Genomic DNA, 144,179 nt, shown 5'->3' with positions numbered 1-144,179 from the left:
TCAATTGCACCCTGCACCTGTGGGAAGCTAGCCACAGAGTGGAATCCCACTGCCCTCTATGTCTGGCTGAGGTCGTCCATGGGGACGTTGACGTACTGCGAGGCCCTGCGAAACAAGCCGTCGGTGACCTGCCTTATGTACTTGTGTGCAGATGACTGAGAGACCCTGGTGATGAACCCGATGGCACCCTGGAATGATCCGGAGGCGAAGATGTTGAGGGCGGTGGTGGCTTTAACAGCGACGGGTAATGAAATGTCATCAGGCCCAGCGGGGAGCGGCTCAGCATGAAGGAGACTGCATCTCCGACCACCTGGCAACTCACTCTCAGACTCCGTACGCACTGCTCCTCAGTGAGGTCCAGGAAGCTGAGCCTCAGTCTGTAGGCCCTGTGGCAAGGGTAGTGCCTCCTGCGACAGCGCTCCCTCTGTTGTTGCCCTCTGTGCTCTTGTGCAGGTGCCTGTGGTGCAATACTGTGCTGTGGAGCTCCAAGTGGCAAAAATGCACGCCATGCCTGGCGAGGCCGGTGATGTTGCTCGTCTTCGGACATAGTGGTGAAAGCAGCCATGGCGCCCCCCACCCCCCCCCCCCCCCCCCCCCCATCCTGATGGTGTCAGTTTGAGGGGGTCCAAAAAGTTGGTAATTATGCGTAAGTAGAAGAATTCTGAGTGTAAACCATGAATTTTCAGTCTAAACACAAAGATCTCCCAGCCAAAAGTTTGTCTAAGAGAACTGAGTGCCCTGCTGCAATAACTCACCTTTTATTCCCATCTGTCAAACAGGGATTTAAAAGTCCAAATTGCTGCTGGGGGAAACACATCTCCTACAACATGGAGTGTTTCCCACAGCACGGGAAACACGCTGAGGCTGAATTAAAATCGCACCCCTGCCTCAATCTCCACAAAATTAACGCTTCAACAAGATTAACGATGTGAATAAGTGGTTTAAGTATCGTCCCACTGGCTTTAATTGCCAACAGGACTTCCGGATTCGTGTGCATCTGTGGCAACCCTGGAAGTCGGCGGGTTGGAGCCGGCTTCCAAACCCACTCGGGATTTTTGCCATTTTCGTAGCCCCCCGCCCCCAACCCACCGACAATTTGATTTTAAAATTGAGCCCAGTATGTGACTTTGTAAATACAGTGGTAGCTTGTCATTCATCTTTTACTGATCAAGAAATAATTGAGCACAACTGTGCTGATTTATACGTCAATTTTACTAATTTACCCAATGGTCTTGCTAATACAATAAAAATTACCCTCCACCAAATAGGAATGACGTTAGTTGGTAACATTGTATTGACTGAGCGACCTCCAATGAAGATTGCTGTTACTTGGCAGATGGATAATCTTCACCGTTTGAAGTTGATTTGTTATTGTGAATATAGCCTTTGCATAAATCTGTGCTTTGAATTATTACTTAAGTGCTCACTTGATTTTTTGCAGTCAAATCAACCCATGATTGACATTCATCTTCTGCAGGCCACAATGAATTTACCTCTGGGATATTGTATTTGTCTGCAATGATTACATTTCAACCCATCTCATTTTGTAGTATAGATGTGATAAATGAAGAAAGGCAGTTTAGATTGATTGTTGTAATGCACTTTCTATGCAGCAGCTATAGAATGCGACAGAGCTCCATGTTCTTACTGGTGACCAAGACCAATATGCTCTAACTGATTTTAATGCCTCAAGAACCAAACATGATCATTAATTGCTTCCCCTATATTTACACTGAGTCAGAAAAGATTGTAGTAACAAGCAGTAATGGCAACATTTTTACGATAGCTAGCATAGCATTTAGACGCCGATAGCTGTACATAGCATTCCCATGCCCTGTATTATAGGGTGCTGAGGCCTTCTAAGCACCCAATGTGCAGTCCATGTCATATTGCACCTAGAAGCACTTGTCCCACTCAGGACTCATGTTTCCACTGTACACTAAGCTCTTTATGAGTCAAATTTAATGGCTCCATAATACCCATATGAAATGGGCATTGCATGAGAAGGTCCTTCCCATATTTTGGTCCTTTTCTCTTAAAGGAGACTGAATTGCTGGCAGTAGCAACTTTGCTGTTTAACATTTCAGCTGATAACCTATTTAACCTCTTTGCTGTTTTGCAAGAATCAAACTTCCTGTGAACTACAAGTTGTCACTCTTGGCTCAGTGGTAGTACTTTCATCTCTGTGTCAGAAGGTCATGGGTTCAAGTCCCACTCCAGAGACTTGAGCACATAATCTAGGCTGATACTTCAGTGCAATGCTGAGGGAGCGATGTACTGTCAGAGGTGCTGTTGTCCAGATGAGATGTTAAATGGAGGCATTGACTTAGAAATTTGGGAGCACATACTTTTGGGTGTTGGGGTATTTACCCTACACCAGAATGGAGCGGTCCGAGGAGCCCTGGATATTGGGCCTCAGACCTCATTAAAATGAAGCCAGTGTGGCAGGAGGAGCCCTCCAGCGAAGACTCAAGGAAGATCGGTCCACTGTTAATGCCATAATGACCCTCAGGTAAGTGAAGGCCAAGGGATGGTGAGAAACGGAGGCCAGGGAAGGATCGGTGACCAGGGAAGGGGGGTTGTATGATCGCAGAGGGTGGCCACGGCGGGAGGTAATCGTGGGCCTCATGGGTGTGACCGTAGGCCTTGAGAGAGGTGGTCGTGGGCCTTGAGGGGGTGATCATGGGCTTGGGGGATGGGTGATCATGGGTCACAAGGGGGGCGATCGTGGGCCTCGGGGGGATGATCGTAGGCCTTGAGGGGGATGATTGTGGGCCTCGGGGGGGTGATCGTGGGCCTCTAGGGGGTGATCGGAGGCCTCAGAGAGGTGACCGTGGGCCTTGAGGGGGATGATCGTGGGCCTTGGGGGGTGATCGGTGGCCTGGGGTGAGGGGGGTTGTGTGATTACATGGAGAGGCCTTGGAAGGGACATCGCAGGCCTCGGGGGGAGGGGGAGGCGATCACGAGTCTCGGGGGACTTGGGCCTCGGGGTGACAGAGCTCGAGGGCCTTGGGAGGGACATTGCGGGCATTAGGGGGGGGGAGGTGATCGCAGTCTCGGGGGGCTACGCGGCCCAAATCTTAGACCTCTGTCTGCTGTATGATGCACTATTTGAAGAAGAGCAATACCGCGGGCCAGAGGATCTTCAGAAGGCCCAGATCTGCGAACTGCATCAGGACGCCTGATTGGCATCCGCTACTTTCCAGCAATATGGAAATGAAGCCCGAGGCCTAACTTGGGATGAGGCTTAGGCCTCCGTCTCCGGGCACACATTTTCAATGCATCGCCGATATTGCGCTGATTCCTTGCGCCCCAGTGTCTTTTCACTGCATGGTCCACCTCCTCCCTTTGCTCTATTGTTCCTTGCAATTTTGGTGTTCGGTATATGAGCAGTATAAATTAATTAGTGGGGTTGATTTGCCACCTGATATGACAATAATTGTTTTGCATGTGCAAGCGGATGATTTATTGCACAGAATTTTTTTTAAACTTCACCTGCCAACTGTGCAATCTCCACGATTTATGAATCTGCTAGCATTAGTGAAAATGAACCAGCTAATAAGGACCCATCTGTAATAATTCTTTTTTCACTCATGTTAAATATGCAATTTTTTTTATATGAAGGCAATGTGGTCCTTCATCTCCTTATTAGGTAAGAGTGATTTCTTGCCTTACCTTGGGTTGTCTTTTTCAGATTATGAAACTTTTTTCAGCTCTGCATGGTGGTAGACCCTGAGGTGAGCCTGTGAACACTTTCCCATCCGGTACCCTGGGGCCTTCCTCTCCCCACCAAAAGTGCAGCACATCTCTGAGTGCATTGTCTGTGAGTACTGGACTCAATATCCATCCCCTCCACCACCAGTGCACTGTGGCTGTTGTATGTATGATCAACAGGATGCACTGCAGCAACTCATCAAAATTGATTTGACAGCAACCCCTCCCCTGCGACCAAGAGCAGAAATATTATGGGAGCACCATGACCTCCAACTTACCCTCCAAGGTACACACCATCCTAACTTGAATATATATCATTAATCTTTTATCGTCGCTGGGTCAGTACCCTGGAAATCCCTGCTTAACACCATCACTACAAGGACCGCAGTGATTCAGGAAGGCCTACCACCTTCTGAGGGCAATATGGCTCGGCAATAAATATGGCTCGCCAGCATCGCCCACATTCCGAGAATTCTTATTTAAAAATTGCACGTTTAACAAAACTATAAAAAGAATTATTACAGGAGGGTCCTTATTAGCTGGTTCACTTTCACTAATGCTAGCAGATTCATAAATCGTGGAGACTACAAGAGCAAAATGGCACCCAACCATGATTTTAAAACTGGTTCTTTAAATTCTGCATGATGCATAATCTACTAAGAGAGGAAAATATAGGTCCATGTTTTAATTGCTTTTGACGTCCATGTTTTCCTGGTCACTTCCATAAATATCTCTCACCACAATGGTAACCACAGTAATGAGGTTTTTTACAAATGGTTCCTCTCGGAGAAACCAAGAATGCTGCAAATTTGCAAGTATTTTTAAATGTCAATCTTGCTGTGCTCCAGCTTAAGTTTTACATTTCAAAGAAAATTATCAGAAAATTATTAAGGGATTTATTTCTCTTTTTTGAGTTTTTAATAGAAATAAAAGGCCTAGGAAATAGGAATGTGGCAACTTTAATTTAAGTGAGCTTACAAAGTGAGCCAACGTTAAATTATTTATATCCAGAAATGAAATGATTCCATCATGTTCCTTAATTAGGTTTTCTCATTATGCTTTTTGCAGTCAGAAATTATCTGCTATAAAATATATTAATTTTCATATAAAAAATTAAAGTTAAATACACTATAGTGAGAACATTATCAAAATCTTTATTCTTTAAAAAGATGCAATATATTAGTCGTCAAGTTAAAAAAGCTTAAAAATACAGGAAAGTCAAGTCACACAACTACATAATGTCAAATTATTCAGATAAAGTAAAAATAACAGTAAATTCATTACCTACAACAAATCATATTGAATTTATTTGAGTAAAAAGGTTTCCATGATGGTTTCCTCAGCACATTTTTAATTTCGCAGCATTCAGAAATGCAAAAGAAATTGTATGATAGCACAATTGTAATTAATGTTGACTCGCACATAATCAGTAATCACAATACTATGAAAATACTCTCAAAGCAATTCTGTTTTCAAAGGGAAATACTAGGTCCTCCTAGCCCCACAGGCAAAGCAAAAATATCTTCTGTTTGGTCCTCTTCTGGCCCCGGTTCCTCTTTCCACTGCTTTCACCTGGCGAGAAACCCACTGCAGATGATGTTCTCGGGACTGACCTGCATATGTAAAGAAGGACCCCACATTTTTGGGTGGGTACCTTTGCTACCTTAGCAGAGAGGTTAAAATTCTGAACGGTGAGTTCCTGGGGACTTTCCGGCAGCTAAGTAACCAGGTGGATGTTAACTATCCATCCGCCTTGTTTCCACTGAGCAGCTACGATTAAAATCGCCCCCTTTTTATCAGACAAAGTCAGGTCCAACTGGAAGCCCAGATATAAACTATTAAAACTATGAAAGTAAGCAAAAAAATAAGTAAAATGAATCATAGCTCTTTTTGTGTTCTTTAAAGGGCAAAAACAGAATCCAAATACCTGATGAAAGTTGATCGAACTAGAACATTGGGGTGATTTTAAACCCCAAGAACGGGTGGGTTGGGGGCGGGTGGGAGTTGAAAATAGTTGTTTTTTTGGGTCGCAACCGCAAAATTTTTGGACTTTGCATTCCCAGTGGGAAGCCTGTACTTTTACGCGCCGATGTTAAACCCAAAAAACAACTATTTTCAACTCCCACCTTGGGGTTTAAAGTTACCCCCATTAACTCTGTTTCTCTCTCCAAAGATGCTGCCTGATCTGCTGAGTGTTTCCGGCATTTTCTGTTTTTAATCCGAATACCTCTGTTGGTTCTGGGCCTATACTTGCTGAAGTGGCATTTTTTCACCACAAACAGGCTACACAAGACAATTTACTCTATTTACTCAAGTTTTGTCAACATGTTAAGGTGATAGTATGCACACATATGAAGCTGATAAGTTTGAATTGATATATGATGATTTATGGTGGAATAAATATTCACAAGGTTGGGAGAGGAGGAGGAGGAGCAGGCCTTTGGCAGGTTGTGTTAGGAGGCCACTCATGACTTTTTTTTAAAAAACGTTTCACCGTGATCTTTGGAGATCCAGACCTGGACCTCCAGATGGGCCCCACTTCCTCCGAGGTGTACCTCTGTCAACGCTACATCAGGCCTCAACCAAGGGCTGGGCTTCATATCAGAAATTAGTTTTACTGTGCACATGTACATTTACAGTAAGTGCTTCTTTTAGCCACTATGGCTACCCTTAGTCCTCAGGTAGCTGCTTGGCACAGCACCAAGATCTGCTGAGTGTTATACTGTATGAAGTTGTTATACAGTACAGTACATGAAAATGAAACAAGTAGAAATGAGGAAAAAGTAATTGTATTATCAGGACATTAGAACATGTGGAACAGTTTTGAGTACGTGTGAAAATTTGATTGGAGTGTGAGTTGCTCAGAGAAAGCTCTGTTACTTAGTTTTCCCTGTGGATAAAAGTGAATTGGGACAGGATTTAATGAGCACCGAGATATGGGGCTATATTTTCGTCTGCCTGTCAGAAATCATACAGTCAGGAACCAACAACATTTTCCTGGGCCTCATTTCACATCCAGGGTGGGTTTCCAATAGTATTCCTATTTCTGACTGGTTTACTGCCACTCGAGGGTAGGGAAATGTGATTTAGGTGCAGCAGTAAAAAGGCTGTAATTGTTTGTAGGCCCAGAAGCACTTGAATTGGAGGAACAAAGAGGTGAGAGTGAGAGAGAAAGCACAAAACTGATTTGAAATGACAGAGAAAGGAATGGCACCAGAGCCATCTGCTGTGGTGGATGTATTGATAGAGATGGGAGCAAGAAGAGAGCAGCTGTTCCAGTACAGCTACAATACTGGCACCGACAATGTGGAAAATTGTCCAGGTATGTCCTGTCCACAAAAAGCAGGACAAATCCAATCCAGCCAATTACCGCCCCATCAGTCTACTCTCAATCATCAGCAAAGTGGTGGAAGGTGTTGTCGACAGTGCTATCAAGCAGCACTTACTCACCAATAACCTGCTCACCGATGCTCAGTTTGGGTTCCGCCAGGGCCACTCGGCTCCAGACCTCATTAAAGCCTTGGTCCAAACATGGACAAAATAACTGAATTCCAGAGATGAGGTGAGAGTAACTGCCCATGACATCAAGGCAGCATTTGACCGAGTGTGGCACCAAGGAGCCCTGGTAAAATTGAAGTCAATGGGAATCAGGGGGAAAACTCTCCACTGGCTGGAGTCATACCTAGCACAAAGGAAGATGGTAGTGGTTGTTGGAGGCCAATCATCTCAGCCCCAGGACATTGCTCAGGGCAGTGTCCTCGGCCCAACCATCTTCAGCTGCTTCATCAATGACCTTCCCTCCATCATAAGGTCAGAAATGGGGATGTTCGCTGATGATTGCACAGTGTTCAGTTCCATTCATAATCCCTCAGATAATGAATCAGTCTGTGTCCGCATGCAGCAAGACTGGACAACATCCAGGCTTGGGCTGATAAGTGGCAAGTAACATTCACAACAGACAAGTGCCAGGCAATGATTATCTCCAACAAAAGAGTGTCTAACCACCTCCCCTTGACATTCAATGGCATTACCATCACCGAATCCCCCACCATCAACATTCTGGGGGTCACCATTGACCAGAAACTTAACTGGACAAGAGCAGGTCAGAGGCTGGGTATTCTGTGGCGAGTGACTCACCTCCTGACTCCTCAAAGCCTTTCCAACATCTACAAGGCACATGTCAGGAGTGTGATGGAATACTCTCCATTTGCCTGGATGAGTGCAGCTCCAACAATATTCAAGAAGTTCGACACCATCCAGGACAAAGCAGCCCGCTTGATTGGCACCCCATCCACCACCCTAAACATTCACTCCCTTTACCACCTGCGCACAGTGGCTGCAGTGTGTACCATCCACAGGATGCACTGCAGCAACTCGCCAAGGCTTCTTCAACAGCACCTCCCAAACCCACGACCTCTACGACCTAGAAGGACAAGAGCAACAGGCACATGGGAACAACACCACCTGCACGTTCCCCTCCAAGTCACACACCATCCCAACTTGGAAATATGTCGCCGTTCCTTCATCGTTGCTGGGTCAAAATCCTGGAACTCCCTTCCTAACAGCACTGTGGGAGAACCTTCACCACACAGACTGCAGCGGTTCAAGAAGGTGGCTCACCACCACCTTCTCAAGGGCAATTAGGGGTGGGCAATAAATGCTGGCCTCGCCAGCGACGCCCACATCCCATGAACGAATAAAAAAGAAGTGGAAACATCTTCTCTACGTCTACCCTATCAAAGTATTTTTTAAAAGGTGAGAAACTAAGAAATGTTGGTAGTCAGAGGGATTTGGGTGTGCTTGTACATGAATTGCAGAAAGTTAACATGCAGGTACAGCAAGTAATTAGGAAGGCAAATGGTATGTTAGCCTTTATTGCAAGGGGGTTGGAATGTAAGAGTAAGGATGTCTTGCTGCAATTAAAAAGGGCTCTGGTGAAATCACACTTGGAGCACCATGTGCAGTTTTGGTCTCCTTACCTAAGGAAGGATACACTTGCCTTAGAGGGGGTGCAACGAACGTTCACTAGATTGAATCCTGGGATGAGAGGGTTGTCCTGTGAGGATAGATTGAGTAGAATGGGCCTATATTCTCTGGAGTTTAGAAGAATGAGAGGTGTTCTCATTGAAATGTATAAAATTCTTAGAGAGCTTGACAGGGTAGATGCTGAGAGACTGTTTCCCCTGGCTAGGGAGTCTTGAACTAAAAGTCATGGTTTCAAGATAAGGGGTCGGCCATTTAGGACCAAGATGAGGAAAAATTTCTTCACTCATAGGGCTGTGAATCTTTGGAATTCTCCACCCCAGAGGGCTGTGGATGCTTCGTAATTGAGTATATTCAAGACTGAGATCGATAGGTATTTGGGCACTAAGGGAATCAAGGGATATGGGAAAGGGCGGGAAAGTGGAGTTGAAGTAGAAGTTCAGCCATGATCTTCCTGAATGGCGGAGCGGGTTCGAGGGGCCCTATTGCCTTCTCCTGCTCCTGTTTCTTATGTTCTCATGTTGTTATGAACCACTTCATAATTTTGAAGAACCCTATCAGTTCACCTCTCAGTCTTCTCCTTTCTGGAGAAAAGAGGCCCTTTCCTGATAGTTGCAGCCTTTCAGTTCTGCAATTATCCTTGTAAATCTTTTATGCACTTTCTCCAGTGGTTCAATATCCTTTTTGTAATATCGAGACCAGCACTGTGAACGGTACTCCAAGTGTAGTCTAATCAAGGTTCTATATCAGGTTGTCAAAGACAGGTACTGATTCCAATTCTTTATATTGAATTTAGACACAATGGTCCACGCGTAATTATGATGGTGCAAGGAACCTGTGTGGACCCTGCTTCCTACCTGCAGGTGTCCCGCTCGCCTGCTCAAAAGAGCTGATTAACGGGACACGGTGGGAAGGCAGCGGGATCAGAAGGAGTAAGTAGCTCGCATTATTTTAACTGCTTCCCCGCCCGGATTCCGCCAAGTGGGGGCAATTAAAATCGGGACCTGAGGCTCGGCCAACCATCATAGCCAAACCCGCTTCTGTCCTCACCTGGATCTATACACATGCGCTTCCAACAGTGATCAATGGACAGTGAAGGTCAGTTATAGGACCACCAATACTGCCCTGGCTAAAATCAGCGAAATTAGCATAAACCAGGGACTGAAAATGGGACTTTTCTGGTCTGCATGACTCAGTACTGCACAACACAATGCTTTTACTCGTTGAACTCTGAAGGAGCCCATTACAATGATTTTGATATCAACCTGTAGGAGATTCTAATGAAATATCCTTAGATTAAAAAGGTCAGGATAGCCAGAAAAGTTACTCATAGCAATACTGAAATGATAATGACAGAAAATATGACATAAGACCTGACACCACCATAAATGTTGTATTTGAATGCACCCGTCTTTATTTTCTGCCTCACTTGGCCCATTATCAACATCCTGGGGGTCACCATTGACCAGAAACTTAACTGGACCAGCCATATAAATACTGTGGCTACAAGAGCAGGTCAGAGGCTGGGTATTCTGTGGCGAGTAACTCACCTCCTGACTCCCCGAAGCCTTGCCACCATCTACAAGGCACAAGTCAGGAGTGTGATGGAATACTTTCCACTTGCTTGGATGAGTGCAGCTCCAACAACACTCAAGAAGCTCGACACCATCCAGGACAAAGCAGCCCGCTTGATTGGCACCCCATCCACCACCCTAAACATTCACTCCCTTCACCACCGGCGCACAGTGGCTGCAGTGTGTACCATCCACAGGATGCACTGCAGTAACTCACCAAGACTTCTTCGACAAACCTGCGACCTCTACCACCTAGAAGGACAACAGCAGCAGGTACATGGGAACAACACCACCTGCACGTTCCCCTCCAAGTCACACACCATCCCGACTTGGAAATATATCGCCGTTCCTTCATCTTCGCCGGGTCAAAATCCTGGAACTGCCTTCCTAACAGCACTGTGGGAGAACCTTCATCACACGGACTGCAGCGGTTCAAGAAGGCGGCTCACCACCACCTTCTCAAGGGCAATTAGGGATGGGCAATAAATGCCGGCCTTGCCAGCAATGCCCACATCCCATGAACGAATAAAAAAAAAATTATCACACAAAATAGACAGTAAAGAGGAAAATCCCACCCATTAAATTCAAAATTGGGTTCCACCACAAATCTTGTGATCTGCAGGTACAATAAATTCCCTATATTCTGCTAATGCCCATCATTTATTTTATTACAAAATGTGACAGTTTTACAAAGTAAAGAAGTATTCTCAAGATGAAATCTATCAAACATAACAGAAAGCAACTAAGAAAGTAGATCAACATACTTTTAAAAAGTGCATTATTTTTATTTAGTGTCATCGAATACGTTGTTGTGTACTACAAATCCCTTGGTACAAACACAGATATATAAGTTAAGTCCCTTTATAGATTTTGTAAATACAATTATCCCTTCGAGTCACTATCTTGACTGCAATCCATGTCTGCAAGGTGCACTCTTTGTCATTATTATACTTGAGGTCACCTCTGGGAATTATAGCCCTGACACAATCTTGCAATAGAGGGACGCATTTAAAAGATTATTGCTTCCTAATGTTGGGTAACTGCAATTGCTGCTCTCCAGTTATAAAACATTAAATGAACTGCTTCAATTTGACATGTTTTTGAAACAGTAATGTAGGGGCAATAAACTGCAGCAAAGTACACTGGAATGTTTGACTTTGGCCAAATCTAGCTTGCAAGTTGTAGTAATCCACACATTTGTAATAAAGTAATCAATAGCATGTTTTTTTACTTTTCTCTACTTTACCAATTCTTCGAAAAGTTATTTCATATTTTCCTTTCTTCTTTTCAGGCCTTCCCATGCCATGCACCCTATTTTGAGTAGTTGAGCAACTTGGTCCCAAGCCTCTGTCCATATTGCTGTATAACTGGCTGGTAGAAGATGTACAAGAGGATCCTGGGGTGACTCATGTTTTTCTTCCCTGCCTCCCTAAAGGAAAATGATTGATATCTGCTTGGTACCTGTACATAACTGAGGTTAGGAACTGTCCTGATTGTGCAGACCCACACTGTACTGCTGAATAGCATATAGCATGTTAGTGCTCTGGTGTACTATACTACCACATTAATCTATTGTTTTAATCATTTCTAATATTGTGTATCATTTCTTTAGTTGTATTTAATGATGAAAGTGCTGCAGTTCATAAAATAAGCAAATATCTGGGAGAGTATCTTGAAGAATCCTGTATATGGCTGGTTTCATTTGTTAAACACCTGGCTACTTGTAAATGAAAATTTAGAAACTGTAAGTGGATTAAGAAAAATAAAATAATTGTCTGGAAACATAAACATTTATGATAGGTTAGAGTACAGCATCTGCCATCTAGAGACTAGAAAAGCTGGGATTGTTCTCCTTAGAGCAGAGAAGGTTATGGGGAGATTTAATAGAGGTGTTTAAAATCATGAGGGATTTTGATAGAGTAGATAGGGAGAAACTGTTTCCACTGACAGGAGGGTTGGTAACCAGAGGACACAGATTTGATAATTGGCAAAAGAATCAGGGGGGAAATGGGGAGAAATTGTTTTATGCAGCGATTTGTTATGATCTGGAATACACTGCCTGAAAGGGTGGTGGAAGCAGATTCAATAGTAACTTACTATGGGGAATTGGATATATACTTGAAAAGGAAAAATTTGCAGGGCCATGGGGAAAGAGCAGGGGCGTCCTCTGGTGTGTAATTTCTGGTCCATTAACTCTGTTCCTCTCTCCACAGATGCTGCCTCACCTGCTGAGTATTTCTAGCATTTTCTGTTTTTATTGTAAATCAAGAGGAGTTAGTCATTCCAGCACCTGATAAAGCAGCAGTAATATCTTCACTAAATGAAAATTCGTTCGGTTCTTGTGAATATTTTCACTTCCTGAGTATAATCAGATTTGTGAATTTGAGGAGTCTTCCACTATATTTGGAACTCCAGAGAAAGCATAAAGCTCCTGTTGCTTTATTGTAACTGTGCCGGGGGTCGTAGAAATTCTGATTTAATGAGCTATTCTCATGACCAATGCTTCGATTACCTGCTGGACACAGTCAGGCATTAAAGACTCACTTAATTAACTCTTCAACGACTTGCTAAAGTCACCTGTCAGCTGTTCATACGAATCATCCCTATATATCAAGTGCAGGCTATTTGGTGACTAGTGGCTCACCTCTTGACCCCTCAAAGCCTTTCCACCATCTATAAACCACAAGTCAGGAGTGTGATGGAATACTTACCACTCACCTGGATGGTGCAGGCGCAACACTCAAGAAGCATGACACCATCCAGCAGTCCATTTGATTGGCATCCCTGCCATTGAACTCTATATTCATCACTGGCATATTGTGGCCACAGTATGCAGTGATTACAGGAGGCATTGCAACAACTCACCAAGCTTACTTCAAAGCACCTCCTAGCCTTGTGACGTCCACCACTAAGAAGGACAAGAACAGCAATATCATGGGAACACCAACATATCCAAGTTGCCCTCCAAGTCACAAACCATCCTGATGTGGACATATACCGTTGTTCTATCAACATTGATCACAATTCTGGAATTCCCTATCTAACATTATTGTGGGAGAACCATCAGCACAAAGACTACAGCAGTTCAAGGAAAAGTTCCACCGCCACCTCCTGAGGTCAACTAGGGGTGGGCAATAAATCAGGCCTTTTAATGCCACCCAAATCCTGAGAACAAGTAAAAAATTGTGTTCTGAATGATTCAGAAATGTTATCCAAGGTAATATATCCTGTCTCTGGGAAAACAAACACAAGTCCCCAACATAAAATACACTTACACTGGAAAAAGGTTCTACAAAGGACAATTATGGATCCATTGGAAATGTCTTTGCTTTTGGAAAACTGGTCCGAATATTTTGGGGGGGGGGGCGGAGAATAGAATAACTTCTTGCCAAGAACTAATCAGGGTTGCAAGTAATTAATTGCTATTTCCAATTTGCATAGGCCTGTACGCAGAAAAAGTAAAGAAAAAAGGATCTTTCTTATTGTTTTTTGAACTCTCTGTTCAAAGATAAATTATTCCCAGCAGGGATAAATGCAGCTACTACAGGCCAATCAGTTTAACCTCGGTAGTGGTGAAACTTTTAGAAATGATAATTTGGGACAAAATTAACAGTCACTTGGACAAGTGTGGATTAATAAAGGAAAGCCAGCACGGATTTGTTCAAGGCAAATCGTGTTTAACTAACCTGAATGAGATTTTTGATGAGGTAACAGGGAGGGTTGATGAGGGCAATGCGATTGATGTGATGTATATGGACTTCCAAAAGTGCCACATAATAGGCTTGTCAGCAAAGTTGAAGCCCATAGAATAAAAGGGGCAGTGGCAGCATGGATAAGAAATTGGCTAAGTTGCAGGAATCAGAGAGTAGTGGTGAACAGGTTAGGGTAAGGGTTAGGGTTGTTTTTGGACTGGAGGAAGGTATACAGTGGTCTTCCCCATGGGTCCGAACTAGGACCACTGCTTATTTTGATATGTATTAATGACTTGGACTTGGGTGTACAGGGCACAATTTCAAAATTTGCAGATGGCACAAAACTTGGAAATGTAGTGAACAGTGAGGAGCATAGTCATAGACTTCAAGAGGACATAGACAGGCTGGTGGAATGGGCGGACACGTGGCAGATGAAATTTAATACAGAGAAGTGCGAAGTGACACGTTCTGGTAGGAGAACGAGGAGAGGCAATGTAAACTAGAGAGTACAATTCTAAACACTTCAGTAAAGCGAACACCCAATCTGCATTTGGTCTCCCTAATGTAGAGGAGACCGCATTGTGTGCAGCGAATACAGAATACTAAATTGAAAGAAGTTCAATTGGTGATCACTTTGCTGAACACCTCCGCTCAGTCTGCATGCGTGACCCTGAGCTTCCAGTCATTTGCCATTTTAATTCTCCACCCTACTCCCACTCTGAACTCACTGTCCTCGGCCTCTTACACTGTTCCAATGAAGTTCAATGGAAGCTCGAGGAACAGCACCTCATCTTTCCATTAGGCACTTTACAATCTTCTGGACTCAACATTGATTTCAATAACTTCAGATCGTAAATACTGCTCCCATTTTTTCGGACAGCAGCTGCTGGTAATGGTTCTGATGTTGCCATTTACAGCTCCGCTAGACCCATTTTTTGTTTCTTTACTTGTCCCATTGCTTTGCACCATCATCTCTTTTGTCATTTAATCATTCCTGCCCTCCACCCTATCACAGACCTTCCCTTTTGTTCTTTCCTCTCCTCCCCTTTCCCTGGCTCTGTACGTGCTTAAAAACTGTTAAATCTTTACTTCTTCCAGTTCTGACGAAAGGTCATCAACCCTGAAACATTAACTCTGTTTCTCTCTTCACAGGTGTTGCCTGACCTGCTGAGTATTTCCAGCATTTTCTGTTTTTATTTCAGATTTCCAGCATCCCAGTATTTTGCTTCCTCTTGATTTAAATGTAGCTTTGCCCCTGCACACTACTTGTTGTCTCGCTATTCTGGATCCGTGAAATCATGTTCTTATCGTTACTCAATGCATCCCGTGTCAATAGGCTCCACGGCCTATGTGAACATAGCAATCCTGGCCAGCATTTCCTTAGTCATACTTTTCTGATCATAATATCTATTCTTGCACTTCTATGTTCCTGTGTGCTGTGGTTACAAAATTTCTGCTAAAGCACTAACTTGTGCAATTAACATACATTTAATCCATTTCTGATTCATTTCCTGCAAAGCTGAGATTTTTACAATATGTACAAGTTCTTTGAAAGTATCATACTCTGGAAAATCACACAGGGGGGCCCCAATATTAGCAGGGAGGTGGGTCGGCAGCGGGGGGGTGATTGGGCGCGCGGGTAACTCGCCCAATAAAAAATGTCCGTTTCCCACGCGATCGTGGGTCAATTGGAGCCACTTAACGTGGCTTCCGGGTTTGCTGTCCGAAAGCTGCGCAGCGGATGGACTGCGCGACCGCATCACAGGCTGTCAGCTGGAGGAGCTCTATTTAAAGGGGCAGTCCTCCAATAGCTGCTCCTGGAGCAAACACCCACTCACCACAATGGAGCAGCGCAGGGGCAAGGCTGCTCCAAGATTTAGCGATGCCTCACTCCAGGTGCTACCGGATGGGGTGAGGAGGAGGAGGGATGTCTTCTACACGGTGGACGGGAGGAAGTGGCCTGCCTCTGCCACCAAGAAGGCCTGGCTCGAGGTGGCAGAGGAGGTCACCAGCAGCAGCAACATTTCCCGCACCTGGATCCAGTGCGGGAAGCATTTCAATGACCTAACTAGGTCAGCCAGAGTGAGTACACTTACTCATTCTCCTACATTCCGTCTACCACATCGCTGCCCCCACCCCCCAAATCATTCTGCGCTGCCAACACTACTCTATCACATCACTCCTCACACCCACTTAAGGCTCATCCTTAACTTACCTGCACTTCCTCACCTCCCCATTAGTCACCCCACCACCACCACTCAACCCAATCCTCATACAATGTCATGTCTCATACTCATCCTCTGATGCATCTCTTTCACGGTCAGTTGCACCCAAACCAATGCATTCATCGGTTGGCCACGTCACCATCACTCACTCACGCATCTGCACTTTCTCCCTTTATAGAAGAGAGCCCAGAATGCACGGGAGAGGGTGAGGATCGGAGGGGGGCCACAACAAACCGTCGTCCTCACAAACACCGAGCAGGTAGCGCTGGAGCTGAGCCACACCCTCGAGTGCCTGTCTGTCAGGGACGCCAAGACTGGCACCCAACAAACGTCTGGTGACAGAACTTTAACATTCAGCACACACAATATGAATTGATGTTAACATGCCTTGCCACCTTCTGCACCTCAGTATGCTCATCGCAACATGACACATCTGTGATGATGCTTAATGTTGCCTTCTGTTCTCTTACAGGGCCTTCAGCGACCGCTGTGATGGCAGAGGGTGATTCCTCAGAAGACCTGCCGGCCTCTGAGGGTGCCCGTCACATCTGAGCGAGCCATCCTCCAGCGCAGATACTCACACCTCGGTGAGTCCCAGACCGCAGTTAGTTGGGGTCGCACCTGGTGAGTTACCACACACATGTGAGCACGAGCAGACACTGGTGGCAGGGGCAGCTGTGGAGATTCCACATCGGTGGGCGCACTCCTCTCCAGGCTCTGCTCAGCTGGACGCAGATACTGAACCCTGGGGGCCATCCTTTAAAAGGAGAATGATTGAGGGGCTGCAGCACATTTGCGAGGTGCTGGAGCAGGTGCCACGCGCACTCTCCACAATAGCACAGAGGATGGAGGAATCCATGAGTGGAATGGTGGCACAGGCACGTGAGGGAATCTCTGAGATAGTGTCACAGGGACATGAGCAACTCTCTGAGATACTGTCATGGGTAAGTGCGGAAATGTCTGTGATGGAGAGAATGTTAGCCTCCATTGAGCTTCAAGCATGGCTCACAAATAAATCCATTCAGGCCCTGACAATGGCCGTTCAGATTCACAGTGAACAACATTCTGCCACCTTAAACAGGCAGGCAGATACACTAGCACTGGCCTTACAAGGCTTCACACGTGTCCTCCAAACTGTTGTCCAGCAGAGTGGTAAGAGTGGGCCTGGCCCAGGAGAGGGATGATGGCGAAAGGGGACATGGAAGTGGGGACGCCACTCAAAGCCACGACTCACCCATTGTCCCCCTCTCAATCAGTACCCGCAATGCTGCCTCCTCTCCAGGTGGCCGAGTCTGCCCCTGCACAGATGCAGGTGGAGCAGTCTTTAGAGGGGCCCTCATGGGCAGCAAAACCCAAAGGGCATAGGTCCATAGCATCTAATCGGTCAGGGCATGAACAAGAGCAACCTGCCACTACCTCTGCTGCAGCCACAGGGGTGCACCACGTAGAAGTAGTCAGAAGAGAAAGACAAAGGTTTTGTAAGTACGAAGGGGATGCACAAGGGTGTTTGATGGTTGGTCATGTTTTTTATTTATATTTGCTTTTTGTTAAACTCACATTAAATTATTATTGTCACCACTACTGCCATGTCTTGGCCATTCTTGATTGGCTTCTGTATTAAGGCCCTTCCATGAGGTTCACCATGAATGCCGACACTTGATGCCACCCATTGGGTCACTCTACAGTGGGTTGCAGGACTATTTTGTGCAGGGAGGGGTGGGGGGCTGCTGTGGGCGCTGCTCTATCCAGGTGGTGTGAGGACTGGACTCTTCACATTGTCCGATGTTAGGAGAACTCTTCACATATCAGTGACTCCCTGGCCTCACGAGCAGCCAGGTGAGCCGCTGTTCTGCCCATGGGTTGCTCCTGCTCCTCCTCCTCCTCTGCCTCCTCCTCCTCCTCCTCCTCCTCCGCCTCCTCTTCCTCAATGTGGGTGGCAGATGTGGATGGGGCCTCCTCAAGCAGCACCCTCTCTGTTGTGCCTTGTTGTGCAGGGCGCAACACATGACTATAATGTGTTCCACTCTGTCTGGTGCATATTGAAGCGCTCCCCCAGAACGATCAAGGCACCCGAAGCGCATCTTGAGCAGCCCTATAGCATGCTCAATTGTGGACCTGGTGGCAATGTGGCTGTCGTTATATCCCGCTGTTGCTCGGTGGTGGGGTTCCTCAGAGGTGTCATGAGCTACGTGTGCAGGGGGTATCCCTTGTCCCCGAGGAGCCAGCCCTTAAGGGCGTTCGGTGCGTGGAAGAGGGGCAGGATGTTTGATTCCCGGAGGATGAAGGAATCGTGCCAGCTGCCAGTGAATCTGGAGCACACGTGAAGGAATCTTTTGCGGTGGTCACAAATGAGCTGATTGGATTGATAGCCCTTCCTGTTGATTGCTATATGAGTGCAATCGATTACACCCTGCACCTGTGGGAAGCCAGCCACAGCATGGAATCCCACTGCCCTCTCCGTCTGGCTGAGGTTGTCCATGGGGAAGTTGACGCAGTGTGAGGCCCTGCGAAACAAGCCATCGGTGACCTGCTTTTTGCACTTGTGTGCAGACGACTGAGAGACCCCAGTGATGTCCCCGATGGCACCCTGGAATGATCCGGAGGCGAAGAGGTTGAGGGCGGTGATGACTTTGACAGCAACAGGTAAGGAAATGCTGCTCGGCCCAGCCGGGAGCAGCTCGGCATGAATGAGGCTGCAGATGTCTGCGACTACCTGGCAACTGACTCTGAGCCTCCGTATGCACTGCTCTTCAGAGAGGTCTAGGAAGCTGAGCCTTGATCTGTAGACCCCGTGGCGAGGGTAGTGCCTCCTGTGACGTCGCTCTCTCCATTGTTGCCCTTCGTGCTCTTGTGTAGGTACCTGTGGCGCAGCACTGTGTTGTGGAGCTCCACGTGGGGGAGGTGGACGCCATGCCCAGCGAGGCTGCTGATGTTGCTCGTCCTCGGATGTAGTGGTGAATGCAGCTATGGCGCCCCCATCCTGATGGTGTCAGTTTGACGGGGTCCGCAAAGTAGTTAAATATGTTTGAACAACAGAGTTTTATAAGAATTTTGAGTGAAAACACAAAGGTCTTGCAGCCAAAACTTTGTCTGAAGTAAGGAGTCTTACAACACCAGGTTATAGTCCAAAAAAAACATAAAACTATTGGACTATAACCTGGTGTTGTAAGACTCCTTACATTTGTCCACCCCAGTCCATCACTGGCATCTCCACACTTTGTCTGAAGTGACAGACTGCCCTGCTGCAATAAATGACGTTTTCTCCCCATCTGTCAAATAAGCATTTGCATCTCCCGCTGGCTGCTGGCTGAAACACGTCTGTTGCAACAGGGAGTGTTTCCCACAGCATGGGAAACACGCTGAGGATGCTTCAAAATCGCACCCCTGCCAAAATGTCGAGACAATCAAGTACTTCAACGAGCTGACAAACTATGCAAAGTATCATCTCGCCGGCTTTAATTGCCAGTGAGACTTCCGCATTCAGGAGGCGCGCGTGCACCCGGACGCTTCACTGGGGAACCCGAAAGTCGGCGGGTTGGAGCCGGGCTCCGAACCCGCTCAGGATTTCAGCGATTTTCGGAGCCCCCCGCCGCCAATGCACCCGCTCCGTCATCGGAAAATCAAGCCCTGAGTGTTGCAATAAAACTGAGGGGAAAATATGACATTCTGAAAATTAAGCCATATCCTTCATAATTAATAATCAAAACAGAAAATGCTGGAGGAGCTCAGCAAGTCAGGCAGCATCTGTGGAGAAAGAAACAGTTAATGTTTCAGGTCGAAGATCTTTCGTCAGAACTTCATAATTAACATGTTTTATAAGCAACCTTTCAGCAAACCTAAAGGTTTTACACTCACATAGGGAAGGCCCTCAGGATTTCCAGGCAGGAGTGAAACCTATAGAAAAATTTACACTTTGTGACAGTAATCAAGCATATCATCATCAATTCAAGTCTTTTCAATTGCATTTAATACAATCAAAGATCCTATACTATATAATAGTTCAGCTAATGTGATTCCAGTGAGGTTGTTGCCAACTGCCAAATGCTTTGGAAAGTTACCTTACATATTTAGGTCTAGAGACATTTAACTTCCCTTTGCAAACAGATATATAATTTTTGCTGGATTTTTTGCCTATATAATTTTTAGTCCACAACCAATTATTATTTTCCAGCAGCAAAACAGCAATATAGATAAGTAGATTTAGAGATAACGGCCCCGATTTTAATTCCCCCCACCTGGCGGAAACTGGGTGGGGGGGGTGGTTAAAATGAGGGCAGTTACTTACCCACTCTGATCCCGCTGCCTTCCCGCAATATCCCGATCTTAACCTACTCTTTTGAGCAGGCGACCAGGACATCCACAAGAAGGAAGCGGGGTCCTTCTTTAAATATGCAGTCAATGGAAATAAAAATCAGGGGAGATGTATAATATGTGGCTGATTTCAATATCGCTCGTTTTAGACCATCACCCAAAGTCAAAATTACCCCCATTGAGTTTTGAATCAGTGTTGATGGACTCCAGTTCTAGATGAATATTCTATATACTCCTTAATGAGCATATTTTACCTTGTAGGGATTATTACAGTATTGTAAACTATCCTGCAAAAATATGACAATAAAAGTGGCAAAATCCTGAGTGCTTTTTCCTCAAAAGCTAGAGTTACATTTTTAAAGCAAAAGGCTAGATTATGACCTGGTCAAATGAACTCACCGTGTTCAAGTTGGTCAGGTTTTCTGGACAAGATTTGCATTTAGTTTTAATAATATCAGTGTCACGTATGAAAATTAAAAGGTTAGTCATCCTATATCACTTTCATGCACTTCCTAAAAGTTGGTTATAAAGACAAACACCTTTCCCCAACAACAAGAGGGCAACCTACTTTCAGGCCTCTATCACTGCTGCTGCATAGCCGACAGGTTTGAGGTGCACAGAAGTGGTTGTGAGGTTACTTGCTTTCCCTTTGATAGTGCCTCTCTCTGTCTCTTTCAAGATCCTTATCAAGAGTTCTCCATGTGGGAATAATAGGTGTGACACAATGTCCTTCTACACCATTATGCAGTATGCTGATGAACAAAATCACTGATGCTATTGGGCATCTCATATTGGGCTATTTTATTCCAATTTTCTCCATCCTTCCCCTCCCCTGCTGATGGCCTGGCTGTTTCTGAGGTCTGGCTGTATGTTTACTGGCAACCCTTACCAGTGAACAGACTTTAATGCCTTTTTGATCAACAGTCAAAAAGGCATCAAAGCCATGCCCAATGTCCACACATGTTGCCCTTCCCAACAGTTGTCGCTGGATGATGAGGAAGGTGAACCATGGCTAATTTTTCCCCGCCCTAGAGAAAACTAGGCCAACTGTATCAAGCCCACAACTGCCTCTGTTGAAATCAGTTAACTCATCAGGGACAGGATCCAACGTGAGAACTACCTGACCTGTGGTTCAATACCACACCATTTCCTCATTGAGCCACTTGGGCAGCCCAAATGGACAGGGCTAAATTTGAGATTTTCCTAAATATCAGATTTTTTGTAACTATCTGTGTTTGAAACTTTAGATTCAAAGCTTATCCCTTGTGACAACAGTGGTTTCACTGTCCCACTGCACACAGATTAGTTGTGGAATAATAGCTATGGTAATCAGATAAGTTATGTATTGACAGAGGGGAATGAGTGTAATTCCTATTTTATGCCACATGGGAGGAATATGTGTTATATAAATATAAATAGAAAGATTTGATCTATAAGTCAATAGAAGGAGTAGTAAAAGATTAATCTAGCTTGATCTTTGGAGCAGAACTGCTCTTTTAATGCAGGTAGTGTTTCTTTTCAGCCATGAGTGAATTCTGAGCTTCCCTGCAGAATTATCTTTCCATTTTTGGAAGTGTGATGCTGACATCTTGTGGTCTAAAATGGCAGCTGTGTATATCACCAGCTCTCTTAGCACAGAGACATTTATGTTCGTGGGTGGTGAGCTGCTCAGGGATGAATAGCAATGTTCAAGCTGTTGAACCATGGCCACATAAAGCATAGCATATGGACTTTCCTACAGTTTCGTTTCTAAAAGGCAAGCAAATTGGAGGACTTCCATACAGATTCTGGACAATGCTTTACAACAGTTTAGTATAGCCTTGGGTTAGTTTCTTTCCCCTGTCACTACTATTTTTGATCTACAGCGACAGTAGAATATTTCTTCTTTTATTAACATATATTTTTCATGACATCCCTGTAAGTTTTATAAACTAATTAGAAAACAGGAAGTTGCAGCCTTTGCATAAAGCAGACAGGCTTCCTGAAGCACTAACTTCCATTTAATTGAATGTAGCCACTTCAGAAAATGCACAGGCTACCTATCTAACTGTAACCTGTGTTATTGGTGTAGTCTAGGATTCAAATGGTGGTGAAAATAACATTTCCCCCAGAAGATGAAGTGAGTTACTAAATTGCCAGTATGAAGATGGGTATGATGTTTTGTTTTTAGACAGAAGAGTAAGTATTTGGTATTGAAAGTATTCCCCAGTCTTTCCTTCTACTTTAACAGTCCTGTATCCTCTGAATGCTCATTGAAGATTGCCTCTGCAGGTCCTCATCAACATTAGACAACACAACTACACCAAGTTTAATTAACAGCACAATACTAAAGAAGAAATTGCATTTATATAGTGCCTTTCACACCTTCAGAACATTCCAAAGTGCAACACAGCCAATGAAGTACTTTTGAAGTGTTGTCGCTGATATAAAGTAGGAAAACGTGGCAGCCAATTTGCGCACAGCACAGTCCCACTGAGACAAATGGGCAAAAAGGTTAACGGGAAACAGTGCCCCCCCACCTCGCTATCCCACACTGCTACCAAAGTCCAGAGCCCCTAACCTAGGTCTACCAAACCCCAGGTTTGTCAAACCCTAGGACCACCACCAGTGCAGCTAAACTTCTCTCCACTTCTTTTTTATTCGTTCATGGGATGTGGGCATTGCTGGCGAGGCCAGCATTTATTGCCCATCCCTAATTGCCCTTGAGAAGGTGGTGTTGAGCCGCCGCCTTCATGAACCGCTGCAGTCCGTGTGGTGAAGGTTCTCCCACAGTGCTGTTAGGAAGGGAGTTCCAGGATTTTGACCCAGCGACAATGAAGGAACGGCGATATATTTCCAAGTCGGGATGGTGTGTGACTTGGAGGGGAACGTGCAGGTGGTGTTGTTCCCATGCGCCTGCTGCCCTTGTCCTTCTAGGTGGTAGAGGTCGCGGGTTTGGGAGGTGCTGTCGAAGAAGCCTTGGCGAGTTGCTGCAGTGCATCCTGTGGATGGTACACACTGCAGCCACAGTGCGCCGGTGGTGAAGGGAGTGAATGTTTAGGGTGGTGGATGGGGTGCCAATCACACGGGCTGCTTTGTCCTGGATGGTGTCGTGCTTCTTGAGTGTTGTTGGAGCTGCACTCATCCAGGCAAGTGGAGAGATTCCATCACACTCCTGACTTGTGCCTTGTAGATGGTGGAAAGGCTTTGGGGATGACTTCCCCAGCAATGCTAAATAACAGGGCCCTCAAAGTTCCTGGCAGGCTATAGTGACTAAAGTCAGAACTGTAAAACCAAAACTTGTTTTGCAAAGAGTCCCACATGGCAGTTTCTAGCATTTCCTCTCAACTTTGCTTTCGAAAAAAGCACTGAAATCCTACTGATACTGGAGAAACAGCCATTGTGGGCCACCCATCGGTCAAGATCATATCTTAGTAATGCAAGTAAGCCTGCATCACGCAAGCATACTTTGTGTTGGGGGCAAAGGAGGTAGAAGGGGTGGGATTTCTGGCGGGTGATGGCATAACCCACCAGGCCCATCTTCTCTTCTAAAGTCAGCTTGGTCAGAATTTTCGGTGGTTGCAAATAGGGTGCTGATTGGTGGGTCCAAGTCCTGTCCCACATCTCTCAATACTCCATGCCCAGATTGTGCAATCTTTATGCAGGAAATCAGTGGAATTTCATGCCTCTGAAATCTAAATGGAATTTCTTGCATGCATTCTTGCAATATATTCTCATCTTTAAAAAGGATAAAGGATAACAATTAATTACCTAGATAATGGAATATACATTATAAAATAAAGGCTATTCATTTACAATTTTCACAGAATAATGGACAGTTATGGAATTTAAATCCCAAATCACCAATAAAAAAATCCCAGAATACCATTTAATAAAAATGGAGTTTGACTTACTCAGTCAATGTAATTCAATGCCCCCAAAGTTATTCCCTACATGGCAAAAGCACCTCTATTGTTATAAAGGAGCATAGCCTCCAACTCACTATGAACAACATGACAGAGATTTGCTCTTGTATGAAAAATGAAAGGCGATATATGTCAAAGAAAAGTGACAGTAAAAGAGAGGACAATAAACAATCCTTCACATGGTCTCAATATGTGAACCTAATTTATAGAGACTAGAGAATCTAGGGTTGTTCTTCTTAGAGCAGAGAAGGTTAAGGAGACAGAGTGTAATGTATCCAAGTTTGCTGATGATACAAAGCTAGGTGGGAAACTAAGCTGTGAGGAGGACACAAAGAGGCTTCAAAGGAATATGGACATGTTAACTGAGTGGGCAAGCAGGCGTCAGATGGAGTATAATGTGGGGAAATGTGAAATTATGCACTTTGGAAGGAAGAATTGAAAAGCAGAATATTTTTAAAAGGTGAGAGACTAAGAAATATTGGCGTTCAAAGAGATTTGGGTGTCCTTGTACACGAATCACAGAAAGTTAACATACAGGTACAGCAGGCAATTAGGAAGGCAAATAGTATGTTAGCCTTTATTATAAGGGGGTTAGAGTATAAGAGTAAGGAAGTCTTACTGCAATTATATAGGGCTCTGGTGACACCACACCTGGAAGACTGTGTACAGTTTTGGCCGCCTTACCTAAGGAACGATATACTTGCCTTAGAGGGGGTGCAACGAAGGTTCACTAGATTGATTCCTGGGATGAGAGGGTTGTCCTGTGAGGAGACATTGAATAGAATGGGACTATACTCTCTGGAGTTTAGAAGAATGAGAGGTGTAAGAAAAGGCGAATAAGCTAAGAAATGATAAAATATGAAATTAACTGTTGACGGGTTAAAAAAAACTAAGATTAAGCAGCCAAACCAGGAGTGTGCAAAAAAACCATGAACCAGTAGCTTCATTAACCCTGGTAAAAGGAGGGAGTGTGTAAAGCACTATGAATCAACAAATTAACCCTGCTGAAAAGAAAGGGTGTGAAGGCACCAGAAATTAGCAGGCTATCAACTCACTGGAAGAAAGAATGCAGACACACAATGGGTCAGCCACCTGGGGAAATATTAGAACATTAAGAGAGGAATGTGGTTGTGTATCAAAAACCTGCAATGGAGACAGCCAAGATCAGCTTATCGCAGGTTTAGAGGGAACACCCCCTACCTGGCCAAATCATCTGTGAGAGAGTACATGCAGGACTGGGCATGCCCCAGGCAGGAAACAGAGTATAAAGATTGACTCCAGAAGCACAGTCGGACTATCGAAGAAACTGATACTTCCAGGGAACGTGAATGCTGGCAAAATGGCCTAACCCTGTGTGGTCCTAAAAGGTGAAATGTAATGGAAGCAGACATAGGGAGGAATATGGAAGTACCACCCATGCCGGCTGTCCAGTCCTAGACGGGTAATATACTTCCAGTCTGGGGTTGTTAGTTATTGCTCGATGATGTGTGTATCATTTGCAGTCTGTGAACAATAATGCCTCAATTCTTTACCAATACGGTGTCGGGTCGAATTGATTAAAAGGAATCATAACTCGTTATGGGATTCCAACAAATTGGCGACTGGCAGCAGGACCCTGACAAAGAAATTGAGTGCTTTGTCCTTCACAGATAGACTCAGACCAACCTAACTGATCCTTACGTTGGAAATCCTAAAGGGAGTGTAGACTTAAATACCTACCAATAACAAAGACGGGTAATACGGCAAGTGTGTGAGCTGGATATGGCAAAGGTTTTAAGTCCAAAAGAGGTGACAAGGCTCATAACCTGTATGACACAGGGTGATGGCTTGACGTACAGTGGTATAAGGTAATGTATTCAAAAGGAAATAAAGCAGAAAAGAGAAAACTGATGCTTATATATGCGACGCATTTTTGTGCAGGGAGAAGTGAAGAAAAAGAGAAAAAATGGGAGGTAGAGAAACTGAAAAAGGAGTTAGGATGAACAAGAGAGGGGAAAAGAGGAGCAGAGGATCGAAATAAGGATCTCACCGTTATGCTCCAACAACAGCATAACAGTTGTACCGTGACTGCTCTGGCCATCGGCGCACAGCAAACAAAAACAAAACTAGTAAATCTGCAGGAAGGAAATAAGAAGTTAAAATGGTAGCTGAAGGATGCCTGAGGCGCCTGAGGGAAATGGCCAGCCAGAGGGATAAGGAGGAGGCTCAGTGGGAAATTAAGAAAAAAGAACAGGAGGGAGCCAGAGATAAGGAGGCTCAACGTAAGATAACGTGCCTGTCCTATTTCATTACCCAGTTACAGGACAAGTTTAAGGAAGGGTCTTTCCTACACAAGAGTTTAAATTGGGACAAATTTGGCCTGAGTAGCAAACTTCTGAAATTTAAAATTGGCCTGAGAGAAAATCGATAAGTTAGTTTGATGGAATACAGGAGAGGGAAATATTTTGTTCCTTTTCTACTGTTAAATGTGTCTCTGTTTGCTTAAGTTTGCTTACACAGAGCTAAAGTAGTTTAACTCTCTGTATGTCTTTGGTACTAGATGTAAAAAAACATGTGCTGTGTTACGTTTGTTTTCTCTGTGCATGTGTGTAAGCATGTTATTTTTGATATCGAGTCCTCGTGTTTTTGGTTTTGAACTGATTTGGAGGCATTGATATATTGAATGTTTGATTAAATTATCAAATGATGAAACCAGATTTCTTTGGCTGGCCAGTACAGACAGCTAGTTACTTAAACTTTTGTGACTATTCCTGGGGCTCGAGATCTAGGATTATCACATAAAATTTGGCACTCTCTCGAGTTTCATAACCCATTACAGGAATCAATATTTTAAGGTGTATGAGTGTGTGAATAAAGGTGTGAGTATGTTCATTGTGACTTGATTTAGTGCCTTCAAAATCTTTCAGGTGTTTCTGTCTGTTTAAAAATTATCAAAATGCAGTAGCGATTGAGAGACTGCCTACACTCTTGGATTTTGTGATTGACTGTGGTGGAAAACAAAAACCACCAGAGTCCAAAATAAAAATGATTTAATAAAATTTGGGTTTTTAATCTAAATTACATAAGTCCAGGAGAAAACCACTCTTGAATTAAAATGGACAAGCTTAAATTCTAAAGATTGAGTTTAAAGTTAATCACTCCCTTATCTTCCTCAAAATCTTTCAGAGTCTGAGAGGCCAAGAGGTGATTAGCTTTTCAATGCTGCACTATTGCAGTATTGTTTCTTTATAATGTCAGGTTTAATTTGAGAGGACATTTACAAATGCATTTCTTTAACCCATCCAAGGCTCTTAAGGTGGATCTTTCTTTGTTTTTTTTAAACGGATGACCATAGATTTCGGGACCACTTCAGTGGTCATAATAATTCTTTTAAATGAAAGTAGCTCCAGAGTTACGGGGCAGCCTTCACTAGAAAGGTGTTGGTACAAGAAGGAGATCAACTGGTGTTAATTTAAATTCAGGTCTGCAGGAAATATTAAAAGGTCACATCATAGTGACAAGATGGACTAAGAACTTTGCCTCTCAAGGTTCGCCTTTAATTCTTTGTTATCTTCAGAGACAAAGTGCTTGCGGGGGGAGACATGGGGCGCTACCTATGTCCAAAAACGGCCCCTATTGAATTTATCCCCCGTGGGATTTACTTACCTGAAATTTAAATTGATAAGATACAGTGATGTGAGTTGCTGTTCAAGTACTCAAAGGGTAACCTGTAGGATTTAATTGACACTAATCAAATCGTATTTTTTAAAAAAAGAGTTCAGAGGTGGTTTTTTTCCCTGGGAATGAAATTTAACATTGACAAGTCCTGGACTTATCGGAGCTGCGCTCAATGCTTCAAGGGGAGAAGGTGCCTGGCAAGCAGGTGCCTTCTGGTTTAAAGACCAATGGGTCATGCTCAAGTCCTCACATGTCCGGCGGACACTAAAAGGCAGGCAGTCTAACAGTTTCAGCCCACTATTATTTGGCCCACGTGGTTAAAGCATTTTTAGAAAGGAACAACTGCTCAAAGGCAATTATGTGTGAAGGTTTTTTTTTGCTAACCTAAATCAGATCCAAAAATGGTAATGGTAAACAATTGGATCCCAAATTTCATTTAAGAAATAAATAAATCTGGAAATCACATGGGAATATGGTTTGGTATAAGGTGCGAAGATTCCAATAGGTGTGTTATGCCAGGAAGGTGGAAGAAAATGGCATCATTTCAAGGTGGATTCCTGCAACATTGGCAATGCCATCGCTATCTATTGATAAAAGACTGATCGAAATATTTAAATTGGACTTGATACACTTTTGAAGGAAGATATACGTGAGGAGTTTGTGAACTATCTAAGGACATCGGTTAGTGGGAATGAGGGAGTCTGGAAAGCCCCAGGTACCTTTTGGCGGTTCCAGGAGTGCAATTTGGCTGTGATGTGCTGCAGAGCTCATCGCTAGCAGGTGGCTTCACCCTGGATGAAGAATTACCTAACTGCGCTCTACAGGTCAATCGTTGGAACTCGGAGACCTACTATGGCATATTCCAAGAGAGGAGGACGATATGGCATTACACCACATATCCAGCTTGTCAATCAACACTTTGCCTCACACCAACCAAAAATGACTAAATTTGAGATAAAATATTGGTGCTTGTTAGGCCCCACAATGTTACAAAAAACATTGCCCTTCAGACAGAGGTCTTATAAGCAGTTGTAATTTTCGCCCAGTCAATTCCGCATGCCTTCTTGAGCCTTAAATAGTTGTATCAATTGTTTTATTTATTGTGGTGTGTTGGCTCGAGTGTAGCAGACGACTTTAACATCCTGTGAGATAAGTTGCATGAGATCATGCAAAAGGAAGGGGGTGTGCGGTCCGGCACCCTCGCAGAAGGGGTGAATACCCAAATTACTATACTATGTCTAGTTGAGCATTCGAGACAGGCCGCCCACACAATCAATGCCCTCATTGACGAAACAAAAAGCGCCACAAAAGAAGCCTCACCAGCAGACACCAGCACAGCCTACGGCGCTTGGATGATTGAACAAGTGAGGGACAGTCTCTTTCTGATCGAGCAGGGTAAATTACCCCATTGGATCGCAAATAAAGACCTCGCCAGGTGGAATTTAAGGCACAACTCACCAACACCACAAATGTGCCAGGTACGGTGGCTGATGAGATCCTGCTGGTACTCCACGCTTCTGATGTGCAATCCACACATGCCCGCAATGACCGATCCTAATTGGCACCATCCGTTAAGCCACAGCTATCGAAGTAAGGGATCTATTGTGTCACCACCGCCGTGACAGCCATGTTGTATGGTGATGGACAAGTCTGTCCCGTTGATCAATCAAGTTTTTGTGTCTACACACACCTACCCCTGAACATCAATGGGCAGGTCCTGTTAAACATCAAAACCCACTCCCAGATAAATATGACCATCAACGATATCCTTAAGGTGGCCTTGCACCAGTACGAAGCCTGATTCGGTTACGACATTCCCCTATTCTCAGAGGAGTTTGACCAAATAATCTCGCACCTGAACAAGTCCCTTAAACACTTATACCAGCTCCAGCAGGACAACGCAGCATTGTACAAAGACTGAAGAATTATATGTTGAAGCAAAATGGTGGGAGATAGCGACCAGCATATCGACACACCCGCAGGCACGTATTGCCTCACATGTTCTGGTGGTACAGGTCTTTATTGTGATAATTTTAGTATGTATGTTTCGCGTGCCTAAGGGAATGTTAGATAAACTTAGGCATCGCACAGACCGCTTAGAAATGGCAAAACTTATTAATGATCAAATAAATAATGTATGAGAACTTGAGACTATCGTCACTCGGCCTCAAGGTGGGGAGCTGTAAGAAAAGGCAAATAAGCTAAGAAACGATGAAATATGAAATTTAGCAGTAGACGGGTTAAAAAAAATAAGATTAAGCAGCCAAACCAGGAGTGTGCAAAAAAACCATGAACCAGCAGCTTCATTAACCCTGCTGAAAAGAAAGGGTGTAAAGGCACCAGAAATTGCAGGCCATCAACTCACTGGAAGAAAGAATGCAGACACACAATGGGTCAGCCACCTGGGGAAATATTAGAACATTAAGAGAGGAATGTGGTTGTGTATCAAAAACCTGCAATGGAGACAGCCAAGATCAGCTTATCGCAGGTTTAGAGGGAACACCCCCTACCTGGCCAAATCATCTGTGAGACAGTACATGCAGGACTGGGCATGCCCCAGGCAGGAAACAGAGTATAACTGCATACAGTTTTGGTCTCCATACTTAAGAAAAGACATACTTGCTCTCGAGGCAGTACAAAGAAGGTTCACTCGGTTAATCCCGGGGATGAGGGGGCGGACATATGAGGAGAGGTTGAGTAGATTGGGACTCTACTCATTGGAGTTCAGAAGAATGAGAGGCAATCTTATTGAAACATATAAGATTGTGAAGGGGCTTGATCGGGTGGATGCGGTAAGGATGTTCCCAAGGATGGGTGAAACTAGAACTAGGGGGCATAATCTTAGAATAAGGGGCTGCTCTTTCAAAACTGAGATGAGGAGAAACTTCTTCACTCAGAGGGTAGTAGGTCTGTGGAATTTGCTGCCCCAGGAAGCTGTGGAAGCTACATCATTAAATAACTTTAAAACAGAAATAGACAGTTTCCTAGAAGGGAATTAGGGGTTACGGGGAGCGGGCAGGAAATTGGACATGAATTTAGATTTGAGATTAGGATCAGATCAGCCATGATCTTATTGAATGGCGGAGCAGGCTCGAGGGGCCGATTGGCCTACTCCTGCTCTCATTTCTTATGTTCTTATAAAGATTGACTCCAGAAGCACAGTCAGAATATCGAAGGAACTGATACTTCCAGGGGACGTGAATGCTGGCAAAATGGCCTAACCCTGTGTGGTCCTAAAAGGTGAAACGTAACGGAAGCAGACATAGGGAGGAATATGGAAGTACCACCCGTGCCGGCTGTCCAGTCCTAAACGGGTAATATACTTCCAGTCTGGGGTTGTTAGTTGTCACTCGATGCTGTGTGTCTCATTTGCAGTCTGTGAACAATAAAGCCTCAATTCTTTACCAATACGGTGTCGGGTCAAATTGATTAAAAGGAATTGTAACTCATTATGGGATTCCAACAAAGGGTAGATGCAGAGAGGCTGTTTCCTCTGGCTAGAGAATCTAGAACTAGGGGTCATAATCTTAAGATAAGAAGTTGGCCATTTAGGACTGAGATGAGGAAAAATTTCTTCACTCGAGAGTTGTGAATCTTTTAAATTCTCTACCCCAGAGGGCTGTGAATGCTCAGTCGTTGAGTATGTTCAAAACTGAGATCGATAGATTTTTGAATACTAAGGGATATGGGGATAGGGCGGGAAAGTGGAGTTGAGGTCGAAGATCAGCCATGATCTAATTGAATGGCAAAACAGGCTGGAAGGGCTGTATGGCCTAGTCTTGCTCCTATTTCTTATGTTCTTAAGGGGAGATTTAATAAAAGGGTTCAAAATCATGAAGGGTTTTGATAGAAAACATAAGGAGAAACTGTTTCCACTGGCACAAGGGTCGGTAACCAAAGGACACAGATTTAAGATAATTGACAAAAGAATCAGAGGTGAGATGAGGAGAATTTTTTTTACGCAGTGAATTGTTATGACCTGGAATGCATTTCCTGAAAGGGTGGTGGAAGCAGATTCAATAATAACTTTCAAAAGGCAATTGGATAAATATTTGAAGAGGAAAGGTTTGCAGGGCTATGGGGAAAGAGCAGGAGAGTGGGACCAATTGGATAGCTCTTTCAAAGAACTGGCACAGGCATGATGGGCCGAATGGCCTCCTTCTGTGCTGCATCATTCTCTGATTCTATAATAACTTTACTTTAAAATAGTTTTTACTTAATGAATTGAAAGAATACACTTTTTTGTACAACACAATTACATTTCTGAAATACACAACTCAAAAATCTTTCCCAATTTTTACATACTGCTGAGATTTACATGTAAAGCTGTTTTGCCTGCAACAACATTCTGTAAATAAGAAAAGTCTATTAATGTTTTTCCTTCATTATTTCATAAAACAAGTATTCATACCAGGAGCAATGGTATGAATTACAGAATGTAGTCCAATATCAAAAATGGCTATCTTTCCGTTATCTGGAAGAATACAGCTATTCTGCTGTATATTATGTACAGCTCCATACATAAACACACTGCTAACCACAAGATAGGCCTTGAGTGGTTACTCTCTTTCATTTCTTCTTTTCCCGTTGCTCAGGACAGTCTGATGCCTGCAGAAGTGAACCCTTTTTTGCTTTCGCTTTCTTCTCTTTTCGCTTTCTCTCTTGGGAATACTGCTGCACAGCCTGAAGAACAGCCTTTTCCACAATCTGCTTACTGACAACCCACAGCTCTTCTTCCTGTGGTTCATTCTCAGGCTTGTCACCTGCCAGGAAATTGCAGCCATAAGTGAATCAATCAGCCATCTACATATATCCATATCTATCAATAACATATTGAAAGTTTTCCATGTGGTATGCACTTCCTATCCACATTAGTTCTTTCTTCCTGTTGTCACAATTTTTGGTTCAAGGTTTTATGTCAACATTTGTAATGGAAAAACCTTACTTTAATACTCACCTGACGAAGGAGAAAGCCTCCAAAAGCTTGTGATTTTCAAATAAAACTGTTGGACTAGAACCTGGTGTTGTAAGATTCCTTACATTTGTCCACCCCAGTCCATCACCGGCATCTCCACATCATTTATAATAGAAAACAGATATGTCAACATCTTATGGAAAAACCCAATTTGCCAGACAAGCTACAGGTGTAGGCCTCCTGCCACCAGGTGGAACTGTGGAGTTTCCTGTTCCCATCTCCCACCGATTCTACCTTTGCTTCACCACAAATCTTTCCCTTCTTATTTGTTAATTATTATAATTTTTAAAATTTTTCTGGTCATTTTTGCTTGTCCCCTGCCTGCTCGCTAAGATTCCTTTCTCCTGTCCAAAATTGCTCTGTTGATGCTTTTGCTCCCTTCAAAATTAATTTTACTTTTTCCTGACCCTACTGGAACCTAGAAAATTTTCCCATCCAGCCCTGGTCCTCAGACACTGCTCTCTGCCCAGCCCTGCTTCTGACTACAGTAAAAAAAATCTCACACCTATCTGCCCCCTCCTGCAACAATTAACACCACACTATTAAATATTATTGTGTCATTTTCCATCCCAGCCAGTCACGTGCTCAATTTGTAACCGTTGCCTCCTCAGGGAACAACCGTGACATCACCTAGCTATTTGGTTATAATTTGCTACTGTTTCACTTTTTACGTGGGTTCGGCTGCCAATTCCTTTTATGAAATTCTGTGACTTACCATGAGCAATTCCATGGAAGACCTACTAGTAATATATTAAACATTTTTTGACTGCACATACTTCCGTGTTGTTGTTTCTTCAAGGTTGGTGTTTCGGCTCCATTTTTGTAGGTTGTAGGTAAGTTTTTCTATTTTGAAACAAGTTTTATTATTATGCAAATTTTAAAGCTAGCTTTTATTTGAAAGTTTATTTTAATTTTACTTATTGTGCTTTCGTTCAGATACCTCTACATGTCTTGGGCTATTCGCCCATCAGATGTCAGACTTTCCTATCCCGTTCCTATTGCAGAGCCCTGTGGTTCCCCGAAAGCATCCGTCTTGGGCTCATCTAGCCGGAGGTCTTGCACCCGCTCTCCTGCCCCAACTGCCTGATCCTGGTCCTTTTTGCAGCCCACAGGGGCCCCCAACAACATCCTTCTATCTGGCTGGCTCTGGGCTTACGTCTTCCCACCCAACCTATCCAATTCCAGTCACTGCTGCAGTCCCACCACATCATCCTTCTTAGAGCTGTCCTGACTCAAGCCTTGCATCCTCCCTCCATCTCATCCCAAGTACCCACTCTCGCTCCCCATTGCACTCTTGTGGTCCTCAAAGGACAATTCTGCTTTTTGGAAGATTTCCAGAAGGCTGTGGGATCAAGTCCCACTCCAGAAACTTCAGCATATAATCTAAGCTGAGGTCTCAGTACTGAGGGAGTGCTGCACTGTCAGAGGTGCCGTCTTTCAGATGAGACATTAAACCAAGGTCCCGTCTACCCTCTCAGGTGAACATAACAGACCTCATGGCATTATTTGAAGAAGAGCAGGGGAGTTCTCCCTGCCCTGGCCAATATTTATCCCTCAACCAATATCACTGAAACAGATCATCTGGTCATTTCTCATTACTGTGTGTGGAATGTTGTTGTGCACAAATTGGTTGCTGTGTTTCTCTACATTACAACAGTGACTACACTTCAAAAGTACTTAAATGGCTGTAAAGCACTTTGGGATGTTTGTCGATGCTATTTAAAGGGCTCATCCACTACATTCAGGTTCGTTGCTGGCTTGTCCTTTTAGGCGCTGGTTAACTTCTGGGTGTTTTTATGACCTATTTTCTGACTTCTACAACTAATTTATGACTTCTGAGAAGAATTTTTTTCTGGTACTGGACTGCTTTTGGTTCTGTTGGACAGAATGGTCTCCATGCTTTTCCCAAAGCAATGGCATAAGTTGGCAGCCTTTTTTGGTAACTTGGATCCTTGAAACCAACATCTGAGTCCACTGCAATAGAGCTCGTACGCCCCCCGGCGAGCTGGCACCTGTGACATTGTATCTTCCTGCTCTAGCTTCTGCACACTTGTGACCGGTGATTCACCACATGAAGGTCCCTCCTCTAGCCTACCCTCTAAAGTATACATGGTGCTTTCTAGAGTCAGATTGAGTGATGCTGCATCTTCAGGGAGGCTGACCTCCTCTTCCTGAAGTGGCAGAGGAGCGTCCACATTTTCAGCAGCTGAATTAAAAGAGAGTGTCAAGAGTTAGCTTTTAGTGTGATGGGAGAGCAGAGAGAGAAGTGGCAGGTGAAAGCAGCTACAGTTTGTCTTGCAGAGTGTGTAGGGAGAGATAGAAGAAGGGGAAAAGAGGATAAGGTTGTGAAGAAACTCTGCACAATGTCTCCTCCAGCGTTGCCACTCACCACGGCCATGACTCTTCCCCCTGCCCGTGATGGCCAGCACTTTTTCTTCCACAGGGGAGAGGGCGTGCTGGCGGACTCAGCCTCCTCCGATCACGGCCTCCTGTCGCAAGTTGTACGCGATCTAGTCCTGCAAGAAGAAGGGAGTGTGTTAGTGACAGCTTTGTTACTAACAAGCTGTTTAGAGAATGTGCCTATCATTTCATGATTTGTAGAAGATGTGAGGTGTAGGGAAGTGAAGGTTGCTATAGTGGTGAGATTAGGAGGTGCAGAGTGTATGAGAAGGAGGCAAAGTGAAGTGTGGTGCAGTGATTGTAGGAGAGTGAAGGGATGCAGGGACGGGAGTATTGTGAGTAGTGATGGTGCAGGTGTGAGGAGTAGTTGAGGTGAGAGGTAAGATTCTTACCTTAACAACTCTGGTGAGGTCATTGAACTATTTATGGTATTGTAGCCATGTCCGGAGAGCTAAGCTCCCGGCAAAACTTCCTCAGTGATCTCTTCCCACTGGCGTCGGAGGCGTTGCCCGGAAGGCTTTCTGCCTCCTGGGACAAACAGGGTCTCCCTCCTCATAAGAACATAAGAAATAGGAGCAGGAGTAGGCAATACGACCCCTTGAGCCTGCTCTGCTGTTCATTAAGATCATGGCTGATCTTCAATCTCAACTCTACTTTCCCGCTCGATCCCCATATCCCATATGCTACTGCACGTCGCCTGGATCAAGGCATCCAACGCTGCATCACAGAACCTGAGTGCCTTCTCTGGGCCTTTTGCAGCTATTTATCCTTTTACCTGCTGTCTGCAACTAGAGTGCACCTCCCCTTTAAGAGGTGCTGGCTGCCTTTAAGTGGCATCAATGAAGCCCGATTTTCTGGCCCCCCAAACAGATGCGCACACAATGAATAATGTGGGTAGCACTGGCTGCATGCCTGGATCATGATAATGAACTGCCAGCACCAATTTAATGTGGTCCATGCAACTGCGTGAACATGCGTCCGTTATAGGTGTGATCGAATTTCTAGACCAATATCTCATTTAAAAGACAGCACCTCTAATAGTGCAGCACTCCCTCACCGCTGCACTGATGTAACAGCCTCGATTACGTGTCCAAGCCTCTGGAATAGAGCTTGAAGCCACGACCTTCTGACTCAGAGGTGAGACAGCAACCAATGAGCCAAGGCTGACACCGTGAAATATAAATTTTATTCTGCTACGGTGCTACCTTATATTTGCACTTGATAGTTTTCATCGATTTCAGATCTAAGCACAGGTTCTTACTGTACAATCAATGCAGTATCACTACTTAGGTCGCTGGGTCAAAATCCTGGAACTCCCTACCTAGCAGCACTATGGGAGTCCCTTCACCACACGGACTGCAGTGGTTCAAGAAGAAGGCTCACCACCAGCTTCTTAAGGGCAACAAGGGATGGGCAATGAATGCCGGCCCTGCCAGCGATGCCCACATCCTGAGAATGAATTAAAAAAATAATTGTTTTTTTGCTTTTGATAGACATAAGGGCCCCAATATTTACGGGGAGGCAGGTACGGTGCGGGGGAAGCCGAAAACGGACGAAGAACCCGGCAGAACGTGGAGGTCCTGCCGAACTTAAGGGCAGGACCTCATTATCATTTTTTTCTTCTGTTTCCAGCCTGGCAGCTGGCCAAATGGACAGCCTGGCCGGCTGCCAGGCAGGAAAGCCAGCGGCAGGAGGCCACAGCCGGGGACCCTTGGGGATGGTCCCCGGCAATTGGGAGGGGGCAGGTCGTTGTTCGGAGCTTGGGGTGGGAGAGTTCGGCAATTGGGGCTTGGGGGGGGGGGGGGGTGGGGGTGGTGAGATCAACTGCGATCAGCAGAGGGTGAGGAGCCTGGGGGGAGCACTCCTGCTCCTCCTGGCCCACAAGAATTGCTGGAAAAGACACTTACCTTGTGGAGCCGGCAGCTCCCGCCTCCCTTTCACTACCGGGTTTCCCGATCATTGGGAAACCTGCGCAACAATTGTAAAATTTAAATCAGGCTCCCAATTGCACTGTTAATATGTTAATGAAGTGACCCACATCTCCATGGTGGGACACTTGGACACCACGAAACCCGACTGCGTAAACATGTATGTGGCAGTTTGGAGTGGCGTTCCCAGTTCTTTCATTTTTACCCCCCCACCCCGACCCTCTCCCATCCGTCATGGTGGGGGGGGGGGGGTAATATCAAGGCCAAGAGCATTATTGCTTCATTACAGTAGCAGCTTCCTCTTGCCAACATGCTGCTGAAACAGCTGCAGAAACCTTTAGATCCAGGCTCAGCTTTAATAGCTCTAACTTCTGCATTGTCTTAATTATTATAATAGCAGCATCTTTTCAGCTGTACTAAAGAAATCTTGTCACTTGGTTATTGAGTGACATTTAAAAGCACCCTGCCAATTAGCAATGAAGTGTAAACGTCCACACCCGTTAGAAGTCCAATTACTCGCACAGCAGGGAGCGTGGGAAGGACAGGAGTGAGCCACAGCAAATGTCAGGTTTAGCATTTACCTGTTTACTTACCATCACCAACATTAAATGTACAAGATGAGTGAGATGAGTGAAAGAATGATTTGTGCTTTCTGGTGCTCATTCCACCTATTTTCTCCACTTTTTTCCTGAAAGCACCGACTCCTGTTGGAGTACAGTTACGTGGGCACTAGCCATAGTTCACTACTTTAATCAAATGGTCTCTCTTGGGGAATGTTGATTTTGTGCGATAGTGTAAAACGAGCGATAGTGAATCAGCAGCCCGTTTTACATCTCTCCCAATTTTTATTTCCATTGACCTCAATGAAGAGATGTTAAATGGGCTGACAATTCACTATATGAGCATAAGAATAGGAGCAGGAGTAGGCCATACGGCCCCTCAAGCCTGCCCCGCCATTCAATAAGATCATGGCTGATCTTCAACCTCAACTCCACTTTCCTGCTCTGTCCCCATATCATAAGAAATATCATCCGTTTTACACCATCGCACAAAATCAAAATGAACCCCTCACTGAACCTAGACAGTGAGTCTTGGCAGGTTATTTAATGATTGGGTATATGTTATTTTCAACCACCATCCACAAATGTGCAGCCAGGTTACATGTTACTTATCAGGAGCAGGAACCTGGGCTAATTTTTCCCCAAATTAGCTTAGGAGCACTGAGACCCATTATAGCACTCCAACCACTGTTCCAGCCATGATCTGCTAATTTAGCACAGATCAGAGGTGAACTTGGACCTTCCTAGTCAAATCCACACTATCAATTGAACCACTGGAAGAGTTCTTTACAATGTGAATTGTATTATTGCATTGTATTTTTACATAAAAGACTTTGCCAGCTGAGCTTTTAAAGGCAGTAACACTCCTTTAAATAATTATTTGAATGATTTCATTCTGGAGATAATTGTAACTAACGATGACATTAATTGAGGTGATCTTATTTGTCCATACCATATTAACTAAATTAAATATTTTACTGTATTTTTTAATGTCGGAAAATGAACAAATGTAACAATCTGCACAGGTAAACAATCCCCATCTCATTGGTCTCATGCACACACAGAAAGATGGACTGGTGCAGTCAACAATTCACACACATCGTCTGGCACAATATAAGTTAGTACTGAACGCACTGCTGCCAAGCCATTGGCCTATAACATGTTTTGAGTAGTACTTTCAGATCTGAACCCATTTCCACCCACCTGAAACAAACCTATCGGCATAAGGGGCCAGGACGGGAACTCCCTACATCAGGATTTTGCATTTTTCCGGACTCAGAGGGACCTAGTGTACATCAACTGAGATATGTCTGGTAAGACCAGACTGATCTGCCTGACAAATGATGCATATGAGGATCACCTGGGAATCCAGGCAGGGATCATGGCCTAAACTTCTGAGGAAAGGGTTCAAGAATTTTTTTAAAATGTTTTTCAATGTGGCCCTCTAACAAAGGGTACATCATAAAATTGTTTTGGAGGGGGTCCCAGAACACCCCCTTCTCCCCATCAAGGCATTCTTCAGCCAAACTTTCTGACCTATTCAACAGGCAGGTGCCCTAGATGAGACCCTAGTGGCAGAGACACCCACTATCGTCAGGGTGCCCGTGACCCAGGCAAGTCTATAGAGGTCAGCGGCAGAGATTCCAAGTGATACACTTACACCCAAATGCGCTCCTATGTGGATTACTGGGGTAGCTGGGCATAACATTTAGCTACATTACTGCATAACTGCTTTTAGGTTGCAAGCATTTCTTGAGATTTACTATGGGCGCTAAATTGGGCCTTCTAGCTTGACATGCGCTGGACGTTATCTTGGTAAAAGGTTTAGCACATACGCAAATAATGAACACTGGCAGTGTGCAAAGTAAGGAGAAAATGCATACAGTGTGCAATGCTGATTTAAAGTGATAGACACCATTTTGGACAAAGCAGCCCGCTTGATTGGCACCCCATCCACCACCCTAAACATTCACTCCCTTCACCGCCGGCGCACAGTGGCTGCAGTGTGTACCATCCACAGGATGCACTGCAGCAACTTGCCAAGGCTTCTTCGACAGCACCTCCCAAACCCACAACCTCTACCACTTAGAAGGACAAGAGCAGCAGGTACACGGGAACAACACCACCTGCATGTTCCCCTCCAAGTTACACACCATCCCGACTTGGAAATATATCGCCGTTCCTTCATCGTCGCTGGGTCAAAATCCTGGAACTCCCTTCCTAACAGCACTGTGGGAGAACCTTCACCACACGGACTGCAGCAGTTCAAGAAGGCGGCTCACCACCACCTTCTCAAGGGCAATTAGGGATGGGCAATAAATGCCGGCCTTGCCAGCGACGCCCACATCCCATGAACGAATAAAAAAAACACCATTTTGGGACTTAACGCTCCACTCAAGGCACTGTCTTAACCATGACCATCTGAACATATCTTACGGTGTCTGGAGGACCTCCCACCAGTGCTATTTAAAGGGACCATGCAGGATTTACAGGTTAGTTGCTTGATTATTGCTTCCGGCTGCTGATGCACTGTATTTGGAGGTCTCCTGTACTTGAATACTAGGACGAGGGCACATAGCCTAACATTTAGAGCCAGGACGTGCAGGAGTGAAGTTAAGAAACGCTTCCACACACAAAGGGTGGAAGAAGTTTGGAACACTCTACTGCAAACGGCAGTTGATGCTAGCTCACTTGTGAATGTTAAATCTGAGATTGATAGATTTCTGTGAACCAAGGGTATTAAGGGATATGGGCTAAGGCTGGTATATGGAGTTAGGTCACAGGTCCACCATGATCTCACTGAATGGCAGAATAGGCTCAAGGGGCTAAATGCCACTGCCACTTGTTGCCTCCTGTTATGCGCCACCTTCTCCTGCAAGAAAACGGGACGTGCGTTTCTTCCTGCAGTTATACAGGGCCTTGGTGAGACCATATCTGGAGTATTGCGTGCAGTTTTGGTCTCCTTATCTGAGGTTGTCCTTGCCATGGAGGGAGTGCAACAAAGGTTTACCAGACTGATTCCTGGGATGGCAGGACTGACGTGTGAGGAGAGATTGGGTCGACTAGGCCTATATTCACTAGAGTTTAGAAGAATGAGAGGTGATCGCATCGAAACATATAAAATTCTAACAGGACTAGACAGACTAGATGCAGGGAGGATGTTTCCGATGGCTGGGGAGTCCAGAACCAGGGGTCACAGTCTCAGAATACGGGGTATGCCATTTAGAACCGAGATGAGGAGAAATTTCTTCACTCAGAGGGTGGTGAACCTGTGGAATTCTCTACCACAGAAGGCAGTGGAGGCCAAGTCATTAGATGTATTCAAGAAGGCGATAGATATATATCTTAATGCTAAAGGGATCAAGGGATATGGGGAAAAAGTGGGAACAGGGTACTGAGTTAGATGATCAGCCATGATCATTTTGAATGGCGGAGCAGGCCCGAAGGGCCGAATGGCCTACTCTTGCTCCTATTTTCTATGTTTCTATGTCTGGCCTATCATGGTTGAATAGCTGCCATTGTGTGTGGCCTGTGAGTTGTGGATGGGCATCTTGAAACAGTGGCAATGTGTAAGGGTGAGAGGGAGCATCTGATTGGAAGAGTTGCGTACTGATGGAAAGAATTTGTTGGTAGGTGGGTGATGAGGGTGTAGTGCGTGCAGCAGTGGATGCAGCTAATGGTGCAGCTGGTAGGAGATGCCACTTGACAGTCGACCTCACTCACCATGACCATTAAAGTCAAAGCATTGAACTTCTTCCTACACTTTATCCATGTATGTGGTGCTATATGCCTGGCATTGACTGCATCCCCTGCTGCCTCCCACTGCCTTTTGGGCATATGTCTGGAGGACCTCTTGTCTCCCCACCCGCCCCCCACCACTGCAGATATAGGATGTCCCTCCTTCTGTCCACCTCTTGCACCAAGGCCTCTAGAGTATCAGCAGAGAACCTTGGTGCACGCTCTCCTGCAGGCATGGTACCAACTCAGATCAGCAGATTGGTGAGGTGTGGCATGCAGATTGGAGGATGTGAGATTTAGTAGTGCGTAACCTTTATTCAATGTTTTAACATAACTCATCAGTTTGTAAGCACAGGGACAGGACCTACCATTTGTATTTTACATGTGCGATGTCTGATCTCCCTTCAGACTCCGTGCAGACAGCAGACTGTTATTTTTAGCAAATAACAGGTACCGGCTACCTTTAAGAGATCTTGGCAGGCTGTCAGAGAGACAGCCTGCCTTTAAGAGATTCGGACTCTCCCTGCTGGTGTAAAGTGTGAATGTCATGGAATCGTAATGACGAGGCCTGGATTTTTCGCATGCACAAGGTATGTTCTGTGGTAGCACGAATGTCTCATGCTACCTGCGACGGGTCGACCGGGCGCGGGTTAATCGTGCAATGCGATGCCTGCATCCGTTTTCGGGGGTTAACCAATTTAACCCCCATTAAGTTCTTTGAATACTTTTTTGAGCTATTTAGTGTTGACCCTTTGCATTACCTGAATTTGGACTTAAAAGGCTACCGCTCGCTGTTACCTCCAGGGAAAGTGGAGGAATGAGCCTGATACCATCAAATCCTATTCTAATGCATCATCTTAATGAAGAGGACCATTTCATGATGGAGCAACATCTTCAGATGCAAAGACACCTCGCACAATGCCTTGTGCTCTTGCAACAATTAGCCTCTGTAGTCAGGCCCATTAGGATACGAATCCTTTGCCCATGGTGTGGGAGCGTTGCGTGGGCTGGCAACCTGTTCCAATTTCTTACATTCTTTTCATATTCCCTCCACTTGCTCTCCCTCACTTGTGAATAGTGCTTCACCCATTGCCACTTCGTCAGCCTCACTAATTGCTTACTCTGAGTGCTAGTAGCTGAGTTAGCATTGGGTGCAGTAGCATTGCTTGATGCAAGTTGCGAAGCTATGTGAGAGCCTTTGGGGACACTGAGTCCTTGGCCTTAATCTTCGAAAGAACCTAAAGGAAGAGAAAAGGAGAACCAGTTACAAAGCATCTCCAAGACAATGCCTTTGAATACAGGTTAAGAACTTAAGAAATTTTGTGTGTGATACAGCTGTTTAGCAAGTATTTAAGGGCAGAAATTGCGAGCGTGAATCAGAGTTAAGGTTACAAAGATGTAGCCCCAGTTCTGCATCCTGTGGTTGTGTCCAACTAGGCTCTATGCTGGAAGTGCAGCCTCACAATTTCACAAAGATAAATATGGATAAGGAAGGATATTTGGATCATCTAGCTCATCCTTCAACCCCTCAAGCATATTTGGGCCCTATAAAAGTTTAAATCAATGTTGCCATGAAGAAAGAATTTGCATTGAAATATGCTTCACAACCAATGGAGTACTTTTGTAGGGAAACAAGGCAGCCAATTTGAGCACAGCAAGATGCCACAATCTGCAATTAAATAAATGACCAGGTAATCTGTTTTATTATCTAAAGTTGTTGATACTAACAAACCTTGGTGTTCTGATTTAGGATTTATCCACCAATAAGGGAATACATTAACAACAGCCCTTTCCAAATCAAAAACACCCAAGAAATTCAAGCAGGACAAACCAGCAGGTAATATAAGCACAAATAGAACTGAGTTGCCTGGGCTTTGTGGGTTGGCTTACCATGACTCAAGGGGAGGAACTAGCCCATGACCATAGTTTGGATGCTCTTACTATTGCAGATGTCACTCTTCAATGGGATAGGAATATTGCAATATACAGATGTTTATGCAAGTACATATTCATAGGGCATTAAAGAAAGTCTTAACTGTGTCAGTTTTAAATGATTTCAGTAAGGATGCGATTAATAAGATTGTCCTAATTGAATAAAGGCAAAATAAATCCTTGAATTGTGCTTTTGATGCACTGCAGTAGGATACAAGACTTCAATTTCTATTTATTTCAATTGGAATGTGAAATGAATCAAACTTGCATTGTTGACTGAAATAATTACAAATGCTCATTTTGACTCCTTATTGATCAAGTGACATGATGAATGGTCACATTTGTGCGGCAAACAATATTTTTCCTTTTTGTGAGGAATTTGCCATTTGTGAATGGAACACCAACCAATTGTAGTCTTCCAGTATCAGCATCAAGACATTCCTGAGTCTCAGCTCCTACAAGTGGTTCAGTTGGTTGACTTCAGCACCCTGGGTTATGGAGTGGAAAGTCATTAGCGTTTCACACTACTAATCACTATCCAGTGGCCCCTGGTAGAAGTGTGTGTGTACGTGTATGTGTGTATGTCAGGTGAGGACTGGACTGGACTCAAGTTTAATACTTTCCCACTCCCCCCGCGCCCCCCCACACCGCACCCCAACTCGTGTAAACAAATAGTCTGCCAGCACTCACTGCCTGACTCACATGTGAAGAAATTAGGTCAGTGAGGTACTAGAGAGTGACAGGTGCTCATTGGTCCATATCCCAGCAAAGCAGCATCACCTTGAGGAAAGGAGAAGATGAGAGGACAGAATTGGTGGGAAAAAGAGAGGGAGACAACAGTCCCAAGTCACATACAGCATGGATTAGGTGAAAAGTAAATCACCTTCTGCTTTGCTCCAACAATTTGCTTTGGTCCTGACCTCAAGGCACACGATCTACTGGTTGAATATTAGTGTGAACTTCTTACAACAGTCATTTTTGTAGTCTCTTGATTGCCAGTTATTGCCAAATTAAGATCAATTTTATGCTATGACTCATGCCCAGTAGGAACTAGAAAGAATCTGTCCAAATTCATAGGATCTCTACAGCCAGCAGAAACAGAAGACTTGCATCTCATCAGTCTGGGTTAGGTTTGAACTCAGGTCCAACAGCAAAAAAGAAGTTTACATAGACAATGTATCACCCAGTCTTCCAGCAAGCAGTGTTTTATAAAGGTGAGGGTGACATACAAGAGAAAGATGAAGGTAACCATTCTAATGAGGGGGGTTAGGCAATTCCCTCAGAGAGGAAGGAAAGCGAGAGAAGGAGCCAACCCTTGGTACTCTTATGCACCTCAATGGACCAATTCCAGAGAAAGGCTCGGATAGCCTATCTACTGTTCCAGTTGGAGAACGATGGATGATGTGAAATGTACCTAAAAAGGAGAAAAGTCATATTGTTTTGTAAAGTGGTGATGATAGCAGCAAGTGTACTAACATCAATACCTTCAACTTTCTATCATCTTAGGCCAGTGCTAGGGATAAATGTCAAATTGAATTTTAATCCTAAGGTGACCCAAATCTATTAATTTTTAGTCCTTTGCACAAAAAAAACTGAATTTGCCCCAAATTTGGATTTCTTCATTATCACTTACCCAATCCTTTATAAAAGTGTTGGTATTAAGGACACATTTGCTGTTTCATCATGTTACTTGGGACTTTACCAATAGCAACAATATTAGATGCCAGAGTTCTTGTTTTTTTTAGAAGTATTATTCCTAATAAGAATTATGTGTCTACTTTATATCACTGAGCAAGAGTCCAGTGAGATGTTATGTGTCTCATACTGGCAGTGAGGAAAATGCAGCTGGTTTTTGACATTGGAGTATCCACTAGCAGAGATGAAGAATGCACCTGTGATCCAGATACACACATTTGTAGGCACAGGGAACTCAGTAAGGAGAATCCTGGCTGATTCTTCTCTTTGTTGACCCTGGGCACTACTACCATACTGCCACATGAGGACATAGATTGAACTTGGGACCTCCTGATCTATGTGGTTCAGTAAAAGAAAAGAAATAATTTGTATTTACATAGCACCTTTCACAACCACATGACATCCCAAAGTGCTTTACAGCCAATGAAGTATTTTTGAAGTGTGGTCATTGTTGTAATGTAGGAAAGCACACCAGGTGATTCATTTACCTATTAACCATTCAGAGGAGCCAATTAAAGTGATCATTGAATGTAAGATCTTCCATTTTCAAGCACATAATTCCTCTCCTTAATATGTATACTTATATATCTTAAATGAGTAACAAGTGCTGAGTAGTACATTATACAGCCACAATAAATTGCAGTTGAATTCACATGACTTCTAATTACCCACTGTGGAATCTAAAACTGTAGTGTTAGTGACATGTCTGTTATTATCTGAACTATTTGTTATTCTATTTACCTGAAGAGGGAAAAAAAATGCTATAATTTTTTTTGGGAATTCTAAAATTAGACAAGCTGATGTCACAGTTTTCATCCTATATGATGGAGCATGCATTTATTTCTGAACAAGCAACGAATGAAGAAAGAAAGACTTGCATCTCTCAAATGTCTCAAAACATTGCGATACAATGAGGCTCGGTGTCAAATTTTGTTTGATGACGCTCTTGTGAAGCGCCTTGGGAAGTTTTACTACTTAAAGGCACTACATAAATGCTAGTTGTTGTTGGTGAAATCCTTTGAAGTGCATTGTCTGCTATGTATGCAAATGTAACAGCCACTTTGCACACAGCAAGATTCCACAAACAGCAATGAGATGAATGACTAGTTAAGCTCATTTGGTGGTGCTATTTGAAGGAGGATTGTTAGCTTGACACCGGAGAATTCTGCTCATCTTCGAACACTCCCATGGCACCTTTAATTTCCTGACCTCAATTTAACATCTCATCTGAAACTGCATGATTTCTTGTCTAGTAATATGAAAGCTCTGCACTATGAGCACTAATTCATAAAAGAGGCCCCATTGTATCTCAAAAATCAACTAATTCTAGAGTAACTACAATATTTAAAAACTTGGGCCAGAAATTCGTCAGAGGTTCCATCAGTCTCACATTGTAACCCCATCTGAAGACCAGAAGCACCCCTTGAAAAGAAATCACGCAGACTGTGTTGACCTCTGTGCCTAGATTTCTATAGTATGCAGCTCTGCACTCAAAGTGCTTATTTTTAAATATACCATTCCCAGCATTGAAAATTGTTGTATTGTCCAACAAAACCAACTTCCCCCTAGTGGGCAGGCAGACAATGGACTTTCCAGCCACCATGGGCAGGCGGATGCTGGAGGTGCTCCCGAAGTGGCACTTGCACCCACCTGACCCCACAAACTCCATCAGGATCTGCTTTGGAGGACATTTCCGGGCATGATCTTGATGTAATCACTGGGATCACAACCCAAGGAATTTTGGAGCCCATATCTTACTCTGCAGAATTACTTTTTCTGGGTTAATGCATCCATGCTGCATTCTTGGGTGACTTCACAAGCTTACTAGAGCACCTATGTGTGTCTGAGCTTCAGCTAAAGCAGTGTCATAATCAAGGTTATAAGAACTCCTATAAAGAAATAATCTGAGATGCTAACTGTGAAATGTATGCTAACTAAAGCATTAATGCCTTCCTAAACATTTATTTAAATTTTACTTCTTTTTAATGCTTACTTTCAAATTCAGCAGCAAGGGTCCAATACTGGGGTATTTGTAAAGCCAAATCCAAATATCCATTTCAAATCCCACTAAGTGGTGCATTAATCTCCCTAGGTTACCAAGACACAATTTTCTTTCAACTATAAGGTCCAGGAAAAAATGACTGCATACTCACACCATTGAATGAAGACATTAGCAGTGGATCAATAATTCAGCCAACATCATCAAGGTTAATAGCTGCACTCTGCTACGAGGCAGCAAGGATTGGACCTCTCCCTCCCCTCCCCACACACATATATGCACTTTTGTAGAAAGCAAATGCCTCTAAGACCATTAGGCCAGGAAAAAGCAATTTATTAAGTAACAACAATTCTAAATGGCAATTGCTCTGATCATGACTCCTGCTATAGTGATGGCAAACCCCTTGGGCTCGAATTTAGCAGGCCTGCGGGTTCCCAGCGGGTGGTCCTCCGGGAGCGTCGAAAACGCGAACGGCGAAATTAGTGGGTTGCCCATGCGATCGTAGCAGGCAATCCACTAATAGGATCCAATTACCTGCTCCTCCGGGGTCCACGGCGCTGGCCTGCGCGTCGGGCGGGCTGCGCATGCGCAGTACGATCTGTCAGCTGGAGGCTCTCTAGTTAAAGGGGCAGTCCTCCACTGACAGATGCTGCAACCAATGGGACAAATTGCAGCATGGAGCAGCCCAGGGGGAAGGCTGCTCCCAGTTTAATGATGCCTCACCCCAGGTATCATCAGATGGGGTGAGGAGGAGGGGGAGGACACAGATCTTCCCCCCGGCGGGCGGGAGGAAGCGGCCCGCCTCTGCCACCAAGAAGGCCTGGCTCGAGGTGGCAGAGGGGGTCACCTGCGCCACCAACATATCGCCCACCTGCATACAGTGCAGGAGGCGCTGCAATGACCGCAGTAGGTCAGCCGCAGTGAGAACACGAAGTCTTTCCCCTACACTCCGTCTGCCACAACACTGCCCCCACCCCAAATCTCCTTCGGCACCGCCAACACTATTCTGTCACATCACCCTTCATGCCCACTCACACCGCATCCTCATCTTACCTCCACCTACTCACCTCGCCAGTACTCATCCTGCCACTAACACGCGACCCAATCCTCATACAATCTCATGGCTCCATCCCATACTCACCCTCTCGTGCATCTCCCTCACGGCCAGCCTCACTCAACCTGCCACCACCTGTGCTGCAGCCACAGGGCATGCATCACATATGTGCAGTAGGCAGGGTAAGGCAAACGTCTCGTCAGCATGAAGGGGGTGCACAAGGGTGTCTGAGGGTTTGTCATGGGTGTTACCCATATTGAATTTCAGAGCCACAAACAGCACACATTATATTGACACCACCACTGCCATGTCTCCGCGAATCCTGTCCATTGTGTCCAATAATGCCCGCTCCTGGGTATCACTATGAGGACCCACCACTGATGCCACCCATCGTGTTACTGCAGAGTAGGTGCAGGTGTATTTGCAGGGCTCGTCCGCGCAGACAACTGAGAGACATCGGCGGTGTTGCCGGCTGCACCCTGGAAGGATGCGGAGGAGAAGGTGTGGAGGACAGTGGTGACTTTGCCAGCGACAGGTAAGCAGTTGGTGCTGGGGCCAGCCAGGAGCAGCTCGGCATGAAAGAGGCTGCAGATCTCCACGACTACATGTCGAGCGAATCTGCGCCTCCCTGTGCACTGCTGCTCGGAGAGGTCCGGGGAGCTGCGCCTCGGTCTGTGGACCCTGTGGCGAGGGTAGTGCCCTCTGCGATGCGTCTCTCTCTGCGGTAGCCCTCCCTCCTGCTGTGCAGGTGGGCGTGCAACCACACCGTGTTGGGGGGATCCACGTCTCTGCGGCGGACGGCGTGGACTGCGAGGCTGCTGGTGGTGGTCATGCTCTTCGTCCTCCGAGGGTGTCCACACACCACCCAACTGGCAGGTGTTGGTCTGAGGGGTTGTGCAGTGTAGGTGTGTGGGTCCTCGGACTGGGGCTGCGGTTTCGTGTCGGTCTGTCCTCTGGCTTGGCCGGGGGGTGGTGGGGGGCAGGGGTTGCCCTATGTGACGCGGTGGCCTCCTGCGTGGGTGAGGGCGCTCCCCCGTGGAGCGCACCTTGGCACCTGCCACAGGCTGCTGGCTGCAACACGCCTGGTTTGAAGGGTCCTGTTTCCCCCAGTGTGGGAAACTGACTGCTTTGAACGTAAAATCCCACACTTCCTCTTTTGACAGCTGCTTCAGCTCATTAACTGACCACAACGAGCAAGTTAAGTACTCTCAAGTGGAACCCCGCTGGCTTTAATTGCCTGCGGGATTCCCACCAGCGGGGCTTGCGCGCGCAGCCCCGCACGTCAGCGCGGTACCCAGAAGTGGCCGGGATTTCGTCCGAATCCGGTCACGTGATCGGAGATCGGGATTTTCGGGGCCCCCCCGCTGGAAACCCGCAGGTAACCCGACCCTAAAATCGAGCCCAAGATGTCATAGGGGAAATATGGTTTGCAGGACAGAGATATATTTTGCTCGTGTTTATGTTTGTTTATATTTTTAATGGCATAGGAAAATCAGAAAATTAACTAGCTAAAATTGAGGGATTTGCAGGTTGAGATGAAATTCCATAATTCTGGCTACTTCAGATTGTCATTTTGCTTCAGCTCAGCTCTATTCCTGACACTTCAACTTCAAAATAGTAATAAAAATAAAGTAGAAATGCAATGGTTTACAACGAACACCACAACAAAATCTGTATTTATCTGCAGTCATATTGAAGCATCCAGCGCTGAAGAAGTAAAAGATATTATATTTTTTGTATATTTTTTCATAGATTTTACGTGTTTAGTGTTTGACTTATTCCTCAGTTAAACTTAACCGGCAGTATCACATCATCCACGAGCATGCAGTGTGTTTCTGGTGCATGTTATACCACTCATTCAGTGGACTATTTGGTAACAGATTTTTCTTCACAGATTTAGCAAGCTTCAGTGGATGATAAGTGACCATCAGCAGGCTCTCTCCTCCTGAACGCAGCCATCAGCAGGCTCTCCCCTCCCGATCTTGGCCATCAGCAGGCTTCCCATTCCCTTTCACGGCGGTCAGCATTATCCCCCCTCCTGATCACTGCCACCAGCAGGCTCCCCCCTCCCGATCACGGTCTGGATCCTTCCTCCCCCCACCCCTCCCGATCACATCCTCAGCCTTCCTTCTCCCCATCTCCCGATCGTGGCCTAAGGCTTCTTCCCCTCCCACTGACTGCCGAGGAACGCTCCCCCAATCCCCGTCAGCGGCCTCCTGCCGCTATATTTCCGCTCCCAGCCGCTGGCCAGACAGTCAATTTGGTCGGCTGTCGGGCAGGAGTCTGCACAGAATTATTTAAATAAGGCCCTGCCCTTAAGATCGTCAATGCCTCCATGTCCCCAGCCTTGCCGGGTTCTTCACCCACTATCGGGCTCCCCTGCATGTTTCCTGCCTCCCCGTTAATATTAGGGCCATTGTTTCAGAAGTACTGTGTCAGAAAAAAATACTATGGACTTGAAATTATTTTACTTGAGGCATCAATCGATTTAAAATAAATTTAAATAGCAGACAAAGGAATTTGATACAAATGCATTAAGCATTGGTGCATTCATATTTGCATAGTGTAATTTCAATGCCAATATTTTCATTCGTATGTATTTTCATAAAGCAGTGTATTTATATTAGATATCACAGAATGTGGTTTCAAAGAATTGATTTAATTTTGCTTGCAGGTCTAAAGTACAAGTGTGCACAGCGCCAGGAATCCTGACATAAGGATAAGTTTATGAAAGTGTATTAGTTAGGGCAAGTGATTTGTTATCACTCAGCTCTACTCAGAAACCAGTATTTTCACTGTCCCTGGGACGTTATATGCAAAATTGTGGTATGAGTAACAAATCACACTGCATGTGATAAGAGTAGAAATAGGATTTATCATAGGATGTCATGCCACGCTAAATCTTTTGTCCTGATATTGCTCAATGCCTGTACCGTACTAATCTCTATTGGAGCACCTATTAATTGCATAACTTAAAGCACTCTTTTCCTATTTCTATTTTGTAAAACCTTTCATTTAAAGATTTTTATGAGTCAAAATAAAGTTGAGACCATGAAAACCAGAACAATAAAGAAAAAAACATATCCACAATTTCCAAACGGTGATGACTGATGGAAGTGTACAGCACACCAAGTATTGACACCAGCATGTGATATGAAATGCAATGAGCAGACAAATTCATTTAGAAATAAGAAAAATTCATAGATCCCTCTGTATCAAGAGTACATGAAGACAGGAGGACCCAAATCAGCTGGGCTGGACCAAGGTACCTCTGACTACTCTTTGGACCAGATGCTAAATATAGTAATTCAGGACAACCCTAGAGTGTCATTACTGAGGTCTGAACAATCAGCACAGGTCAAATTTTACTTCGACACCACAGTAGGACATGTGGGCAATGGATGCTAGGATTTGCATTCAATATTGTCAAGAAGTCAACACCACCATTACACAATCACTGAAATTGGTTCATTCCAAGGCGTACAGGCCATTTCCTGTTTAATATCTTTAGCTAGAGACAAGTTGTCTTCTTCCTGGTTCCCATTAAATCTTTTTTTGAGTACACAAGTAATATGTAGCATTTATAGTCAAGAGGTAGCAATCACAGAGTGGCACTCACCTATAACAAACGCCATGATATTGGGTGGATAAATATAACGTTTGGCTTTAACAGCTGAGAATGGAATCCTGCTTCAGTGCTTGGCCAGGTCCAACGCTAGAGATTTGCTGAGCAAAATTTCTCCTCTGCCCTTTTTGCCTAACAAAATTATTTTGAAACTGATCTCGAACTGTAGAACAACTGACTGACATCCAAGGCTGTCATTTGCAAATGATCCTTTATGGGGACAGTTGCTACTTGAAACCTTCTCAGCAGGGAGACAACTAATTGCTTTTAATTAAATGCTGCCATTTCTGAAGGGCATATCATGGCATTAGGATACAACAGCTTTCTCATTGCCAGACTCAAATTAAACATGTACAGTGAAGATTACAATACCTGTTTACCTAATATAATAATGTTTCAAATACAGAATGCTGAATCTAAATAAATATTCTTAATTACAGTTGCATATTTTTCTGAGAAACAGCATGCTTTCATGTAGCTTTTGGAGGATATTAATATTTCATCATGTTTTAATGATCCCATCTTTCCTGTTAATGTCCTTGCGAGGTCAAGGATATTGTATTTTATATCTTGTTTTTCAATATCCTTAACGTGCAAGGGCTTTTTTAAAATAGCATTGTTAATACTATTTAATATAATAAGTGTTTGTTTCACTTTTTAAAATCTTAGTCACATTGACTTCGAATGGACGGAAACATTACAAATGACATACTTTAGAAAAGAAAGCTTCCTATTTATCATTCTAAACAAGCTATGATAGTTTTATGTCTTCTTAAATAAAGGAAATACAATAAAGATTGAACTAATAAAATTAATTAAAGTACAGATGATACTAGAGCTGATTATATGGAGGAAGAACTGAATGCCTGATTGAATGGACTAGGTTAAGAACGAAGATAGGAAGTAAATGGAGGCGATTTTGATGTACCTAATGCCCTGTTTGTGTCCATTTCACATCCATTCTGATTTTTGGGTGGATCTCGATCCAATCGGCCAAGCTCCAGCCGGAAACAAGTAGTAGTCATGAATTTATGGTAATCAGAGTCAAATAGTTACGACCATGGATGCCATTTTCGTCTCTGCCCACTGGGTTACCACCAGTTCCTGCTCCCGCCCACCAAACGTGGATGGAAAGGCTCAAATACGCATTTAAAATATTTATTTTCTTCTGGCCTTTTTAAGGTGAACATAATTTTTGCCCAATATGCAACTGCACCCCTTTAAAGTTTCTCATCAATACTTGTCAGCAGCTCTTTTATGGTTACTGACACAGGATTTCCTGTCCCCCTCTCCCAGTGAACTCCCAGAACCAGGCCCAATTTGGGCTTTTATTAAAATGAAGCTGACTCCAGGGCATGATTTTTACATGGAGGCAGGAAGGGAGCCGGGGTCGGGTGGGGGGGGGGGATGGGGCGGGGGCGTGTGGGGGGGGGACGATAATTGGACACGAAACCCGGAAGTAAAGTTGGCGGGTTGCAATCTGCGATCGCGACCTCATTGAGGGCAACAAACTTTACTTCCAGGCTTGGCGCCTGGCAGCCAGCCTGATTGACGCACTGGCTGGCTATCGGGTGGGAAGGCTGGGGAGCGGACAAAAGGGAGGGAGGGGTTGTGGGCCATGGAGGAGATGGGTGGGGGGGGTCTGATGCTGGAGGTGGAGATCGGGGTGGGGGGGGAGTGGGTGGCTGATGCCGGGAGGAAATTAAAGGCAGTTGAAGAACAACAACTATAAGCCCTCTTGACAGCTGATGAAGATATTTACCTAGCTCTCTCCAGAGTGGCTATAAAATGACAGGACTCCTCCCTCCACCTTCCCATATAATAGTTCAATCCCATAATCAATACAAATCCTCACAGTCAAACTGGTTGCCAAATCTTCAGGATAAGGGTCAAACCAACTGCCCATCCGCCCCTAACCCACCGGTCCTTGGGGGTTAAAATTACCCCCCAGATGTCCCTGTGGGTTCAGCACTCATCAAATTGGGTGGGTGCCAATCCTACTGTGTCTGCCTCCCACAGGTCCACACATAGACCTGAAAATTGGGGCTACTGATTCTATAGGTATTGAAGAAAATAATTTATAGGGCACTATGGTTCCTGTTCTGCTAGGACCATGGAAATATTGACCGAGAATTTCCTTTGAGTTGCTTTTAATCTGCTGTCGTAACTTCGCTGGAAGTGTAGCGGAAATGCCGTTTACACGCGTAAACTGGGTTTCTGCCACTCTTCCAACAAACCCCTGCATTTCTGGCAAAGTTACGGCAGCGGTAGAAGCTCCGAGAAAATTCCTGGTCATTCTCTTTGGAATAAAGCCTGATTAATGCAGATCGTCACATTAGATCGGAATGTTGGATGTTTCACGTGGTTGCCTTTAGGGCAGGGAAGAATTTTATTCTGTTTTTTAATTTCTTTGAAGGTTTACCTGTGTATGTTTATCAACAGCAGATTAAGGGTGTATTTACAATATAGTGGTAGCATTGGTGTGAAGTGATTTTGCTTCACAATGACGTTACAGTTGCAGTATAAATCTGGAGTCAGGTTGGGACCTAACTCCAGATTTACACCACAGAACTTTAGCATCAGCATGAAGTAAATCTGTTGTTACAAAAATGGAGTATTTACATAGAATTACATAGAATTTACAGCATAGAAACAGGCCATTTAGCCCAACCGGACTATGTTGGTATTTATGTTCCACACGAGCCTCCTCCCACTCTTTTTACTTCATCTCACTATGTCCTTCTATTTCTTTCTCCCTTATGTACTTATCTAGCTACCCCTTAAACGCATCTATGCTATTTGCCTCAACCACATGTGGTAGCAAGTTCCACTCTCTGAGTAAAGAAGTTTTTCCTGAATTCCTTATTGGATTTATTATCTTATATGTTTGACCATAGCTTACAGTTTCCTCTCTGTACCGTGTTTTTTAGCTTAAAAATAGATTATTTTAAGAAAGATACCACCATCAAAATGGCTTCTGCAACTGCAACCTGAGAAATTTGTTTCCATTCTATTATGCGTGAAATATGTTGGAAGAAGCCAGTCAAACTAATACTGTTGATTACCAACAAACATATGCATCTGGGAAAACAATCTCTGTAAATACCCAAGTGCTAGAAATAATTAAAGTGCATCATCAGGCTATTAAACAATAACATAATTGAATCAGAATAGCCTAAGCATAAACAACATCCTGTCAGATGCCACAGTTGGCCATCAGCAAGCTTTTGTGTATGTATTATGAAACTTGCTGCTCATTGTTCAAGTAAAGTGCCTCTGTCTTTAGATTGGCTTCACAAAGAATAAGACTGTATTTGAAAGTGTTCTATGAGTGCAAAAATAGGATCCTTTTGATAAATCAATCTGATTTTGATCTAGCCGCAACAGATGCAGTGACAAAATGCAGCCTTGTGGGTAAGACACCTACATAATTCTGAGAAAGACTATAACCAGTTGGTATCAGGTGGTTTCCCCTTCAAAGTGTTGATTTGAAAGACTTTTTTTAAAAAAATAAGCCATTCAAAGGAACTCAACTGACTGGCTTGTCTGTTTAACAATTTCATGAACTGACTCAAAGTTGCCATGCTATTTGAATTGAATTCAGCAACTGTCTAATAGCTGTTTATTTTTAGTGAATAATTATTTGTAAATAAACCAGTTTGGCAGTATAGACTGTTATGAGAATGTCGACCACAATTTACAATAATCATCTTCTAAAATGACATGGACAACTATGTGTAATCCAGAAAACAATAAGTAAATTTATTGTTCGCCCAGGATGCCTCTTCCAGATTACTATGAACACAAGAGGATAGAGTTTTCCAATCAGTTACATTTAATTAACAGGTGTAAAGTATGCAAAACCAATCAGAAAAGTGGCAGAGATCCATTATGCCAAATTGCCATCCATTTAGTACGTAAGTCAACGTTCCTATCAGGACAAAGCACTCACCATTTTACAGTTAATTATATTAAAATTAGGCCCCGGGACATCATCTAGACAGGGACATAACATTACGCTATTGATACCGGCATCTAAAGGTGCATCTACCTAGTAATGACTTTGTGGATATGGCTGCGCAGGCTCGGGTCAGCAGGCAACCTGATGTTGAACCAGATTGTTCACAACCTTGGGGCCCTATTTGACCCTGAGATGAGCTTCTGACCACATATCAGCTCCATCGCCAAGTCTGCCTACATCCACCTCCATAACATCGCTGCCTCCGTACCTGCCTCATCTCATCTACTGCTGAAACCCTCATCCATGCCTTTGTTACCTCACGACTTGATTATTCCATTGCTCTCCTGGCCGGCCTCCCATCTTCCACTCTCCATAAACTTGAGCTCATCCAAAACTCTGATGCCCATATCCTAACTCGCACCAAGTCCAGTTCATCCATCGCCCCCGCGCTTGCTGACCTACATTGGCTCCTGGTTTGGGAATGCCTCGATTTTAAAATTCTCATCCTTGTTTTCAAATCTCTCCATGGCCTCACTCCTCCCTATCTCTGTAACCTCCTCCAGCCCTACTGTCCTCCAAGATCTCTCCGCTCCTCCAATTCTTGCCCCTTGTGCATCCCCAATTTTTGTTGCTCCACCATTGACGGACGTACCTTCAGTTGCCTAGGCCCTAAGCTCTGGAATTCTCTCCCTATACCTCTCCGTTTCTCTTCCTCTCTGTCCTCCTTTAAGGCTCTCCTTAAAACCTACCTCTTTGACCAAGCTTTTGGTCACCTGTCCTAATATCTCCTTATGGGGTTCGGTGTCAAATTTTGTTTGATAACACTCCCGTGAAGTGCCTTGGGATGTTTTACTACGTTAAAGGCGCTATATAAATGCAAGTTGTTGTTTATGTTGTTGATACAGAAAGAGCCGGGCCTGCTGTGCTCAAGATATATTGGTCTACATGCGGCCTAGCCAATGGTCCTAAAGAGATCACTGAAGGCCACCACCAAAATGGTAAGTATTGTAAAAAATGCTTACCTAAATGTGGAGCCCGGAGTAGCAATACTGCACTACCCAGCTCCACTGCAGTCCTGATCGCCAACCCCCCACCCCTCCCAGGACCTACCTGAGGGCTGCTGCCGACATCACAACTAGCCCGAAATTGATGTCCGCTTCACCACCGAGCCATCTGGGGACATGCAGCAGGCGTCTGCAGCTCATCGGTCTAATTTAAATGAGGTTCGAGGTCCAATTTTGTTTGGGCCTTGGGCCTACCCTGTTCCAGGGCAGGGATCATTCCCTGCGCTCAGTTTGCGCCGGCAGGCCGCGCGATCCAATTTCTGCCTTATTGATTCTACTGACTTTGCATGAAAAGCAGCAGATTGTTCATGTTGCCCCAAAGTATGTATTCACTAAATACAAGGAATGATAATTCTCACTCAAGCATCTGTCACTTCCTTTATTCTAATTTATGTAAATAGAAGTAAATATATAAATGCAAGTTCTTTTTTTTCTACCTTTCTTTAATATTTGCTTTTGTTTGGGTACTTCTGCAGCTGCTCATCTCATTGCTAATTTTCTCTATCCGGAAGAGTAGTTCTTTCCCTGTCCTACTTACATCGTGTTTACTGATGAATCAGCTGCCACTGGATGAAATTTTTGCTGGAGAAATAAAGCGTTCAGGACATTTTCAATCATGTCAAACTAAAAAAAAAATGCCTATGGTAAGAGGACTAAAAGACAAGATCCCTGTGTTAAATCCATGATCACAACGTCAAAAAATCACACCTTAACAGCTATTGTCAGATGTTTTTAAAATGTAATATAATGTTCCCTATTTCTGAGTTTTTCTGGAACAGATAATATGAAAATCCTACTGGGTAGCTCTTTGGTACAAGGAATTGATGCACCAGGCATTATGCCATCAAGTGCTCAGATGCAGCTTTGTATCCGTGAACCCCTTGCATCATTTTTCCATCTCAACCATATCACCTGAAGAAAATAGTGAAAGGAGTTCAAAAGTTCCCCACAAAGAAGAAGGAAAGATTACTGAAATACAGCAACTACAGAATTACATTGGAAAGAGTCTGAGAGCAAGCTTCTTGTCTATGTTTTTAACTGGGTGCGATGCATGGAGTCCAAGAAAGAGAGAGGAGAAAAAATATAATTTTTTCTATGGATTACAATATTTTGTCTGCCAACTAAATACCAACTGGATTGATTATATCATCTAAGAAATTACTGTTTGGAACATGAGAATACAAAAAAAATTAATGGATTAAGACTATTAAGATATTGTACGGAGGAGTATCATATAAATGCTTCAAATATTCATATACTAATATTGCAGCCATTTCCAATTACTAATAACTGTGGAATTTCTTATTGAGCAATCTGTTCTTACATTTGAAACAGGTTAAAAATAAGGTAACTTGAAAAAACACATCAAATGTCTTCTGCTGAAAGGGCAACACATAATTTTGCCCAACTAAGGTTTCTCAAACTAAAGGTACCACTAGAATGCTTACCCTTGCCTTCTTCCAGTGGCAAAGTTCATGTTTTTCAGCAACTCTGGCAATTATGTTGAAAATCCTCAGTATTGACTTCAATCTTCTGAAAGGGAACTGGAGCAGGACACAAGAATAAATCAAACTTATGTTGAGAAAAAGCTAACAGACCTATCACAATGTTAAATAATCAGCATCAGCTAGGATTTTCAACCAGTTGAATCAGAATGTCAGACATTCAAAATGAAGAAAAGGAAAGTATTTACAATTGGCTTTAATCCTTTTCCAAACTATCTACCTCTGGTGCCTCCCTGGGCAGTGCGGACCATGACCATAAATCCTTCCTTTTCCAAACTTGAATCCGGATTCCCTAGTTCTAGAGTTTATGGCAATTGGGCTATTATTATTGGGGTGCAGGTTATCTATTCACCTAATATCTAGAATTCTGAAAAAAACATCTCCCTGAGTTTTCTCCATAGTAAACAATTCCACAGTGTTCAACCTCTCTTCATAGGATAGAAGCCTCAAGCTGGGTACCAATTTGGCTGCCCTTTGCTGCACTGCCTCCAATGCCTCTATATCTCTGATGTAGAAGAGTGACCAGAATTGTATGTAAAACTTGAGCCATTCCAGTGCCTTGTACAGACTCATCATCACCTCTTGGGATTTGTGCTCTATCCCTCTATACATCTCAAGATGCAGTAAGCTTTTCTTTACTGTTACTGCACTGTTGTTGGTTTCAATGAGCTACCCATTATTATCTGCAGCTCCCTCTTGTGTGTTTTGTTCTGTAGTCTTTGTCCTTTGGCCTAGAGCAATTTAGTTTATAGGGGTCATTTTTTGATTTTGCACTGCTAGCATGGAACCTTACTTCCCAGTAGTGCAAAGTCGGAAAATTATCCCTTACTCTTTGTTTCACTTCCCTAGTCTCATTACCTTGCATTTGTCCATATTAAAATTCAATTTGCATAATAACAACAGAACAATAGTGTTTATACTTCAAAACTAAACCATTAGTTGTAAAGCTCTTTCGGACATCCTGAGCAGTTGAGACACAGATCAGCCATAATCTAATTGAATGGCGGAACAGGATCGAGGGGCTGAATGGCCGACTCCTGTTCCTATGTGAAAGCTGCTATATAAATGCAAGTTCGTTCTTTCTTTCTTAGTGGGAGGTGTGTAGATGCCAAGTGAAAATAGGATGAGAAAAATTAACGAAACTTAAGTTTTACAATATAGAACGAAGGTAAAGGGGGAACTACTCAAACTATAAGGCCGATTTCTTGATGGTGCACTCGCCCATTCCGTGCATGCATTGTGGAATTGGGTGATTAAGCTGAGTGCCAGCATTGCTGCCTCTGAATTCTCCCACATTAAAATGTTTACTTTGTTTGGAGTTTGCACCAGCCTCATTAAATCCCCTAAATGAGTTAAAAATTAGTCCTACGATGAATTCGACAAGTGTTCTGGCCTCTTCATTCCTGTAGTGCTGCCCACCCATATAAAATGGGCACTTCTCGTAATCCTTGCTTTTCATTTGAGAACTTGGTTTCTTAAAGTGGGGAATGACAGGTTTGGTTTTGATTTGCATTTTGGCTTTTGATTGTTTGAATTATCACGCTTCTGAATGATTGATTTTGCATTATTTTTGTCTGCAGCTGCAAACCTTGGCTGAAACCAAGCAGCTCAGCACAAGCATCTTTCAATGGGCCTCTCAATGATCGTTATTGATTTAGAGGAGGAAGGGGAGTTCAGGCAGAGAGAAGAAAGGCAAGTGCCTTTGACTTCAGGTGCTTGGCGCCCACTTGGATTCAACCCAAGAACCAAGTTTTCAGGCGCAGACATAGCTACTTGGCCATATCTGTGAAAACCTGTTTTCACCATCTCCCCTTCATATGGATGACTATCACCAAGTTACACCGCAAATGGAGCATGGCCTTCAGACAATATCTAGCACAGTCCTGCCTATTGCTATGATGGTCACCTCAGCTTTGAACTTTGACCCAACAAGTCCTTTTGAGCCACCAGTGGTGACATATGCCACATTAGTTGCACTTTGGTCCATTGATAACAGAATCATAGAATCATAGAATCATAGAAGTTACAACATGGAAACAGGCCCTTCGGCCCAACATGTCCATGTCGCCCAGTTTATACCACTAAGCTAGTCCCAATTGCCTGCACTTGGCCCATATCCCTCGATACCCATCTTCCCCATGTAACTGTCCAAATGCTTTTTAAAAGACAAAATTGTACCCGCCTCTACTACTGCCTCTGGCAGCTCGTTCCAGACACTCACCACCCTTTGAGTGAAAAAATTGCCCCTCTGGATCCTTTTGTATCTCTCCCCTCTCACCTTAAATCTGTGCCCCCTCGTTATAGACTCCCCTACCTTTGGGAAAAGATTTTGACTATCGACCTTATCTATGCCCCTCATTATTTTATAGACTTCTATAAGATCACCCCTTAACCTCCTACTCTCCAGGGAATAAAGTCCCAGTCTGTCTAACCTCTCCCTGTAAGTCAAACCATCAAGTCCCGGTAGCATCCTAGTAAATCTTTTCTGCACTCTTTCTAGTTTAATAATATCCTTTCTATAATAGGGTGACCAGAACTGTACACAGTACTCCAAGTGTGGCCTCACCAATGCCCTGTACAACTTCAACAAGACATCCCAACTCCTGCATTCAATGTTCTGACCAATGAAACCAAGCATGCTGAATGCCTTCTTCACCACCCTATCCACCTGTGACTCCACTTTCAAGGAGCTATGAATCTGTACTCCTAGATCTCTTTGTTCTATAACTCTCCCCAACGCCCTACCATTAACGGAGTATGTCCTGGCCCGATTCGATCTACCAAAATGCATCACCTCACATTTATCTAAATTAAACTCCATCTGCCATTCATCGGCCCACTGGCCCAATTTATCAAGATCCCGTTGCAATCCTAGATAACCTTCTTCACTGTCCACAATGCCACCAATCTTGGTGTCATCTGCAAACTTACTAACCATGCCTCCTAAATTCTCATCCAAATCATTAATATAAATAACAAATAACAGCGGACCCAGCACCGATCCCTGAGGCACACCGCTGGACACAGGCATCCAGTTTGAAAAACAACCCTCGACAACCACCCTCTGTCTTCTGTCGTCAAGCCAATTTTGTATCCAATTGGCTACCTCACCTTGGATCCCATGAGATTTAACCTTATGTAACAACCTACCATGCGGTACCTTGTCAAATGCTTTGCTGAAGTCCATGTAGACCACGTCTACTGCACAGCCCTCATCTATCTTCTTGGTTACCCCTTCAAAAAACTCAATCAAATTCGTGAGACATGATTTTCCTCTCACAAAACCATGCTGACTGTTCCTAATTAGTCCCTGCCTCTCCAAATGCCTGTAGATTCTGTCCCTCAGAATACCCTCTAACAACTTATCCACTACAGATGTCAGGCTCACTGGTCTGTAGTTCCCAGGCTTTTCCCTGCCGCCCTTCTTAAACAAAGGCACAACATTTGCTACCCTCCAATCTTCAGGCACCTCACCTGTAGCGGTGGATGATTCAAATATCTCTGCTAGGGGACCCGCAATTTCCTCCCTAACCTCCCATAACGTCCTGGGATACATTTCATCAGGTCCCGGAGATTTATCTACCTTGATGCGCGTTAAGACTTCCAGCACCTCCCTCTCTGTAATATGTACACTCCTCAAGACATCACTATTTATTTCCCCAAGTTCCCTAACATCCATGCCTTTCTCAACCGTAAATACCGATGTGAAATATTCATTCAGGATCTCACCCATCTCTTGTGGTTCCGCACATAGATGACCTTGTTGATCCTTAAGAGGCCCTACTCTCTCCCTAGTTACCCTTTTGCCCTTTATGTATTTGTAGAAGCTCTTTGGATTCACCTTTGCCTGATCTGCCAAAGCAATCTCATATCCCCTTTTTGCCCTCCTGATTTCTCTCTTAACTCTACTCCGGCAATCTCTATACTCTTCAAGGGATCCACTTGATCCCAGCTGCCTATGCATGTCATATGCCTCCTTCTTATTTTTGACTAGTGCCTCAATCTCCCGAGTCATCCAAGGTTCCCTACTTCTACCAGCCTTGCCCTTCACTTGATAAGGAATGTGCTTACCCTGAACCCTGGTTAACACACTTTTGAAAGCCTCCCACTTACCAGACGTCCCTTTGCCTGCCAACAGACTCTCCCAATCAACTTCTGAAAGTTCCTGTCTAATACCATCAAAATTGGCCTTTCCCCAATTTAGAATTTTAACTTTTGGGCCAGACCTATCCTTCTCCATAGCTATCTTAAAACTAATGGAATTATGATCACTGGTCCCAAAGTGATCCCTCACTAACACTTCTGTCACCTGCCCTTCCTTATTTCCCAAGAGGAGGTCAAGTTTTGCCCCCTCTCTAGTCGGGCCATCCACATACTGAATGAAAAATTCCTCCTGAATACACTCAACAAATTTCTCTCCATCCAAGCCCCTAATGCTATGGCTGTCCCAGTCAATGTTGGGAAAGTTAAAGTCCCCTACTATTACCACCCTATTTTTCTTGCAGCTGTCTGTAATCTCCTTACATATTTGCTCCTCAATTTCCCGTTGACTATTTGGGGGTCTGTAGTACAATCCTATCAAAGTGATCTCTCCCTTCTTATTTTTCAGTTCTACCCATATGGACTCAGTGGGCGAACCCTCGGATATATCCCCTCTCACTACTGCCGTGATGTTCTCCCTAATCAAGAACGCAACTCCCCCTCCTCTCTTACCTCCTGCTCTATCTTTCCTATAGCATCTGTACCCTGGAACATTGAGCTGCCAGTCCTGCCCCTCCCTTAGCCATGTTTCAGTAATAGCTATAACATCCCAGTCCCATGTACCCATCCATGCCCTGAGTTCATCTGCCTTGCCCATCAGACTTCTTGCATTGAAATAAATGCAGTTTAATCTAGACTTCCCTTGGTCTTTGCCCTGCTTTCTCAGACCATCTGTCCGGTCATGTTCTGTACACTCTCCCTTACTGCCTTTTGTTTCTGTCACCACTTTATTTCCCACTGACTTCCTGCATCGGTTCCCATCCCCCTGCCACATTAGTTTAAACCCTCCCCAACAGCACTGGCAAACACTCCCCCTAGGACATTGGTTCCAGTCCTGCCCAGATGCAGACCGTCCAATTTGTACTGGTCCCACCTCCCCCAGAACCGGTTCCAATGGCCCAGGAATTTGAATCCCTCCAGCTTGCACCATCTCTCAAGCCACGTATTCATCTTAGCTATCCTGTCATTCCTACTCTGACTAGCCCGTGGCACTGGTAGCAATCCTGAGATTACTACCTTTGAGGTCCTACTCTTTAGTTTAACTCCTAACTCCCTAAATTCAGCTTGTAGGACCTCATCCTGTTTTTTACCTATATCGTTGGTGCCTATATGCACCACGACAACTGGCTGTTCACCCTCCCCCTCCAGAATGTCCTGCAGCCGCTCCGAGACATCCTTGACCCTTGCACCAGGGAGGCAACATACCATCCTGGAGTCTCGGTTGCGTCCGCAGAAACGCCTGTCTATTCCCCTTACAATCGAGTCCCTATCACTATAGCTCTGCCACTCTTTTTCCTGCCCTCCTGTGCAGCAGAGCCAGCCACGGTGCCATGAACCTGGCCACTGCCACCTTCCCCTGGTGAGCCATCTCCGCCAACAGTATCCAAAACGGTATACCTGTTTTGGAGGGAGATGACCGCAGGGGACCCCTGCACTGCCTTCCTACTCTTCCTCTGTCTGTTGGTCACCCATTCACTATCTCCCTCAGTAATTTTTATCTGCGGTGTGACCAACTCACTGAACGTGCTATCCACGACTTTCTCAGCATCGCGGATGCTCCAAAGTTTTGTTTGCCTGGGGAATACTTTAGTCAATGATGTGGCAACAGCATGGGTGGGCACAGCATTTTTAGCAGTTGGCAGGCTTCCCTAAAGGCCAGGGCCTCATTAATGGAACAAAATGGGCTCGATTTTCCCAGGAAATTGCGGGTGCGTTGCGGGCGGGGGGCTCCAAAAATCAGGGAAATCCCGTTCGGGTTCGGAAGCCGGCTCCAACCTGCGACTTCCGAGTTTCCCAAGGACCCACCTGTGTGCAATTAAAGCCGGCGGGATGATAGTTAAAGAGCCAAATGTACCTCATTGAGGTACTTAAGGCACTTTACTTGTGACATTGCTGGTAGTTAGAAGGATTTTTAACTTACCTGTGTGGCTTTCCCACAGCTTCTGATTCATGCCTGGTGAAACCAAGTGAGAAGGGCTGGATCAGGCAAAAAGAAACAAAATAAATTAAAGAATAAACCATTGCACAAAGTTAAAACACAAAATCAACCTATCTTTCCACCCTGCTCCGATGTCCGATATCTCCCTCTCCGATCTCCCTCTCTTCACCACTCCCCCCGCCATCCCTCCGATCTCCCCCTCTTCACCCCCCCGATGTCCTCCCGATCTCCCCCTCTTCACCCCCCTGATGTCCCCTCAATCTCCTCCTCTTCACCCCCCGATCTTCCCCTCTCCCCTGATTTTCCCCCTCCCCCTGATCTTCCCCTCTCAACCCCCGATCTTCCCCTCTCCCCCCGATCTTCCCCTCTCAACCCCCGATCTTCCCCTCTCAACCCCCGATCTTCCCCTCTCAACCCCCGATCTTCCCCTCTCAACCCCCGATCTTCCCCTCTCAACCCCCGATCTTCCCCTCTCAACCCCCGATCTTCCCCTCTCAACCCCCGATCTTCCCCTCTCAACCCCCGATCTTCCCCTCTCAACCCCCCCCACCGATCTTCCCCTCTCCCCCTCCCTCCGATCTTCCGTTCCAGCGCCGGATGACGTCTCTCTCTCTCTCTCCCGCCCCCTCGCATTGCAGCTCCTGACGGCAGCCAGCCTGTCTATCAGCACGTTAATCACCATCAATCACGATGCGATTGCATCGGAATCGGTAAGGTTTGTTTACTCGGGTTTGCCACGCGCACCTTCACCACCCCCACCGCCCCTCCCCCACCCCCAGCGAACCTGCCACCATTTCAAAATTGAGCCCAATAGGTCAATAAGCATCTGTGGAGAAAAGTTAGATAATAACGTTTTAGGTGTGCGTCCATATGATGAATGCGCCACACCAAAACGTCATAGCTTATCTTTATTCCACACAAGTTGACTGACCTGCTGCACATTTCCAGCATTTTCTGTTATTATTGAAAACTCCAACCACGCTTTAAGAAGCCTATTTCTACAGGCCAAGCAGCCATACAGTCATTTGCTTGTTTTATATGAGCATGCTGTGCTGTGGGGGAGAAGCTGGCAAGAAAGAGGTGAAATCTGGTATGCTGACATCATCAGTGATGCTTGTGCTGTTTTGCAGTGCGGCAGCAGAAAAGAGAATTTCTTTATTATAAAATGCAGTGTGATGAGCACTGAATCCATGGACTTCAGCATCCAGTTTCATGACCCACATTCCCATTTAACCATGCTAAATTACACTTGTAGTCAATAACCAGAAACACTAGTTTTGGACACACATTGAACTGTAAATGGCATAAATTATAGATCTCTTTGGTCATAGAGTCATAGAGTTATACAGCACGGATAGAGGCCCTTCGGCCCATCGTGTCCGCGTCGGCCATCAAGCCCTGTCTACTCTAATCCCATATTCCAGCATTTGGTCCGTAGCCTTGTAAGCTATGGCATTTCAAGTGCTCATCCAAATGCTTCTTGAATGTTGTGAGGGTTCCTGCCTCCACAACCCTTTCAGGCAGTGAGTTCCAGACTCCAACCACCCTCTGGGTGAAAAAGTTCTTTCTCAAATCCCCTCTAAACCTCCCGCCTTTCACCTTGAATCTATGTCCCCTTGTTATAGAACCCTCAACGAAGGGAAAAAGCTCCTTAGTATCCATCCTATCTGTGCCCCTCATAATTTTGTACACCTCAATCATGTCCCCCCTCAGCCTCCTCTGCTCCAAGGAAAACAAACCCAATCTTCCCAGTCTCTCTTCATAGCTGAAGCGCTCCAGCCCTGGTAACATCCTGGTGAATCTCCTCTGCACCCTCTCCAAGGCGATCACATCCTTCCTGTAGTGTGGCGACCAGAACTGCACACAGTACTCCAGCTGTGGCCTAACCAGTGTTTTATACAGCTCCATCATAACCTCCTTGCTCTTGTATTCTATGCCTCGGCTAATAAAGGCAAGTATCCCATATGCCTTCTTTACCACCTTATCTACCTGTTCCGCCGCCTTCAGGGATCTGTGAACTTGCACACCAAGATCCCTCTGACCCTCTGTCTTGCCTAGGGTCCTCCCATTCATTGTGTATTCCCTTGCCTTGTTAGTCCCTCCAAAGTGCATCACCTCGCACTTTTCCGGGTTAAATTCCATTTGCCACTGTTCCGCCCATCTGACCAACCCATCTAGATCGTCCTGCAGACTGAGGCTATCCTCCTCGCTATTTACCACCCTACCAATTTTTGTATCATCAGCGAACTTACTGATCATACCTTTTACATTCATATCCAAGTCATTAATGTAGACCACAAACAGCAAGGGACCCAGCACCGATCCCTGTGGTACCCCACTGGCCACAGGCTTCCAGTCACAAAAACAACCTTCGACCATCACCCTCTGCCTTCTGCCACTAAGCCAGTTTTGTATCCAAAGTGCCAAGGCACCCTGGATTCCATGGGCTCGTAACTTCTTGACCAGTCTCCTGTGCGGGACTTTATCGAAGGCCTTACTGAAATCCATGTATACCACATCCACTGCGTCACCCCCTCAAAAAATTCAATCAAATTAGTCAGACATGATCTTCCCTTGACAAAGCCATGTTGACTATCCCTGATTAATCCTTGCTTCTCCAAGTGGAGACTAATTTTGTCCTTCAGAGTTTTTTCCAATAATTTTCCTGCCACTGATGTTAGGCTCACTGGCCTGTAGTTCCCCGGTATTTCCCTACTCCCCTTCTTGAATAGTGGTACTACATTAGCGGTTCTCCAGTCCTCTGGCACATCCCCTGTGGCCAGAGAGGTTCTGAATATATGTGTTAGAGCCCCCGCAATCTCCTCCTTTGCCTCACACAGTAGCCTGGGATACATTTCGTCCGGGCCTGGGGATTTATCCATTTTTAGGCCTGCTAAAACCGCCAATACCTCCTCCCGCTCGATGTTAATATGTTCGAGTATATCACAGTCCCCCTGTCGTATTTCTATGTCTACGTCGTCCTTCTCCATAGTGAAAACAGATGCAAAAAATTCATTTAGAACCCCTCCTACATCTGCCGGCTCCACACACAGATTGCCATTTTTGTCCCTAATGGGCCCTATTTTTTCCCTAGTCATCCTCTTACCCTTAATATACTTATAAAACATCTTAGGATTTTCCTTTATTTTGCTCGCCAGTGTTATTTCATGGCCCCTCCTTGATCTCCTAATTTCTTTTTTAAGTATCCCCCTGCACTTTTTGTACTCCTCTAGGGCTTCCTCCGTCTTTAGCCTTTTGTATCTGCCAAAAGCCCTCCTTTTTTCCTAATCCATTCTCGTATATCCCCTGACATCCAAGGTTCCCTGGAGTTCTTGGAACCACCCTTGACCTTTACGGGAACATGTTGCCATTGTATGGTCTCAATCTCCCTTCTGAAAGACTCCCATTGCTCCGATGCGGATTTTCCTACAAGCAGCTGATCCCAGTCCATTTTGGCCAGATCCTGCCTTATCCTATTAAAATCGGCCTTCCCCCAATTTAGAACCTTTATTTCCGGCCCCTCCCTATCCTTTTCCATGACCACCTTAAATCTCACCAAATTATGGTCACTGTCACCAAAGTGCTCACCTCCTAGCACTTCTTCCACTTGGCCGGCCACATTCCCTAGAATTAGGTCCAGTACCGCCCCCTCTCTTGTAGGACTTTCTACATGCTGGCTCAAAAAGCTCTCCTGGATGCACGTTAAGAATTTTGTACCCTCTAAGCCTTTTACACTCTGAGTATCCCAGTTAATATTGGGGAAGTTGAAATCCCCCACTATTATTACCCTATTATTTGCACAATTTTCTGAGATTTGCCTACATATCTGTTCCTCTATCTCCCCCTGACTGTTTGGGGGCCTATAGTACACTCCCATCAAAGTGCTTGCCCCCTTTTTGTTTTTAAGCTCCACCCATATGGCCTCATTAGAGGAACCTGCTAATATATCATCCCTCCTTATGGCAGTAATTGATTCTTTAATTAATATTGCGACCCCCCCTCCTCTTATACCTCCCCCTCTGTCTCGCCTGAAGATTCTGTACCCCGGAATATTGAGCTGCCAGTCTTGCCCCTCCCTCAACCATGTCTCTGTGACAGCAACAATATCATACTCCCATGTGTTTATCAACACCTTCAGTTCATCCACCTTATTCGCAAGACTCCTTGCATTAAAATAGATGCCATCCAGCCTTGCCCTCACATATTTGCCCTGTCTTCCAAGCTGACTTGTTTTTTTCTCTATATTTGGCTGCACATCACCCCCTATTGTAGCTCCACTCTGTATCCCATCCCCCTGCCAAGTTAGTTTAAACCCCCCCCAACAGTGCTAGCAAACCTCCCCGCAAGGATATTTGTCCCGCTCTGGTTCAGGTGCAACCCGTCCGACTTGTACAAGTCCCACCTTCCCCAGAAGCAGGCCCAGTGATCCAGGAAACTGAAACCCTCCCTCCTGCACCAACTCTTTAGCCACGCATTCATCTGTTCTATCCTCCTATTTCTATACTCACTAGCCCGTGGCACTGGGAGTAATCCAGAGATTACAACCTTTGAGGTCCTGCTCTTTAATCTGCTACCTAGCTCCCTAAATTCTTGATGCAGGACCTCATCTCCCTTCCTACCTATGTCGTTGGTCCCAATGTGGACCACGACCTCTGCCTGCTCACCCTCCCCCTTGAGAATGCCCTGAAGCCGCTCAGTGACATCCATGACCCTGGCACCAGGGAGGCAACAAACCATCCTGGAGTCACGTTTACGGCCACAGAAACGCCTGTTTGTTCCCCTTACGATAGAATCCCCTACCACTATAGCTCTTCCACTCTTTTTCCTCCCAGCCTGTGCAGCAGAGCTACCCCTGGTGCCAGGAAGTTGGCTGCTGCTGCCTTCCCCTGATAAGTCACCCCCCTCAACAATATCCAAAGCGGTATATTTGTTTGAGAGGGGGACGGCCACAGGGGACCCCTGCACTGCCTGCCTGCTCCTCTTACTCTGCCTGGTGGTCACCCAATTACTTCCTGCCTGTACAACCTTTACCTGCGGTGTGACCATCTCACTAAACGTGCTATCCACGACGTTCTCAGCATCGCGAATGCTCCATAATGAATCCATCCGCAGCTCCAGTGCCGCAATGCGGTTTGTCAGTAGCTGCAGCTGGATACATTTCCCGCACACATGGTCGTCAGGGACACCGGAAGGGTCCCTGATTTCCCACATAGAGCAGGAAGAGCATAACACGGGGCTGGGCTGTCCTGACATGACTTACCCTTTAACTAATTAATTCAAATTAAATGAATCCCACCAATTTCACTTCAATTAAAAAGGTATACTCAAGGGCCCTTGCTGAACAGCAGTCCCCCACTACACAACAGAGACCCGAGAATCCACAAACTCTAACCTTAGACAAATTCAGCAGGAAAATACTCACCAGCCAATCACTTACCTCTTCCTTGGTGACGTCCCACTTGGATTACTTTTTGCTTCTTATTTATCTTAGGTCCAGGAGTTAAGTCCCTGTGATGTCGCACAGTAGTTGTCTCTTGGTGCAGGTCTGCTGCTGCTTTTATTCCACAATCTCAGTCTTCTACTCTCAGGTCCACTACCGCTCTGCAGGAAAAGTTTGGAAAAGCAAGGCAAAGCAGCACCTCCTTCCCCCACTTCACCAAACTCCCACACTCACCGAACTCTCAGCACACTGTGTTGTCCGCACACCGTGCAGCCCGCACTGACAGGCCCCTGTATTTCTACAGTTGAGACTCAGATGAGTCAGGCCTGCCCCACCTTCAAGTACCAGTTGAATCCAGCTAACCAATTAACTTGCTACAGCAGCTCTCTGCTGAAGCCTGACAGAAACTTAGAAATTTAAACTTTTAAATTGACCTTAAACAGTTGAAGCAATATGCACTAGATTTAAAGAGATTAACCCTTAAACTCCCACACTTACCGAACTCTCAGCACACTGTGTATATCCGCACACCGGATATACACAGTACCTTGTCTGGACAGCAGAAACAAATGTTGCCATTGTAATGCTTGTCAACATTTTTAAATGTATGACTTATTGTATTCATTGCTATGGCAAAAACTGGAACTACAACAAAGTATGCCTGTTGTTTTGACCAGTGGCTTGGAGTAGAATTGTAAATGTCCGCCAGGGTGCGCACTTGTGCAGTCGATAAGAACATCCCTGTTCTTTTGTTTTGTTCCATTGTCTGTTCAGCGAACAAAAGTGATACATTGTTAAAAACTAACTGTATTTTATTCAAAAATGATCATACTTCCATTTATCATAAAAAAAGCTGTCCGTGCTTATTATAAGTCAATTATTTTACAGACATTAACAGGTAATATTTAGCCATTGAAGGAAATTTACTGATAGCTTTTAGGATTTGATCTGTTAAAAATTCATTATATATTTTAAAACTTGTGCATTTACTGTAACAGAAGATAATTTGACAAAGAATATTAATAATTAATTGCTGCTAATTTTTCTCCCATGACACTGCAAATGGTAGGTTGGAGAATATGGTCACTCCCTTACTTGTCTCTGATGACTTTAGAGTCATAGAGTCATAGAGTTATACAGCACGGATAGAGGCCCTTCGGCCCATCGTGTCCACGCCGGCCATCAAGCCCTGTCTACTCTAATCCCATATTCCAGCATTTGGTCCGTAGCCTTGTATGCTATGGCATTTCAAGTGCTCATCCAAATGCTTCTTGAATGTTGTGAGGGTTCCTGCCTCCACAACCCTTTCAGGCAGTGAGTTCCAGACTCCAACCACCCTCTGGGTGAAAAAGTTCTTTCTCAAATCCCCTCTAAACCTCCCGCCTTTCACCTTGAATCTATGTCCCCTTGTTATAGAACCCTCAACGAAGGGAAAAAGCTCCTTAGTATCCATCCTATCTGTGCCCCTCATAATTTTGTACACCTCAATCATGTCCCCCCTCAGCCTCCTCTGCTCCAAGGAAAACAAACCCAATCTTCCCAGTCTCTCTTCATAGCTGAAGCGCTCCAGCCCTGGTAACATCCTGGTGAATCTCCTCTGCACTCTCTCCAAAGCGATCACATCCTTCCTGTAGTGTGGCGACCAGAACTGCACACAGTGCTCCAGCTGTGGCCTAACCAGTGTTTTATACAGCTCCATCATAACCTCCTTGCTCTTATATTCTATGCCTCGGCTAATAAAGGCAAGTATCCCATATGCCTTCTTTACCACCTTATCTACCTGTTCCGCCGCCTTCAGGGATCTGTGAACTTGCACACCAAGATCCCTCTGACCCTCTGTCTTGCCTAGGGTCCTCCCATTCATTGTGTATTCCCTTGCCTTGTTAGTCCCTCCAAAGTGCATCACCTCGCACTTTTCCGGGTTAAATTCCATTTGCCACTGTTCTGCCCATCTGACCAACCCATCTAGATCGTCCTGCAGACTGAGGCTATCCTCCTCGCTATTTACCACCCTACCAATTTTTGTATCATCAGCGAACTTACTGATCATACCTTTTACATTCATATCCAAGTCATTAATGTAGACCACAAACAGCAAGGGACCCAGCACCGATCCCTGTGGTACCCCACTGGCCACAGGCTTCCAGTCACAAAAACAACCTTCGACCATCACCCTCTGCCTTCTGCCACTAAGCCAGTTTTGTATCCAAAGTGCCAAGGCACCCTGGATTCCATGGGCTCGTACCTTCTTGACCAGTCTCCTGTGGGGGACTTTATCGAAGGCCTTACTGAAATCCATGTATACCACATCCACTGCGTTACCCTCATCCACACGCCTAGTCACCCCCTCAAAAAATTCAATCAAATTAGTCAGACATGATCTTCCCTTGACAAAGCCATGTTGACTATCCCTGATTAATCCTTGCTTCTCCAAGTGGAGACTAATTTTGTCCTTCAGAATTTTTTCCAATAATTTTCCTACCACTGATGTTAGGCTCACTGGCCTGTAGTTCCCCGGTATTTCCCTACTCCCCTTCTTGAATAATGGTACTACATTAGCGGTTCTCCAGTCCTCTGGCACATCCCCTGTGGCCAGAGAGGTTCTGAATATATGTGTTAGAGCCCCCGCAATCTCCTCCTTTGGCAGCCAACGATTTCTGAGTGCCCTGGGCGCCAGCTTAAAACAGGCAGTAGGCCACTTAAATATGCTAATCACTGCTAAATTTAGTAGAAATTAGGCGGAGTATGCACCACGCATGCTCTGTCCAGAATTACTGGCTCTACTGTGGCCTAATCAGTGGTCCTTAAAGGGACTACTGGAGGCCACCGATGGTAAGGTAAGTTTTTGATTTTTTACTTACTGCAATGAGGAGCCAGGAAGAGCAGAGGTGCTCCTCCAGGCCCCACAGCGATATTGCTGGCCACTGCCAGCCCACATCCCAACTATTTGCCTCTTTCCTTTCCCAGTACGTACCTGCGGACAGGTTCCGCACGCGAACCGGCTGACTTTGGGAAGACTTCGACCGGTGAATTGCATCGGGATGTCCAATTGGTGTTCACAGTTCACCAGTAATATAGAGATGAGGCATGAGGCCGAATCTGATGTGCCCACTTCATGCCAGGAACCGGCTGAAACCAATTTCTTCTCCTCTGCCTCATAGGTGTTAGAAATTAGAATCTCTGCTTCACAAGTGTAAACCACGAGCATTGATCTTTTCTAAATGTCAACAAAATATAGGTAAGGTAAGAAAGAAAGGCTTGGATTTATATAGTGCTTTTCACGACCTCAGGATGTCCCAAAGTGGTTTACAGCCAATGAAGGATTTTTTTTTGCAGTGTAGTCACTTTATAGTGTAACGTAGGAAACGCAGCAGCCAATTTGCACACAGCAAGCACCCACAAACAACAATGTGATAATGACCAGATACTCTGTTTTTAGTGATGTTGGTTGAGGGATAAACATTGGCCAGGACACCAGGCAGAACTCCCCTGGTCTTCTTCGAAATAGTGCAGGGGGATCTTTTGCATCCACCCGAGAGGGCAGACAGGGCCTCGGTTTAACGTCTCATCTGAAAGACAGCACCCCCAACAATGCAGTGCTCCCTCAATACTGGAGTATCAGCCTAAAGTTTGTACTCAAGTCTCTGGAATAGGACTTGAACGTGACCTTCTGACTCAGAGGCGAGAGTGCTGCCAGCTGAGCCATGGCTGACACTTAAGGTAACTAGCTGGCTTCAAAATTCAAAACAATTGACAAGTAAACTAACATTAAATTGCGAAAGGAACTTTCTCTCTGACCCCAGTCACTCTCTCCCCGTCCCCTCACCCCACCACACCACCCCACCACCCCCATCACCTCTCTATCTCCCTCAGTTTAATAAGCACAGAAAAGAAAATCTAAAAGAGGTGTGCAATCAGACGACTGGAGAACAGGAGCCAGAGGTCCCAAGGCCTGAAGATCTTGCTAGATGAAGAATAAAAACAACTTCTTCATTGCTCCCGTCCTCTTTAGGTTGCTTCCATACCCCCCTCAGATCCTCTGGTCTGAGGGGAGTCCTGGTGCGAGCCTCACTGACAACTTTTCTTGGGTGTGTATGCATTTGAATATCCCATGGATTGACGAGGAGGGAGCTAGGGAGGAGGGAATGTCTCCTCCTGCCTCATTTCCATAGAAACACGAGACCGCTAGTGATTCTATTAGTTCTAGAAATAAAGTATTGCGAATTAATAAACAAATAAGCATTTAGGATAAGTATCCAAGGGGATAAAATAAACTAAGTAGAGGATACTAACACAAAAGGAATCTGAAATTGTATTAAATAAGAATCTGGTATACATAAATATTAAATAAAGAAATAATAAATAGGAGTCAAATGGGTACCAAGATAAGACATATAAATAACGTAAGGGGCATATATATACAATATAAATAGACTCTAAATAGAAGGGTAGGACAGCTGAAACCTGTTGCCTGCAATTCCCGTGCCACATGGGAACTCCAGATATCTCAGGTGTCCTGGGTGACCAAGTGTGCAGGAAGTGCCTCTGGCTGCTCGAGCTTGAGCTCAGAGCTTCAGAGCAGCCGGACAGCCACAGCTGTCACAGAGCTGTGACAGCCCACAGCCACAGCCACAGAGAGCTCAGGACAGTAAATGGGTGGCCATCCGGCAGGCAAGCAGTGCAAGAATCCTCCGGGAGTGTGTTGCTCACTAACCAGTTTTTAGTATTGAATACCAGTGAGGGTGATGACATCTCGAAGGAGTGCAGTCCAAAGCATGGCACCATGGGGCAAAGGACTGCAAAGGGGGGCACAGCGAAGTGTAGGAATGCAGTGGTTATAGGGGATTCAATTGTCGGGGGACAGATAGGCATTTCTGCAACCGCCCATGTGAGTCCCGCATGGTGTGTTGCCTCTCTGGTGCCAGGGTAAAGGACATCAGGGAGAGGGTGCAGATCATTTTGAGGAGGGAAGGGCAACAGCCAGAAGTCATGGTCCACGTTGGAATCAATGATATAGGAAGGAAAAGGGTTGAGATCCCGCAGTCAGAGTTTCAGGAGCTAGGGAGGAAGTTAAAAAGCAGGACCTCAAAAGTAGTAATCTCTGAATTACTCCCAGTGCCACGCATTAGAGAGTATAGGAATAGTACGATAAGACAGGTTAACGTGTGGCTGGAGAAATGGTGCAGGAGGGAGGGCTTCAGATTCCTGGGGCATTGGGACCAGTTCTGGGCAGGAGGGACCTGTTCAAGATGGATCGGTTGCACCTCAACAGAGCTGGGTCCAATGTCCTCGCAGGGAGGTTAACTAGTGCTGTTTGGGAGGGTTTAGACTAATTTGGCAAGAGGTTGGGCACCAGAATGAAAAAATAGAGAGGAGAAACATGGTGCACAGAGGACTGGGAGAGACAAATAGTACGAGAGTAAAGAATAGTTCAGAAATAGGAGAGATCAAGCAGGGGGCTAATGCAATACAGTCTATGATGGGTTTGGAGTGCATGCATATAAATGCACATAGCATGGTAAATAAGGTTGGTGAGCTGCAGGCCACATGGGACTATGATATAGTGGCAATCACAGAGACCTGGCTTAAAGAAGATTGGGTATTTAATATTCCTGGCTACAAGGCATTCAGGAAAGATAGGGTAGGAAAGAAAGGAGGGTGGGTGGCAGTATTGATCAACAAAACTATTATAGCACTGAAAAGGAATGCTGTAGTTGAGGGGGTCAAAGACAGAATCTATTTTGTTAGAATTAAGGAACAATAGAAGAGCTGTTACGTTACTGGGTGTATAATATAGCACAGCAAATAGCAGGAAGGAGATAGAGGAGCAAATTTGCAGACAAATTACAGAAAGATACAAAAACTATGGCATGGTAATAATGGGGGACTTCAATTATCCCAATATAGACTGGGACAGTAACAGCTTAAAGGGCAAAGAGGGGGAGGAATTCCTGAAATGTGTACAAGAGAACTTTCTTGATCACTTTGTTTCCAGCCCAACGAGGAAGGAAGCAGTGCTGGATCCAGTTCTTGGGAATGAAGTGGGGCAAATGGAGCATGTTTCAGTGGGGGAACATTTGGGGAACAGTGATCATAATATCATCAGGCTTAGAAGTGTTATGGAAAAGGATCAGGAACAATCAAGCGTAAAAATACTTAACTGGAGGAGGGCTAATTTCAGTGAGCTAAAAAGGGATTTGTCCCAGGTGGATTGGAATCAAAAATTGGTGGGCAAAACAGTAATTGAACAATGGGAGGCGTTCAAGGAGGAGATGGTTCAGGTACGGAGTAGGCACATTCCCACGAGGGGAAAAGAAAGGGCATCTAAAGTTGGGGCTCCATGGGTGACTACACATATAGAGATTAAAATGGAACAAAAAAAGGAGGCTTATGAGTAGTGTAAGGTTCATAATACAATAGAGAACCAGGCTGAATACAAAAAGTAAAAAGGAGATCTAAAAAAAGAGAATAACAGGGCAAAGAGAGAATATGAGAATAGATTAGCGACTAACATAAAAGGGAACCCAAAAGTCTTTTCTATAAATAGTAAAAGGGTAGTCAAAGGAAGGGTGGGGCCAATTACAGACCAAAAGGAGATCTTCTTGTGGAGGCAGAGACTATGGCTGAAGTACCAAAAGAATACTTTGCATTGGTCTTCACTAGAGAAGAGAATGCTGCCAATGTAGCAGTAAAGGAGGAGGTAGTAGCGATATTGGATAGGTTAAAAATAAATAAAGAGGAGGTAATTAAAAGGCTGGTAGTATTCAAAGCTGAAAAATCACTTGGTCCCGACGGGATGCATCCTAGTTTACTGAGGGAAATTTAGGGTAGAAATTGCAGAGGCTCTGGCCACAGTCTTCCAATCCTCCTTAGATATGGGGTGGTGCCAGAGAACTGGAGGATTGCAAATGTTACATATCTGTTCAAACAAGGGGAGAGGGATAAATGCATCAATTACAAGACAGTCAGCCTAGCGTCAGTGGTGGGGAAAATTTTACAGACAATAATCTGGGACAAAATTAATTGGCACTTGGAAAAGTACGAGCCAATAAATGAAAGTCAGTATGGATTTGTTAAAGGCAAATCGTGTTTAACTAACTTGATTGAGTTCTTTGATGAAGTAACAGAGAGGGTTGATGAGGGTAGCAGGTTTGATGTTGTGTATATGGACTTTCAAAAGGCATTTGATAAGGTACCACATAATAGACTTGTTAGTAAAATTAACGCCCATGGGATTAAAGGGACAGTGGTAGCATGGATATAACATTTTCTAAGGGACAGAAAGTAGAGAGTAGTGGTGAACGGTTATTTTTCAGACTGGAGGGAAGTATGCTGGAGTATTGTGTTCAATTCTAGGCACCACACTTTGGGGAGGATGTCAAGGCCTTAGAGAGTGTGCAGGAGAGATTTAATAGAATGGTACCAGAGATGAAGGACTTCAGTTATGTGGAGAGAATGGAGAAGCTGAAGTTGTTCTCCTTAGAGCAGAGAAGATTAAATAAGGAGAATATGTTTCCAATGGAAGAAGGGTTAGTAACCGAAGGACACAGATTTGAGGTAATTGGCAGTAGAACCAGAGTTGACATGAGGGAAAAAGATTTTACCCAGTGAGTTGTCACCTGGAATGCACTGCTTGAAAGGGTTTTGGAAGCAGATTCAACAGTAATTTTCAAAATGGTATTGGATAAATACTTGAAGGGAAAAAATTTACAGGGCTATGGGGAAAGAGCAGGGGAGTGGGACTAATTGGATAGCTCTACCAAACAGCCAGCACAGGCATGATGGGCCGAATGGCCTCCTTCTGTACTATAACATTCTATGATTCTATCTTTGCCTATTGAAGGTGCAGGCCAAGGTACTCCCACTGGGGAGAGAAATTCCAGGGCAATGTAGTTGGGGCAGAGACTGATATGGTGTAGCATTTGAGAACTGAGCTTTATCCCAGTGCTGTGATGATGAATATCAGCCTTTTGATGTTATGGCCTTGATGGGAATTTGACTTCAGCCAGGGCAGTATTGGGAACTAAATATTCCAGGCTATATAATTTTCAGGAGATATAGAGAAGGTAACCACCGAATATAGTGCAGTGATAACCTTGTTAATTAAGGGCATGTTGACAGCCATAGAAATGAAAGTATTTATTGATGGTGGTGCTCAGACAGAGTCTGGATTGAGTTAAGAAATAAAAGAGATCTTTTACCATATGGAGCAAAGGCAGATAAATGGAGTTGAGATACAGATCAGCCAAAGGAAAAAATTGCAGGGCCATGGGGAAAACGGGGCAGTGGGAATAATTGGATAGCTTTTTCAAAGTTGGCCTTTATTGCAAGGGAGTTGGAGTACAAGAGTAAGGAAGTCTTGCTGCAATTGTACAGGGCTTTGGTGAGGCCACACCTGGAGTATTGTGTGCAGTTTTGGTCTCCTTACCTAAGGAAGGATATACTTGCCTTAGAGGCGGTGCAACAAAGGTTCACTAGATTGATTCCTGGGATAAGAGGGTTGACCTGTGAGGAGAGATTGAGTAGATTGGGCCTATACTCTCTGGAGTTTAGAAGAATGAGAGGTGATCTCTTTGAAACATGTAAGACTCTAAGAGGGCTTGACAGGGTAGATGCTGAGAGGACGTTTCCCCTGATTGGAGAGTCTACAACAAGGGGACACAGTCATAGGATAAGGGGTCAGACATTTAGGACTGAGATGAGGAGGAATTTCTTCACTCAGAGGCTAGTGAATATTTGGAATTCTCTACACAGAGGGCTGTGGATGCTCAGTCATTCAGTATATTCAAGACTGAGATTGATAGATTTTTGGACTCTAAAGGAATCGAGGGATTTGGGGATCATGCGGGAAAGTGGAGTTGAGGTCGAAGATCATCCATGATCTTAGTGAATGGCGGAGCAGGCTCGAAGGGTCATTTGGCCTACTTCTGCTCCTATTTCTTATGTTCTTATGTTCTTAAGAGCCAGCACAGGCAAGATGGGCTAAATGGTCTCCACCTTTGCTGTAAGATTCTATGATCTAACTGAACGGCAGAACAGGCTGAAGGGACTGAATGGCATACTCCTGTTCCTATGTTCTATATTGGGAGTATCTAATAGACCACTGAATAGTGGGAAAGAAATAAAGGATGAGATTTCTAGGCAATTTAGGGAGGTTTGCAGAATTATAATAACAAGGGACTTTAACTATCCTAATGTGGACAGGTTAGAGGAGTAGCCAGATAAGTGTCAAATGTAGTTCAAAGTAAAGTAATGTCAAGAAGTACATTTTGAGAATAAGAAGTGAAAGATATGCTATAAGTGAAGTATATACAAAGTGATAAGATTCTGAACAGAATGGAGGAACAGAGATACCAGGAATAAAACGTTATAGTTATTAAAAGCTGCTCAAGAAATTGGGAGTTTTTCACTGCATAACTTCAATTGAAGAGCACAGTAATAAATGATAGAGATGACAGCACAATCCTCCTTCTGTGCTGTCATTTCTATGACTCTGGTGGCAAGCCACTTTGTTTTGTTGCCTCTCTCCCCACCTTCAAAAGCCTCCTCCAAACAAATGTGCCTCTTTGTGCTTTCAATCACTTTCCCCTAACTGTTCCCCTAAAACTCCTCCTCCTGGGACCACATTCTGCGAAAGGCACTTTATAAACTTTGAGTGCAGATATCGCAAACCAGTCTGTGCACAGCAGCCCTAGTTGTTTTTTGTTGTGTGTGTGTATTTTGCCTCTTATTGAACTAACATTTGTAATTACTGTTGAAAATATCTCCATTTTTTATTTGACTTGCCTTGTTCCCTAGTTCTGTTGTGCTGATATCTGACGTTATCACTTTGGATTGGTTGCAGTATTTTGCACGTGGTTCTGAGCTTGAAAGATTTAAAAGCCGGAGAGCTCGTACAGTAGCTGCAAAGTCATTTTCGAGTATAGGGTTAGCAGTTGTTCTGAACTTAAAGCAGAAACAATACACACAAAAAAAATGGTTGAACCATTTGTAGGAACGTGGAAATTAGTCAAGACCGAAAATTTTGATGACTACATGAAGGCTTTGGGTGAGGAATCTGTTATTTTTATATATATATATATTCTTTTTACTCCCAAAGAACATCATTGGTCTGGGCCTTCAGCTGGACTGCTCCCCTGCTGGTTGCCGAAGTCCTTTGCGGCAATTAAAATGCCAAGTCCACAATTGATCTCAGAGATAAATAGTGGATAATACACTTAAAATTCGTAGCAAAAGTGGTTACTGCCCTGCATTTGAAACACTGGAGGATTAGAGACAATAATCCGGAGCAAAATTAATTGGCACTTGAAAAAGAAGGGGTTAATAAATGAAAGCCAGTATGGATTTGTTAAAGGCAAATCATGTTTGACTAACTTGATTTAGTTTTTTGATGAAGTAACGGAGAGGGTTGATCAGGATAGTGTGTTTGATGTGTACATGGACTTTCAAAAGGTGTTTGAGAAACTACCACATAATAGACTTGTTAGTAAAATTGACACCCATGGGATTAAAGGGACAGCGGCAGTGTGGATAACAAATTTTCTAAGGGACGGAAAGCAGAGAGTAGTGGCGAACTGTTGTTTTTCAGACTGGAATGAAGTATACAGTGGTGTTCCCCAGGGGTCAGTATTAGGACTACAGCTCTTTTTGATATATATTAATGACGTGGACTTGGGTATACAGGGCATAATTTCAAAGTTTGCAGGTGACACGATATTCAGAAATGTATTAAACAATAAGAAGATCTCAGGGGGTCATTGACGGATTGATTAAATGGGCATACACAGGACAGGTGATATTTAACGCAGAGCAGTGCGAAGTGATACATAGGAACATAAGAACAGGAGTAGGCTATTTAGCCCCTCGAGCCTGTTCGTTTATTCAATGAGATCGTGGATGATCTGTGACCTAACTCCATGTACCCGCTTTAGAACGCCCCATATTCCTTAATAACCTTTGGTTAACAAAAATCTATCAATCTCAGATTTAAAATTAACAACTGAGCTAGCATCAACTGCCATTTGCAGAAGAGAGTTCCAAACTTCTACCATTCATTGCGAGTAGAAGTGTTTCCTAACATCACTCCTGAAAGTCCTGGATCTAATTTTTAGGCTATGTCCCCTAGTCCTAGACTCCCCAACCAACAGAAATAGTTTATCTCAATCTACCCTATCAGTTCCCCTTAATATCTTAAAAACTTCAATCAAATCACCCCGTAATCTTCTGAATTCAAGGGAATACAACCCTAGCTTGTGTAATCTTGGTACATTGGTAGGAAGATTGGGAAGAGGCAACATAAGCTAAATAGTACAAATTTAAAGGGGGTGCAGGAACAGAGGGATCAAGGCATGTATATACACAAATCTTTGAAGGTGGCAGGACAAATTGAGAAGGCTGTAAAAAAAATGCATATGGGATCCTTGGCTTTATATATAGAGGCATGGAGTTCAAAAGCAAGGAAGTTATGTAAAGCCTTCATAAATCACTAGTTAGGCCTCAGCCGGAGTATTGTGTTCAATTCTGGGCACCACACTTTAGGAAGGATGTCAAGGCCTTAGAGACGATGCAGAAGAGATTTACTAGAATGGTACTAGGTACTAGGGACCTCAGTTATGAGAACAGACTGGAGAAGCTAGAGTTGTTCTCCTTAGAACAGAGAAGTTTAAGAGGAGATTTGACAGAAATGTTCAAAATCATGAAGGTTTTTCATAGAATAAATAAGGGAAAACTGTTTCCAGTGGCAGAAGGGTCGGTAACCAGAGGACACAGATTTAAGGTGATCGGCAAAAGAACCAGAGGCGACATGAGGAATAAAATATTTATGCAGCGAGTTGTAATGATCTTGAATGCACTGCCTGAAAGCGTAGTGGAAGTAGATTCAACAGCAACTTTCATAAGGGTATTGGGTAAATACTTGCAGGGGAAAAATTTGCAGGGCTATGGGGAAAGAGCAGGGGGCGGGACTAATTGGATAGCTCTATCAAAGAGCCAGCACAGGCACGATGGGCCGAGTGGCCTCCTTCTGTGCTGCATCATTCCATGATTCTATGAATTGCATGGTGCATTTCTGCTGAGTGCCTGCGGCATTGTAGACAAAATTACAACTTAGAATAGGGAAATGTGAAATGGTGCATCATACCAGAAAATCTGATTTTGAATGTAGCAGGTGATTTTTTAAAAAAACATATATACATATACTGATTTGGCATTCCCAAAAATGGTTTATTTTATGCCACACTGTGATGAAACGTCTAGTACTTCAAATCATTGACCTGGGAGCGTTACTGCAAATCCCTCACTTGGTGTAAGCGGCATCATGACCGTTAGTACCATTAAATGTTCCATGTTTTAATGTCCTTCTCTTTTTAGGAGTGAGTGGGGTATTAAGGAAGTTAGCTAACAAGGCCAAGCCCACGACAACCATTTCTATGAATGGCGACACAATCACTCTACAAACTGACAGTACGGTGAAAATCACAAAGATCCAATTCAAGCTAGGGGTGGAATTTGATGAGATCACCGCAGACGATAGGAAAACCAAGGTGTGCTGACGATTAATCCCATTCGCTGTTTTAAGTTGCTTGGTACCTGACTTCTCAAGGTAAATGTCCTTTTGTTTCAAATTCCCAACAGACCACAGTGATAATGGATAATGGCAAAATGATCCAGACACAACGGTGGGAAGGAAAAGAGACAACCTTGGTTAGAGAATTGAAGGGTGATAAACTAATATTGGTAAGAACCTTAGTATTGTATCACTATAAATAGAACTAAACAACTGCTGCTGTTAAGGAGAAGTGTAAATTTGTTGCAGTGGCTGTTGTTTAGATAATATTTTCTCGTTATGCTGCAGTTTCTGGATTTATCATCAAGGTAAGTGGTTGCAATATCTTCTCTATATAGAGTCAAACTGATTTTTATAATTCTTGCAAGAAATATGCACATGATATTTAATCCTATAGTGCTGCTTATTGATGCATGCTTAACTTATTCCTGTTTCCTTTGTAAATCAGACTTGCACCTTAGGAGATGTGGTCTGCACCAGAATCTATGAGAAGGGAAAATGATGACCTGGAACAAGGAGGATGGGCTCAGTTCAATGAACCTCACTTTTGCTGCTTTTCTACTGGACTTTCCCTCAGTATTTTGTATAACGAGGACTGTTCTCTTTCATGGGATTTTTGGTCAAATTTCATGGACCCTGCATGTTAAAAGACAAATTTCATAAGTTATGCCGGGAGTTTAAAATAATAAAAGTTGATGTATTAATTGTATGTATTTCCTGGCAAAGTGTTATGTAGGCATTAATCATTTTGTTTGTTTTTCTCACAGATGAGTATGAAACTAGATCATAGATACACATCAACAAAAAGAGTGCCATTGTGCTAACTTATGATTAACTTGTGACATTCTTCATACAAAATAATAGTTTATCCTTGAATATTATCTACATAACAAATATCGACTTGTTTTTAGTCTGGAAAAAAAAGGCAGACAGTAACAGTTTCTCTTAAATTATTCACTACTTCCCAAGATGCACAATATATCCATAAAGACACAAAGATAAATGGATTTGTTGCTAAACAATGAGAAAGTGAACAATGGGAGGTGTTCAAAAAATATTTTTTCTTCATACCGTTATATATCTCTAAAGGGCAAAAGCTCTACTTAACAAATAAAACAGTCATGGTCAAAAAAAGAGGTGAGTGATAACATAAAACTAAAGGAAAGAGCAAAGTGCAAGGAATACTGTAGATCAAGAGGACTGGGAGAGATATAGAGAACTATAAAGGAAGACAAAAAAGATAGTAAGAGCTGCAAAAAAGGAATACGAAAAGAAACTTGCGAGGGATATCAAGATTAACACAAAAGTTTTTACTATTATATTAGAAGGAAAGAGGTAGTCAAGGGTAATGTGGGCCCTTTAAAAACAGATGCGGGTAATATTGCAAATGAAAATAAGGAAATGGCAGATTGTTGAATAATTATTTTGTGTTAGTCTTCACAATAGAGGAAGAGGATAATATATGTGACATTCCAAGGAAACGAATACTGAATCAAGGATTAGAACTCACTAAAGTTAACGTAAGCAAGAAAATAGTATTGGAAAAAATAATGGCACTAAAGACTGACAAATCTCCAGGACCAGATGGTTTCCACCCCAAGGTTTAAAGGAAGTAGGTAAGGAAATTGCAGGTGCTTTAGCCATAATCTTCCAAAGCTCTCTTGATTCAAGAGTTGTCCCTTTAGATTGGAAAATTGCAAGTGTAACTCCATTATTTAAGAAAGGTGAGAGAGAGAGAGAAACCAGGAAATTATAGACCTGTCAGTCTAACATCTGTTGTGGAGAATATATTGGAATCTATAATTAAGAACAAAGTGACTGAGCACTTAGAGAAATTTGAGTTGATTAGAGCGAGTCACGTTTAACGAATGTAATTGAATATTTTGAGGAAGTAACTAAAGTAGTAGACAGGGGAATGTCCATGAATATAGTTTATATGGACTTCCAGGAGGCATGCGATAAGGTTCTACATAAGAGAATGTTAGCTAAAATTAAAACTCAATTGAAAGCAAGTTATTGACCTGGTTAGGAGATTGGTTAGGCAATAGAAGACAAAGAGTGGGGATAATGGATATAAGAACATAAGGAATAGGAGCAGGAGTAGGCCATATAGCCCCTCGAGCCTGCTCCACCATTCAATAAGATCATGGCTGATCTTCTACCTCAACTCCACTTTCCCACCCTATCCCCATATCCCTTGATTCCCTTAGAGTCTAAAAATCTATCGAACTCAGTCTTGAATATACTCAATGACTGAGCACCCACAGCCCTCTGAGGTAGAGAATTCCAAAGATTCACAACTCCCTAAGTGAAGAAATTTTTCCTCATCTCGGTACTAAGTGGCTGACCTCTTATATTGAGACTAAGACCCCTAGTTCTAGATTCTCCAGCCAGGGGAAACAGCCTCTCAGCATCTACCCTGTCAAGCCCTCTAAGAATTTTATACGTTTCAATGAGATCACCTCTCATTCTTCTAAACTCCAGAGAATATAGGCCCATTTTACTCAATCTCTCCTCGTAGGACAACCCTCTCATCTCAGGGATCAATCTAGTGAACCTTTGTTGCTCCCCCACACTAAGGCAAGTGTATCCATCCTTAAGAGATCAAAATTGTACACAGTACTCCAGGTGTGGTCTCACCAGAGCCCTATATAATTGCAGCAAGACCTCCTTACTCTTATTCTCGAACCCCCTTGCAATAAAGGCTAACATATCATTTGCCTTCCTAATTGCTTGCTGTACTTGCATGTTAACTTCCTGTGATTCGTGCACAAGGACACCCAAATCCCTCTTATTACCAAAATTTCTTAGTCTCTCACCTTTTAAAAAATATTCCGCTTTTCCATTCTGTATGTACTCGAATTGGAAGGAAGTGAATAGTTGTGTCCCACAAGGATCTGTGCTGGGGCCTCAACTATTCACTCTATTTATTAATGGCTTAGAAAACACAATAGAGAGCCATTTATCCAAGTGTGCCGATGACAGAGATTGGTGGCATAGTAAGTAGTGTAGATGGGAGCATAAAATTGCAAAGAGACATTGATAGATTAAGTGAGTGGGCAAAACTGTGGTAGATGGATTTCAACACAGGTAAGTGTGAGGTCATCTATTTTGGACCAAAAAGGATAGATCTGAGTATTTTTTAAATGGTGAAAAGCTAGGAACAGTAGAGGTCCAAAGAGATTTAGGGGTTGATGTGCACAAATTACTAAAATGTAGTAGTCACCCTAAACATTCACTCCCTTCACCACCGGCACATTGTGGCTGCAGTGTGTACCATCCACAGGATGCACTGCAGCAACTCGCCAAGGCTTCTTCGACAGCATCTCCCAAACCTGCGACCTCTACCACCAAGAAGGACAAGGGCAGCAGACACATGGGAACAACACACATGCATGTTCCCCTCCAAATCACACACCAATCCGACTTGGAAATATATCGCCGTTCCTTCATCGTCGCTGGATCAAAATCCTGGAACTCCCTTCCTAACAGCACTGTGGGAGAACCTTCACCACATGGACTGCACCGGTTCAAGAAGGCGGCTCACCACCACCTTCTCAAGGGCAATTAGGGATGAGCAATAAATGCTGACCTTGCCAGCGACGCCCACATCCCAAGAACGAATAAATTTTAAAAATAATTAAAAAGGCTAATGGAATGTTAGCGTTTATATCCAGCGGTTTAGAATATAAAGGGAAGTTTTGTTACAGCTATATTAAGCCCTGGTTAGACCACATCTGGAGTACTGTGTACAATTCTGGGCACCGCACCTTAGAAACAATATCTGGGCCTTGGAAGGAGTGCAATGCAGATGCACCAGAATGTTACCAGGGCTCCAAGGGTTAAATTATGAGGAAAGATTGCATAAACTAGGCTTATACTCCCTGGAATATAGAAGGTTAAGTGGTGATTTGATTGTTTTTAGGATTTTGAAAGGAATTGATAGGGTAAATAGAGAGAAACCTTTTCAGCTGGTGGGAGAGTCTAGAACAAGGGGACATAACCTTAAAATCAGATCCAGGCCTTTCAGGAGTGAAGTTAGGAAACACTTCTTCACGCAAAGGGTGGTGGAAGTGTTGAACTCTCTCCCACAAAAAGCCGTAGATTTTAGCTCATTAATCATTTTAAATTTGAGATCAATAGATTTTTGTTAGCCAAGGGTATTAAGGGATATGGAACCAAGGCAGGTGGATAGTGTTAGGATACCGATCAACTATGATCTCACTGAATGGCGGAACATGCTCGAGGAGATGAATGGCCTACTACTGTTCCTATGTTCCTAAAGTGATACCTAGAACAAACCTTCAAGTATTTACCATGGCTGCTAATTATCAATTGCTTTATAATGCTATGTATATGTTTGTAATGTTACAATTAACAGCCACTTGGACAAGTGTGGATTGATTAGGGAAAGCAAACACGGATTTGTTAAAGGCAAATCGTGTTTAACTAACCTGATAGAGTTTTTTGATCAGGTAACAGAGAGGGTAGATGAGGGCAATGCAGTTGATGTGGTGTATATGGACTTTCAAAAGGCGTTTGATAAAGTGCCGCATGGTAGGCTTGCCATCAAGATTGCGGCCCATGGAATAAAGGGGGCAGTGGCAGCATGGATACAGAATTGGCTAAGGGACAGGAAACAGAGAGTAGTGGTGAACAGTTGTTTTTTGGATTGGAACGAGGTGTACAGTGGTGTTCCCCAGGGGTCAGTGCTGGGACCACTGCTTTTCTTGATATATATTAATGACTTGGACTTGGGTTTACAGGGCACAATTTCAAAATTTGCAGATGACACAAAACTTGGAAGGGTAGTGAATAGTGAGGAGGATTGGGATAGACTTCAAGAGGATATAGACAGGTTGGTGGCATGGGCGGACATGTGGCAGATGAAATTTAACGCAGAAAAATACAAGGTGATGCATTTCGGTAGGAAAAATTAGGAGAGGCAATGTAAACTAATGGGCACAATTCTAAAAGGGGTAAAGGAAAAGAGAGATCTGGAGGTATATGTACACAAATCGTTGAAGGTGGCAGGGAAGATTGAGAAAGCATACGGGATCCTGGGCTTTATAAATAGAAGCATAGAGTACAAAAGTAAGGAAGTCATGGTGAACCTTTATAAAACACTGGTTCGGCCACATCTGGAGTATTGTGTCCAGTTCTGGGCACCACACTTTAGGAAAGATGTGAAGGCCTTAGAGAGGGTGCAGAAGAGATTTACTAGAATGATTCCAGCAATGAGGGACTTTAGTTACGTGGATAGACTGGAGAAGCTGAGGTTGTTCTCCTTGGAACAGAGGTGGTTGTGAGCAGATTTGATAGAGGTATTCAAAATCATGAAGGGTCTAGACAGAGTAGATAGAGAGAAACTGTTCCCATTGGCGGAAGGTTCAAGAACCGGAGGGCATAGATTAAAGGTGATTGGCAAAAGAACCAAAAGTGACATGAGGAAAAACTTTTTTACACAGCGAGTGGTTAGGATCTGGAATGCACTGCCCGAGGGGATGGTGGAGGCAGATTCAATCATGGCCTTCAAAAGGGAACTGGATGCAAGTACTTGAAGGGAAAAAATATGCAGGGGCTACGGGGATAGGGCGGGGGAGTGCGGCTAGCTGGTTTGCCCTTGCATAGAGCCGGCGCGAACTCAATGGGCCGAATGGCCTCCTTCCGTGCTGTAACCTTTCTATGATTCTATGATTCTAACAATAAATTGCTCACCTTAAGTTATACTACTACTGAACTGCCTGAAATCCTGCTCCTGTCTATAATTGCTGGCACAGACTTATGATTTTTCAGCGTGGTGAGATTTATCAAGTTAATCTGTGCAACCGCATGAAGCCTGTGGAAAAAAGAACAGGCCTATGTACAACCAAAGTGCAACAATTGCCAAATTTGTGCAGCTTTAATAAAGTTGTGTACGAAGCAAGATCAGTCTGATTCTCCTTAATGTACAGAGTGGTATTGGCTTCACCAATGAATGGATGGGGTGGAAAAGACAATTCTAATTTGAAATAAGGTCTGTTAGCAAGTGCCAGATTGTAAAATGCACAGAATTTATTTTAAATTATATTTTTAATTTTAAAATCACAGAGTGTTCAATGAAATTTCCCATTCTGCTGTCTCTGCATCTGCACCTGGTATAAGCTTAAAAGGTGAAACTAAGTTACAGTTGTTAACTGGAGCTCAGTAATGGCATTAACATTGAAATAGGTAAATGATATGGATGATGGCATTCTTGTTGTTGCCTTCTGTCTCTTGTTGAAAGATCACCACCTTAATAACAGTCTCCTAATTAGTACAGGATAAGACTTAAAAATAAAGATTTGGGAATTAGCTATAACTACCTGGATGTGAACATGGTGCATCTTGATATAAAATCTTTTTTTGAAGGCAACAGAAAGAAGCAGGTCAGTACTGTCTGAGGAATTGTTTCAATCTTGGTTACTACCCCTGCTCCTGATATAACTGTTATTTGCATTCAGTCTCACCTCTACTTGTGAAACTTGAATACTCATTCTGATTTGATTATATTCTTAATCAAGGGTGATAGAATTGGCTTTAAAATTTAATATTTCTGCGAATCTTTGTAGGCTCTTGCAAGAAGTGACAGGTCACTGTAACTCAAGTAAGCAGCTACTGCCCATTCTTCAATTGTATTGCAAGCTAGACTTGAAGATTAGGCAGGGTAGGAAGAGACAGGCAGTGCAAGAATCCTCTGAGAGTGTGGCACACACAAACCGGTTTTCAGTATTGAATACCAGCGAGGGTGACGACACCTCAAAGAAGTGCAGTCCGGAGCATGGCACCATGGGGCAAAGGACTGCACAGGGAGCACAGCAAAGTGTAGGAATGCAGTGGTTATAGGGGATTCAATAGTCAGGGGGACAGAAAGGCGCTTCTGCAACTGCCGACGTGAGTCCCGCATGGTGTGTTCCCTCCCTGGTGCCAGGGTAAAGGACATCACCGAGAGGGCGCAGAACATTTTGAGAGGGTAGGGGAACAGTCAGAAGTCGAGGTTCATGTGGGAACCAAATGACATAGGAAGGAAAAGGGATGAAGTCCTGCAGTCAGTTTCAATAGCAAGGGAGGAAATTAAAAAGCAGGACTGCAAAGGTAGTAATCTCTGGATTACTCCCAATGCCATGCGCTGGTGAGTATAGGAATAGTAGGACAAGACAAGTTAACGTGTGGCTGGAGAAATGGTGCAGGGGGGAGGGCTTCAGATTCCTGAGGCACTGGGACCTGTCCTGGGGCAGGAGGGACCTGTTCAAGATGGACAGGTTTCACCTCAACAGAGCTAGGACCAATGTCTTCACGGGGAGGTTGACTAGTGTTATGTGGGACGGTTTAAACTAATTTGGCAGGGGGTTGGGCACCAGGATGAAACATTGGAAAGGGAAACAAGGTGCACAGAGGAATGGGAGGGACAAATAGCACTAGAGTAAAGAATAGTTCAGAAATAGGAGGGATCAGACAGGGAGCAAATGCAAGGCAGTGTAAGGTTGGTTTGGAGTGCATGTGTATAAATGCACATAGCATAGTAAATAAGGCTGGTGAGCTGCAGGCACAAGTCGCCAGATGGGACAATGATGTAGTGGCAATAATAGAGACTTGGTTCAAAGAAGGGGAAGATTGGATACTTAATATTCCTGGCTACAAGGTATTTAGGAACGACAGGGAAGGGGGAAAAAGGACAGGGTTGGGGGGTGGGGGAGTATTAATCAAAGAAACTATTATAGAACTGGAAAGGGATGATGTAGTTGAGGGGTCAAAGACAGAATCTATTTGGTTAGAATTAAGGAACAATAGAGGAGCTATTGCGCTACTGGGTGTATACGATAAGCCACCAAATAGTGGGAAGGAGATACGGTGTAAATTTGCAGGCAAGTTACAGAAAGATGCAAGAACTATAGAGTAGTGATAATGGGGGACTTCAATTATCCCAATATAGACTGGGAAAATAACAGTGTAAAGGGCAAAGAGGGGGAGAAATTCCCAAAATGTGTATCCAAAGTGCATCCAAAGTTGGAGCTCCCTGGATGACTAAAGATAATGGGTAGAAATTGTTCGGCACTACATGACCTCTCGAACATCCAAGATGGCGTCATGGCTGCGTACGCACGTTTCCAATGCTCAACTCAACGCACAGTCTTAACACGCACACCTGAACATGTCTTAGATTGCCTGGAAGACGCCCCACCAGCGCTATTTAAAGGGGCCATGTAGGTATTACAGGTTAGTTGCTGGATTATTGCTTCTGGCTGCTGGAGGAGTAGGAAGTTTTTTTTGAAACTCCCTATACTTACTGAGAGTTGCTGGAGTACCTTAGAGAGTGCTTTGGCAGGTACTGCCTATGCCTTGGAAAGTTACAACCGTGGTTGAACAAGATTCCTGGCAACCATGGGTGGTCTGCTAGGGCTCCCGCTGGGCATTGAGCATGACTAGGAGGATGCAGAGGGGCCACGCACAGCAAGTCAAGCTGCGAGGAGAGGGAGGAAGAGGAGGTGCAGGGCACTGAGCAGGAGGCCCTACCCATGAGAGCCTTCCGGGACCAATTCTCTTACCTCAACATGGCCGAGGAGGATTGCATCCGATGCCTGAGGTTCACCAAGGAAGCCGTGTCGGAGATCTGTCAACTGGTGCGGCCACAACTGCAGCCTTAGAGCAGGGCAAGGACAGCATTGCCTGTGGCTGTGAAGGTCACCATGGCGCTGAATTTCTACGGCTCAGGATCATTTCAGGTCTCTGCTGGCAACTTGTGCGACATCTCACAATATGCGGTGCACCGCTGCATAAGATGCACTGTACCAGATGAGGAACAGGTTCATCACCTTTCCTCTTGACAGAGACAAGCAGAACGAACGAGCACGGGGGTTCGCTTATTGCTGGTTTCCCCATGGTGCAGGGTGCCATTGACTGCATGCACATTGCCTTGCGTGCCCCACATATCAACTCAGCCGTCTTCGTCCATTGAAAAGGCTTCCATTCCCTCAATGTGCAGCTGATGTGTGACCACACGCATCGAATCATGGAGGTCGATGCCCGCTACCCTGGGAGCAGTCATGCCGCATTTGTCATGCGGTAGTCCAACATGCCAGCTATCTTTCACCTGGCTCGCGCCGTGGCTCATGACACCGGTCAGGAACCCATGCACACATGCAGAGCAGGCCTATCATGAGAGCCATGCTGCCACGTGCAACAGCTTGGAGCACACCATAGGCCTCCTCAAACAACACTTCCGCTGCCTGGACCGGTCTGGAGGAGCCCTGCAGTCCTCCCCTGAGTGGGTGGGCAGATTTATGGTGGTATGCTGCATGCTGCACAACCTTGCCATCATGAGGGACCAGCCTTTGCCACCAATGATTGGAGAGAACCCTGAGCCAGAGGTGGAGGAGGAGAAGGCTGAAGAGGAAGAGGCTGAAGGAGGAAGAGGCTGAGGAGGAAGATGCTGAGGAGGAGGAGGAGGAAGAGGCTGGGGGGGGGGGGGGGGGGGGGAGGGGGAGGAGCCGGAAGAGGAAGTGGAGGAAGACGCAGGGGGGAACACACGCCTTGTCTGCAATGGCTCTGCGTGCTCGCCTGATCTGTGCCCGCTATCAATAATGTCAACTATATTCCCCAACTCACCAACAGTCCTACACTTCCCACCTTTCCACTCCTACAAGACAAATAAATCGCCCTCCATCTGATTGCACATTGGTTTCCCCCTCAGCTCATCGGACAAATAAAAACCACCACCAAATGCAAATTCAGAGTCACATTTATCAATGAAATTATGGAAACAGAACAGAACAATTCACGCTTGCGCATTGCCTTAGTGCTTGTTGTTCGTGTGCCTTTACCTATCCTAGTGCTCCTAGAAGGTGCATCCCCAGTGGCTGGAGCATGGTTGTTGGGAGGTTGCTGGCCTTCAATGGAGGAGCCTGCAGATGGCCTTGGAGGATGACCTCAAGCAGCTCTGAGACAGGAGGATCCGGCTTCAGACTGTACCATCTCAGAATGGGCTGCAGCAATCAGGCCTGGCTGGCTGATAGGCAACAACAAGGGCACTGACGGAATGGCAGGGGTGAGAGCAGGAATGCTGTCGTCGTGAGAGAGGACAGCAGATCCGACTGCCATGGCGCCACTGCCACTCTCCCGGGGCGGTGCCTCAGCAATCCTGGTGATCAGCTGGAGAACGGATTACTGGAGTGGCTGTGATGCCCTGGAAGCCCCGTTCCACAGTGGTCCCCGGAGCCACGACAGCAGCAGTCTGAGCTTCCATTGCTGTAGTCTAAGCAGCAACTGTAGCTTGCAGACCTTTGATCACATTGGTTTGTGCTGCAATGGAAGCAGCGACATCAGCCATCAGACGCTGCGTCATGGTGGGTTCCACAGGTGTGCTGATGGAGGTGACCACCTGTTCAATGTTGGAAAGGATGGGCTCCAAGCTCTGCGCAAAGCCCTGTGCCAAGTTGGAGCTGGAATCCTCCATGCCCCTTGTCATTGTGCACAGCTTTCTGGCAGGCTTTCCAGTGCCCCAACCATTTGGTGTTGTACACCTATCTGCAGTCTTCTGTAGCCCGGCCCATCAAAGTCCGCATCTGTCTCCTCTGCAGCAGAACTAGTGAACAACCTCGCGCTCCGGCAAGCTAGCACCTGTGGTATCCGTTCCCCCCACCCCGGTTCCTGCACACTTGTGTCCGGTGTCTCACCACATGCAGATCTCTCCTCTAAACGACACTCAGTGTCAGTCTCTGAGCTGGTGGAATCAAGTGTCAGATTGAGTGACGGTGTGGCTTCAGTGTTCTCCTCCTGCTCTTCGGGTGCCGCCAAATGTTCTTGGGTATCTGCAATGACAAAGGGAAACAGGTTGAGTTGTGGAGCAGGGAGAGCAGCAAGTAAGACGTGTGCGCTGACAGCATGAGCAGCACGTGAGTCAGAAAAGATTATGTGAGGAGGCGGATGTGGGAAACGAGAAAGAGCATTAGATATGCAGAGATACCTTCATCGGGACTTCCAGCGTGGCATGTTGTCATGACTGCAGCGATGGCCCGCCCAATGATCTGAAGCACTGTCTCCTCTGGTGGGGGGTGAGGATATGTAAGCATCCCCATCCTCCCTCAGGTCACCCCGCTGCTTGCTGTTATGCACCACCTTCTCCTGCAAGACAGAGGACAGTGTGTCAGTGAGTATCCTGCAAGATGTGTGGGTGATATACCTGTCATGGTAAAATAGCTGCCAGTGTGTGTGACCTGTGAGTGATGGTTGTGTGGCTTGCAAGTGTGGTACTATGTGCGGGTGAGATGGAGCATGCCGAGTGCAGCCTTACGTATGGATGGGCAGTGTTTGTTGGTGGGTGGGTGACAGGGGGTGTGATGCGTGGGGCTGTGGTGCAGTTGATTGGATGTGCCACTTGACACTTGCATTCACTCGCCTTGACCACTCGTGTCAAATTATTGAACCAGAGGCGACACGAGGAAAAATGTTTTTACGCAGCGAGTTGTCGTGATCTGGAATGCACTGCCTGAAAGGGCGGTGGAAGTAGATTCAATAGTAACTTTCAAAAGGGAATTGCATAAATACTTGAAGGGAAAAAATTTACAGGGCTACGGGGAAAGAACTTGGGAGTGGGACTAATTCAATAGTTCTACCAAAGAGCCAGCACAGGCATGACGGGCCAAATGGCCTCTTTCCATGCTGTATCATTCTATGATTCTACAACTGCTAGCCCAAAGGTCACAATATCCATGGTTTTTCAAACAATACTCATTGCAGCATGATATCTGTTTGTCAGTTCCTGACCTTTCACTCATTATTAGCTATTTCTAATGTGGAGGAAGGGAAGAATTGCCCGTCAGCTTTGTCAGCATTAGTTCATTTGATAAGATAGGATTTAGATTCAAGGACGTCCTCACAAAGCAAGAAATGTTGATATTTGAACTGCTTTTGGTGTGACAAAAAATCATCAGCAACCACATCTTTTTAAAGACTCAAAGAATGTTTCTAATTACAAAACAGTTAAGCCTCATATTGGTATAAATGATTCTGAGGATGATGGAAATTAAGATTGAGTTAGGTAAGATTGAGGAACCAGTGAGTGTAGATCTGACAGAATGAAGAGGATATTCCAAATTACTAGAATGCAGCAAGGAATAAGAAACATTGTATACCCGAAGGATCATGTGGTGAACTAACTGATTAAGAAATTAGATGGGCTGGTATGGTTGATATATTACATTGTGACTGGTGCATAATTCTCAACTCGTATATCCATACAGCCTTCATATATTGTCATCCTGCAGCTCATTAGACGGATCGTGTTCTAGAGTTAAGATAATATATTAATATTTATGATTGCAGTTCATTCCAGAAGCCTACTTCTACAGGCCAGGCAGAAGATCATTTGCTTGTTTTATATGAGCATGCTGTGCTGTGAGGGAGAAGCTGGCAAGAAAAGGTGAAATCTGGTATGTTGGCATCATCAGTAATGCTTGTACTGTTTGGCAGTGAGGCTGCAAAAAAGGGGAATTTCTTTGTTAAAAAATGCAGTGTGATGAGCACTGAATCCATGGACATCAGCACCCAGTTTCATGACCCACATTTCCATTTAGCCGTGCTAAATTACACTTGCAATTAAGAAGCAGAATCACTGGTTTTGGACATACACGGAACTGTAAATGGCATAAATTACAAATCTCTTTTTGTTAGGCTAGTACCTTATCTGGACAACAGAAACAAATGTTGCCATTGTAATGCTTGTCGACATTTTTAAATGTTTGACTTATTGTTGTACTCATTGCTGTGGCAAAAACTGAATGACGACTAATATGCCTGTTGTTTTCATAGAATCATAGAAAGTTACGGCACAGAAGGAGGCCATTTAGCCCATCGTGTCCATGCCAGCCGAAAAAGAGCTATCCAGCTTAATCCTATTTTCCAGCACTTGGTCCGTAGCCCTGTAGGTTATAGCACTTAAAGTGCACATCCAAGTAATTTTTAAAATGAATTGAGGGTTTCTGCCTCTATCTCCACATCATGACCCTTTCAGGCAGTGAGGTCCAGACCTCTACCACCCTCTGGGTGAAAAAAATTCTCCTCAGCTCCCCTCTAATCCTTCTACCAATTATTTTAAATCCATGCCCCTTGGTCATTGACCCCTCTGCTAATGGAAATAGGTCCTCCACATCCACTCTATCTAGTCCCAGCATAATTTTACATATCTAAACTAAATCTCTCCTCAGCCTCCTTTGTTCCAAAGAAAACAACCCCAGCCTATCCCATCTTTCCTCATAGCTAAAATTCTCCAAACCTGGCAACATCCTCGTAAATCTCCTCTTTACCCTCTCTAATGCAATCACATCTTTCCTGTAATGTGGTGACCAGGGGCCCGATGTTACCAGGGCTGTGGGTTCTCGGCGGGGGGGCTATCGGGCACGTGGGTAACGCGCCCGGTGAAATCAGTCAGCTCCCCGCGCGATCGTAGCATAATTGGATCCACTTACCTGTTGTTCCGGGTTCCCCACTGCTGATCTGCGCGTCGGGCGGGCTGCGCATGCGCAGTGAGATCTGTCAGCTGGAAGAGCTCTATTTAAAGGGGCAGTCCTCCACTGACAGATGCTGCAACAAACAGAAAAAATTACAGCATGGAGCAGCCCAGGGGGAAGGCTGCTCCCAGTTTAATGATGCCTCACTCCAGGTATCAATACATGGGGTGAGGAGGAGGGGGAGGACAGAGATCTTCCCCCCGGCGGGCGGGAGGAAGTGGCCTGCCTCTGCCACCGGGAAGGCCTGGCTCGAGGTGGCAGAGGAGGTCACCAGCGCCACCAACATATCGCCCACCTGCATACAGTGCAGGAGGTGCTCCAATGCCCTCTGTAGGTCAGCCAAAGTGGGTACACTTACATTTTCCCCTACACTCCGTCTGCCACATCACCGCCCCCACCCCACATCGCCTTCTGCACTGCCAACACTACTCTGTCACATCACCCCTCATACCCACTCAAACCTCATCCTCATCTTACCTGCACCTACTCACCTCGCCAGTACTCATCCCGCCACTACCACTCAACCCAATCCTCATACAATCTCATGGCTCTTTTCCATACTCACCCTCTCGTGCATCTCTTTCACGGCCAGCCTCACTCAACCTGCCACTACCTGTGCTCCAGCCACAGGGCATGCATCACATATGTGCAGTGGGCAGCATAAGCCAAACGTGTCGTGAGCATGAAGGGGATGCACAAGGGTGTTTGAGGGTTTGTCATAGTTGTTACTTATATTGAATTTCTGACCAACTCACATTACATATTATATTGGCACCACTACTGCCATGTCTTCGCGAATCTTGTCTAGTTTGTGCAATAATGCCCTTTCCTGAGGATCACAATGAAGACCCACAACTGATGCCACCCATTGTGTCACTGCAGAGTGGGTGTAGGTGTATTTGCAGGGCTCTTTTGTGCAGACGGCTGAGAGACATCGGCGATGTCCCCGGTTGCACCCTGGAAGGATGCGGCGGAGAAGTTGTTGAGGGCAGTGGTGACTTTGACAGCGACAGGTAAGAAGATGGTGCTCGGGCCAGCCGGGAGCAGCTCGGCATGAAGGAGGCTGCAGATGTCCACGACTACATGTCGTGTGACTCTGAGCCTCCGTGTGCACTGCTGCTCAGAGAGGTCCAGGAAACTGAGCCTCGGTCTGTGGACCCTGTGGCGAGGGTAGTGCCCTCTGCGACGCATCTCTCTCTGCGGTAGCCCTCCCTCCTGCTGTACAGGTGGATGTGTCACAGCACTGTGTTGTGGAGCTCCATGTGTTAGAGGTGGACAGCGTGAATGGCGAGGCTGGTGATGCTGTTCGCCCTCCGAAGAGGTCATGACTGCAGCTACGGCGGCCCCCATCCGCAAGATGTACATCTGAGGGGGTCCGCAAGGTAGGTACATGTGTCTGGACCCCGGGTTAAGTGTGCAAGTTGGTGACTTTGATTGTCAGGAGGAGGGTGGTGGAGGCCAAACTTTGTCCCAAGTGACAGAGTGGCCTCCTGCAATGAGTGAGGGTCTCGCCCCCTCACCCCCCCACCTGTCAAATGGACCTTTGCAGCTGCCACAGGCTGATAGCTGCAACAGGTCCATTTGAACTGGGAGTGTTTCCCCCAGTGTGGGAAACAGTCCCAGTTTGCTCTAAAATCCCACCCCTCCTCACATAATCCCTTAATCAGGTCAGTTAATGACCTGAACAAGCCAAATAAATGTCTTCAAGTGGCATCCCACTGGCTTTAATTGCCTGTGGGTTTCCCACCAGCGGGGGCTGCGCGCGCACGCCGGCGTGTCAGCGGGGAACCCGGACGTGCACGGGTTCGAGGCGGGCTCCAGTCCCGATCCGGGATTTCCCGATTTTCGGGGCCCCCCGCCAGGAACGCACCCGATAGCGGGTGCTAAAATGCTGCCCCAGAACTCTACACAGTACTCAAACTGTGGCCTAACCAACATTTTATACAGTTCTAGCATAACCTCCCTGCTTTTATATTCTACACCTCGGCTAATAAAGAAAAGTATTCCATATACCTTCTTAACCACCTGCTACCTTCAGGGATCTGTGGACATGCACTCCAAGGTTCCACACTTCCTCTACACCTTTCAGTATCCTCCCATTTATTGTGTACTCTCCTGCCTAGTGTGCCCTCCCCAAATGCATTACCTCACATTTCTCTGGAGTGAATTCCATTTGCCACTTTTCTGCCCACCTGACCAGTCCATTGATATCTTCCTGCAGTCTAAAGCTTTCCTCCTCACTATCAACCACACGGCCAATTTTTGTATCATCTGCAAACTTCTTAATCATGCCCCCTACATTTAAGTCCAAATCATTAATATATCAGAAAAAGCAAGGGACCCAGTACTGAGCTCTGCGGAACCCCACTGGAAACAGCCTTCCAGTCACAAAAACACCGATCCACCATTACCCTTTGCTTTCTGCCACTGAGCTAACTTTGGATCCAACTTGCCACTCTCCCTTGGATCCCATCATCATAGTAACATAAGTACAACACAGAAGGAAGCTGTCCGGCCCATCGTGCCTGTGAGGGCTCTTTGGAAGAGCTATCCAATTAGTCCCATCCCCTGCTCTTTCCCCATAGCCCTGCAATTTTTTTCCCTTCAAGTATTTATCCAATTCCCTTTTGAAAGTTACTATTGAATCTGCTTCCACCACTCTTTCAGGCAGTGCATTCCAGATCATAACAATTCGCTGCGTAAAAAATGTTTCCTCATGTCGCCTCTGGCTCTTTTGCCGAACACCTTAAATCTGTGTCCTCTGGTTCTCGAACCTTTTGCGCTTGTGCAGTAGATAAGAACATCCCTGTTCTTTTGTTTTGTTCCATTGTCTATTCAGCGAACAAAAGTGATACATTGTTAAAAACTAACCACATTTCATTCAGAAATTATCGTGCTTGCATTTATCATAAAAAATCTGTCCGTGCTTATTAAAAGTCAGTTATTTTACAGACATCGAGAGGTAATATTTAGCCATTAAAAGAGATTTACTGATAGCTTTTAGGATTTGATTTTAAAAAAGTCATTTTATATTTTAAAACTTGTATATTTATTGTAACAGAAAATGTGATAATTTGACAAAGAATATTAATAATTAATTGCTGCTAATTGATCTCCCATGGCGTTGCAAATGGTAGGTTGGAGAATATGGTCACTCCCTTACTTGTCTCTGATGACTTTGGCAGCCAACGACTTCTGAGTGCCCTGGGCGCCCACTTAAAACAGGCACTAGGCCCCTTGAATACGTTAATCAGGGGCTTAACACCTGTTTTAGGACCACACTGCTAAATTTAGCAGAAACTAGGCGGAGTATGCGCCACGCATGCGCTGCTTAGTTTTTTCGGCTCTATTGCGGCCTAATCAGCGGTCATTTAAGGGACTACTGGAGCCTGCCGATGGTAAGGTAAGTTTTTAATTTTTTTTACTTCCCGCAATGTGGAGCCAGGAGGTCCGGGCCCCACTGTAATATTGCTGGCCACTGCCAGCCAGCCCCCCAACTATTTGTCTCCTTCCCTTCCCAGGACGTACCTGTGAGGTGGCTGACATTGGGAAGACTCCAAAAAGTGATCCTCATTGGGACGCCTGATTGGTGTCCACGATTCATGGAGATGAGGCCCAAGACCCAATTTGGAGTTAGCCTCTGGCCTCCATCTTCAGGTCCACAGCCCACTTTGTGCCAGGAACCGGATTGAAACCAATTTCTTCACCTCTGCCTCACAGTTGTTAGAAATTAAAATCTCTGTTTCACTGGTGAAAGCTATTAGCATTGACCTTTTCTAAATGACAACAAAATACAGTTTATAGCCAGCTTCAAAATTCAAGACAATAGAAAAGTGAACAAACGTTAAATTATGAAAGAAACTCTCTCTCTGACCCCAGACTCTGTCTCCCCCAACCCACCCCCTGCATCACCTCTCTATCTCCCTCAGTTTATTACACATAGAAAAGAGAAACTGCAAGAGGTGTGTAATCAGACCACTGGAGAACAGCAGCCAGAAGGTCCCAAGGCCTGAAGATCTGGCAGGACAAAGTATAAAAACAACTTACTTGTTGCTCCGATCATCTTCAGCGTGCTTCCAGGCCCCCCTCACGTTCTCTAATTTGAGGGGAGTCCTGGTGCAAGCCTCACTGACAACTTTTCTTGGGAGTGTATGCGTTTGGGCATTCCATGGATGGACAAGGAGGAAGGTAGGTGGTAAGGAATGTCCCCTCCTGCCTCATTTCCATAGGAACACTTGATCTGTGCTAATTGAAGCTATGCTAAGGTACACCCACTGGGGAGAGCTTCAGCAATCCAGGGCAATGTAGTGGGGGCAGAGACTTATATAGTGGAGCATTTGGGAACTGAGCTTTCTCCCGGTGCTGCGATGATGAATTTCAATCTTTTGATATTATGGCCTTGATGGGAATTTGACTTCAGCCACAGCAGCATTGGGAACTAAATATTCCCAGGCTATATAATTTTCAGGAAATATAGAGAAGGTAAATATAGAATATAGAGGAGTGATGGCATTGTGCATGGTGGCAACCATAGAAAGGAATGTATTTATCAATGGTGGTACTCAGACAGAGTCTGGGTTGAGTTAAGAAACAGCAAGAGATCTTTTACCATATGGAGCAAAGGCAGATAAATGGAGTTGAGATACAGATCAGCCAAAGGAAAAATTTGCAGGGTTATCAGGAAAGAGCGACGGAGTGTGACTAATTGGATAGCTCATTCAAAGAGCCGGAACGGGCACAATGGGCTGAATGCCTCCTTCTGTGCTGTAAGATTCTATGACCTAACTGAATGGCGGAACCGGCTCAAGGAACTGAATGGCCTATTACTGTTCCTATTTCTATATTGGGAGTACCTTATAAACTACTGAATAGTGGGAAAGAAATAAAGGATAAGATTTGTAGGCAATTTAGGGAGGTTTGCAGAATTCTAATACTGAAGGACTTTATCTATCCCAACATGAACAGGGGTGGGCAGATAGGTGGCAAATACAGTTCAATGCAATCTAATATAAAGTATTACATTTTGAGGAACAGAAGTGAAGTATATACAAAGTGATAAGATTCTGAACAGAATGGAAAAACAGAGATACCGGGAATAAATCTTAATAGTTAAGAAAAGCTGCTTAAGAAATTTGGACTTTGTCACTGCATAACTTCAGTTGAAGAACGCAGTAATAAATGATAGAGATGACAGCACAATGCTCCTTCTGTGCTGTCATTTCTATGACTCTGGTGGCAAGCCACTTTGTTTTGTTGCCTCTCTCCCCACCTTCAAAAGCCTCCTCCAAACAAACGTGCCTCTTTGCGCTTTCAATCACATTCCCCCTAACTGTTCCCCTAAAACACCCTCTCCTGAGACTGCATTCTGCAAAAGGCACTTTATAAACATTGAGCACAGATACCGCAAACCACTCTGTGCACAGAAGCCCTGCAGTTGGTTGTTTTTCCCTTTCAGTGCATTTTGCCTCTTATTGAATCAACATTTGTAATTACTGTTGAAAATGTATTAATTTTTTTAAATTGCCTTGTTCCCCAAGAACTCCAAAGAACACCGCTGGTCTGGGTCTGCAGCCGGACTGCCCCCCGGGTGGTTGCTGGAGTCCTTTATGGTGGTTAAAATTCCACGGTCCACAATTGATACCAGAAGTAAAACAGTGGGCAACGCACTTAAAATCCGTAACGATAGTGGCCTCCGTACAAAACACTGGGTTGAATTGCATGGCGTATTTTTGCTGAGTGCCTGCAGCCTCGTAGATACGATTGCAACTTAAAGTAGGAAAATGTGAAGTAATGTATCGTACTCGAAACTTTATGCCTGGAATATATGAATATTTTGAATATATGATTTAAATATATCTACTGATTTGGCGTTCCCAGAAGTGGTTTATTTTGTGCTACAGTGTAATAGAACCATAGCACCATAAAACCATAGAAAAGATACAGCACAGAAGGGGGTCATTCGGCCCATCGTGTCCGTGCTGGCTCGAAGAACAACCAGGTGCCCATTCTAATCCCACCTTCCAGCACGCGGTCCATAGCCCTGCAGCTTACAGCACTTTAGGTGTAGGTCCAGGTACTTCTTAATGAAATGTCTAGTAGTTGAACTCATTGACCTGGGAGCATTACCGTAAATCCCTCAATTGGTGTAAGCGCATCGCGACCGTTAGTACCATTAAATGTTTCGATTTTTTTAATGTCTTTTAGATGTAGGTCTGGCACTAAGGACCATGGGTGAAATGGCCAAGCCCATGACTACCATTTCTGTGAACGGTGACACAATCACTCTGAAACTGAAAGTACGATGAAAATCACAAAGATCCAATTCAAGCTAGGGGTGGAATTTGATGAGATCACCGCAGACGATAGGAAAACCAAGGTGTGTTGACAATTAATCCCATTCGCCGTTTTAAGTTGCTTGGCATCCGACTTCTCGAGGTAAATGTCCTTTTGTTTCAAATTCCCAACAGATCACAACGACAATGGATAATGGCAAAATGATCCAGACACAACGATGGGAAGGAAAAGAGACAACCTTGGTTCGAGAATTGAAGGGTGACAAACTAATATTGCTAAGGACCTCAGTATTGTGTCACTATAGATAGAACTAAACAACTGCTGCTGTTAAGGAGAAGTGTAAATTTGTTGCAGTGGCTATTATTTAGATAACATTTTCTAGTTATGCTACAGTTTCTGGATTTATCATCAAGAAAAGTGATTGCAATATCTTCTGTATATACAGTCAAACTGATGTGCATATTTCTTGCAAGAATTATAAAAGTGATATTTAATCCTGTAGTGCTGCTTAATGATGCATGCTTAACTTATTCCTGTTTCCTTTGTAAATCAGACTTGCACCCTAGGAGATGTGGTCTGCACCAGAACCTATGAGAAGGGAAAATGATGACCTGGAACAAGGAGGATGGGCTCAGTTCAATGAACCTTACTTTTGCTGCCTTTCTACTGGACTTTTCCTCAGTATTTTGTATAACTAGGACTGTTCTTTTTCATGGGATTTTTAATCAAATTTCAGGGTCCCTCCCTGCATGTTAAAAGACAAATTTCACAAGTTATGCTGGGACTTAAAAATAATAAAAGTTGATGTATTAATTGTATGCATTTCCTGGCAAAGTGTTTTGGAGGCATTAATCATTTTGTTTGTTTTTCCCTTGTGTGAGTGTGAAACTAGCTCATGGATACACATCAAGAAAAAGAGTGCCCATTTACTTTTTTTTTTATTCGTTCATGGGATGGGGTGTCGCTGGCAGGGCCAGCATTTATTGCCCATCCCCAATTGCCCTTGAGAAGGTGGTGATGAGCTATCTTCTTGAACTGCTGCATTGTGCTAACTTCTGATTAACTTGTGACATACTTCAACCAAAATAATAGCTTATCTTGAATATTATCTAGATAGCAAATATGGACCTACATAGCAAAAAGTCAGACAGTAACAGGTTCCCTTAAATTACTAATACTTCCAAAGGTGCACAATATATCCATAAATGCACACGATTAAACTAGGAGAAATGCTAAATGGGAAAGTGAGACTGAACAAACCTTCAACTATTTACATTGGTTGCTAAATATCAATTGTTTTATAATGCCATGTATATGTTTGTAACGTTGCAATGAATCTGTGCAATCCATGCAGCCTGTGGAAAAAAGAACAGGCCTATGTACAACCAAAGTGCAAAAATTGCCAAATTTGCACAGCTTTAATAAAGTTGTGTCCGAAGCAAGATCAGTCTGATTCTCCTTAATGTACAGAGTGGTATTGGCTTCACTAATGAATGGATGGGGTGGAAAAGACAATGCCAAGTTGAAATAATGATGTGGAGATGCCGGTGATGGACTGGGGTTGACAATTGTAAACAATTTTACAACACCAAGTTATAGTCCAACAAATTTATTTTTAATTCCACAAGCTTTCGGAGGCTTCCTCCTTCGTCAGGTGAACGGTATGGACGTTCACCTGACGAAGGAGGAAGCCTCCGAAAGCTTGTGGAATTAAAAATAAATTTGTTGGACTATAGCTTGGTGTTGTAAAATTGTTTACAAGTTGAAATAAGGTCTGTTTAGCAAGTGCCAGATTGTAAAACGTACAGAATTTATTTTAAATTACATTTTTAATTTTAAAATCGTACTGAGTGCTCATTGAAATTTCCCATTCTGCTGTAAAACAGTCTCTGTATCTGCACCTGCTATAAGTGTAAAAGGTGACACTAAATTACAGTTGTTAACTGGAGCTCAGTAATGGCATTAACATTGAAATAGGTAAATGATATGGATAATGGCATTCTTGTTGTTGCCTTCTGTTTCTTGATGAAAGGTCACCACCTTAATAGCAGTCTCCTAATTAGTACAGGAAGAGACTTAAAAATAAAGAAATGGGAATTAGCTGTAACTACCTGGATATGAACATGGTGCATCTTGATATTAAATCTTTTTGGAAGGCAACGGAAAGAAGCAGGTCAGTACTGTCTGAGGCATCGTACCAATCTTGGTTAATACCGCTGATCTTCACATAGCTGTCATTTCTATTCAGTCTCTCTACTTGTGAAACTTGAATACTCATGCTTTTTTTTGATTATATTTTTAATCAAAGGTTGTGGGATTGGCTTTAAAATTTTACATTTCTGCAAATCTTTGCAGGCTCTTGCATGAACGGACAGGTCTTGGTAACTCAAATAAGCAGCTATTGCCCATTCTTCTATTGCATTGCAAACTATATTTGAAGAGTTGGCAGGGTAGGAAGAGGCAAGGAGTGCAGGAATCCTCCGGAGTGCGGCGCTCCCAAGCCAGTTTTCAGTATTCAATACCGGTGTGGGTGATGGCACCTTGAAGCAGTGTAGTCCGGAGCATGGGACTGTGGGGAAAAGGACTGCACAGAGGAGATCAGTGAAGTGTAGGAATGCAGTGGTTATAGGGGATTCAATAGTCAGGGGGACAGAGAGACGTTTCTGCAACCGTTGACGTGAGTCCTGCATGGTGTGTTGCCTCCCTGGTGCCAGGGTAAAGGACATCAGGGAGAGGGTGCAGATCATTTTGAGGGGGGAAAAGGGACAGCCAGAAGTCATGGTCCATGTGGGAACCAATGATATAGGAAGGAAAAGGGTTGAGGTCCTGCAGTCAAAGTTGCAGGAGCTAGGGAGAAAGTTAAAAAGCAGGACCTCAAAGGTAGTAATCTCTGGATTACTCCCAGTGCCACGCGCCAGTGAGTCTGGCAATATAAGGATGAGACAGGTTAATGTGTGGCTGGAGAATTGGTGCAGGAGGGAAGGCTTCAGATTTCTGGGGCGTTGGGACCAGTTCTGGGGCAGGAGGGACCTGTTCAAGATGGATGAGTTGCATCTCCACAGAGCTGGGATTAATGTCCTTGCGGAGAGGTTAATTAGTGCTGTGGACGAGGGTTTAAACTATGTTGGCAGGGGGATGGACACCAGGTTGAAACAGAAGAGAGGAGAAACAAGGTGCACAGAGGATTGGGAAAGACAAATAGCACTAGAGTAAAGAATAGTTCAGAAATAGAAGGAATCAGACAGGGGGCAAATGCGAGGCAGTCTAAGATGGGTTTGGAGTGCATATGTATAAATGATGGCAGGTTGGTGAGCTGCAGGCACAAGTTGCCACATGGGGCTATGATATGGTGGCAATAACAGAGATGTGGCTCAAAGAAGAGGAGGGTAAGGAACTTGATATTCCTGGTTACAAGGTATTCAGGAAAGATAAGAAAGGGAAGCAAAAGGACAGGGGTGGGGGGATGGCAGTATTGATCAAAGAAACTATTGTAGCACTGGAAAGGGACGATGTAGTTGAGGGGTCAAAGACCAAATCTATTTGGTTAGAATTAAGGAACAATAGAGGAGCTATTACTCTACTGAGTGTTTACTATAGTCCACCAAATAATGGGAAGGAGATAGAGGAGCAAATTTGCAGGCAAATTACAGAAAAATGCAAGAACTATAGAGTAGTGATAATGGGGGACTTCAATTATCCTAATATACACTGGGATAGTAAGAGTGTAAAGGGCAAAGAGGGGAAGGATTCCTCTGCAAGAGAACTTTCTTGATCTGTGTGTTTCCAGCCCAATGAGAAAGGAAACAGTGCCGGATCTAGTTCTGGGCAATGAAGCAGGGCAAGTGAAGCATGTTTCAGTGGGGGAGCATTTGGGGAACAGTGATCATAATATCATCAGCTTTAGAATAGTTATGTAAAAGGACAAGGAACAATCAAATGTTAACTGGAGGAGGGCTAATTTCAGTGCGTTAACAAGAGATCTGACCTAGCTGGATTGGAATCAAAAATTGGTAAAATTGGTTCGGGTACAGTGAAGACATATTCCCATGAGAGGGAAGGAAGGGCATTCAAAGTTGCATCTCCCTGAATGACTAAAGATATAGAGATTAAAATTAAAGAGAAAAAGGAGGATTATGACAAATGCAATGTTTATAATACAGTAGAGAACCAAGCTGAATAAAGTATAGAGGAGAGCTAAAAAAGGGAGTAACACTGGCAAAGAGAGAGTATGAAGACAGTTTAGCAACTAACATAAAATGGAACCCAAAAGTCTTTTATAAACACATAAATAGTAAAATGGTAGTCAAAGGAAGGGTGGGGCCAATTAAGGACCAAAAAGATCTTCCTGTGGAGGCAGGCTGCATGGCTGAGGTAATAAGTACTTTGCACCTGTCTTCACTAGAGAAAAGGATGCCATCAAAGTAGCAGTAAGAAAGGTGGTAGTAGCAATATTGGATAGAATAGGTAGTGCAATATTAGCTAGAATAAAAATAGATAAAGAGGAGGTACTTAAAGTACTTGGCAGTACTGAAAGTAGAAAAATCATCTAGTCCGGATGGGATGCATCCAAGGTTACTGCGGGAAGTAGGGGTGGAAATTGTGGAGGCTCTAGCCACAATCTTCCAATCCTTCTTAGATAGTGGAATGGTGCCGGAGGACTGGAGGATTGCAAATGTTACACCCCTGTTCAAAAAAGGGGAAAGGGATAAACTCAGCACTTACAGGCCAGTCAGCCTAACCCGGTGGTGGGGAAACTTTTAGCGACAATAATCTGGGACAAAATTAATTGGCACTTGGAAAAATATGGGCAAATAAATGAAAGTCAACACGGATTTGTTACAAGAAAATCGTGTTTGACTAACTTGGTTGAGTTCATTTATGAAGTAACGGAGAGGGTTGATGAGGGTCGTGCTGTTGATGTTGTGTATATGGACTTTCAAAAGGCTTTTGAGAAAGTACCTCATAATAGACTAGTTAGCAAAATTAAAGCCCATGGGTTTAAAGGAACAGTGGCAGTGTGGATACGAAATTGGCTAGGGGACAGAAAGCAGAGAGTAGTGGTGAATGATTGTTTTTCATACAGGAGAGAAGTACACACTGATGTTCCTCAGGGGTCAATATTAGGATCACTGCTCTTTTTGATATATATTAATGACCTGGACTTGGGTATACAGGGAATCATTTCAAAGTTTGCAGATGACATGAAATTCAGAAATGTAGTAAACATTGAGGAGGATAATAACAGACTTCAAGAGGACAAAGGCAGGCTGGTGAAATGGACAGACACATGGCAGATTAAATTTAACGCAGAGAAGTGTGAAGTAATACATTTAAGTAGGAAGAATGAGGAGAGGAAATATAAACCAAATGCTACAATTTTAAAGGGAGTGCAGGAACAAAGAGACCTGTACACAAACCTTTTAAGGTGGTAGGACAAGTTGAGAAGGCATATGAGATCCTTGGCTTTATTAATCGAGGCATAGAGTACAAAAGTAAGGAAGTTATGCTAAACTTTTATAAAACTCTGGTTAGGCTTCACTGGATTGTTGTGTTCAATTCTGGGTACTGCACTTTAAGAAGGATGTCAAGGCCTTAGACAGGGGGCAGGAGAGATTTACTAGAATGGTGCCTGGGGTGATGGACTTCAGTTATGTGGAAAGACTGGAGAAGCTGAAGTTGTTCTCCTTTTAGCAGAGAAGGTTAAGGGGAGATTTGATAGACGTTTCAAAATCATGAACGGTTTTGATAAGAGTAAATACAGAGGAACTGTTACCAGTGACAGAAGTGTCGGTAACCAGAGGACACAGATGATTGGCAAAAAAAGAGGTGACATAAGGAAAAATATTTTTACGCATTGAGTTGTTGTGATCTGGAAGGGTGGTGGAAGCAGATTCAATAGTAACTTTCAAAAAGAAATTGGATAAATACCTGAAAAAAATTATAGGGCTATGGGGAAAGAGCAGGGGAGTAGGACTAATGGGATAGCTCTACCAAAGAGCCAGCACAAGCAAGGTGGGCCGAATGGCCTTCTTCTGCGCTGTATCATTCTATGATTCCATGATTGCTAGCCTAAAGGTCACAATATCCATGGTTTTTCACACAATACGCATTGCAGCATATCTGTTTGTCAGTTCCTGACCTTTCACTCATTATTAGCTATTTCTAATGTGGAGGAAGGGAAGAATTGCCCGTCAGCTTTGTCAGCATTAGTTCATTTGATAAGATAGGATTTAGATTCAAGGACGTCCTCACAAAGCAAGAAATGTTGATATTTGAACTGCTTTTGGTGTGACAAAAAATCATCAGCAACCACATCTTTTTAAAGACTCAAAGAATGTTTCTAATTACAAAACAGTTAAGCCTCATATTGGTATAAATGATTCTGAGGATGATGGAAATTAAGATTGAGTTAGGTAAGATTGAGGAACCAGTGAGTGTAGATCTGACAGAATGGAGAGGATATTCCAAATTACTAGAATGCAGCAAGGAATAAGAAACATTTGTATACCCGAAGGATCATGTGTTGAACTAACTGATTAAGAAATTAGATGGGTTGGTATGGTTGATATATTACATTGTGACTGGTGCGCAATTCTCAACTCGTATATCCATACAGCCTTCATATATTGTCATCCTGCAGCTCATTAGACGGATTGTGTTCTAGAGTTAAGATAATATATTAATATTTATGATTGCAGTTCATTCCAGAAGCCTACTTCTACAGGCCAGGCAGCCGATCATTTGCTTGTTTTATATGAGCATGCTGTGCTGTGAGGGAGAAGCTGGTAAGGAAAAGGTGAAATCTGGTATGTTGGCGTCATCAGTGATGCTTGTACTGTTTGGCAGTGCAACTGCAAAAAAGGTGAATTTCTTTGTAATAAAATGCAGTGTGATGAGCACCGAATCCATGGACTTCAGCACCCAGTTTCACGACCCACATTCCCATTTAACCGTGCTAAATTACACTTGCAATTAAGAAGCAGAATCACTGGTTTTGGACATACACTGATCTGTAAATGGCATAAATTATAGATCGTTTTGTTAGGCTAGTACCTTGTCTGGACAGCAGAAACAAATGTTGCCATTGTAATGCTTGTCAACATTTTTAAATGTATGACTTATTGTATTCATTGCTATGGCAAAAACTGGAACTACAACTAAGTATGCCTGTTGTTTTGACCAGTGGCTTGGAGTAGAATTGTAAATGTCCGCCAGGGTGCGCACTTGTGCAGTAGATAAGAACATCCCTGTTCTTTTGTTTTGTTCCATTGTCTGTTCAGCGAACAAAAGTGATACATTGTTAAAAACTAACTGTATTTCATTCAGAAATTATCGTACCTGCATTTATTAAAAAAGCTGTCCGTGCTTATTAAAAGTCAATTATTTTACAGACATTGATAGGTAATACTTAGCCATTGAAAGAGATTTACTGATAGCTTTTAGGATTCGATTTTTAAAAAATCATTTTATATTTTAAAACTTGTGTATTTATTGTAACAGAAAATGTGATAATTTGACAAAGAATATTAACAATTAATTGCTGCTAATTGATCTCCAATGGCATTGCAAATGGTAGGTTGGGGAATATAGTCACTCCCTTACTTGTCTCTGATGTCTTTGGCAGCCAAGAACTTCTGAGTACCCTGGGCGCCTGCTTAAAACAGGTACTAGGCCCTTTGAATATGGTCTGTTCAGATTTACTAGCTCTACCGTGGCCTAATCAGCGTTCCTTAAAGGGACTACTGGAGGCCACCGACGCTAAGGTAAGTTTTTGATTTTTTACTTACCACAATGTGGAGCTAGGAGGAGCAGAAGTGCTGCGATGATGAATTTCAATCTTTTGATATTATGGTCTTGATCGTAATTTGACTTCAGCCACGGCAGCATTGGGAACTAAATGTTCAAGGCTATATAATTTTCAGGAGATAGAGGTGCATGGTGACAGCTATAGAAAGGAAAGTATTTATCGATGGTGGTACTCAGGCAGAGTCTGGATTGAGTTAAGAAATAACAATAGATCTTTTACCATATGGAGCAAAGGCAGCTAAATTGAGTTGAGATACAGATCAGCCAAAGGAAAAATTTGCACGGCCATTGGGAAAGAGCGGCGGAGTGTGACTAATTGAATCTTTCAAAGTGCAGGGACAGGCACGATGGCTGAATGGCCTCCTTCTGTGCTGTAAGATTCTATGACCTAACTGAATGGCCTATTACTATAATGGCAGGCAGTACCTTTTAGACTACTGAATAGTGGGAAAGAAATAAAGAATAAGATTTGTAGGCAATTTAGGGAGGTTTGCAGAATTATAATACGGAGGGACTTTGACTATCCCCATGTGAACAGTTAGAGGGGTGGGCAGACAGGTGGCAAATGCAGTTCAATGCACTGTAAAGTAGTACCTTTTAAGAGAAACAGTGAAAGCTGTAAGTGAAGGATGTACCTAAATGTTAAGATTCTCAACAGAATAGAGGGACCGAGATACCAGGAATAAAACGTTATAATTATTTTTAAAACTGCTTAATTGGGACTTTTTCACTGCATAACTTCAGTTGAAGAGCATTGATAAATGATAGAGATGACAGCACATTCCTCCTTCTATGATGTTATTTTTACGACCATGGTGGCAAGCCACTTTGTTGCCTCTCTCCCCACCTTCAAAAGCCTCCTCCAAACAAACGTACCTCTTGGCGCTTTCAATCACCTTCCTCTCACTGATCCCCTAAAACTCCTCCACCTGGGACCGCATTCTGCGAAAAACACTTCATAAATGTTGAGTACAGATGCCGCAAATCAGTCAGTGCTCAGTGGCCCTGCAGTTGGTTGTTTTTTTCGTGTGTGTCTATTTTGCCTCTTACTGAACTAACATTTGGAATTACTGTTGAAAACGTCTCCATTTTCTGCACTTGCCTTGGTCCCTGGTTCTGTGGTGCCGATCTCTGACGTTCCCACTTTGGGTTGGTTGGAGTATTTTGCACGTGGTTCTGAGCTTGTGGGGTTTAAAAGCCGGAGAGCTCGTGCAGTAGCTGCAAAGTCATTTTCGAGTATAGGGTTAGCAGTTGTTGTGGGTGTAAAAGCGGCAACAGTACACAAAAAAAATGGTTGAAGCGTTTGTAGGAACGTGGAAATTAATCGAGACCAAAAATTTTGACGAATACATGAAGGCTTTGGGTGAGGATCCTGTTATTTTTATATATATTTATTTTCCCCACCCCCAAAGAACACCGCTGGTCTGGGTCTGCAGGCGGACTGCCCCCCGGGTGGTTGCCGGAATCCTTTGTGGTGGTTAAAATTCCACGGTCCATAATTGATCCCAGAGGTAAAACTGGGCAATGCACTTAAAATCCGTAATGATAGTGGCCTCCGTACGAAACACTGGGTGGAATTGCATGGTGTATTTTTGCTGAGTGCCTGCAGCCTCGTAGATACGATTGCAACTTAAAATAGGAAAATGTGAAATCATGCATCGTACCAAAAACTGCGCCTGGAATCACATTTTGAATATAGCAGGTGATTTAATTATACCTATTGATTTGGCGTTCCCAGAAATGGTTTATTTTGTGCCACAGTGTAATGAAATGTCTACTAGTTGAACTCATTGACCTGGGAGCATTACTGTAAATCCCTCAATTGGTGTAAGCACATCGCGACCGTTAGTGCCATTAAATGTTTCGGTTTTTTGTCTTTTAGAAGTGGGTCTGGCACTAAGGACCATGGGTAAAATGGCCAAGCCCACGACTATCATTTCTGTGAACGGTGACACAATCACTCTACAAACTGAGAGTACGATGAAAATCACAAAGATCCAATTCAAGCTAGGGGAGGAATTTGATGAGATCACCGCAGACGATAGGAAAACCAAGGTGTGTTGACAATTAACCCCATTCGCCGTTTTAAGTTGCTTGGTATCTGAATTCTCGAGGTAAATGTCCTTTTTTGTTTCAAATTCCCAACAGACCACAGTGATAATGGATAATGGCAAAATGATCCAGACACAACGGTGGGAAGGAAAAGAGACAACCTTGGTTAGAGAATTGAGGGGTGATAAACTAATATTGGTAAGGAACAATCACTATAGATAGAACTAAACAACTGCTGTTAAGGAGAAGTGTAAATTTGTTGCAGTGGCTGTTTAGATAACATTTTCTAGTTATGCTACAGTTTGTGGATTTATCAAGGTAAGTGGTTGCAATATATTCAGAGAGTCAAACTGATGTGTGTGTTTCTTGCAAGAATTATAAAAGATATTTAATCCTGTAGTGCTGCTTAATGATGCATGCTTAACTTATTCCTGTTTCCTTTGTAAATCAGACTTGCACCCTAGGAGAAGCGGTCTGCACCAGAACCTATGAGAAGGGAAATTGATGACCTGGAACAAGGAGGATGGGCTCAGTTCAATGAACCTCACTTTTGCTGCTTTTCTACTTGACTTTCCCTCAGTATTTTGTATAACTAGGACTGTTCTTTTTCATGGGATTTTTGGTCAAATTTCAGGGTCCCTGCCTGCATGTTAAAAGACAAATTTCATAAGTTATGCTGGGACTTAAAATTTTTTTAAAAAACTGATGTATTAATTGTATGCATTTCCTGGCAAAGTGTTATGTAGGCATTAATCATTGTTTGTTTTTCCCTTGAATGAGTGTGAAACTAGCTCATAGATACACATCAACAGAGTGCCAGTTTACCAATGTGCTAACTTATGATTAACTAACTTGTGACATACTTCAGCCAATATAATAGCTTATCCTTGAATATTACCTACATAGCAAATGTGGACTGATTTTTAGTCTTAAAAAAAAGCATACAGTAACAGTTTCTCAAATTATTCAATACTTTCCAAGAGGCATAATGTAGCCATAAAGGCACTCAATTAAACAGAGAAATGGATTTGTTAAACAATGGGAAAGTGAGACATAGAACAAACCCCTAAGTGTTTGCTTTGGCTGCTAATTATCAATTGTTTTATAATGCCATGTATGTTTGTAATGTTACAACTATTGATTGCACACCTTTAGTAATACCACTATCCTGTCTACAATTGCTGGCACAGACTTATGATTTTTCAGTGTTGAGGGACTTAATCTGTGCAACCCATGAAGCCTGTGGAAAAAAGAACAGCCCTATGTACAACCAAAGTGCAAAAATTGCCAAATTTGTGCAGCTTTAATAAAATTGTGTATGAAGCAAGATCAGTCTGATTCTCCTTAATGTACAGGGTGGTATTGGCTTCACCAATGAATACTTGGGTGGAAAAGACAATTGATGAGATTAAAAGATAAATTGAAAAAAGATCAGTTTAGCAAGTACCAGATTGTAAAATGTACTGAATTTATTTTAAATTATATTAATTTTAAAATCTGTGTTCAATGAAATTTCCAGTTCTGTAAAAGTCTCTGCACACGCACCTGGAATAAGCTTAAAATATGACTGTCATTAACAGGAGTTCAATAATGGTAATAACATTAAAGTGGGTACATGATATGGATAGTGGCATTCTTCTTGTTGCCTTCTATCTCTTGATGAAAGGTCACTGCCTTAAAAGCAGCCTCCTAATTAGTACAGAAAGAGACTTAAAAATAAAAAAATGGGAATTAGCTGTAACTACCTGGAAGTGAACATGGTGCAACTTGATTTTTTTTTGAAGGCAACAAAGAATTTTGGTTACTATCCCTGCTCTGATATAGCTGTTATTTGCATTGAGTCTCCTCTCTTTTTGTGAAACTTAAATACTCATGCTGATTTGATTATATTCTTAATCAATGGTGGTAGAATTGGCTTTAAAATTTTACATTTGTGAAACTTTGCAGGCTCGGCTCTTGCATAAATGGACAGGTTTGCGTAACTTGAATAAGCCGCTTCTGCCCATTCTTTTGTATTGCTAGCTCAAAGGTGGCAATACTTTTGCAGCATGATGCCTGTCAGTTCTTGACCTCATTAGTTATTTCTAATGTGGAGGAAGGGAAGAATTGCCCTTTGGCTTTGTCAGCATTAGTTCATTTCATAGATTCAACGATGTACTCCAAGCAAGAAAAGTTGATTTTTGAACTGCTTTTGGTGTGACAAAATCATCAGCAACCACATCTTTTTAAAGACCCAAGGAATGCCTCTAATTACAAAACAGTTAAGCATCATATTAGCATAAATGATTGAGGATGATAAATTAAGATTGAGGAGCCAGTGAGTGTAGATCTGACCGATTGGAGAGAATATTCCAAATTACTAGAATGTAGCAAGGAATAAGAAACATTTGTATACCTGAAGGATCATGTGGTGAACTAAGTGATTAAGCTGATATGTTTGATATATTACATTGTGACTGGTTTGTAATTCATGTATCCATGCAGCCTTCATATGTTGTCTTACAGCACATTAAACGGACTGTGTTCTAGAGTTACGGTAATATATTAGTATTTATGATTCCAGTTCATTCCAGAAGTTTTGTGTCAAAACTCCTTAACTACTTCAAAGTTGATTGCTATTGGCCAAATAATAGAGAAGCTGGTATGTTTCTCAGTTAAGATTTTCATTGTTAAATCATTTAACTTTTGAAGGTGAGATGCTATGTTTGAGTATATCATCTCATTGCATTTGCATGCACCAGATGTAGCCTGGTGCTGTAAGTCATTTACTATGCCCCTGGCTGAGATGTGGATTATCAACAAGTAAGAACATGTGGTACTGAAGGAATAAATGCAGACAATGATTTTGCAAAAATATTTTTTTCCAGTTTTATTTGAAACTCAGTTCTACACACACTGGCTTTTTTTTTGAACAACTTGAGGTTAATAGTATTCTTGTAAACTTGTATCACTTAGATATTCAAATGTACTTGATGAAGAGAAGTAACTGCTGATGAGCTGATTTCAATATTGCTGTAGCCAAAAGCTAACCTCAATCCTCAAACTGATTTATTAATCAATAATCTGAACCTAGAACTAGTTAAAAGCAAAATGCTGGAAATCTGAAATAAAAACAGAAAATGCTGGAAATAATCAGGTCAGGCAGCATCTGTGGAGAGAGAAAGAGTTAATGTTTTAGCTCGATAATCTTTATTTCTTGCGGTTCAGTTGAAAGGTCAACAGTTTAAGTAAATGTAGAGCCAGGGCAAAGGGGAGGAAGGAACAAAGAGAATAGTTAACTATAATGAGTTAAGTTGCTTCCCTGTAAGATTGCTGATTTTGGGTTAATTATCATTTGCCCAGTTATGCACCATTTTAACCCCTCCTGGTGTTTTTTAGTTAATTTCCCCTATACACACTTAAATGCATTAACATTTTTTTGCTGACATCATCTAATCTCAGTGCAGCTGAAAAGATGTAATCTGATATTTTCTCAGCAAGTTGGTGATGGTGGGCAACAATACCAATGTCATCAAATTTTAGCTTAAACAAGTGTGGTAGGAAATGGAGTTTGGACAAGTGAATGACTCTTGTTGAATTACTAATTTGATCTGTGCAGCTCAGGTGAGGCCTGCCATTTACTATAGGGAGAATTTCCTTGTGTTTGTGCTGGCTGATTTCAGAAGAACATCGGTGAAGTTTTGCAAGCATATTGTCTCTCTGACCTCCTGGCTATATTGGTACATGCTGTAGTGGTAAAATATCTTCAAAAGAAAAGGCAAGGATAGACCCTTTTTTTGAAGGTTTGGGGATCTTGATTTCACCACATGAGTGATCTAAAACATGAGAACCAAAATATTATAGGATAGAGGTTATGAAAGACTCAAATACGATACAACAGTAACTGCAATTCATTGTCTGTAAAGTGCTTTGAAAGGTCCCTGAGAGAACAAATGAAGTGCTTTGTAAATGTGAGTTTGTTTCTCTTTAAATCGTTCAATAAATTGGGCCAGGGAAATGATTTGGAAGTACTGTTGACCAAATATCAAACATGCCATTACACTGTATATCAGGATTTGCCACGACAAGCAAAACATTAGGGTGCAAAACTAAATAGAGTGTAAATCCAAAGTGAAAGTAGATTTTGGTCTTCTCTCTGGCAATGCATTGCAGCTGAGAGGACAGGCAGACAAATTGCATTCCATGTCTACCCGTATACACACATTTCAATAACCAGTTTACAGTAGTATGAGAACTGCTGGGGGACAATCCCTTGTGCAGGGAAGCATTTGAACTTCACGCACCACTTGCCCACAATGATGTGGCTATGATTAGCAACTTAGCAGTTTAAGGAATTGTGGGTGCAAACCAGCGTCCTAACATTCTGTGCACCCTTACGTAGATACATAGAAAATAGGAGCAGGAGTCGGCCATTCAGCCCTTCAAGCCTGCTCTGTCATTCAATATGATCATGGCTGATCCTCTATCTCAATACCATATTCCCACTCTCTCCTTGTACCCCTTGATGCCTTACTGTCTTGTCGAAGGGCTATAACAACTGTTTCATATAATATGAAATTAAGAATAGAATAACTAACTACTGCAGATTTTTCAAATAGTTTATAGCTTTAAATCAACTGACACTGGCACTACATTGTGCTGTGTGATTCTATATCCTCCTAGGGTTCATTTAGAAGTGAAGAACAAGATCATACTGACTGTTGACAAACAGTAATGTGGTTTGTGAACTGCTATTGTATATTCCAGGGGAGGCAGAATTAATATTGGAGGCTTATATGGGCAGAAAGCTAGTGGCAATCCAAACTGATCATTAATAGGGAGATTTATAAACATATAAGATACATTCCACAAAATCATATTTTTATTGATCATTGAATACAGTGGCATCCAGGATTATTTAAAATGACAATAACTCACGTTCTAAACTTCTAACTATTTCCCTTTGTATTATTAAATACAGCTCTGTTGAACTATAAGCACTGATATAAAATTTTAATTCAATAAGGTTTTAGAATGAACACCCGGAAATCATTGGAAATGGAAAATATCCACCTTATCCCACTAAAAGATACCACTTGCGACTGTTGTTGACAGTTTGTGAGATTGGGCCACCCTCCAATACTTTCATACTCATTGACTCCAATGTACATCTTATCTACTTATTTAATGTTTCCAAAACTGAAGAGATACAAATGGTTAAAAACTGAAACCAATGTTTCTCAGTATTCACTTATGTCGTTATGTAGAGGAGACCGCATTGTGAGCAGCGAACACAGTATTGGGGAGACCAAATGCAGACTGGACGATCGCTTTACTGAACACCTCCGCTCTGTCCACAAGCATGACCCTGACCTGCCGGTCACTTGTCATTTTAATTCCCTATCCCACTCCCACTCTGACCTCTCTGTCTTTGGCCTCTTACACTGTTCCAATGAAGCTCAACGTAAGCTAAAGGAACAGCACCTCATCTTTCGTTTAAGCACTTCACAATCTTCCGGGCTCAACATTGATTGCACTAACTTCAGGTCATAACCACTGCTCCCATTTTTTCGGACAGCCAGTGCTGTTAATGGTTCTGCTGTTGCCATTCACAGCTACTCCAGACCCACCTTTTGTTTCTTAACCTGTCCCATTACCGTGTTGTGGAGATGCCGGTGATGGACTGGGGTTGACAATTGTAAACAATTTTACAACACCAAGTTATAGTCCAGCAATTTTATTTTAACTTCACAAGCTTTCGGAGGCTTCCTCCTTCCTCAGGTAAATGTTCAGGAGCATTACCACCTTCCTTGCCTTGCACCATCATCCCTTTTGTCATTTAATCACTTTTGCCCTCTACCCTATCACAGACCTTCCCTTTTGTTCTTTCCTCCCCTCCCCTCCCCTCCCTCCCCACTGTAAGCATAGGTGCAGGCCCCATTGATTTACAAACAGACATTTTGTGGACTTTTGTATTTTAAGATTTTTCTGCTGAAAAAAAACAGCAGCCCGTTTGAAAAGTGGGTGTGGCCCAGGTGTGTGTAATGGACAAGGGATTCCGACCAGACCCCTAAGCCAATTAAGGGAAATGTTTGAGTGGACAGAGTTTCTCTGGGAACACAATGAGCCAGGAAGGGCAATGCATACGGTAATTGGCAGGAGATGGAGGCACCATTGTTAATCAATGTTAAACCACTTAACCCAGGACCAGGTGCGAAGTGAAACCCACTATCAGCCATTACCACCATTGCCTAGATGAGGTAACCCCAAAGGGTGGGAAACCAAACAAAGGAGAGCCATCAAAATCCCAGACTGGTTGGAAGCAAAAGGACATCACTCTAAGATTACTGACTACACAAAAACAGCAGGCTGTGAAAACAGCACCGCAGGAAAAGGAACGTTTCATTTTTTGGCGTGAAGAAGTTTGGAACTTTGGGGGGTATAAGAGGAGGCAGTTTTGGGGCTTTTCGCTTTCTTACTTCCTCACCTTCACAACAAGAACCGAGCACTCCACCTGGGGCGAAGAGAAAAAACCACCATGAGAAGCAGAGCCTCGCTCTTCAACTGTATGGATGAACCTCAAACTGAGACTTGAATACCGCGCAGCGGTACGGAACCAGGAGACACGTTTTCTACAAGGGGAAGCAGCGAGAAAGTCAAGGGACAATCGGGATGAGCATTGTCCAAGTCCACATCCTTAAGGCCACCAGTATTGTGTGAAGGGGTGTTGTGTGTTCCCAACCAAGCCATAGGGGTTTAGTGGGTGGGGTATAGCATATACTCTACTCTGGGTAGTGACATAGTGTACTGTATTGTCTTACGCCATCGTTTCTTTTTGATATATTGAAGATGGAGGTGTGTGTTAACCTTAATAAACACTGTACGATTGAATGCGAAAAAACTTGTTCATGAGTCAATTCTGTTCACCGTAATTCCCGTTGTCTAGAACTGTGTAAGGGGGGTGATTCGAACCACTCAGGCAAACCACTTACACCCCTTTCCCTGGCTCTGTACTTGCTCAAAAACCTTAACTCTTTTAACATCTTCCAGTTCTGACGAAAGGGCTTCGACCTGAAACGCTAACTCTGTTTCTTTCTCTACAGATACTGCCTCACTTGCTGAGCTTCTTTTCTGTTTCTTTAAAGTAAAACCCTATAAGGTCATCTTCAAACTGAAAACCTTGAATCTGTACAAATGTAGACAGGTGTTGCCAGAAGAAACTATCCTAGCTGCCTTGAGACATTTACTTTTGCTTTCTCATACTCGAGAACAAAGATTAGCATAGGAATAAGCAGTTACTCAACAGCAGGAGGCAAAACAGCTTTGAGGAGCTACTGCAGAAGGATAGATACTAAATGATTTTTTTCCTCCCACTTTGCTCCCCAAGTGCTTAGGTCTGTTGGTGTAACTGTTCTATGGGCACCACCAGTATCTTCCCCAGGTGGCCATTCTTCATGTGTGAGCTTAGGCAGATTGCTTCTCAACAGAAGGCAGTGGTCTCATCAGGCTTGGAGTCTGCCTTTTGCTACCAGAGATGTTTCTAATCCAAAGATAAAGCAAATGGGTAATTATTGGTTATTTCTCCTTTCAACGTTTTACCATTTTTAGATTTAAAGAGAAACAAAATTACAGGGGACAAAAATTGGAAAAAAATTGCAAGGCAGCTTTGCGTATTATAGGGTTATGACTGACCTCAGAGTCCATGAACACAGTGTAGACCAATAGAGTTTATCCCTTTTAATTTGAATCATCTGTTCATTCAAATTGAAGTTGTGCAAAATACAATGCTGTTTTATTAAAATTGGATAATTCATTTTAGCAAAAATAATGATTGAATGAATAGAAGCAGACTGTAATCTACTTGAATCTGCATTACTCCTTATTGTACACAGCTTAACAAGAATCCACTAAAAAAAGATTACAGGTTTAAATGTTCTCACGCTCTGGTGATTTACTCTGGATTTACAAGATTTGTCATTTTCTTTTGCTGGTTCTTTAAACTCTTGTCAGCAAACTGACTGCTGCAACTTGCCTGAAGTCTTCAGAATCTCACATGATAGTGAGAATAATGCAGCCTTCATGTAATAACCTTTTTTGAACATTTAATGAGTAACTTGTTTTGTCTACCAAATTGAAACAGGTTGAGGGTACTGAAATAATTCTGTTGTGGAGTGAATGCATAGAAATTGTAGTATATGCACGATGACACTAGTCCTAGAGAGAGCTCCTAATTGCAGCTAACATGGGAGTACTTGGTATTGTAGTGAAGAGGGAGCTCTTATCCATTCTACGCCTGATTTGGGAGTGTTTGCTAGATAATCTGTATAGCATTCGTAACCTTGCTTCACCTGTTCTAAGTGATCTAAGATTGCTTGTTGGAGTAGGGTAGCTCAAGCTCAAACTCCTAGCTGCATCTTAATACCCTTGTTATGGCAACCTAGTCATCAGGCACATCTGGGTACTTCAAAGCTCAACACCACTATGCTTGCCTGTATCTGCTATGTTGTGAAACACACATTTTATTTCATGCTTTTTTAACCATAATAAAATATCTGAAATATGTAACATTTCCTATAGATATTACTTTTAACTTAAGTGTTAACTTGAGTCAGTGGTAGCACTCTCACAACCTAGTCAGAAAGTTGGGGGTTCAAATCCCACTCGAGGATTTTTTTTTATTATTCGTTCGTGGGATGTGGGCGTCACTGGCAAGGCCAGCATTTATCTGAGGGGTTGCGAATGGAACTGAACACTGCAATCATCAGCGAACATCCCCATTTCTGAACTTATGATGGAGGTAGCAAGGGCAGCTGAAGATGGTTGGGCCTAGGACACTGCCCTGAGGAACTCCTGCAGCAATGTCCTGGGGCTGAGATGATTTGCCTCCAACAACCACTACCATCTTCCTTTGTGCTAGGTATGACTCCAGCCACTGGAGAGTTTTCCCCCTGATTCCCATTGACTTCAATTTTATTAGGGCTCCTTGGTGCCACAATCGGTCAAATGCTGCCTTTCAGTCAAGGGCAGTCACTCTCACCTCAGCTCTGGAATTCAGCTCTTTTGTCCATGTTTGGACCAAGGCTGTAATGACGTCTGGAGCCGAGTGGTCCAGGCAGAACCCAAACTGAGCATCGGTGAGCAGGTTATTGGTGAGTAAGTGCCATTTGATAGCACTGTTGACCAAACCTTCCATCACTTTGCTGATGATTGAGAGTAGACTGATGGGGCGGTAATTGGCCGGATTGGATTTGTCCTGCTTTTTGTGGACAGGACAAAACTGGGCAATTTTCCGCATTGTCGGGTAGATGCCAGTGTTGTAGCTGTACTGGAACAATTTGACTAGAGGCGCGGCTCCTTCTGTAACACAAGTCTTCAGCATTACAGTGGGATGCTGCCGGGGCCCATAGCGTTTGTTGTATCCAGTGCACTCAGCCATTTCTTGATATTACATGGAGTGAATCGAATTGGCTGAAGACTGGCTTCTGTGATGGTGGCGCTATCGGGAGGAGGCCGAGATGGTTCATCCACTCGACACTTCTGGCTGAAGATGGTTGCAAACGCTTCAGCCTTGTCTTTTGCACTCATGTGCTGCACTTTGCCATCATTGAGGATGGGGATGTTCACAGAGCCTCCTCCTCCCGTTAGTTGTTTAATTGTCCACCACCATTCATGACTGGATGTGGCAGGACTGCAGAGCTTTGATCTGATCCATTGGTTGTGGAATCACTTAGCTCTGTCTATAGCATGTTGCTTCCGCTGTTTAGCATGCATGTAGCCATGTGTTGTAGCTTCACCAGGTTGGCACCTCATTTTTAGGTACGCCTGGTGCTGCTCCTGGCATGCTCTTCTACACTCCTCATTGAACCAGGGTTGATCGCCAGGCTTGTCGGTAATGGTAGAGTGAGGAATATGCCGAGCCATGAGGTTACAGATTGTGCTGGAATACAAATCTGCTGCTGCTGATGGCCGACAGCGCCTCATGGATGCCTAGTTTTGAGCTGCTAGATCTGTTCTGAATCCATTCCATTTAGCACGGTGCTAGTGCCACACAACTTGTCGTATGGCGTCCTAAGTGTGAAGATGGGACTTTGTCTCCACAAGAACTGTGCTGTGGTCACTCCTACCAACACTGTCATGGACAGATGCATCTGTGACGGGTAGATTGGTGAGGACGAGGTCAAGTAAGTTTTTCCCTCGTGTTGGTTCGCTCACCACCTGGCAGCTATGTCCTTCAGGACTTGGCCAACTCGGTCAGTAGTGGTGCTACCGAGCCATTCTTCGTGATGGACATTGAAGTCCTCCACCCAGAGTACATTCTGTGCCCTTGCTACCCTTAGTGCTTCCTCCAAGTGGTGCTCAACATGGAGGAGGACTGATTCATCAGCTGAGGGAGGGCAGTAGGTGGTAATCAGCAGGAGGTTTCCTTGCCCATGTTTGCCCTGATGCCATGAGATTTCATGGGGTCTGGAGTCAATGTTGAGGACTCCCAGGGCCACTCCCTCCTGTCTGTATATCACTGTACCGCCACCTCTGGTGGGTCTGTCCTGCCGGTGGGACAGTACATAACCAGGAATGGTGATGTAAGAATCTGGGACGTTTGCTGAAAGGTATGAATAAGTCCCCAGATGTTAGCGAGGAGGACTTAGCAGGGTCAACTGGGCTTGGTTTGCCTTTGTCGTGTCTGGTGCCAGCATTTGAGCATATAATCTATGCTGACACTTCAGTGCAGTATTCAGGGATTGCTGCATTGTTGGACCTGCTGTCTTTTGGATGATCTGTTAAACTGAGGCCCTGTCTGCCCATTCATATGTAAGTAAAATATATCTTGGAATTATTTGAAGAAGAGCAGGGGAGTTCTCCGGTGTCCTGGCCAACATGTATCTCTCAACCAACATCACCGAAAACAGATTATCTGGTCATTTATCTCATTACTGTTTTTGGGACCTTACTGTGCGTAGTTTAGCTGACTAAACAAGTGACTATACTTGGGAAGTAATTCATTGGTTGTGAAGGGACATCCTGAGGATTTGGAAGGGACTATATAATTGCAAGTTCTTTCATTCTAACTTACTGCAATTTAATAGATTATCATGTGGGGGTGATAGAGAAAAAAGGGGATTTGTCAATTTCTCTCTCACAATGAGGTAACTGAAGTGGGGACAAAGAAGTATAAATCATAGGTCAAGTTTTGTAGTGGCAGGAAGATTTTTATATTTGCAGATTGCCTCCTTCTACCCCTGAAGTTCCTAATTGAGACCAACTAGAAATTCACATTAATAGGTGGAAGTGTTTGATCTGGTTCACAGGCTTTATGTAGCCAGGCTTCTTTTACTTTCATTAGTTAGTACTTATTTACACAGAACAGTACCAGAGTTTAAAGGTGATTAACGCTGATGTTTCAGCCCCAGGGGTGTTACATGTAATGTAAGTTGTTCTGCAGCTGAGAGAACTGTATTCAGATCTTCAGCTTGGTTAATATTCACACTCGAGCTTCCCACAGACAATGAGCTGCTTGTTTTCATCAGGTTGTCAAGCACAATATTAATCAGAGACAGGCTGGGTGACCTGTGCAGGATGATGAAAGATTGGTAAGGTCTCACCTCGTTGTATTGCTGGGGTTCACAAAGGCACCTTAGCTGAAGTGATAGAGATACATACAACAGTCATTCACTATTCATTCAGCTAGAATCTAGATTCAATATATTAAAGAAAATAAAGAGAGACATAACCTATTTATTCCTTCTGTTAACATGTATCTTTAATGTTCTGTGTATTCAAAAACCTTTGAACTTTTGATACATATATGTTTTCTGTCATACATTAGCAAAATAAATGTTTTTGTTATTTCTAAATCTGACAAAGTCTGATCATAGAAAGTAATGAAAACATAAAGCAGTTGTTAATTTATAATGATGCATAAATGTGGCTGTAATTCTCAAAAGTGTTAAATATTACATTTAGAAGCTCAATACTCAAATTTAGTACGGTATTTCCAAAGAATTACTTTTCCACAGGCATGTTAACTCATGCAACAGGAAATTGCATTGAAATGTTAAAGATAAGTTCACAACTATTTCTTATATTTTGATGAACATTTAGGTGTGTCTAGAACTGTGCAAAATAAATAATTACTTCATCAACTTGACATGACATACAGACTGGTACATGTCTGAACATCAGCCCCTGTACTTAACAAGTGCAGTATTACCAAAGGAACTATGCAATTGAGTTAACGAAAGTTGTGCAAGAAATAACTCATTTTTAACAAATCATGATATGTTGTGTAACTTAGCGAGTAAATTCGGATGGGAATTAAAACTTTCATGTCAGTGTGAATGTAACCTGGAGGAAAAGTGGAGAAGCTTTGCTTGTAGAATCTACTGCAACTGGAGTTATGTCTTTATGAATATGGGGAGGAAACATTGTATGCATGTTAATATAAGAAATAAGCTTAATTCCATTACTCGGAGTAACCTGATTCCTACATTCTACAAGAAAGCATTTTTATCTTAACAATGTAGCTTAAGACGTTGTTTGCAGTCATTGTCCTCATGTTTTTATTTTTGGCAGTGATTTTGTGTTTAACAAGGAAGAGAATATTTGTGCTGAAGAATGCAAGGTTTTTAACTTGCTACTCAATATAAGTTTCAAGCACTCCCAGATTAAGTACAGAATGGATTCTTCTTTTTAAAAAAAATTGTTCTTGTGATATGGGTGACACTGGAAAGATTGCATTTATTACCCACCCTAACTGCCCTGAGATGGCCAATGATCCAGCTTAAATATTGTGATTGTTTGCTGGGCCACTTCAGAGGGCATTAACAGTCAATCATGTTGAGGAATCTGAAATTACGTTTAGGGTTGGTAGGTTCCCTTCCCTGAAGGACATTTGTGAAATAGTTGGGCTTTCAATATAGATAAGTGCAAGGCGATACATTTTGGTAGAAAGAATAAAGAGGCCACATACTCCTTGGAAAATAAGAGTCTAAATGGGATTATCAAACCCATTCATAATCAGGTGACTCCTTAGTCTTCTCTTTTCTAGAAAAAAAGAGCCCCAGCCTGCTCAATCTTTCCTGATAGGTATAACCTCTCAGTTCTGGTATCATCCTCGTAAATCTCTTTTGCATCTTAGGATGGGATAGAGGAGCAGAGGGATCTGGGGGGTACAGATATACAAATCACTAAAAAGTAAAGATGCAGGTTAATAAGGCCATAAAAAAAGCAAACAAAGTACTGGGGTTCATTTCTAGAGAAATAGAATTGAAAAGCAGAGAAGTTATGTTAATCTTGGATAGAACCTTGGTGAGACCACACTTGGGGTACCGTGAACAGTTCTGATCTCCATATTAGAAACAGGATATAAAGGCACTGAAGAAGATGCAAAAAAGATTTATGAGGATGATACCAGAACTGAGAGGTTATACCTATCAGGAAAGATTGAACAGGCTGGGGCTCTTTTCTCTAGAAAAGAGAAGACTGAGGAGTGACCTGATCGAGGTCTTTAAGATTATGAATGGGTTTGATAGGGTAGACATAGAAAAGATGTTTCCACTTGCGGGGGAGACCAGAACTAGGGGCCATAAATATAAGATAGTCACTAAGAAATGCAATAGGAAATTCAGGAGAAACTTGTTTACCCAGAGGCTGGTTAGAATGTGGAGCTCACTTCCACAAGGAGTAGTTGAGGTGACGAGCATAGATCCATATAAGGGGAAAGTAGATAAACACATGAGAGAGAAAGGAATAGAAGGATATGCTGATAGGGTTAGATGAAGAAGGGTAGGAGGAGGCTCATGTGGAGCATAAACACTGGCACGGACCTGTTGAGCTGAATAGCCTGTGTCTGTGCTGTTCATTCTATGTAATAATCCAGTAGCTTTCATGGACATCTTTTTTGTGCTAGCTCAGAATTTAACAATTTTATTGAATTCAATTTTACAACTTGCTATAGTAGGATTTTATCTCCCATCCTTTGGGATACTTTTTTAGTATCATTACTCTCCTCTACTCAATTTTTGGCATGGCTGAATGTCTACAGCCATTCCAGAGTTAGGTGGTGGGAGTGTGTCAGAAGGGCCACAAGTTAGGCCAGGAACCAGTATACCTGGGTCCTGGCCTTACGTGGGATTTTCCTGATTGCCTTTTAAGGGGTGGACCCTCAATCTTGCTTGGGGCAAGCAATCAATGCAGCAGGGGGCTGGACCTGCAGTGGAAACCCCAAGTGCCAGGAGTTTCCATTTCTGCAGCCTTTCATTTGCTGGGTGGATCAGGTGTACCAGCCCTCTAAATGGTGGAAATGGGTGGGGTCCACTTGGGGTCCAGGCCTGGATCTTGGCCTGGACCCCAAACATTCCAAGTAATTTTTAAAAACTTTTTGCACCCTATAAAGGAGGTACTTGTGTAACCTTTCTGGGGTTGTACGAGCACCCCTCACAGAACCGTCTCATTATGCCACAGTATACAGCTTCTTTTGGCAGGCAAGTGCCTGCGATTCTGCCCTAGTGGTACGAATGCCAGCCATTGGCATTTAAATGAAGGGATCTCTCCATGACCCTGCAAACTTTGGCAGGGTCAGTACCAAAGATCCTGGCCAAATGGATCCTGGCAAATATGCTGGGATACACCCAGAGGTGGAACTCCTAAAGTTGGTAATTCCTATGCCCTGGCCCTCAGTTGGGACCCAGTGTAGCATCGGCAGAGAGCCTACCTCTGTATGCGTTTGGAGCCTGGACCCCCCTGAAGATCATGGATGAAAAGTTTTGCTTTTAATTTTCAAGTGGTCTCTTGCTAATAAGGCCATATTAAAAGCAAACAAATGACCGGGGTTCATTTCTAGAGGGATGGAATTGATAAGCAGAGAAGTAATGTTAATTTTGTATAGAACCTTAGTTAAACCACACTTGGAGTGCTGTGAACAGTTCTGGTCTCCATATTATAAAAAGGATATAGAGGCACTGGAGAAGGTGCAAATAAGATTTACTAGGATGACACCAGAACTGAGAGATTATACCTATCAGGAAAGATTGAGCAGGCTGGGGCTCTTTTCTTTAGTAAAGAGAAGTCTGCGGGTGACCTGACAGTGGTCTTTAAGATAATGATAGGGTTTGATAGGGCAGATGTTTTCACTTGCAGGGGAGATTGGAACTAGGGGCCATAAATAGAAGATAGCCGCTAATAAATCCAATAGAGAATTCAGGAGAAATGTCTTGACCCAGAGTGTGGTTAGAATGTGGAATTTGCTACCACAAGGAGTAGTTGAGGCAACTAGCATAGATGCATTTAAGGGGAAGCTAGATAAGCATATGGGGGAGAGGGGAATATAAGGATATGCTGATAAGGTTAAATGAAGTGGGGAGGGAGGAGGCTCATGTGGAGCATAAACACCAGCATGGACCTGTTGGGCCAAATGGCCTGTTTCTGTGCTATACATTCTATGTAATGAGGGTGACTGAAGAAAGCCTCTTCAGCTTATTGCAGGATGTGTCCCTCTCATGGATTTTCAGAGCCAGTGTGTATATATACGTGGAAAATATGTTGTTGAGATCTAAAGTATAAAACATTGAGGCCAATAATCCAAAGTCAAGTGCCTGATTTACTATTGTGCATCAGGCATGAGATTATCATATTATCAGGCATGGAGGCAACTGCAGACCTTCTTGCCTGATGAGTGTAGCACATCACAATGTGGGGCAGATGTGCATCATGTGCTGGAGCCTGCGCACCGAAAGTGTGCAAGGCTCATTACACTGCACAATTTGATGTAATTGAGGCAGGGCCTCCTAACCATAGGTTTGGGAGATGGAGGCATTGCCTGATAGGCTGAGCACCCATTTAAAGCAGGCACTGTTAGGTAGGCCTGTTTACTGAGTTGGGTCCTTGTTATTAATGGGCTCTATGTTTTTCACTGCATTTCTGTGAATAACTGGTTCTGCACTTATTGGCCTTGTAATATAAAGGAAGTTCTTGAAGTTAGTTGGAGACTTCCTGATATTTACCTAAATTTATGCTGCTTCTATTGTCACTGACTGTTCCTACAACTGCAGTTGTTACACAGCTCTATACCTTCCAGATAAGATAGTTAGTTATAAGGGCTTGCCTTACCATTTATATTTTCTGACATGCATCAGAGGAGGCATGAAAGACAGGTGAGATTGTACCTTACCTGCTTCCTGCAGACATGTGCTTTTTCTGCCACTTGTGTAGAGAGGGTAAGGTTTTTTTTTAATCTCAACCTGCCTGAAAAGACTTGGCAGTGTAAACTTTGATTCCCAAAGTAAGGCATCAGTGAATTTTATAGCCAGACTTGAAGATCCGTTCCAACACAGGGATGGTTGTCTTGGTGGCTTTCAAGATTATAGCTGTGCTGAACCTTTTTGGGACAGGTTCCTTCCAGGGAAGAGCAGGAGATTTTGGTCACATCTTCCAACCTTCAGTTCACAATTGCAGCAAGCAGGTAATTGACCTATTGGGATTGAGTTTAATTCCTTTCCTTTTTTTCCCCCTCCCAAGCCAGATGGGAATGGTGCGTGGGAGGGGTTAAAATTGGTCCAGCCAACTTATTGGCCTGGAGTCCCTTTGTTCCCACCCAGCGGCATTTTATCTGTGCCAACTTTCAAGTTGGTGGAGGATCCCATTACGAGCAGGCGGGGGCCTAATTGAATTTTAAAAGTCACAGCCTGAAGGCATTGTCAGCTGGAACTCGGGGGGGGGGGGGGGGGGGAAGGCCCACCTGCTGGCAAACCCGCCAGACAAACCTAGTGGGAGGCAGCGCAGTGGTCAGAAGTGGCCAAGGTAAGTTCAGTATTTTCATTTTTGCACGAGTGCTCCTTTGGGCCCCACAAGGAATCCTTGGGTCACCCATATCATACTCTTTCAACTCCCTCCCCTGACTAGCAACGACTCTGCAACACCCCATCAACACTTATCTTATGCCAGGGATTGGTCCCTGGTGGTGTTCGGCTCGTGCCTCAATTCCGGCTCCCACCCGCTGGCCATTTCTGCACATGGGAGACAGGTGTCCAATGTTAAAATGAGGCCAGGCAGTTTAAATTGGCTCTGTTCGCTTCCTCTGCATCCGCCACCTATTTCGCGCCCCCAACCTCACACCGATTCCACCCGAGTTTAAAATCTATGCTAACTCGTTAGATTCTGCTGTAGCAGAACATCTAACGGGATCTACCATTAGTTAGACTTGCCCTTGCACGCTGAGGTTTTTAAATTTTTTGCATGGAAAGTTGCCGAAAGTGCAAGCTGATAACGGGGCAGTGAGGGGAACAGGGCAAGCAACTGTGTATCTCCTTAACCAATGAGATTGAAGGATTGGGAAATAAACAGCACAAGGACTGAAGGAAGTGTAAATTACTGTGGGTGAATTCAATGTCAAATCAGGTACAGAAAGAGGGAATGAAAGATTGGATTAAGAGAAAGAAAAAAAGAGACAGAAAGGAAAAGAAAAAAAAAATTAAATTTCACATTTTTAAAATCTCCAACACAAACCTAAAGGAATGAGACTCCACACTTGTAATAGTTAATTTTCAATGCCAGATAGGTTAATTGGCAGTCATTAAAAGGGTACTTACACTTGAAATGACAAGACTTAACTTTCTGTGGTAAGTTTAGTTTGTATTTATCGTGCAAATACTGCAATTTCACATCTATCAATGCATTTCAATGGTGAGCCAGACAACAAGATGGGTTTTTCACGAAGCTAACGACGGAGCGGCGCAACTCAGACAGCAACTTTTAGATATTTGAGTTGAACCGCGCATCTGCCGCTCGCCTGAAGTTGCTGTACCATTTACGCATAAATAACGGCGAATGCCATTAGCCTCATTGTTATTTTGACAGCAAATTATGGCCCAATGTTTGCCAGGGCCAAGGATTTCATACTGTTTCCTGTGAAACAAAGAAAATGTCATCCCTCCACTTCTACCATTTGGCAAGATTCCCACAAGTGAGGGCCAACAAAGATTTCATTCATGAGGCCATACATGCCCTTAAGACCAAACACTGTGCCATTTATGAAGACACAGAGCTATTGTATCATCAATGTACAGATGGTACATAAATCGTGCATGTAAATATGACAAAACTTGGCAATGTAGTAAACATTGAGTAGCAGGCTTTAGAAGGACATAGACAGACTGGTGAAATAGGCAGACACATGGCAGATGAAATTTAATGCAGAGAAGTGTGAAGTGATACATTTTGGCAGGAAGAATGAGGAGAGGCAATATAAATTCAATGGTACAATTTTAAAGGGGGTCCTGGGTGTACACAAATCTTTGAAAGTGGCAGGAGAAGTTGATTAGGCTGTTAAAATAGCGTATCGGATCGTTGGCTTTATACAGAGGCATAGGGGGGTGATTTTAACCCCCAAGAACGGGTGGGTTGGAGGCGAGTGGGAATTGACAATAGTTGTTTCTTTGGGTCACAACCGCAAAATTTTCAGACTTTGCATTCCCAGTGGGAAGCCTGTACTTTTACACGCTCACTTTAATCCTGGAAGTGAAGCAGGGTTGCGGTCGCGACCCAAAAAACAACTACGTTCAACTCCCACCCGCCCCCGACCCACCTGTTCTTGGGGGTTAAAATCATCCCCATAGAGTACAAAAGTAAGGAACCTTTATAAATCACTGGTTAGGCCTCAGCTGGAGTATTGTGTCCAATTCTGGGCACCACACTTTAGGAAGGATGTCAAGGCCCTGGTGCAGAGGGAATTTACTAGAATGGTACCAGGGTTGAGGGACTTCAGTTATGTGGAGAGGTTAGAAAAGCTGGGATTGTTCTCTTTAGAGTAGAGAAGGTTATGGGGCGATTTAATAGAGGTGCTCAAAATTATGAGGCGTTTTGTACATAAGGACAAAATTGTTTTCACTGGCAGGAGGGTCAGTAATCATAGTACACAAATTTGAAATAATTGGCATAAGAACCAGAGGGGAGATGAGAATTTTTTTTTAAAAACATAGCATGTTATGATTCTCTGGAATGCATTGCCTGAAAGCAGATTCAATAGCAACTTTCAAAAGGAATTGGATAAATACTTGAAAAATTTGCAGGGTTATGGGGAAAGAGCAGGGGAGTGGAACTAGTTTGTTAGCTCTTTCATAGAGCCAGCAGAGGCATGATGGGCCGAATGGTCTCCTTCTGTGCTGCATGATTCAATGATACTATGAAATATGCACTTCGCTGGCAGCTGCCATGATTCCAGATTCTAAGCATTCCCTCAGCATGCCCAGAGGTTGTTATAGAGGCAGACCTTTGGATAGCAATGAGGGTGTAGAAGCACTGCATTATGTTTATCTCAATCTGATTACCCAATACAAAATTTTTGCTTGGCGACTTGGATGGGTTCCCTGCATGCCATCCATTGTGTGCTGGGAGGATTGTAAAAACATGCAAATTATTTGATCTTAACGTTATCCAGCTAAATCGTACCTCTGAGCCGCAGGCACACGTAATGCCTGAAAAGCACAGACCCCGCCAGCACTGCGCGCAGGTCACATTATTGACCCTTCTATGGTTAATTTTCATTCGTCCAATAGTCTCCAGAAATGTAAAGTGGGTATTGCTGCCCAGGAATTGCTGTTTTTAAAAAGTTTGTAGGAACTGACCTTCTCAATCCTTGCATAAAAAAGCAAACAGAATGCTAGTAGTTGTATCACTTTCTGTTCCCTCCCTATGTTTGTCTTTTCTCCCACTCCCTATTGCTTTATTAATTCTCTGTTCCTATGGTTATCTCCCTGTCCCATACCCTATCTGTTTCCTGGTTCTCTCTCATGTCTTAATATTAAGAAGTGTAAGAGAATTCTGATGTGTATTTGTTTTTTGTCTCTCTCTCTCATGCCCCTATTTGTTTTCCAGTGCTCTTACTTTCTAATGTTCTAATTTACTTGCTGGATTTGTGTCATCTTTATTTGCTGAAGAGTGCTCCAATTCCTATGTAGAGTCCTTTCAGGACCCTTACTGGGAATGGAAATGCAGAGCAGGAATTGCTCTAATGTGCAGAATTTTCACTTTCTGTGAAAACTGTGACTGCTGCAATTGTCACCTGTCATTGAGTTTGTGTATTTTCTTTGAGAATTTCAATGGTCATTTAGTTATAGCACAACAAAATCAAAAGATTGAAACAGAAAGGAATGAAGGTAACAAGAAACTACAGAACCAGCACACAACAACTTGCAATTATAAAGTGCTTTTAATGTAGCAAAACATCTCTGGGTTCTTCTCAAAAAGGGGGGAATGGACACTGAGCAGGCGTAAGAAAGAAGGGAAGACCTTGCATTTACATAGCACCTTTCACAACCTCAGGACATCCCAAAGTCTTTCATAGACAACGGTGTCATTTTGAAGTGTAGTTGCTGTTGCAATGTAGGGAAAGATGGCAGTCAATTTGCACACAATAAGGTAACTGACCAAGTGATGTTGATTGAGGATTAAATGTTGCCCAGTACACCAGGAGAACTCCCCTGCTCTTCTTTGAATGATGCCATGGGATCTTTTATATCCACCTGAGGGCATATAGGACATCAGTTTAACATCTCATCAAAAAGACAGCATTTCCAACAGTATAGTACTCCACTGGAGTACTAGCTGAGATTTTGTGGTTAAGTCCTAGAATGCAACGTGAACCCATGCTCTCTTTCTCAGAGAAGAGTGCTACCACTGAGCCAAGGCTGAGCTGGAGAAAAGTTACTGATAGCCTTGAAGGCAAGGTCAAAAAGGTATGTAATTGGAAAAGGGGGTGGGGGAGAAGTGTTGTAGCAACACAGAAGGATTTAGGGAAAGCATTCCACCACTGATGAAAGGCAGGGAGGTGGGAAATCATAGCAGGCCATAGCTGGAAGGATGGAGCAAGCAAGGATATAGGCCTGGAGGAGGTTGCAGAGATGAGTTGGAATGAGCCTTGGAGGCATTTGTAAATTAAGATGAGTGTTTTGAAGTCAAAGCAAATAGAAACAAAGCTGTGTGTTCTTTAATAAATTTCCCACTGGAAGTGTGTCTGCTGAACTTTATTTTCCAGCACTGACAATTTGTTTATTAAGGGTGGGCTCCCAATTCCTATCTCCTATTGGAGAGTTCAATAGTGGTAGGGGGCATGGGAAATAGAAGCTGCGGCAGGATTTAAGAGCCAAAAGCAAGGGAGGAAGAGGAGGAGAAAAGTACAGCTCAAAGGTTAAAAACAATCATCAAAGCAATGTCAGCAGCATGACACAGAGCTCCAACATGTACAGATGATTCTATAGAAGTTCTTCTTAGGGAGACTCAGGGGAGGAGAGTGATCATGTTAGGCTTGGAGAGCAGGAGGCCAAAGGGCAAAGTGTAGGCACAGTGGAAGGAGGTGGTCCAGGTCAGGGAAGCAGCCTGGACCCCGAAGATCATATGGGGACATTTTTATCATTTGTAACAGTGCCCTCCTTAAAAAGGAGGCCGTTTAGGGTATAATTTGTGTTTCTGGGGGGGGAGGGAACACCACCCTGCCCTGCAGACTGTTGGATGTCCCAGCAGCTTTGGGCAGGCAGATGCAGACTTACTCTAATTTGAAAAACATTCTCTATCAATTGTTCCTTTGAAATCTTCTATTTGATCTGCATTGGTGGTGGGGGAGGGTGAATTCCTTTGCTTTAGTTCAAATATTGCTTTTATTCCTGGTTTACCAAGGAGAACGTCAAAGCCCTTGGGGGTAATTTTAACCTTCCCTGCCTGGGAAACTGACTTCAGTAGAAAGTAAAATCAGGCCAAGTGTAAAACGAATGGCCAATCCGATCCCTTCATTTTTCTACTGGGCAAGTTAGGTCAGGTCAAAATTACCCCCCTTATGTTTGCTACTTAAGGTTCTGTGGGATTTGGAATATTCTCAGTCAATCTCAATTGCAACAACTGTCATTGTCAGTTGTCAAGGTGCTAAAGGGTGTCTGACAATCTAGTACCTCTGTATTCCAGTGTATGCCACTCCTTGATGTAGCACATGTTTAAAAAAACTATGTTTGAAAAATAAATTTAAAACTAACTGGTATCAGGAAATCCAGTTTAAAACCAGAAATATTCTGGGTTTTTTTAAAAATAGAGATTTCAACTGTGGCTCAATGCCTGAGTCAGACTGTTGTGGGTTCAAGTCCCATTGCAGAGACTTGAGTATATATATTTTTTTTAAATCTAGGCTGGCAGTGCTGCGGGAGTGTTGCAATGTCGGAAGTGCTGCCTTTTGGATGAGATGATAAACTGAGCCCCGTCTGCCCCCTCAGGTGGATGTAAAAGATTCCATGGCACTATTTTGAAGAAGAGCAGGTGAATTCTCCCTGGTGTCCTGGCCAATATTTATTTATCCCTCAACCAACATCATTAAATCAGATGATCTGGTCATTATCACATTGGTTTAGAACCTTGCTGTGTGCAAATTGGCTGCCACGTTTCCTACATTACAATAGTGACTACACTTGAAAAGTACTTAATTGGCTGTAAAGCACTTTGGGACATCCTGAGGTCATGAGAGGCACTATATAAAGGAAAGTCTTTCTTTAAGTTATTGACAGGATCAACAATTGCCTTGATCAAACCCTTCAGTTCAAACAATATTTCATCTTTCCAGATGAAGGACTTTCAACCAACCAAAAGAAAACAATCCTCCTTTCTAGTTACTACCATCACATTGCCTGGTTTTCAAGCACCAAGTGCTTTTATTTACTTAATGAGGTTGAAATTTACTCACATTGACATTCCAGAATGACACATAGCCATGCCCATATGCACCATGCTGAACTACTGCTTGCCATATATCTAGTTGCTCCACTTCCCATCCCTTCTGTACATTTCTATCATCTTCTGTCTGACCATTTTTGTAATATATTTGCTGTGAAGAACATTATTAAGTTTATTTATTGCTCCTAATGGGCAAATAATAAAGTTAAGAAAAAAATATTTTACTTAAAGTGGATCATTATTCAGTGAAGTCATCATGCACAAAAATTATCCATCATATTTGGGACTCAATTAACATTATCTTACCTGATGATTCTCTTCCCTTTCACATAGGTTGTTCATTTTTTTTTTTACTTTGGTTTGTTGCTAGATGTCTATATGGGGTCAATTTTCCTGTTCCCCTTTGCCTAGATGCTGCAACTGACCAGACCAAGCTGCAACTGAATTTGGTGGGCCTGGTCACATGCTCAGGGCAGGCCCAACCTCTAACAGTGTCTTGCACCAGGAAATGGTGACAGAAACAACAGCACAGCTGCAGGCCTGACTCCTAGCCTTGGGGTCTTCTGGCTCCTGTTGGCCTGAAAATCCACAGAATTTTGCAAAGAGAAATAACCACCTACCTTCCAGCCTTTTTTCACTTTACTATCGAGCTACCTGTGACTCTGATTTGAGAGGGTGCCAAGTACAAGACCCATTGTCCTCTTCCTCAGACAGCCCAGTATCTGGGCACCCAGCCAGCTAAACAACAGGAAAATCAGGAGAGAGACCTGAGAATGCCCTCTCTTGCCTCTTTTAAAAGAGAATATTGGGCTTGTGCCTGTTGTAGTTGCAAGGGCTGCTCCACTCCATACTTAAATACTTAAAAACACCCTTTACAGCAAAGACAGTGCAAGGTGGTCAACACTGAAACAGCCCTTATCAAAATCACAAATGACATCCTATGTGACTGTGACCATGGTAAACTATCCCTTCTCAACCGGTCTGCAGCCTTTGACACAGTTGACCACACCATCCTCCTCCAACACCTCTGCTCCATTGCCCATTTGGGTGGGACTGTCTTCACCTGGTTCCATTCTTATCTATCTAGTCATAGCCAGAGAATCACAAGCAATGTCTTCTCATCCCACTCCCAAACCATTACCTCTGGAGTCTCCCAAGGATTTATCCTTGGTGGTCTCCTAGTTCTCATCTAAATGCTGCCTTCACCAACATCATCCAAAAATACAACATCAGGTTCCACATGTACACAGATGACACCCAACTCTACCTCACAACCATCTCCCTCAACTGTTGAAATTGGATAACCATGTGGTGGAAGATAGAATATTAGAGCCTGGCCTTTAGTTGTTTCCAATCCTCTATTTACAGAGATTCCCCTTACACACCACACCCTACGTAAGTTCTCTTATGTATTGATACACATCACCTGAATACAATTAACAATAATTGATATAAATCATATAGATACAATTAACATCCATTGCCACTAATTTCTCAAGCTGCTTGTCTGACATGAGCAGAAATTTCCTCCAACTATACATTGGGAAGATTGAAGCCAATGTCTTTGGTCCCCACTACAAACTCCGTTCCCTAGCCACTGATTCCATCCCTCTCCCTGGCCACTGTCTGAGGCTGAACCAGACTGTTCGTAAACTTGGCGTCCTATTTGACCATGAGCGGAGCTTCCGACCCCATATCCACTTCACCAAGACCGCCTAGTTCCACCTCCGTAACATCTCCCATCTCCGCCCCTGCCTCAGCTCATCTGCTGCTGAAATCCTCATCCATGCCTTTGTTACCTCTAGACTCGATTATCCCAATGGTCTGCTGGCCTGCTTCCCACCTTGCATTCTTCCTAAATTTGAGCTCATCCAAAACTCTGCTGCCTGTATCCTAACTCGCACCCAAGTCTCATTCACCTATCACCCCTGTGGTCGCTAACCTACAATGGCTCCCACTCCGGCAACGCCTCGATTTTAAAATTCTCATCCTTATTTTCAAATCCATCCATGTCCTCACCCCTACCTATCTATGTGACCATCTCCAGCCCTACAACCCTCCGAGATCTCTGCACTCCTCTAATTCTGGCCTCTTGCGTATCCCTGATTTTCTTTGCTCCACCATTGGCAGCCGTGCCTTTGGCTGCCTAGGCCCTAAGCTCTGGAATTCCTTCCCTAAACCTCTTCACCTATCTATCTCTCTCTCAAATATTGTTTGATAATCGCTCCTGTGAAGTGCCTTGGAACGTTTTACCACATAAAAGATGCTATATAAATGCAAGTTGTTGTTGTCCATCCCATTGCATAAATGGGATGTAAACGCAGTATCATGGGTCTCTGTCCCCTTTTTCCTGAACTTTGTGCTTGGGGAAATAGGCACTCCCCAGGGGCAACAGTCAGGAAAATCAGCCCTTAGGTGTTATCTTGAAGCAATCTTTTGCCGATATTTGTAGAAACAAACAGGGGAAGAGCAGGAACTTGGGGAGACTGAGAGAGAAGATGGGGACCTGGAGAGATAGTGGGGCAGCGTGGCAGCCAAGCATCATAGGAGAACAAAACCTAAGCAGGAGCAGCTTGACTGGGGGTAAGGGGGGTGGAGGGGGGTCAGAGGGAGAAAGAGAGGAGGAACACAACGGTAGAATCAGCCTTGAAAAAGAAATGAGAGTGGGAGCATCCTGGACAAAATGAAAATAAACCTAGAGGAACATGGAGAATCAAAATGACAAGGGAGCAGCCTCCAAAGAATGGGCCTAACCTTAGGGAAAGAGGAAGGAATGACAGCGTTACCTCCCCACTGATTGCCACCACTTTACAGACCTAACCAACACCAGCCAAGTTAGCCTTATATTAATTAGCTGCCCAGAGTAGTCATGGCACATAATGGGAAATTTTGCAAGACGGTGGGTATTCAGATGACTAGCATAAGCTTCAGAAAATTCCAGCAGTTGGCCGTATGCCCACTCAGCATTGAGATTGTGCAGCTTTAATAGGTTTCAATAGCTGCAGTAGTGAAACGCAAGGGCACCATAAAATAAACAATGAAGTCATTAGATCAACATGCAGCTACTGGATGCAAATATGGAGCAGGCTCTCCTCCAAGAAATAGGAACCATCATAATTAAATGGACTAACCATTCACCGCCTGTCTTATCTGGATGCTAACCTCCAGCGGTGCTGTTCAGCATTGAGACTGTATTATGGTGCAAGGACCTAATTAACATTTTATTTTGAGGCCTTAATGAGCCTAACCCAGGCCTGTTGTGCAGGCCCTCAGTATCACAGATGCTTCCCCAGCATATTACTGTGCTATGCACAATGAATGCACAGCAGGCCTCAGGCCTCAGTGCCCAAAAGGGCTGGTTGCTAATGCTTGATATGCTTCAGCACTAACACTGCCAAGCATCATATTATCAGCCCCATTATGTTCAATATCAGAATTGTACAGAATATTATTCTTGTAAGCATTTTGTGAAGAGACACAAATGTTATGCTCCAACTGCAAAGGACATTCAGAACTTGGGGTAAGGGAACACCTAATCTTCAGCAGTAGGATGCACAGAATAGTGTACAATGCAGGATTATGCCGCCGTCCCTATTAAACAGTGCACACTGCAATATTTTACTGCTGCCAACCCCAGATCCACATAATTGGAGTCTGTCTTTGCTGTTTTCGTAAACAATACAGGCCACGTAACAAGCCATAAGATTATGAACCCACACAATACTGTGCAATGGTAGTACAAAGCCTATTGTCTCACAAGTTGAGGTGGAACAAAGCTGGTATTATGGGTATTTCTGTCCCTCAATTTTACTGCATTTCAAGAATAATTAGATCAATGTTGTGAGCTTTATTCTTTTGTACTGTCAGATGCATGAAAATGAACTGGTGCTTGCAAAAGTCAAAGCTGATTCCTGTAAGATAAGGAAACTAACTTACGCTGCAGGAAGAAAGGTTAGAATTATCATTCAAAGGCTTTGGAAAATGCTCTCTGATATATATATTCCTTTGAAAACAGTAATGAGGTAGTGGTTCCTTCACCAGAGACAGTTAAGTTGCTCATTCCTGAGGAGGAAAGCCCCATAATTCACACACAACAGACACGAGAGTTGTAATCATTTTTAGTACAAATCCAAATGACTTGAAATCAGTGTGACATAGAGGTTTTGCCTACATAACACAATGACTGTGCTTTAAAATTTAGTCATTAGGTGTTCCCTTTCCCCAAGTTCTGAATGTCCTTTGCATCCCAATGATATGATAACGTTCTAGATAAATGCCATCATAAATTCTATCTTAGACCATGGCTGGAAGTATCTAAAATATCTGCTAGATGAAGCAGTTTGGATAATTATGATAAAGAAGCCAAGAGTAGGTTATGGTTAGTCTTTTGAATGGAAATATTTATAATATTATACTGCATACCATGACATGTTCTGTTTATAACACTTGTAGCAGGTTTTCACAGAGAAAAAAAAATTGAATGAGTATTTTTGTAGTTTTTGTAGCCCATGAAAAAATAGTTATGTTGGGATGTCACTTGTTATGTCATAACAGTATGTTTAACCAATAATTTGCCACTACCTGTATTGCAGCAAGGAACTGTGGATAGGCAGATTGATTTAATGGTTGAAACTGCATGTGGAGTCTTTCAATTGGCTTGCTGTTCTCTGTTTACTAATGGAGTATAGTTACATAGAATTACACAGAAATTACTGCACAGAAACAGGCCATTCGGCCCAACTGGTCTATGCCAGTGTTTATGCGCCACACTAGCCTCCTCCCACCCTACTTCATCTCACCCTATAAGCAGATCCTTCTATTCCTTTCTCCCCCATGTACTTATCTATGGTATTCACCTCAACTACTCCATGTGGTAACAAGTTCCATATTTGAGGTTCTATATAAATGCTATAATAAAGGCATTTGATAAAGTACCACATGATAGATTTGTTAGCAAAATTAAAGCCCATGGGATTAAAGGGACAGTGGCAGTATGGATACAAAATCGGCTAAGGGACAGATAGCAGAGAGTAGTGGCGAACGGTTGTTTTTCAGACTAGAGGGACGTGGTGTTCCCCAGGGGTCGGTATTAGGACCACTGCTCTTTTTGGTATATATTAATGACCTGGACTTGGGCATAGAGGGTATAATTTCAAAGTTTGCAGATGACACGAAACTCGGAAATGTAGTAAACAATGTGAAGGATAGTAACAAACTTCAGGAGGACATAGCCTGGTGAAATGGGCAGACACGTAGCAGATGAAATTTAATGCAGAGAAGTGTGAAGTGATGTATTTTAGTAAGAAGAATGAGTAGAGGCAAGATAAACTAAATGGAACAATTTTAAAGGGGGTGCAGGAACAGAGAGACCTGGGGGTGCATATACACAAATCTTTGAAGGTGACGGGGCAAGTTGAGAAGGTTGTTAAAAAAGCATATGGGATTCTGGGCTTTATTAGTAGAAGCATAGAGTACAAAAGCAAGGAAGTTACGCTAAACCTTTATAAATCACTGGTTAGGCCTCAGCTGGAGTATTGTGTTCAATTCTAGGGCACCACACTTTAGGAAGGATGTCAAAGCCTTAGAGAGGATGCAAAAGATATTTACTAGAATGGTGCTAGGGATGAGGGAGTTCAGTTATGTGGAGAGACTGGTGAGGTGTTCAAAATCATGAACGGTTTTGACAAAGTAAATAAGGAGAAACTGTTCCAATTGGCGGAAGGGTGAAAACCAGAGGACACAGATTTAAGGTGTTTGGCAAAAGAGCCAGAGGCGACATGAGGAAATATTTTTTACGCAGTGAGTTGTATTGATCTGGAATGCACTGCCTGAAAGGATTGTGGTAGAAGATTCAATAGTAACTTTCAAAGGGGAATTGGATAAATACTTGAAGGGAAAAAAATTACAGGGCTATGGGAAAAGAGCAGGGGAATGGGACGAATGGCTCTACCAAAGAGGCACGATGGGCCGGACGGCCTCCTTCTGTGTTGTACTTATTATGTTACTGTGATGATGGGATCCAAGGGAGAGTGGCAAGTTGGATCCAAAATTGGCTCAGTGGCAGGAAACAAAGGGTAATGGTCGTCGGGTGTTTTTGTGTTTGGAAGACTGTTTCCAGTGGAGTTCCGTAGGGCTCAGTACTAGGTCCCTTGCTTTTTGTGATATATATTCATGATTTGGTCTTAAATGTAGGGGGCATGATTAAGAAATTTGCGGATGATACAAAAATTGGCTGTGTGGTTGATAGTGGGAAGGAAAGCTTTAGACTGCAGGAAGATATCAATGGACCGGTCAGGTGGGCAGAAAAGTGGCAAATGGAATTCACTCCAGAGAAATGTGAGGTAATGCATTTGGGGAGAGCACACAAGGCAAGGGCGTACACAATAAAAGGGAGGATACTGAAAGGTGTAGAGGAAGTGATGGACCTTGGAGCACATGTCCACAGATCCCTGAAGGTAGCAGGACCGGTAGATAAAGTGGTTAAGAAGGCATATGGAATACTTTACTTTATTAGCCGAGGCATAGAATATAAGACCAGGGCGGGTTATGCTGGAACTGTATAAAGCACTGGTTAGGCCAAAGCTTGAGTACAGTGTGCAGTTCTGGTCACCACATTATAGGAAGGATGTAATTGCACTAGAGAGAGTACAGAGGAGATTTACAAGGATGTTGCCAGGACTGGAGAATTTTAGCTATGAGGAAAGATTGGATAGGCTGGGGTTGTTTGCTTTGGAACAGAGGAGGCTGAGGGGTGATTTAATTGAGGTGTACAAAATTATGAGGGGCCTAGAAGGAGTGGGTAGGGAGGACCTATTTCCCTTAGCAGAGAGTTCAATAACCAGGGGGCATAGATTTAAAAGTGATTGGTAGAAGGATTAGAGGGGAGCTGAGGAAAAGGTTTTTCATCCAGAGGGCGGTGGGGTCTGGAACTCACTGCCTGAAAGGGTGGTAGAGGCAGAAACTCCCAACTCATTTAAAAAGTACCTGGATGTGCACCTGAAATGCCGAGACCTACAAGGCTTTGGACCAAGTGCTGGAAAGTGGGATTAGGCTGGGTGGCTCATTTTCGGCCGGCACGGACATAATAGGCCAAATGGCGTCCTTCTGTGCCATAAATTTTCTATGATTCTAACCACTCTCTGGGTAAAGTCATTGCTCCTGAATTCCTTGTTGGATTTATTAGTGACTATCTATCTTATATTTATGACCCCTAGTTTTGAACTCCCCCCACAAGTGGAAATGTCTTTTCTACGTCTACCCTATGAACCTCATTCATAATTTTAAAGACCCCTATAACCTCTCAGTTCTGGTATCATCCTTGTAAATCTTTTTTGCACCTTCTTCAGTGCCTCTGCTGGAGTCCTTTATTATTATTATTCAAGCATATTTTCTGCTACTTTGAGTGATCTAATGCAGTTTTCAAAAATCATTGCCCAGAGTTCAAACAAGAGCAGAGAACTGTCCATTGTTGTAGACACCTTGAGGTAAATCTTTGTCTTTATCACCTGGGCGTTAAGCACGCCTGGGTAGAGCACAGAAAGGAAAATCCGGTAGCAGGATTGCATACATCTGAGTTTCCTTCCATTGAAATTAATGGAAGGAAAATCCGGCGGATTCTGAAAGAGATGTCCCCACCAATCGTCCCCATCAGATTTTCCTTCTTATCTCCATCCAGAGGATGCTTAACTCCCAGGCAGTAAAAACGAAAATCTAACCCGATGAGTCATTGACTGAGACACCGTGGGAGAAGCCTTTCTCTGTGTTGCTATTGGTAAGAAGAGTTCAAGTGAGATGACAGCTTTTACAAAATCAGCTGATAGGTTGCAGGATACTAACATATTTTAATATGCAAAGAGAAAAGTGTGAAGTGTTGTACATCATATAAATGTCATCACAGATTGGGGCTAGATCTGAGATGCTAACTTGCCGTATTTAGTACAGAACTCGGGGCATGTTTGGTGTGAGCGGGAAACCCCCGCAGACAGCTGCTCATGAGGCATGAGCCATTTTAACTCCCGGATCTTATTTGAATATCATGGGCAGGTTGCCCTCTCGATTGCCTGCAGAAACTCGCAATTTCCAGCATGGCTCCGAGCTGCACTTAAAACGAAGATGCATTCTCTTCTTTCATTTGCTGTGTTCAAACTGCTGTTAAAGTGCTGCCAATGGTTGGAAAATGCTTTCAGGCTGCCAGGATGAGCAGAAAGGCTGCCCCTCGATTCTCTGATGACTCCCTGGAGGTTTTAATTGAGAAATTGAGGGGAAGGAGGGTGCAACTCTTCCCCACAAGCCGCAAGGGTGTCTCCATGGCCAGAATGATGCTGGCATGGACAAAGGTAGTTAAAAGGATCAGTGCCTCCAACAATACCCCCTGGATCTGATTTTGTGCAGGATGAGGTTCTATGACCTCAAGAACAGCAAGGGTGAATACATCTCTTAATTTCTCCACCTCTCAATAGCACCTCCCAATACTCTTTTCACCCCTCCCAACACTCTCTTCACCCCTCCCCACCACTCTAAACAATTCCCTCTCCAATCACAAGAGCACACCAGAACACCTCTCTTTTTCATTACAAGCACACTCACCTCTTCCTTTCCTCTCTTCACACCAAACACTGACACCAGTCTCTTCTCACGTACTATTACTTGCACAATCACCAACTCCTCACACCACTCCTTCCTAACTTAACATTAACCCACTTCCCTTTACATTCAGCGCCTCCCCATCCTCATTCTACCTTGCTGCTTCTCCATCTCTCAACACATCCGCTATATACACAAGTCCCACACATCTCCACTCACCTTTTCAACAGCTACTCACTAACTCTGACCCTGGAGAGTAGGAGGTTTAGGGGTGATCTTATAGAAGTCTATAAAATAATGAGGGGCATAGATAAGGTAGATAGTCATAATCTTTTCCCAAAGGTAGGGGAGTCTATAACGAGGGGGCATAGATTTAAGGTGAGAGGGGAGAGATATAAAAGGGTCCAGAGGGGCAATTTTTTCACTCAAAGGGTGGTGAGTGTCTGGAACGAGCTGCCAGAGGCAGTAGTAGAGGCGGGTACAATTTTGTCTTTTAAAAAGCATTTGGACAGTTACATGGGTAAGATGGGTATAGAGGGA

The 144,179-nt window shown here is 43.7% G+C and overlaps 3 protein-coding genes across 8 annotated transcripts; 2 read left to right on the top strand and 1 right to left on the bottom strand.

Moving 5' to 3' along the window:
• Positions 1-32,337: 32,337 nt before the first annotated feature.
• Positions 32,338-111,579, bottom strand: akap7 (A kinase (PRKA) anchor protein 7). Of its 6 annotated transcripts, XM_067979621.1 has the most exons (8): positions 111,201-111,458; positions 93,683-93,840; positions 93,393-93,527; positions 64,679-64,734; positions 58,441-58,536; positions 35,426-35,552; positions 35,132-35,242; positions 32,338-32,824 (listed from the first exon to the last, which is right to left on the bottom strand). In XM_067979621.1, the coding sequence occupies exons 7-8, from the start codon at positions 35,145-35,147 to the stop codon at positions 32,631-32,633; spliced, it is 210 nt and encodes a 69-aa protein (XP_067835722.1). In that variant the 5' UTR covers positions 35,148-35,242; positions 35,426-35,552; positions 58,441-58,536; positions 64,679-64,734; positions 93,393-93,527; positions 93,683-93,840; positions 111,201-111,458; the 3' UTR covers positions 32,338-32,630. The 6 variants fall into 6 exon arrangements, 3 of the variants coding, with proteins under 3 accessions (XP_067835722.1, XP_067835727.1, XP_067835715.1); XR_010961112.1 differs by lacking the exons at positions 35,132-35,242; positions 93,393-93,527; positions 93,683-93,840 and adding exons at positions 70,134-70,297; positions 73,111-73,353 and having other exon boundaries at positions 32,737-32,824; positions 111,201-111,570; XM_067979626.1 differs by lacking the exons at positions 93,393-93,527; positions 93,683-93,840.
• On the top strand, positions 80,112-83,306 carry LOC137313863 (fatty acid-binding protein, liver-like). Its single transcript, XM_067979604.1, has 4 exons — positions 80,112-80,184; positions 82,506-82,678; positions 82,770-82,871; positions 83,150-83,306. The coding sequence occupies exons 1-4, from the start codon at positions 80,112-80,114 to the stop codon at positions 83,201-83,203; spliced, it is 402 nt and encodes a 133-aa protein (XP_067835705.1). The 3' UTR covers positions 83,204-83,306.
• Positions 111,535-114,906, top strand: LOC137313854 (fatty acid-binding protein, heart-like). Its single transcript, XM_067979601.1, has 4 exons — positions 111,535-111,687; positions 112,207-112,379; positions 112,473-112,574; positions 112,828-114,906. Exons 1-4 carry the CDS (start codon positions 111,615-111,617, stop codon positions 112,879-112,881), a joined length of 402 nt encoding a protein of 133 aa, XP_067835702.1. The 5' UTR covers positions 111,535-111,614; the 3' UTR covers positions 112,882-114,906.
• Positions 114,907-144,179: the final 29,273 nt, after the last annotated feature.

Source organism: Heptranchias perlo, chromosome 3 (assembly GCF_035084215.1).
Source record: "Heptranchias perlo isolate sHepPer1 chromosome 3, sHepPer1.hap1, whole genome shotgun sequence".
Classification (NCBI taxonomy): Eukaryota; Metazoa; Chordata; class Chondrichthyes; order Hexanchiformes; family Hexanchidae; genus Heptranchias; species Heptranchias perlo.
This window is presented reverse-complemented; position numbering and strand designations above follow the sequence as displayed.

Excerpts from the sequence above, each read along its gene's own strand:
- akap7 (XM_067979614.1), bottom strand. The coding sequence starts at position 73,344 with ATGCTCGTGGTTTACACTTGTGAAGCAGAGATTCTAATTTCTAACACC. Across the intron at positions 64,735-73,110 it reads CGTGCGGAACCTGTCCGCAG|CCCTTCTCACTTGGTTTCAC; the intron begins GTACGTACTGGG and ends TGCCTGATCCAG.
- LOC137313863 (XM_067979604.1), top strand. The coding sequence starts at position 80,112 with ATGGTTGAACCATTTGTAGGAACGTGGAAATTAGTCAAGACCGAAAAT. Across the intron at positions 80,185-82,505 it reads TGACTACATGAAGGCTTTGG|GAGTGAGTGGGGTATTAAGG; the intron begins GTGAGGAATCTG and ends TTCTCTTTTTAG. Across the intron at positions 82,679-82,769 it reads CAGACGATAGGAAAACCAAG|ACCACAGTGATAATGGATAA; the intron begins GTGTGCTGACGA and ends AATTCCCAACAG.
- LOC137313854 (XM_067979601.1), top strand. The coding sequence starts at position 111,615 with ATGGTTGAAGCGTTTGTAGGAACGTGGAAATTAATCGAGACCAAAAAT. Across the intron at positions 111,688-112,206 it reads CGAATACATGAAGGCTTTGG|AAGTGGGTCTGGCACTAAGG; the intron begins GTGAGGATCCTG and ends TTTGTCTTTTAG. Across the intron at positions 112,575-112,827 it reads GGGGTGATAAACTAATATTG|ACTTGCACCCTAGGAGAAGC; the intron begins GTAAGGAACAAT and ends TTTGTAAATCAG.